Source organism: Phodopus roborovskii, unplaced genomic scaffold (assembly GCF_943737965.1).
Source record: "Phodopus roborovskii unplaced genomic scaffold, PHOROB, whole genome shotgun sequence".
NCBI classification, from domain to species: domain Eukaryota; kingdom Metazoa; phylum Chordata; class Mammalia; order Rodentia; family Cricetidae; genus Phodopus; species Phodopus roborovskii.
Genome location: NW_026125281.1, coordinates 18,038,449 through 18,182,627, shown reverse-complemented (window position 1 = coordinate 18,182,627; position 144,179 = coordinate 18,038,449). Strand labels below are relative to the sequence as shown.

The following is a 144,179-nucleotide window of genomic DNA, read 5'->3' as shown; positions in this document are numbered from 1 at the left end:
TTCTGGGATTAAAGGCATGTACCATCATTGTTATGAGAATGTTTCCCGCCAGTCTGGTCCCACTGCCATGCCAGCCTCAAATAACACACTGAGACGCTATACAGATATAATTCTGTTGGCCAGTTACTAGTTTCTTATTGGCTAGCTCTGTCTTAAATATTAACCAATGTCTATTCATTTAAATATTTCCACACAGGCTTATCTTACCAGAGAGAGGGGCTAGCATTCTTTTCTCCAGGTCCTACATCTTCAAACTCCTCCCTACTTCTTCCTCTCTCCTCCTTGTCTCCTAGTCCTGCCTATCTTGCTTTCCTATTGGCCAACAGTTAACCAATATGAGAAACATATATACATAATGGCATCTCCCAACACACCATTGCCAGGTCTCTATGGTTAGCTAGTGGCAAGCTCCACCCTCTGATTTTCAGACAAGCTTTATTTGTACAAGCAAGATATCATCACAGTTTAGACGGACAATACTTTCCTTGGTTGACTCCAACATAAAGTTGGCCATGGAAGGTGGGAATAAGAACAAGTGAAACTGTGCTGCCAAGTTACATGCAAATACAAAAGTCACCCAGCTACCCAGAGCACAGCGGTCAACCTGTTGCTGCCGCCCTTGTCTACTCAGTAGCATCTGAAGACAGAATTGACCTTGAGAATGCTGACAGACTCACAAAAGATGAAAATCTCATTGTTGGTAATCATGATGAAAAGAAAAGTTACCAGAGTAATAAAAAGAAAAAATTATCTGGAAGAAGATGGCTTTATCTTGTACACTTTAAAGCTACTGGGAATGCCAGCTAATACATTTAAAGATACTGGGAATACCAGCTAATACATTTAAAGGTACTGGGAATATCGGCTAATGTGTTTAAAGATACTGGGAATATCAGCTAATACATTTTCAGAGTGTTCTCTCTCTATCTCTCTATCTAGATATTGAGCCAGGGGTTCCCCCTGCTCAGGACCAAGATCTGCATGTAGGTCCTGTACACTGCTGAAGTGGATATAGATTCCTCACATAGGACAAGAGGTGGTAGGTACCTCCAGAACCAAGCAGAGTGAGGGCATACCATTCTCACTCGGCTCTACCACTGGTCTCCTGTCGACATTCAATCTTAACCTGCTCCCACTGGCCTGATCTGTCTGCCCTGTGACATCAAACATTCCAGTATGACTCACTGAGCATTTCCATCAGCTCACATTTCTGTAGAGGTGAGTGATTCTCCACGTGGAAAAAATCTCCCTTGGGTAACAAACCAGGCACCTATGTAAGCAAGTTCAGTATCTCATGCACACTTTCTCACCCACTCTCATATGACCTCCTGAATTGCACCACATTCTGCCATATGGACACCTCCCCAGGTCCACTGACTTTCAGCTGCTGTCCCCACCCCTAGGCTCAGAATCCATCACTAGACTCTATACCAGTGAGAACCCTACCTCTGGGCTCACTGTACAGAAGTCCCTGCAGACTCTTCTCTGGAACACTAACTAAAAGGATGCTTTGGGTGCTTCTGACAGAGGAAACTTAGGCAAATGTTATGGTTGATGTTATACATCAACATGATTGAGTTAACATGGGCTCTGAGGCCCTCAGATGTGATTAACTTTATGTCAGAAAACAGGTTACCCTCCATAATGTGGTTAGGCCTCCTCCAGTCAACTGAATAAACAAACTGTATAAACAAAAGATTCCCTGAATAAGAAGGAAGTTTACCTACACAACACAATACAGAAAATCTGCCTGATTCCCTCCTTTTACACTCAAGGTTGAAAACTCACCTCTTACCTGCACTAACAGCCTATAGATTCATATCCACACTCACTAACTCCCAATGATGTCTGATTGTTACTCCCCTCCTCCCTCTCCCCTCCTCTCTCCCCCTTTCCCTGTTCACATAAGCAGGAACTAGGAAAAACTCCAACCAGGATCATCAGATTATGGTTGGTATGGGGACCAGCTTGCTACAATCAAATGGTGCAAATGCTGGATGGTATTTTAGAAACTGAAGGGAAGATGATTCATAAGGGTGTTAAAATTCGGGAACAGACTCTCAGGAACATATGAAGGGCAAATTTCTAGAAAAGGAGATAATTATAGCAATAATTAAAATTAAAAACTGACTCTTGAACATAAAGTGTTAATCTAAGCATACTTCTAGCTATATGAGAGAAGGAGACTTCTAGAACTAAATTTCTCTAAAGCAATAATACCATGCCCCAATCATTACAGTAACAGAATTCCTCTAAGTTATTGCTTCATTAAAATACAATATGGATCCCCAAGGACCTCTACAATGGGATTACAGCTAAAATCCCTATTTAGCCCTCAGTTTCATTTAGCATTAATGGCAAAAGCTATGAAATATAAACTCTATAACTTGAAAGAGTGATGTCACTCCCCATTGTTTTATTATGATGTCAGGACACTATGTGCAAGTAAGAAAATTACTGACCTTTCATCTTAACTGAGAACCACCCAGGGCCTTTGACTTGAGGAAGAAGGTTTAAATAATGGATACTTCAGCCAATGTCCTTTGAAACCAAGAGTTTTTAAAGCATGAAGATAAATGATCAGGAGAAACTGCACTTTCAGGGGCAACATAGACACTAGAGTAAGTAAACAAAAATCACACACACACACAAACACACATGCACACACACTGTAGCTTTTCAGTAAGTCATTTGGGAACTTTATGTGACTTTTTGAGATGGGGTGATCTTTGCTTGAAAGGAGGGTCTTTCAAATGAAGACATGCAAAGGTATTAATTAGAAAAAGCTACAGTTTTCTCTGTTCATTCTCTGCTGAAGCCTTCATCTTTCTGCCACTTGGGCTTCTGGTCCTATTTAAGGTAACCATGGTCCTATGTCCTATGTGCTAGTCCTGGGTCAAATCTCCCATTCAAATCTCTAAGGTCACCTGGGACTCTTCCCTAATATCCTACTTCCCTAGCATGGCAGCTAAGAATCGGGACAGGAGCAAGAGGTGACACCAGTATCTAGTGGTTTTATAAGCTACCAGTCACAGCTACTATATGCAAACTGCTTCCAGAGTAGAGCCAACATACTTTTGACATGATGCCTTTAACTCTTAGATATTCAGAAAACCAAAGAGCTTGGCATTTCTCACTAAGGCACTCTTGAAGACATGTTTCAAAATTTTTAAGTCTAGAGTTTCTTTAATGAGCATAATTAATACTTCCTCTCATCTCCCTGGATTAGGATTTCTGTATATTATTGAGTCATATAACCCTGAAAATCAAAAAGTAGACTGGAAACATTTAAAGAGCAGCTATACCATGGCCTGTGTCTTGACTCCCTGCATTCCATCACCCCTCAGAATGCAGCCAAAGAGCAGAATGTGACATCTGTACATATGCTGCCACCAAAAGAAAACCCAGAGACAGGGATTGGGAAGAAAAATGGGTTTATTTAGAGTTTGGATCAGAACCTGGGAAGAAAAGTTCTCTCCTCCTTTCCTACATCAATGTTGCAACTTTATAGAACAATGCAAGAAAGAAGGAGGAGGAGAAGGAAAGAAGGAGAGAGAGAGAGAGAGAGAGAGAGAGAGAGAGAGAGAGAGAGAGAGAGAGAGACAGGAAAATACTCATCTGTTTTGTTGGCTATGTCATACTTTCTCAGAGCTCTGAGTCTCTTTCCTGGAGAGAAGTCCTCTCCTACTGCTTGACATAGTTATTGTTTCCATTAGGGGATGTCCTGGGGAAATTTTAAATCTCTCAAGACAATTCTTTTACAATTCTTGTTAACACTGTAGTGGTTTGAATGAGAAATCTTCCTCCATAGGCTTGGATATTTGAATACTTGGTTCCCTGCTGGCAGTGCATCAAGAACATTTTTAGAAGATGTGGCTTTGCTGGAAGAAGTATGTTACCAGGAGAGGACTTTGATATTAAAATTCCCATGCTATTTCCAATTCACTCTCTGCTTCATGCTGGAGGCTAAGAATGTAAGCATTCAGCTTTCTGCTCAAATCACTATTCCTACTGTTTGCTGCCATGCCTCCCACTATGATGGACTCTTCTCCCCCTGGAACCATAACTTCAAATAAATGATTCCTTATATATGCTCCCTTGGTCGTGGTGTATTATCATAGCAACAGAAACATAACTAATGCAGTTACCATCTCCCTTCTTGTCTCTCCTCTGTCTTGAGAGATGTGTAGTTGTATGTCACTGGTGTCAGGTAAATGTGAATAAGAAATACCTTTTTTCATAACTTCTGGGCTTTAATCACTTACCAAAGTGCTGGCATAACTGACTCCATTTTTTTCTTGTTCTTTCTATGTAGTTCTGTAGCAGGGCCCCAAGACCTTAGCACAACTGATGATGATGGAAGAACCATCCAGGCAGTAAAACTCAGCATATATACAGCACTACCTGCCCAAACTAAAACAAAGGCCTAATTCAACAAAGGCATATAGCTATGGGGAAGCCTCTAAATGTATTCAGCTTGCTTTTTTACAGCTTCTATAGTTCTTCTTCTGCTTAACTCTTTTTGTTAACTGAAGTATGTCAACCCAGAAAATGGTTTTTGTGATTAAAAGCTCACCCTTAGAAAGGCCGGGGGCTATGCTGTGTTCCTAAACACCCAATGTAGCCCCCGCTGGCTGATAAAGACTTTCTATTGGCTAAAACCCAGGCCCCGTCTTCTCTGGTGACTACGCCACAACAGTCCACGTTGACCTCTGGAAGTATGGATTATATGCCACCCTGTCCTTTGGGTCTCTGTTCTGGCAGTCTCCTACTTTGACTCTTTGAAGACATCAGGGACTAATTGCCCTGTGCTTGCTTTATCTTGATTTGTTAGGACGGTATTATTTTCTTGGTTTGTCCAATATTACAAGTCCTAACAATCAGAAAGTCAATGCCCCCCCCCAAACAAAACCCACATTTTTGGCCAAATTTAAGAAACAGGGAATTTTAAGAGGGACATTTAGGATGTATTTACCTAGAGCTCATTTTGAATTTCTTAGACTATTGTTAAAGTTATGCTCCCATGCAATCAGCAGACAACAGAAAGTTTTCGAAGAAAATTATAAAACAAAACCAAATAATGCTTTATGGTTTATAAAATCACGGCAGGATTCACTGTGTAACCATTTTAAACCTTTTAACAATTCATGGAATGCTAATGTTTGGGAACATCTAATTGTTTGTACTCAAAAGTCGTGATCATAAAATAATTAGGAAAATACAAAAAGTCAACATTGTGAACAATTCCATTTAGATAACAGTTTAAGAAAGCACTTTTATTTTTAACCATGTCTGTGTGGAATTAACACAATGAGTGCAGGGTCCCACAATGTCGAGAAGATGCCCTAGAGTCCCCCATGTGGATGCTAGGAACAGAACTCAGTTCCTCAGTGAGAGCAGTATGTGCCCTTAAGTGCTCAGTCATATTGCCAGCACCCTTGATCAAACATTATTGTTAAGCTTTGTTTTAAAGACTTGTGTCCTGGGGGATCATAAACAAAGAGCAGCCAGCAATAACTAACATCATAGTTGTGCATACACCATCTCAGACTTTACTTTTGAAGTAAATTGGGAATATTTAAAGTTTTGCATCTCTTAGTCAGCAGCAATGAGCAGAAACAGACCTGCTGCCGGTGCTCAAGTTCTTCTCACTTATCTAACAGCCCTGTAACAAGAGATACAGTGTGGTCATGTAAGACTCCGGTTCAACTAGATAATGCAAATTAATTCCAGCCCTATTAAAAATCCTACAAAATTGACCAAAAACACATGTAGTTATTCTGATAGAACAAAATCTTAGCCCTTTAAAGTTAGTTCTTTTTAAAGTTTATTGAAAGTCATCATTTTAAGGAGTGTGTGTTCCTGTCATAATTTTAGTTAATCTTGTATTAAGATGAAAGTTAAAAAAGTATCAAATTTAAAACACCAATCTCATTCATAGTGTATTCTTCATCAAGTTTGGAACAGGTGTACATTTTGGTGGCAATGCTCATTAAGAATGTCCAAGAAAGCAAAACCCTGATACCAAGTTATGTTGATATACACTTTAGGAACATCCTTTTGCTTTGGTTACAATTTTCCAATTTTTACTCATAACTTGGGAGATTTTATTTTTCTCTTTGTCCGTGTCAAAATAATTCTTACGAAGAACAAAAGGCAACTGCACACAATATACAAAAAAGCTTAGGTTAGGCTAGGAATATAGATCAAGAGTAAACCGTTGTGTGGTTTATGCAAGACCCTGAATTTCATCCCTAGAACCACAAACCAAAACAACAACAGCAGAAAGCCTGATGTCCAAATATAAGAAGTTTGTATTTCTCCTCACTATAACTGGGATCCTAACATGGAAAAAAACTTAAGAAAGAAGAAATTTATTTTCAGTATGGTTCAGTTGAAATAGTCATGATGAAATGGGAGACACGGTCATTTTATAGTGGAGCCTTGAATGATGGCATGCTTTTCAAGAAACGGATAACTCTAGCCAGAGCTGGATTAACTATCACCTTCTAGTCCCATTCCTATGACTCTACATCTGCTGGGTAAACCTCTTGTCTGTAAGGTTTCACAACTTCCCAAAACAGCTCCACCTGTTCTTCTAATACATGTACCTTCAGGCAACAGTTCACATTCAAGCCACAGCTTTTTCTTTTCTCCTTTTCTTTGTGAGCATAAGGAAGATAATCTAAGCGGAGGGGTTGGTTCAGTCCTATACATAATTAACCACCACTAAAGAATGCATTTACATCTTACCTATATAGAGTAAGTCTGCTTTGGCAAAATTAAAGTGAGGAACAACAAACACGAATGGGTAGATTTGGAATACTTGAAAACAGAGATTTCAACCTTACCAAGAGGTCTCACTGTCAGTGGTAATTGAAATGAGAGATGCCACCTAGAGGCTCAGGCATTTGAACACTTAGTGCTTAGCTAGTGCTTTTTGGAGAGGATGGGAAGGTGGCTCTGTGGTTAGGATCATGTTCTGTTCCTGCAGAGGACCAGGGTTCAGTTCTAGCACCCATATGGCTGCTCACAACTATCCACAATTCCAATTATAGAAAATCTGACACTCTTTTCTAGCCTCTGCAGGAGCAAGGCACATACATATGCAGGCAAAACACTCATACAATATAAAATACAATACATAAGTTTTTCTAAATGAATATGTGAGTGATACCAAAGACATGGGATCTACAAAGCATGAGCAAGTACTTAATATCCACGAGGACTTTATTTAGTCACCCATTGGTGATGCCTGCTTGGTTTCAAGTGATTGAACATTGATTAACCTGAAGATTTATAAATGGCTCTTCCATCCCATTCACCCACCTATGTTAGTTTCTCCTTCTCTGTTGATTCTCGTTGTGATTTCAATTGGTTAAATAAGCCACATACCGAGATCGTTTTGAATGGGTCTGTGATCTTCTAGGCTAGCCAGCCCTTTAAGGTTCATGAGTGTTCAACACATGACACCAATTCCCAATAGCTGATAGAAAACAGAATGAGCCTGCTTCCAAATTGTACTACTATGTTACTAAGAACACAGTTGGAATCCCAAGTTCAAGGTGTATTTACACAATCCAATGTTCAGTACTATGATGGTGGAGGTCCTTCTGTATATAAGTTTCTCTTATTGGTTGATGGATAAAACATTGATTGGCCGGTAACCAGGAGGGAGTATAGTTGAGGCCACCAGAGGAGAATAATTCTGGGGAGAGGATGCAGAGAGAAGCAGTGGAGGAGTGGTCCCCTTCTCCACATCCTCTCCAGCATGAGTCGTCACTGGTGTTCCTAATGTTAGCCATTCTGGCAGGGGTAAGATGGTATCTCAGAGTTGTTTTGATTTGCATTTCCCTGATAGCTAAGGATGTGGAGTACTTTCTTAAGTGTCCTTCAGCCTTTTGGATTTCCTCTATTGAGAATCCTTTCTTCAGTTCTGTACCCCATTTTTTAATAGGGTTATTTGGTGTTTTGTTGACTAGTTTCTTGAGTTCTTTGTATATTTTGGAGATCAGTCCTTTGTCAGATGTAGGATTGGTGAAAATCTTTTCCCAGTCTGTGGGCTGCCGTTTGGTCTTGTCCACTGTGTCCTTTGCCTTACAGAAGCTTCTAAGTTTGAAGAGGTCCCATTTATTAATTGTTTCTCTCAGTGTCTGTGCCCCTGGAGTTATGTTTAAGAAGTGGTCTCCTCCTCAGACAGTGGAGCCAGGATGTATCCCTGGTGCACAAAAGGACTTTGCAAACATATGTCCCATGGAGGGATAACTGCCTTATTCTAGAGATAGGAGAGAAGCCCTAGTCCCTATTTCACAGGACTTGTCAGATCTACATGACCCCAACTGGATGGCATTCCCCTACATATGGTATTGTGGTGGGGGGTTGGGAGGGGAGGGTGTTTAGAGTGCATGTGAGAGGGCAGAGAGGGTAAAAGGGAGGGAAGGAGGGAGGGAGGGCTAGAGGGGGAGGGAGGGAGGGAGAGGGAACTGGGATCGACATGTAAAATAATAAATTAAAAAAAAAAAAAAAAAAAACACTTTGACTCCAAAATTTAAGTTGAAGAACAAGTTACTGGGGAAAAGGATTTCTATTTTTGTTTCCACAGAAAATGAAAAGATGTGGATTCCTTCCAGACAATTGTGGTTTGATCACGCCAGACCGCCTGAAACAGAGTACAAGCTGATCCTACATTCCAAACAGCTGGACAAAACAGCCCTACAGACTGCAGCTAGGATATCTGAATCTTCTTCGAATCCCCCAAGACAGCGCCCCTTACCAGCAGGAAGTAGTTTGGAAAGAACGACGCCCAAATTCCCAAATATTGTGTATAAATGTTTGTTTTCATTTAATTGGACTTTGTTATATAAAATTAAATAAAAAAATAAAAAAAAAGAAGTGGTCAATTTGTTCAAGGGTACCTCCTACTTTCTCTTCTAAGAGGTTCAATGTGGCTGGATTGATGTTGCGGTCTTTGATCCATTTGTACTTGAGTTTTGTGCATGGCAATAGACATGGGTCTATCTGCAATCTTCTACACACCCTCATCCATTTGTGCCAGCACCATTTATTGAATTTGCTGTCCTCACCCCATTGTATAATTTTAGCTGTTTTGTCAAAAATCAGGTGTTCATAGGTGCATGGGTTAATATCAGGATTTTCAATTCGATTCCATTGGTCTACCTGTCTATTTTTATGCCAATACCAGGCTGTTTTCAGAACTATAGCTCTGTAGTAGAGCTAAAAGTCAGGAATGGTGATGCCTCCTGAAGTTCTTTTATTGTATAGGGTTGTTTTGGCTATCCTGGATCTTTTGTTTTTCCATATAAAGTTGATTATTATCCTTTCAAGGTCGGTGAAGAATTGTGGTGGGATTTTAATGGGGAATATGTACATATCTTAAATTATCAAAAAAAGATAATATTTAAAAAGGATGGTTGCTTGGTGTGATTTATTTGAGTAGAAGCCACATGCTTCCTGGACTGAAATTCTTTCCACAAATTGATCTAATAGTCTTTAACTTCACATTTTACCAAGAAAATTCTTGGACCTCAAGGTCCAGAGACACTAAAGCCACCTACGCCCATCTCTCCCATATACATCAAGGCATGGGACAAACAAGGACACACAGAGAAAAGGTAGAATGATAGGCTGCTGTCACTGTTGGTCTCCAAAGAGGCATTTCAGTCTCCTGAGGACCTAGATACTGAACTGCCTCATGCTCCTCGTCAGGGGCTGCTGGCATCCCTGAGCCTGTGGGCTCCCCAGATTGGGAGCCTTCTGTTTGCCTTCAATTCCTTTGTCATTTGCCTTTGTTAGCTGCTGTGCCTGGCTCAAATGAAGCTTCTTTTTGAGCTGTGTAGAGCAAAGGAAAAAGAACAAAAAAGGAAAACAGAAGTCAGTGTTGCTTAGCAGCATGATTCAAAACAAGCCAATGCAATTAGAATAAATTATCATGGGAGGAAGCAAAGATCACTCCCTCAAGACCAGCCAGACAAATTGCTGATCTGAAATGGCTCCAGGCAGATGGGATTGAAAATAGGGACAGAATAAGACGAAAAGCAATACTGGATTCTGGGGATGCATAACAACAAAAACAGCCCTGGCCACTAAGGCTTCCTCTATGCCAGAACTGGTAGCCATGATTGCTAATGATGGTGTGGGTCTACTTAGAGCAATTCAGAGCCTGGAAGGACCATCCAGTACTAATGGATGGCAGCTATTTGACACCTCTGTAGGTTATTATCATTATTCTAAGGGCATATATTATCTCTATATTCTAAACAATGGCATACTGAGTTAAGTGTTCTTGATACCATCATTGCATAGAAGGCCAAACCATTGCACAGAGAAGTTATTTGCCCATGGACACAAAGTGAGTGACCAAATGAGAGCTTGTGCCCAGCCTTTCATGGAATAACCCTATGAAAGATGCACAGTTGATGCCAGCAGGATCACGGCTTTCCCATGTAGTATTAGTGGAGGTTGCACTGATACAAAGACAGTATTGTGTCCAAATTCTGAACCCCAAAATCACCAAGAGACCCATTCTGATGCAAAAGCAAAGAGTCTTTTATTGTTTAATGAGTTAACTCAGTTCCTCCATCCATCTGATACAGCAGATGGGGCAAAAATGGTCCAGAGAGATGAAGGGCAGGGAATTTATTGGGGTGAGCAAGAGGAGTATCTAGGAGTCTGCAACAGTCTCACTTCTGAGCTTGGACAACCTGTCCTGAGTTGATTGGTCAACTGGTTGCTATGGCCTATAGGCCCTCCCAGAGTAGTTGTCATGCTCTGTATTCCACTGTTATCATAGAGCACACCCAGAGCCTGCCAGCTAACTTCTGGTTGGTTCCTTGCCACATGGAGGGTATCTGGATTCCTAGTGACTAGGAGGCAGGGCAAGGTAGGGAACTCAGCCCATGTTGCTGAATCGGGCTTTTGTCTTGCTGGGTCTTTTCTATTGCCTGTCATAGCTGCTAAAGCAGGGGGCTGGGTGAGGGTCTAGTCCCTTCAGCAGATGCTGGTCACCTGCAAGGCCAGGAGTCACTGGGCATTAAGATGCTTTAAAAATGTCCTTGAGAGGGGAGTGGGGGGGAGGAGAACATGAGGGATCAGGAAGGCTGAGTTGAGGGAAGAACAGTGAAGGAAAGCAAGGAGATACCTTTATAGAGGGAGCCATTACAGGCTTAACAAGAAACCTGGCACTAGGGAACTATCCAGGGATCCACACGGATGACCCCAACTAAGAATCTAAACAATAGTGGAGAGGCTACCTTAAATGCCTTTCCCCTATAATGAGAATGATGACTACCTTAAATGCCATCCTAGAGCCTTCATCCAGTCGCTGATGGAAACAGAAGCAAAGACCCACTAAGTCAAACTCCTGGAATCCAGTTGTACAGAGGAAGGAGTGATGAGCAAAGGGGTCAAGACCATGCTGGGGAAACCCACAGAAACATCTGACCTGAGAAAGTAGGAGCTCACAGACCCCAGTCTAACAGCTGGGGCACAGCATAAGACCAAACCAGGCCCCCTGAACATGGGTGTCAGATGGGGGGCTTGGGCAGTCTGTGGGGTCTCTGGCAGTAGAACCAATATTTTTCCCTACTGCACAAATGGGCTTTGGGAGCCCACTATGGGCTTACTATGGAGGGTTACGCTCTCAGGCTATGTACACTACACGGGGAAAGTCCTACGTCCTGCCCCAAATGGTGTGAGGGACTTTCATGATTCCCCATGGGAGGCCTCACCCTCACTGAGGAGTGAATCAGAGGTGGGATAGGGGTTGGTGGGGGGAATGGCAAGACAGGAGGGAGAGGGAACTGGGATCGGTATATAAAATAAGATTGTTTTCAATTTAAGTAAAAATTAATTTTTTTAAAAAATGTCCTTGATCTCGAAGCTCAATGAGAATGCATTCAACTGGTTACAAAGCAGAACACAGGATAAGCACACTGAGCCCAACCTTACTGAGCTGCTTTGATCCTTGCCCGCGGTTGCTGTAAGCTGGGAAGGACCTCGGGTCATTCTGGCCTTTTGAGCACAGACACCTTCCTGCCTCCCCATTTGGAGCCTATGGCAGCCGCCAGAACCAGCACCCTGCCTCGTGTATCCTGTATGCTTTCAAAATGTACATACATGTCCCTGATCTTCAACTGTAAAGATTCATTTGGGCTCTGTTTAGACCTTAGGTTTTGTGATCTCACATAAGCCTCTTCCTGTTCCCAAATCTCCCCTTCCCGTACCTACTCTGTTTATTTCAATGGAGAAAAGCTTGTCCTCCCTTGCCTCTAGTTCTTCTCTTGGTTGCCTGGAGCTATCAAGACCCACTGAGGGATAAATAAGACAAGAGGACCATATCAGAGAGTCTCCACAAATACCCAACACCGTTTCACAGATGGGGGTGATAGGCTTCATTTTATTTCAGCATTATAATTTGTTAACAAAGTATAATATAAGCTAGTTTTCTTGCTTGTGAAATTGATGTCCCAGGAGTTATGAGAGCATTAGATAAGAATTCCAGGCCAAAATGAGCAATTCACTTGAGAACCTAGTGTCTTCATCCCCACCCCACTCACTTTCACCAGAGAATTTGAAGGGAACAAGGACATGGCTCAGCTATACAGGCTTCTTTTGACTGTTTTGCTCACATTTTTACTTCCTCTGCAGTGATGACTCTTGAAACTCCAGATGATATTTCTCTTCAGGGATCCTGAAACTGAAAAATGTGGCCATCCACTTTGCTTTTCACTTTGCGCAGGTGTGCAAAGAAAGTGAGCAACTGTCTGTGCTGTCATAGTCACCTTCGCAGAAAGGAGGGAAGATTCCATTTGGGATGTGAGAAAATGAAAACAAACTGCTACTGTGGAGGACATTTCATGATGTCCACTCACAAACGAATGCGCTATGCAACTCCAGAAACTCCTGAGCATTTATGAAGGAAGCCTTGCTTTGTTAACCTAGATGAATTTCAGCAATGATAATTATCAAGTGGCATTTTCAAAGCAGATATTGGCAGGTATTAGGGAAAATAACCACTCTTTAGAAATTTAGGTCATGAGAAAGTATAGACAGTTACAGACCAGTGAGTGCTTTATGATTATGGTACCCAAATATGACTCCAACCTGAATCCCATAGTGGAACATTATTTTAATGTATGTTACATTTGTTTATGTTGTAGAACATTTATTTAATGATGCAAAGATGTGGTGCGTTCTTTCATGTTGTATTTATTTAACTCTGTCAAGTTGTATTACTTTGCCTGTCTAAAACACCTGATGGTCTAATAAAGAGCTGAACATCCAAATAACAAGGCAGGAGCAAGGATAGGTGGGGGCCACAGGCAGAAAGGATAAATAGAAGGGGAAATCTGGGAAGAAGGAAAAGGAGCAAGCAAGAACAAAGCGAGGAAGACTACAGGGGCCAGCCACTGAGCCACACAGCCAGCTGTGGAGTAAGAGTGCAAGATAAGATATACAGATGTAAGAAATGGAAAAAACCACCAGCCAAGGGTACATGGGATAATTTAAGTTAAGAAAAACTGATTAGAAAGAAGCCAAGCTACTGTCAGACATTTATAAGAAAGAATAAGACTCCATGTATGATTCATTTGGGAACTGGGTGGTGGAACCCCCACCAAAAAAAGTGTAAAGAGTAAAAAAATCAACAACTACAGAATCCAGAATATGTATGCAGCACTCATCCAAACTTGGAAAGCCCCTTTTTGATAAGGAGATGCTTGTTTCTGGGCATTGGAGTAACCAAGGACCAATGATAAATCTGCACCCATAATAAGTCCCAAACTATAGAACATGATCTCATTTCATCTTTATAACAACACTATCAAATTAGTATTATTATTGCTAGGAAAAAAACTGCACCTCCAAAAAGTATTCTGTCCTATAAACCCCAGCTAAACTGCAAAGATATTCCACCCAAACCCCATTTCATGGCCTCCTAGACTTTTTGTTTTTCCTTTTTTAATTTAAATTAGAAACAATCTTATTTTATATATCAATCCCAGCTCCCTCTCCCTCCCATCCTTCCATGCCCCCCAACAATTCACATCCCATCCCTCTTCTGCTCCATAGAAAAGGTGAGGCTTTCTATGGGGGATCGTCAAAGTCTGTCACATCATTTGGGGCAGGGCCTAGGTACTCCCCTATGTATCTAGGCTGAGAAAGTATCCCTCTCTGGGGAACAGGCTCCCAATGTCCATTCGTATGCTAGGTAAAAACACTATTCCATTACCAGGGGCCCTATAGACTACCCAGGCCTCCTAACTGTCACCCACGTGCAGGGGGGCTGGTTCCATCCTATGCGGTCTGGTGCCCACGCTCTTCCTTGTTCAGTTCAGCTGTCTCTGTGGGTTTCCCCAGCCAGGTCATGACATCTTTGCTCATCACTCCTCCCTGTCTACAACTGGACTCCAGGGATTCAGCTCAGTGCTCAGCTGGAGGTGTCTGCTTCTAGATGAAGGCTCTATGATGGCTATAAGGTAGCCATCAATCTCATTATAGCGGGAGATAGGGAAGATAGCCTCTCCACTATTGCTTAGATTCTTTTTTTTCTTTTTCTTTTTTTTTTTTTTTTTTTTTTTTTGGTTTTTTTTTGTGTTTAAGAACAGGCCAACCCCTGTATAAATATATACAAGCACCCTAAATAAAACCACTCAGGAAGGGCACTGTGCAGAAATGACTCCCATGTTGTTTTATACCTTGACTATGCCGTTTTGTATTCATCAGGGTGCAAGCATTGTGTTGGTTACAGAAGGTATGGAGCTCTGCCCTTCCCTGAGTGTCTATGAGGGTAGATAAGTGCCTTGCTCTTACTCTCAGGGCTTTCAATGCTGCTGCTGTTACTCTCCGAGTATTGTATGAAAGACTTTTTCTAGGGATACAACGCACCGGCGCGCGTGTGCGCACACACACACACACACACACACACACATACACACACAACCCACAATAGGAAATTCACAACAGAGCAAAGTAACAATTATACCAAAGTCCAACAATTATACCAAAGTCCAACAACTATGCCAATAAGTTTTTATTGAGGTTGCTAGTTAACAAGAGTATGAATGAGTGAGGATAAAGGAGCAGGTTAAAGAAGCAGCTGCTTCAAGATATAGGGATGGCTCAGCGATTAAGGATGCTTGCTTCTCGCACAAAGTACTCAGGTTGAGGTCTCATATCCACATCAGATGGCCTGCAACTGTGTGGGATCTGGCTTCTTCAGGCATTTATATGCATGTGGTGCATATACATTTACTCCAGCACAAACATAAACACGTTAAATAAATAAATCTTTAAAATAACAGCTGCACCACCAGAAAACATACCCTGATGCAAACGGCAGTGCAGGAAAGCTGTAATGCTGGAGGCCGCTGCACAACTTGCCAGCAGATGGGCAGGTTTGAAACCATCTCCTACTCAGCCTTTGGCTACGGTTTCCACAGCACTGGAAAGGAGGACTAAGCAACTCCCTAGGAGATAATCAACATTTTGCAGCAGGCTGTGTCTAGTGTGGGGCTGACAGCTGATAGCTGCTACAACCATGTCTTCTCAGGCCCTCAGTTGAACCTGTGGTATATACATCTATATGTGTGTGGATGTCTTCTTGCTTAGCTCAACAGCCTTGTCTTGTTAGGCTTTCCAGCCTGTGCCTTTATAAGCTGTTTTCTTTGGAGAGTGACCCATTTTTCAGTTTTGGCTCTGGATTCCCCACTCAGGCAGAGGAGAAATTGCTACAAGCTACAAGATCATATAGTATACAGCCATTGTTTCATGAGATAACTAAGAAGAATTAAGAATTCTTCAGATAGATTAAACTAATACAAAAGTTGTATTGGCCTTACAGTCTTGTCAATGAAGTGGCTGCTTCTTGCTGTAAATTCTTCCTGTAGCTTATTCCTTTCTGTAACAAACTTGGGATTCACTTCCCACAGTTCAGCACTACCTGATCATTTACTGGGAACAAATTCCCCCATTCATTTGGAGTTTACTGATTACACTCCTAGCTATGTGTAAAACCTGTTCTCCATTAACAGGTCCTAGTTTACTGATTACATTCCTTAGCTGTGTGTGAGGCCCGTTTCCCACCATCAGGTCCTTGTTCCCCTCTCCATTGCAATGACAGAGATCTGCCTTCCTGCAATTTCCTTTATTGACAGACACCTGGTCAGTGTTTAGATCCAAGCAAAAACATCCCGTCTAAGACATTCTCAGATATCCAAGCACATAGAATTACTACACACCCAAAGTTGTTGATTCATAGCTGCCTAGATTGATAGAAAAAATACGCATGCCCTGCTTTTACCTCACTGGCAGATGGAGAAGCAATAACCTAAACCAACCCTGCACTGAAAGATTCTCAAACTTCTTGAGTTTTATCAACTCAAGATTTTAGTTCAGAGATTCAGTGCTCCCTCACGCTTCCCCTGTGAAGATGAAGACAAAGGTAATCAGTCACTTGCCCATCCTCAGTGAAAAGTAAACTTTCCTCAAGGCCACCACTGAGGCCAGAGCACTGAGAGCTTGCAGGCTTTGCTTCTGGTACAAATTAAACTTAGACTCTCTTTGACCTACAGCCTAAGCGATTGATGCTAAAAGTTTCTCCTAGCAAGCAGTTTTTAGTTTATTGCCTCCAACAGTTTATGCACCTCCCAGAACTTGGGGAGAGGAGACCAAGAAAGAAAGAGAGAAGACATTGAGTAAAGGAAGATACAGGGGGCAATTGTGTGTGAGTCAATTAGTTTTTTCCCAGATTTTAGTCTTTGCTTAATTGTAGTTTTTTTTTTTTTGAACCCTGAGCGAAATCTTTAGAAGTGAGACATTTTAAAGTTTTCAATACCAGTCCACTGTAGGCAATGCCACCCATGGTCATGATGTTTATCACAGCAACAGAAAGAAAACTAGAACACCTAACACTGGGGAACCGGACATGAAATGTTGTGTCTCACCTCCACCTTCCAAGTCTCACCTGAAAGCCAGTGCTCATTACCATGCACCACTTTTGAAGCAGGTGATTGCAGACATACCGAATTACTAGAACAATTGAAATAGAGCATGGCCACAGATCAGAAAATGTCTGCCTCTGAAAAAAAAACAGTTTATTGACACAGCTGTGCCAGGGGCAAACAGCACTGAACACAGTCCGGGACCGGGGATTGGGCCTCAGAGAAGGCTTCCATTGTGCCATTTGGGCAAGATGGTGTAAAGCTTGAAAGACCGATGCTTTAGGGTAGTTTCAGTTGACAGTTGAGGTATACAGAGTGTCCTCCACTGTCTGGAGCAGCAGGTCAAGGAAACAGTGGCCCAGAGTGCAAGGTCCCAATAAAGGAAGCAGTTGTCCGTTGGCCCCTGATTAGTGAGCTGGAAAGTTAGCACACAGGCCACTTATTTGCTCCTTCTGGGAATTGGCTGGCACCAGAAATAGCAGTGAATCAAGTCACAGATGCTCCAGGCACTTACTTTCAGAGAACAGAAAATAAAAGAGCTGGTAAGTACAGCAGGGAGCCTGAGAAAAAAGAATTTTTGCTCTCCAACCTCTGCCATTGCCATATGAGGAAGGCACACTAGCAGGCAGTAGTAGACGGTAAGAAAGACCAGTGCAGCTGCTCAATGCAAGACTTTCTGCCAGGCTTCGGTGGCTCCAGGAAGGCTCAGACACTTGTTCTTGGGTTCTTAGAGGGAAAAAAAATAAAACCTGAAAAAGGACCACAGAAGCAAACCCAAAACAATGTGAAATAATGGGCACAGACTCTTAGAAGTTTAAAGAAAGAAGAGCTCATTGAAGAAGACCACACAATCAAACTGAAGGAGGAGGGTGAGACACAGGAGGATGGGACCAACAGATATTCCAGATACCATGAGAAATCAAAGCAGAGGCACCGAGAGCTTAAAATAGGCGGTGTGTTTATTGAGGCCAAACAGTATCTGGCTTCTTAGCTGGCATGCAAAAAGAGGAACATGAACTCTGTGCTAGACCTGGATTCAAGGAGGGTGTTCAACTAACAACCTCCTGGGTGGACGGGAGTAAAGTCAACCAAAATACACAAATAGTCACTAATTGAGGAGTTGTGGTTCTCAAACTATAAGTTCAGTTGGGGGCTGACTGGTTTAATCCACAGAAAACCTACATAGCATTTCACAGATGCTTGCAACTCCAGTTTCAGGGAATCCATAAACTTTTTCTGGCCTTCATGGGCACTAGGCACACATGTGATATACCCACATACTTAAGTTTTCTTTTAATACTAATTTTAAAAGAATTGGGCCAGTGAGCTAGCTTATCAAGTGAGGGAACTGTCACTAAGTCTAATGGTCTGAGTTCAATCCTCAAGGCCTACACCGTGGAAGGAGTGGATCAACTCCTGGTAGTTGACCTTACACACACACACACACACACACACACACACACACACACACACTATTGCATGCATATACACACAATCACACACTAAATAAATATAGAAATAAATGTAAAAAATTTAAATGACCAAATTCAACCGAAATTGAATAAAAAAAGGCAAGTGTGGTAGGTGTTTCTTGTTTGTTCAATTAAATAGTAGATCTTGGTGGATAACCAACAAGTCCCACATAGGCATTATATTAGTCACAGTTCTCTAGAGCAACACAACTTATAGAACACACACACACACTCTCTCTCTCTCATTGGATCTATTGGAATGACAGTCCAAGTAATCCAACAATGTCTGCTGTGAACAGAAAGTCCAAAAATCCAGTAGTTGTTCATTCTACAAGGCTGAATGTCTCAGCTGGTCTTCAGTATATGCTGGAATCCCAAAGAAGTGGGTTCTCACACCAATGAAGGGATGACTGTCCTAGTAAGGTGAGGGCAAGCATGCAAATAATAAAAGCTTTCTTCCTCTATGTCCTTATATGGACTTCCAGGAGAAAATATGGCCCAAATTAAAGGTGTGTTTTCCTACCTCAAAGATCTAGACTATAAATAAATTCATTCAAGCCAAGCCAAAAAAAAAAATCTCTTACAGGTATACCCTCCATTTCTGGATTGTGGTTCATTCCAGATGTAGTCAATCATCAACCAAGAATAACCATCATGGATATAGGTTAAGTCTTATTTATCTTGCTAATTTCCATGATTTGTGTAGTGCCTGGAAGATGTGTTTCCTTTTTTAAAATGATCTATTTACCTAGGCCAATTGAAGAAATTTTGGCAGTATATTAATTTACCACTATTATAATAAAATGTCTAATGCTGGAAACTTTATATAAAAAAGAAGTTTGTTCATTCATAGATTTGGAAATGAAAACTGGGTTGCCACATCTCCTGACCTCTGGCGAGCCCTACCCAGAGACTCGGCCAATCGCTGGAGTGCTTACCAGGAAAAATTACATGGTCATGCAGAAAGCAAAGGGAGTGTCCTCAGTAATCGAACAGCCTGCCACTAGACTATACTCTTTAAAGGTACCACCACTTCAAACTGGAGCCACATTTTCAACACACGAGTCTTTATAAATTCATCAAAACCATATTAGGCAGCCAGTCCAAAAGCTTGGCCCTTAATGACTGAGGAAGGTGTGTGGTTAGCTAGCTAGAGGAGCCAAAGATGTGTTTGAAGAATCTGTGTTGGGTCTGACCTGTCAAGATGACAAAACTGGTCAAGGAAGTCCAGATGTGAAAGAGGAAACAGTAAAGGGAAGCATTCAGATACAGCCATGAGGAAATGGGGGGAAAGACCCAGGGTCGGAGAAAGGTCTGCATCATGTATCATTCTAAAAGAATAATTCCAATGCCAAAAGTGAACACACCAAGCTCTGTTTCAATGACCTGCATGGGACAGGCAGTTGGTTTTATGGTAGGAAGTCACTAGTGACAAGATAGGGCAGTTGCATCAACCTTGAAGCCCACTCTGTGATCTCCTGGGAGTCTGAAAATCTTAAATGGCTCATGGCTACCCTAGATACCCTGGTCTAACTGCCTGGCCTGAGTCCTGAACATCGGGCTTTTAAAAAACTTCTCTTGAAATTCAAATAAAATGCCCACTAGGGCTGAGAATCATAGCCATAGAGTGGTGAGGGAAGAAATGAAATGATTGGAATCAAAGACTTGGTTGATGCCCGTGTGAGGCTTGTCCCTCTCTGAACAGAGTCAGAGGAGGAGTGGATGGGGGCTAAAGGGGAGGTGAGAGGCAGGAAACAGGAGAAGAGGAGGGAAGGGAATCAGCAGTCAGGATGTAAAGTAAACAAAACATTTAACTAATAAAATAAATAAATATAAATGAACAGAACAACAACAACAAAAGAGAGTGTGCCATGGTAGAGATGGACATACCACCTGAGCAAGTTTGAGGTGATCCTTATGTATGAGGGTGTAACAGGGTTGCCTGAGCAACTTACCCACATGACTTGATGAACCCATCACTACCCAACGTAGGAAGCTTTGAATCAAGAACTATGGACTAGTAACTAGAGGAAACCAGAAGGATGTGTAAAGAAATGCATGTCATAGGGGCAGGAGAGATCACTCATCTCTTAAGAGTCTTTGCTATTCTTGCAATGATATGGGGTTTGGTTCCCGGAATCCATGTGGCAGCTCACAGCCATTTACAACTCCAGTTCAGAGGGACCCAATACTGCCTTCCGACCTCCACAGGCACTGGGTATGCACATGATGCATGCACACAGATGCATGCAAAACTTCCATACATATAAAATAAATCTTATTAAAAAAACAAATACCAATGGAGAAACAGAAATAAGTAAGGAAAAGGAACAAAATCAAAACTCAAGTGCTAGAAAGTAAAGTAAGTAAAATGGAAAGTTAAAAGAGGTGTGAAGAGCAGATTTGATGGGGTGGGGAGAAAGAGTTAGTAAACTTAAAGATACAGCAGTTAAAATTTTTCAGGCTGAGAAAAAAGAAGAAAAAGGAATTAAAAATTATCAGAGGATATAAGACCTATGGGAAGCTATAAAATAGATATGTATGCAGGTAATAGCAAAAGAAGAGGGTAGAGGCTGAGAGGGGATAGAAAGAAGAGAGTATGTGGGTAAACAATGGGCAGAGATCATCTGGGGAAAGGTGTGTATCTATATACCCTGGGAGTTTAGCGAGTTCCAGTACTATAAAATCAGAGACTCACTAGAAACCTGTGTTATAGCCAGAGACAAAAGGAGGAAAGGCACCAAGTCCGGAACGTGCATTAGATCCCTGGGCCCCTGTCTTGGTTACTGTTCTATTGCGGTGGAGAGACGCCATGACTAAGCATTTATCTGGGGACCTGCCCAATTTCAGATGGCTAAGTACATGGCCATCACGGTAGGAAGCATGCCAGCAGGCAGGCAGGCAGGCATGGCGTTGGAGCCGTAGCTGAGAACGTGTATATAGTCCACAAACAGAAAGCAGCAAAAAGAGGACTAGTTAGTAATGCTGTGCTCTTTTGAAACCTCAAACCCCACCCCCAGTGATACACATACACTTAAGTGCAATTTTTAAAATTTTAATGATAACAAAAGATAAAACAAAAGCCCTAAAAGCTGCAAGACGGAAGCAGCTCCTCCCGTTTAAGGATGTTCAATGAGACTGTGGGCAATTTCTCTTCAGAAACCAGGAACAGAGTCCATGAGTTGATGTGTTAAAAATGCTGAGTGAAGTGTGGGGGAAACAGTCGACTAAAAATTCTTAATCACGTAAACTTTACCTTTAAAGCTGAAGCAAAGGTTGGATGTGGTGAGAAATTATGTAATACATTGAAGAGGCTAAGGTGAGAAAATTGTGAGTTCAAATTGTGAGATAGGTAGCAAATATAAACATAAAAATAAGTTAGCCAAAGAATGAAAAATAAACGGCGGTGCTGTTTGGGAAGGGTATGGGAAGTTTCAGAGGTGGAGCCTGGTTGGGGAAATGTGCCACCAAAGCAAGTCCTGACAGTCTGTAGCCTTGACGCACTCCCACTTAGCTTTCTGCTCTGCGTTTGCAGTTGAAGATCTCCAGCTTTTACTTCTGCTGTTTGCTGCCATGTCTCTCTCACCACATAGACTCTCTGCTGGAACCAGAAGCTAAAATAAACCCTTTATTCGATAAGTCACTTCTGTTCTTGGTAGTTTATCACATCAACAACAACAACAACAAAAATTAATACAGTCCCTTCAGAATGAAACAACATAACAATATACAGTTACCTGAGTCTCTATGAAAAAATAAAGAACAGTCATAAAAGCATTCCTACACAGGCAAAGATAAAGCCAGTACTAGCCAAGCATGGTGGTGAATGCCTTTAATCCCCAAACTAGTGGGGCACAGGCAGGTCAATCATTGAGAATGAAAGGCTAGCCTAATCTACATAGGAAGTTCCAGGCCACCCAGATATATATAGTGAGACTCTGCCAAAAAAAGAAAAGAAGTTCACATTTCTTATTTGAACTCCTCTTATTTTCTATATTATTTAAAACACAGACATATAAATGATAATTGTAAATATATGGTAGTTTAGTACATTGCTTGCCTACAATTCTCAAGGCCCTGTGTGTTCTATTCCCAGAATTAAAAATACATATGCACATATATGTAAATATAGCATCAATATACAACATAAATAGCATAACTGTGACAATAAAAACATGAAGGGATGAGCAGAACTCTATAGGAGCAAAAAATTAATACTATTGAAAATGAGTTAGTTTCAAGTCAAAGTAGAGGACTTTGAATTTTAGTTACTAACTGCTGTTCCTAGAATAACTACTAAAAAAAAGAACCTCTAAAATATACATAAAAGATGATGAGGAAAGAATGGAAATAGCATACTAGGAAGAAATCAAACACAAATAGAAGCCATGGGGGAGAAACTGAGGAACAGAAAGATGTAAGGCAGAAGACAGAGAACAGAAGGGCCTCCCCCATCATTCTAAGTGTCTGTTGTTTACAATTTAAATGAATATGCTGCCAGAATAGCTAAAAAAAATATATTCCATCTCTGTGAGGTCACATTCTCTCCATAAGTCAGTTGAAAGACAAACAGTAGAACATTTCCTCAAGGAAATAGTATAAAGGATAGAGTAGGCATGGCCATGGCAATGTTAGACAAGAGACTAAAAATCACAGTTGTTTCAAGATACAAAGAAGGACAACATGCAAGGATAATTGCAGACACACGCACATCAAATGGCAGAGTCCCAATCACGTGAAGTAAGCACCAATAGAACTGAAGCAAGGTGTCTTAGTTAAGGCTTTTCATTGCTGTGAAGAGACACCACGACAATGGCAACTTTTACAAAGGGAAGCATGTAAGTGGGGCTGGTTTGTAGGTCAGAATTTTAAGTCATGGTCATCCTGTTGGGAAGCATGGTGGCACACAGGCAAACATGATGCTGGAGAAGAAGCTGAGAATTCTACATATGGATCCTCTGACACTGGGTTTCAAGTGCTTGAGCTTTCATATGTTTGAGCATTTGAAACCTCAATGCTCAGCTCACTCTCATAACAAGGCCATACCGATACCAACAAGGCCATACCTCCTAATAGTGTCGCTCCCTATGAGCCTATGGAGGTCATTTATTTATTTAAACCACCAGGAATAAAACATCCTAACATAATAATTTCTGACTTGAGTGCTTCACTTTCAATAACTGGACACAATGTCTGCACAATGAGCCACTTACGAAATAGAGGATTTGAACAATAGCACAAACCAGCCAGGCATATAAGACCTTTTGCTATGCAGCACTTCACCTACAAAAAGCAAAATAAACATTCCTCTAAAATGCACAGTGTGTCCAAAGAGAAGACATTTGGAAAGACCAAAATCATTTTCTCTGGCTATAATTCATTAAAGCAGTAAATAATAGAAGGAATCTGGAAATTTAATAGATATATGGAAATTAAACAGCATAAATTATAAAACTCATAAATTAATAGTCAAGGAAGATATTACACAGGCATTTAGAAAATATTTAGAGGCTGCAGAGGTGACTTAGGAGATAAGGGCGCTTGATACTAAGCTTTCCACCTAAGTTTAGCCCTGAGAACCCACAGAGTAGAAGGAGTCTTCTCAAACAGACACAAATGCACACGCACGTGGGAAGAAAGAGAGTCAGAGAAAAAACTCAAAGAAATAATGAACAAAGATAAATGTAAAAATAGGAAATAGAGAAGACTAAAGTGAAATGCACAAACACGTGAGGAAATGCATGGGACACCTGCCATGGACACAGTGTTCACAGGAACATTACAGCTCACTCACCATAACTGCAATCTAACTTTCCATCTTAGAGGAATAGGCAGCGGTGGAATAGAAAACAAACTAGGTGCAGAGCCAACAGGCTGAAACGCACAAAGATCGGAGCATCAGAAAATCAAATTACAGTACCCAAAAGTACAGATCCACAAAGCCTGAGTTTGAGCATGGAGAGGAGCAACAGGGTCATCAGCTCCCCCCTGAGGCTTGCCATTCATGAAGTTCCTTTGGAGCACTGTTAGAGACGAGAATAGATCACTAATAATAGAAGGACCGTGGGCCAAGACTATCAAAAGCCCTATGCATGAGCAGGCTTTTTGTTTTGTTTTGTTTTGTTTTGTTTTGTTTTGTTTTTAAGCTGTCTTGCCTTTCACTGTCCAAGACTTGGGAGGTCCAGGATCCCTTCCTCCTAGCTATCCACCGCTTTCTAAATTTCTAGAGGGAACATTAGTAGTTGACTTAGCAGCAGGTGCTTTGGTATAAAGTAAGGTACTGAGAAGGAACAAAGCACACATGAGAACAAGGGACCCTCGGTTCCTGCTAGCAGATGACCACCCATTCCTGGGCCTCATCACCCAGTTTATTAATCTTGGATTTCAGAGATTGGGACCCAGGATGCTACATTTTCAAAAGTACACAAAATCATTTAGAAACAACCATGCTGTTGACCAAGCCATAGAGATGCTGCCAGTCCTGCTGTTTTTCCATCCCATACTGACTTAGTTTTCTATTGCTGTGAAAAGACACCATGACCACTGGCTCTAATTCCAGAGACAAAGTGTGTTTCTCTGGCGCTGGTTTCAGGGTCAGGGAGTATTTCTTTGGTTCTGGTTGTGGGGCCAAAGTGTGTTTCATTCACTGGTGCTTTTTCCCTACACCTTTTCATTATAGATTTGTGTAAGAGTGACCTCTAATAATCATATGACAGAGTCAATACTAGCCTGTTTTGAAATCTCAGATTTCCTCTGTCAATGGAATTAATCCAGAACTATTCAGTTTAGCCTGATGCCAATGGGCATCCCAAACTGGACAGGGAAAAATCTGCAAAATCTCAACCCTACACAAAGGACTACAGGCAACTGAGTAAAGCTTGGAGGAGAGGTTGTCTTGCCCTGGAAAGAGTACACTACTTGGCTGTCTAATGCCACCTTGTCAGTACTGAAAACATACATACAAACAACAGATTATATTTAGGAGTGTGTGTGTGTGTGTGTGTGTGTGTGTGTGTGTGTGTGTGTGTAATAACTGCAAAAAGAGACCATGAATTTGAAGAAGAGTAAAGAGAGGCATGTGGGAAGTATTGGAGGGAGGAAAGGCAAGGGAAAATATTATAATCATCTAATAACTTCAAAAATAAAAGTAAATCATTTGTCTCAGAAGAAAATACAGGATGTGGAGGAAACTAGGTGTGATAGCTTGTCTTAGTTAGGATTTCTTTTACAGTGAAGAGAAACCATGGCTAAATTGTATTCTTATAAAGGAAAACATTTAATTGAGAATAGCTTACTTTCAGAGGTTTATTCCATTATCAGCATGGCAGCAGAAGGAGCTAAGGGTTCTACATTTTTATTTACAGGCAACAGGAAGTGAACTCTCTCCCACACTGGGCATATCTTGAGCATATAAAACTTCAAAGCTCACCCCCATGGCAACATACTTCCTCCAACAAAGCCACACCTCCTAATAGTACCACTTCCTATAGGCATAAGTCTATGGAGTTCATACCTATTCAAATGGCCACATGGCTCAGGCCTACTATCCCAACACTTGCAAAGCTAAGAAAGGAGGATTATCAGTTCAAGGCCAGCCTGAGCTATATAGCAAGTTCTAAGCTTGTATGGTCCCTGTATTACACAATATGACCAAGATTCAAAAAAAATTAACACAAAATTATGTGTACATTTTTGTACTATTTTTGTTTTTGCAAGTTTTTATAAACTTGAAGTTGTTTCCAAACAGAAATTAAAGGAAAACATTAACTACTTATTGTCTAAATCAGCCTATGTCTCAGTTAAGCCTTTCACACTAAGCACATTCATACTCCTGTGATATTTCCTGCATTCTAGAGACTGACTGAATAGAGCCACTACCAGCACCTATACAAAAACCTCCTAAAACAGAACCATGGCAAGGTTACTAAGCAACTAATGCACCTTGCCCTGACTATATCAAAGAAAAAGTCAAGTTTTCCTTTTTGAAACCTATTTTAATAGAACTACTTTCTGCACTTCTATTTTTCATATTTCTTGATGTTCAAATACTCCAAAATCCTTCTCAAGAGTCAGTTTACATTTCATCCAACCATTGTTTACCCAGAGACTACTCCAGATAGGAGCCCACAGGAGGTTCAGGGAGCAGAAGGCCTCTCAGCCTGGGATATGCTTGCTTTGGGGTCAGACTGCCATCCTCAGACCTGCAGGAGCAGGAGAGGGCATCTAGCTGTGGAAATAAGCACATACGTACACACAGAGGCATGAACACACCATGAGAGAGTAAACTTTTGTAAGCATAGGAGGACCATCACTGTCCTTCATTAACTAAAAAAATCTTAGAAGGACCTGGACATCTCGGAAAGCAGCCTTTGGCCTGTTCAGAAAATACTGATGCTTGAGCCAGGGGCTGGTAGCAGACCAGCAATCCCTATACATGTACATGACCCAAGTTTCACAGAATATTTGATCACACTGTGTGAAGATGTGTCTCTGTCCTTCCTTGCCTGCCTAAGGCACCTTCTGATTGGTTTACAAAAGAGCTGACTGTCCAATAGCTAAGCAGGAGAGGATACGTGGGATTTCCTGGCAGAGATAGGAACTTGGGTATAGAATCTGGTGCTAGGGTTTCAGCAGCCAAACAGGAATGAATAAATTCAAACAAATAAAACACCTGTATGACAAGAACTTTGTCTTTAAAGAATAAAACTAAAGAAGGTATCAGAAAATGGAAAGATCTCCCCATGCTCTTGGGTAGGATCAACATAGTAAAAACAGCAATCTTGCCAAAAGCAATCTACAGATTCAGTGCAATCCCCATTAAAATCTCAGCACAATTCTTCATAAACGTTAAAAGAACAATACTAAAGTTTATTTGGGAAAAAAACAGGATAGCCAAAACAACCCTGTACAATAAAAGAACTTCTGGAGGCATCACCATCCCTGACTTCAAGCTCTATTATAGAGCTATAGTACTGAAAACAGCTTGGTATTGGCACAAAAACTGACAGGTAAACCAATGGAATCAAATTGAAAACCCTGATATTAACACACACACACCTACGAACACCTGATTTTTGACAAAGCAGCTAAAATTATACTATGGAAAAAAGAAAGCGTCTTCAACAAATGGTGCTGGCAGGTAAAAGATTGCAGATAGATCCATATCTATCACCATGCACAAAACTTAAGTCCAAATGGATCAAAGAACTCAACATAAATCCAGCCACACTGAACCTCCCAAAAGAGAAAATGGGAGGTACTCTTGAATAAATTGATACAGGAGACCACTTCCTGAACATAACTCCAGTAGCACAGACACTGAAATCAACAATTAATAAATGGGACCTCTTGAAACTGAGAAGCTTCTGTAAGGAAAAGAGCATAATCAAGAAGACAAAATGGCTGCCTACAGAATGGGAAAAGATACTCACCAACCCCACAACTGACAGAGGGCTGATTTCTAAGTTATGCAAAGAACCCAAGAAGGTAGTCACCAAAACACCAAAAAATCCAATTAAAAAGTGGGCTACAGAACTAAACAGAGAATTTTCAATAGAGGAATCTAAAATGGCTGAAAGACACAAAATATACAGGAAATATGGCACACTATGAATAAAAACAAACATAAAAATAATGGGATTAGAAGAAGAATTGTAGCTAAAAGATATAGAAAATATTTTCAACAAGATCATAAAAGAAAATTTCCCTAACCTAAAGAAGGAGATGCCTATAAAGGTATAAGAAGCTTACAGAATACCAAGTAGATTGAACCAGAAAAAGTCCCCTCTCCACATAATAATCAAAACGCTAAACATATAGAACTAAGGAAGAATATTAAAAACTGAAAAAAAGACAAGTAACATATAAAGGCATTACATATTATAATTAGACCTGATTTCTCAATGGAGACTCTAAAATCCAGAAGGGCCTGCAGATACCAAGAGACCACAGACTACTATACCCAGTAAAATTGTCAATCTCCATAGATGGAGAAAACAAGATATTCCATAATAAAGTCAAATTTAAATGATATATATTTACAAATCCAGGCCTAAAAAATACTAGAAAATAAACTTCAACCCAAGGATGTTAACTACAACCATGAAAACACAGAAAACAAATAATCGCACATCAGCAAAAGCAAAAGAAGGGAAACACCACTACAACCAATAACAACAACAACAACAATGAAATAACAGGAATTAACAATCAGTGGTCATTTCTTTCTCCCAATATCAATGAACTCCATTTCTCAGTAAAAACAAACAGACTAACAGAATGAATTTCAAAACAGGATCCGTCCTTCTGTTGCATACAAAAAACCAACACCTCAAGGTCAAAGATAATATTACTTCAGAATAAAGGTTTGGGAAATGATTTTTCAAGAAAATGAACCTAAGAAACAGGTTTGTGTAGCCATTCTGATATCTGAAAATAATAGATTTCAAAATAAAATTAATCAAAAGAGACAGGGAAGAACACTTCATGATCATCAACAGAAAAATCCACCAAGATGACATTTCAATTCTTAACATCTATGCCCCATACCCAAGGGCACTCACATTAGTAAAGAGAACATTACTAAAGGTTACATCACACATCGACCTCCAGACATTAATAGTAGGAGATTTCAATAACTCACTCTCACCAATGGACAGGTCATCCAGACAAAAATTAAAGAAAGAGATACTGGAGCTAACAGACATCATGGCTCAAATGGACCTAACAAATCTATATAACAGTTAACCCAAACAAAAAGAATATACCTTCTTCTCATCACCTCATGGATTTTTTTTTCTGAAACTGACCATATACTCAGTCACAAAGAAAGTCTCAACAGATACATTAAAATTGAAATCACCCACTATAGCCAATCAAACCATCACAGATTAATGCTGAATTGCAGAAACAACAGAAAGATTATAAACTCTTGGAAAATGAACAACTACTGAAATACTAATAGGTCAAGATAGAAATAAAGAAATTAAAGCCTTCCTAGAATTCAATGAAAATTAATGCACAATATACCCAAACTTATGGGAAACAATGAAAGTCTAACACTAAGAGGAAAGTTCATAGAACTACATGCCTTCATAAAGAAATTAGAGAGATCTCATAATAGCAACTTAACAACACACCTAAAAACTCTAGAAGAAAAAGAAGCAAACACACCCAAGAGGAGTAAACTGCAAGAAATAACCAAACTGTGGGCTGAAATCAATACAATTAGAAACAAAGATGGCAACAGAAAGAATTAATGAAACAACGAGTTGGTTCTTTAAGAAAATTAACAAGATACACAAACCTTTATCCAAACTAATTAAAAGACAAAGAGAATAGCCAAATCAATAACATCAGCCATGAAAGGAAGATATAACAACAGACACCAATACCAATGAAATCTAAGGGATCATTACTTTAAAAACATGGACTCCACACAATCGGAGTATCTGAAAGAAATGGACACTTTTCTCAGTGGGTAACCCTTACAAACGTTAAATCAAAATCAGATAAACAATTTAAATAGCTGTAATTCCCTAAGAAAATAGAAGCAGTTACTGAAAGTCTTCCAACAAAAAAAAAAAAAGCCCAGGGCCAGACAGTTTTAGCACAGACTTCTGCCAGACTTTTCAAGATGAGCTGCTACCGCTATTCCTCAAATTATTCCACCAAATAGAGAAACAGAAGGAACATTGCCAAATTCAGTTTATGAGTTCAGATACCCAAACCACACAAAGATTCAACAGAGAAAGAGGATTACAGACCAATTGCCCTCATGAATATTGATGCAAAAATATTCAATAAAATACTTGCAAACTAAGTTCAAGAATGCATTAAAATAAGATCCACCATGGTCAAGTAGGATTCATCACAAAGATGCAGGGATGGTTCAGCATAACAAAAATCTGTCAATGTAACCCACCATATCAGCAAACTGAAAGAAAAGAAAACACAATCCTCTTGTTAGATGCCAAAAATAAACAAAAACAAAAACAAACAAAAAAAAAAACGCTTTGATAAAAGTCTTAGAGCCAGGTGATGACGGCACATGCTGTGAATCACAGAACTTCAGCAGGCAGAAGCAGGCTGATTTCTGTGAGTTTGAGACCAGCCTAGTCTAAGAGTGAGTTTCAGGATAGCTAAGACTACTTAGAGAAACAGTGTCTTGAAACATACCTCCCCCCAAAAAGAAAGTCTTGGGGAGATCAGGGATGAAAGGGGCATATCTAAACATAATAAAGGCAGTTTACAGCAAACTAATAGTCAACATTAACTTAAAAGGAGAAAAACTCAAAGCAATCTCACTAAAATCAGGAACAAGGCAAGGCTGTCCACTCTCTCTATACCTGAAGTTCAAGCTAATGGAATCAAACAATTGAGGATCAAGGCAAACATATTGGAAAGGAAGAATTTAAAGTATCTTTATTTGCAGATGATATGGTCATATACATAAACAATCCTAAAAATTCTACCAGTTAACTCCTATAATTGATAAACTGTTTCAGTGTAGTAGGTGAATACAAGATTAACTAAAAGAAAAAAAGAAATCAGCAACTCTCATGTATAAAAACAATAAGCAGAGAAAGAAATAAGGGAAACAAAATCCTCTACAATAACCTCAAATAATATAAAATGTCTTGGGTGTAACTCTAACCAAGAAAGGGGAAGACTTCTCTGGCAAAAACTTTAAGTCTTTAAAAAAAGAAATTGAAGAAGATAACAAAAGATGAAAAGATCACCCATGTCCATGGATTGGTAAGATTAACACAGTAAAAATGACCATCTTACCAAAAGAAATCTGCAGATTCGATGCAATCCAATCAAAATTCCAACACAATTATTGCAGACTTGAGAGAACAATATTCATCTTCATAAAGAAAAACAAAAAAAACAGGACAGCTAAAACAATCATGTAGAATAAGAGAACTTCTAGAGGCATCACCATCCCTGATTTCAAGCCATACTAAAGAGTTACATAATAAAAGCCAAATGATATTGGTATAAAACAGACAGGTTGATCATACAATCAAATCAAAGACTCAGACATAAATCTGTGGACACATGATTTTTGATAACTCAGGCAGAAATATACAATGGGGAAAAGAAACAATTTTCTACAAATGGTTCAGGCCTAACTGGATGCCTACATGTAGAAGAAGGCAAATGGGTCCATGTAGAGAGGGAGGAGGGAACTATTGGGAGAATAGTGGCAACTGTTCATATCCTTTTCCTCCTAGTTGGTTTGTCTTCTGCTTCTGGAGAAGTAAGAGTCACAGCACTTACATCACTCCTATCTAGCTTGGTAGGCACATCTGCAAAGCCAGCACTTTAGAAGCAAGGGAGGAAGTATCATGGATTGATGAAACTCTTGCCTGTACCTCATTACTCCATTTTCTCAGCACAAGTGATGACTTATCTAAACATGCTCATTGATCAATTCTGGGACATGTGCTAAGCATGTGCCACTTAGTGGAGTCAGCTAAAAGAGATGTTTTCATTACAGTGCTTTAACTACTTAGTAAGGAAGTAGCATTCCTCTTCGATGTGTAATTTATGTTCCTATAATCTCACAGGTCTAATTTTGAAGTTTCCTATTTGGTATCATCCTGGTGATGAGTACTGTGATGATTCTGTTTACTGGAAGGTGGGACATGGTGATGCACACTTGTAATCTGAACACAAGGAATACAGAGGCATTTGGATATCTGTAGGCCAACACGATCTACATGATAAGTTCCAGGACAGGCAGGACTATGTATGCCTTAACATTATCCAACAACAAGAATGTTACCAGGAAATGTATAACACGTGAACCTACACATGAGAATAGTTTGTGAATGTGTCAGTAAGGATATAATAGCCAGGACATTTAAAAACTATATTCATTTGTATTTTATGTGTATGGATATTTTTCCTGGATGTATGTCTCTGCAGCACATGACTGGAATACCAAAGGGGTCAGAAGAGGGCACAATATCTTCTGGAACTGGAGTTACAGGGGCTGTGACCAACCTTTTAGGTGAGTAGACTGCAACCTGGGTCCTCTGCATGGGCAATGATTCAATGAAGATTTTATTAATGTATCTGAGTAGTGTGTCCCAAAGTTGCATCTTTTGTACTTTGAATTACAACTTGCAGGATATCCCAAGGTCAGGATTTGTGGTTATGTCATTCAGCTGGAGTTATCATTTCTAATGGAAGCAGTACATTCATTAAATATCTGATAAATTAACATGTACACTTTGTACACGTGTGCTTTCCAGGAAATTCTGATTCATACCTATGTGGAAAGATGCTGTTGTTTATTTAACATCATTGACACAAGACTACCATTTTTATTTAAAATATTGTGTTAATTTAGTTTTATATGCATATTTTTATTTTAAGTTCTTCTATGAAATGATTGTATTCCTGGAAGTGTGTATTAAGTTCAGCCAAAGATGAGGTCTGCAAGCATCAACCATGAAGAATTTGCACAGACTTAGTGGTAAATATTCATAGATGCATTAAGGACCCTCTTTTACAGACAAAGGAATGGGTAACTCTGTTGTTATGTAACAGGTGTCCCCAGACAAGGAGTTTGGCATTTGTTTGCTTATTGAGCACCATAGCAGTGATATATGTTGTGTTCTATACCATGGTTGTGTGCCTGGTGTGTGTGTGTGTGTGTGTGTGTGTGTGTGTGTGTGTGTGTGTGTGAGTGTGTGTGTGTGTGTGAGTTTCCAACTCATGGTGCTTCTACACAGCCAAGACTGACCTCTGATTTAGCACTACTCTTTCCTCAATATACTCATTCAAGATTTGAGCATCATACCATTTCTAGGACTGTTTGCTTTTAGTATCTGAGGGTTCACCTGGGCTCAGATGGTTCCAGCCAGACCTGTCAAGAGTTAATCATATCTTTACTCACAACCTTACAGTTGCAGTGAGTTCTAATGACACTTAGGGGGAACTTTTCATCATTATTTATATGATTTCTGAATCCAACAATTTCTACAAGTCTGAGAATTTTTCCTAGATGTTCTTCACTCTAGAGCATCCCTCCTACTCACCATCATCCTGACCTAATCTTTCAGCATCATTTATTTCTTGTCTTACTGAGTATAGCTCTTAAGAAGGGGAAAAGCCATTCCTGTGCAGTGTTTTGAAAAGTGAAGCTTCACCTCCCCACAGATAAAGTCTCTAATGGAGCAGAGAGCTTGATCTAGGACTCTGGAAGGACAATGTGCCAAAGAGCTTCCTCTGTGACCCTAGAGAAGCTCCTAATAAAGCACGTTGGTTTCAGGTCATTTTGGAGTGAGGCAGATAACAGGGAGGTAATGGCTGTACCACGGACATCAGCAGAGCCCTCTCCCCTCACTGGACATTCTATTGTATCCTGGAGATCCCTGGCATTCCCGGTGATGTCACCAGTGTCATAGCAACACCAACTAACTTTGGGGCATCCGTTCATTGCCTACAGGCTTCATCCATAGCCATGTTGGCACTTCTGAGAAGGCTCCTTGGGAGAAAGAAGGGAGAGAATAACGAGACTAGAGAGAGGCAGAAGGAAGCTGGCCTTTGGTCTCATCGTCACACATCAAGAAACAAGAGTTTCTGGGGAAAGCACTGTGAGTCCTGGGCAGGGATGGGGAGCTTCCTGGAGGAGGAAGGCTTCAGCTGGGTTTTTCATGTTGGGACTCAGGATCTTAGAGATTCCGGGAAGTAATGGGCATATCTTGCTCCTCTGACTTCCTACCAAGTAGACCTGGAGTTGAGGATTTCTGAAGGTCAGTTTGGCAGAGAACCAGGAGTGGTCAAAGCTGCAGCTTCTGTGCTAGGGGCCTTCTCCTTTCACTCTGAGTGGGAGGGAAGCACCGAGGGATGGATGAGGTTTCGTGACAGCCCTGCACTTCAAACATTGGATTTTTTGGTTATGCGTCACTAATAACTGGGAGAGTATCATTCCTTGTACAAAGCCGGAGGTTCTCACATTTTACCTCACAGTCCCTTACGGAGCAGGAGCCACCAAGTACTGCCGAATATCAGTGGCCTCTACAGTTTCTGAGTTCCTGCCCTCTCACTGGCCAGTCATCTTCCCTCTAACTCAAGTACAGGAATGAGCCATCCCCTTTCCAGCAAGTGTTTGTTCTTGGTCCCTGGGGGCTCACCTGTGGATGCCCTGTTCTTAGGCGTCTCCAGCATGTCCTGTCACTAAGTGGCCACACCTTTGCTAGCTTCATGATGGATGGAATATATTCTGCTGGAGGTTTGGGTAGATTTTCATCATTACCTATGTGACATACCTTTGGTCTCACAGGACACCCACAATCCCCCACCACCCTCACACATTGTAACAGCCCTTTGGACTTTTCCCAATGTGCTTGCTTACTTCATGGAACTGGACTTCCTTCCCCATCATCCTGAGCTCATTTATTAGTATCCTTTACTTCTCATCTTATTGATTAGATCCTAAGGAGAGGAAGAGCCATTCCTGGAGAGTGTTTGGAAAGTGAGTCTTTACCTTCACAAGATGAACTAGTGAAGAGTCTAATAAATCAGGGAGATTTCTGGATTTGAAGGAGGGGGTGATGAAGGTCTTACCTTGTGTATCAGGGAAGGCTCCTGGAAAGGGCAGCTTGGCTTTTGGTTAACTGGGGAAGAGATAGTTATCAGATGGGTGATGACAGTTGGCAGAGGCCCTAACAGTCCCTTCCCTGGACATTCTGTTGTATCCTGGACAGTGCTTGGCATATTCTGTGAAATCACCAGCACTGTACTTACAGGATTCACCAGAAGACATGTTGGCAAGATTGAGCACGCTGATTGACAGACTGTTCTGGTTTTCTAAGGAGGAGTTGGGGCTTGTGCTAGATCTCCCAGAAATAGGGCTCGGTAGCTGGGACCTTTGAAGAAATGGGTCTATAATGCTGCTCTGAGTTCCTAAAGTGCAGACCCAGAGTCGAAGACTTCTGGTGATTGGTTTGGCAGAGAGCCAGGGGTTGTCAAGGATGTAGCTGCTGTTCTAGGGATTCCTTAATATCATTTTGAAGCCAAGAAGGCAAGTAGGAGGCAAAGACTAATGAGGTGTCAGGGCAGGGTGTTGTACCAATGCATCTTCAGTGGATTCCCCTAGGCTCCGAGGGTATCTGCTGTGTGTACTAGGGAGGGAAACTCCCCATCCATGCACTGAGGCCTCAGACACTCAATTGCTTTTAGTCTTGGACACAGGGGAATAGGGATTGGTGGTGCTAAGCACTAGGAACTCCATGATCTTTCTTCATAACATCAGATATGACCTGACTTTTCCTAAGCATCACGCCTGTAGCACATTCCTTCCAGGGCCAGTGGGACTGCAGTAGGGGCTGATGCACACATCTTGCCATGGTGGCTGGGGAGACAGTCATGACTTCTGGGCCTCCTGCTTGAAGAAAGTTGTCCTGCTCTTTGGTTTCATCACTGGGTCCCATGAATTCCCTGTTGCTCAGGCCTCTTCTTAGGACTCCACGTGATCTCTCCTGGCCCTGTGCCATAACAACTGTCCAAGTTAATTTGTGTTCCTCTACCTACAGGGACTACTGTAAAGGCGCCGACCCCAAACTCTGACACTGAGCAGGAGCAACAGATGAACGAGTTGGATAAACTGGCTCATCAACTGGAGATGGTGACCAATGAAAGGAATGAACTTCAAGGAATCCTGGCCAATTATAACAACAAGGATTTGAACAACAGGTAGTCATTATCCTCAGTTCTCTGGTGACTGTCTTGACTCTATTGAGTCAACCCCAGCATTCCTCGGGTCACCAGAGACTGCACCTCCAGGGTGTTCCCGTCCCCAAACTAATTTTCCTGACTGCATCTGACAGGCAGAACATCTGAGAGGCAGAACTGAAGCCTGGCTAGGAGTAAAATGGGGATACAGGCCATCCTGCTTCCACCCAATGGAGAGCAGGGTCAATGGCCTGGATCAGTCTGGGGATCGGGGAGTAGTGTGTGAGCTCTCAATGTACATTTCAAAAGGCCTCGAAAGGTGTTGACTTGTGGGAGATGCTCTATGCTGTGAGTTTGTGGTGAGACTTTGTACTTGACCAGCGTGTGTAGAAGGAGTTTCTGTTCTGCCTGATCCCATTGTCATTTAGCCCCAAATAAACACACAGAGACTTATATTAAGTATAAACTGTTTGCTACTGGCTAGCTCTCATTTAATTATTAACCCATAACTACTAATCTATGTATTTCTACATGGTCTTATATTACCGGAAAATGTCTGGTATCCTATCTTCCCAACAGCTACATGGAGTCTCCATTGTGGCCTCTCTCTGCACCCTCTCCCCAGAATGCTCCTCATGGCCCTGCCTATACTTCCTGCCTGTCTATTGGCCAATCAATGTTTTATTCATCAACCAACAAGACAAACATATATACAGAAGGACCTCCCCCATCGAGCATGTTCTTAGGTGCTGGCTGCTCCTGGCAGCAGCTGGAGGAGCCTGGTCCCACTTGGTCCATCTCAGTGAGTGACTTGAAGGTTGGACCTCATCACTGCTCCTCTCTGGTCTCAATCCCTGCACTCACTCTGGGACAATGCCACCTCGCTACACTTACTTTGTATTCTGAGTGTGTGTGTGTGTGTGTGTGTGTGTGTGTGTGTGTGTGTGTCCTGGAAGTTGTGGGTCTGTGGCAGGGCATGTAATTCTTCCTGTGTCACAGTTTCCAGGTGAGGCCGGTATTAAGGTCAGGGAACTCCTCTATGAGTGGCAGGGTTCTTTGCCTGTGTTCTCACCTTGGCAGGGCTTTAGAAGCCACTGGGGACTTATAATTCTATCCTGTAGTGGGGTCTCCTCCCTGAAAATACTGATTTTTGTGCTCTGGGCATCTATGTAACAATAGGAACCCAGGACCTTTTCTGAAGATAGGAACAACATTTTCATAGATTTCTGGTGGGCCCAGAATTGTGACACAGAGTCCTGAGGACTTCTCCTAGAGAGCTTGTCTAGTCCTCCAGGCCCAGTGATGGAGCTCATGCAGCCCTGGACCTCTCCCTTTGCAGCAGTCCTGGCTCACTGCCTTTGCGCCCCCTGACTGGTCTGGGGCCAGGACAGCAAATATAACAAGCACAGGTTGCCCTAGTTCATAGGTACCAGAGTGTGGCATCGACTGTGCTGGGGTAGTTGCGGGCACAACCTGGATTCATGTGCTCCTTGAGTCCTGTGTTCATGGCACTCTTTGCTCCTGGGCCACACCCTACCACAGGCTGAATTTTGAACTGGAGATGCTGGATATGGAGCATAAAAAAGTGATGTTGGACCTGCAGAAATTCCCCAAGGAGATTAGTGAGGCCTTGTACAAATGCGAGAAGCTTGCTGAAGAAGCTGTCTCCTGCAGGTGAGTGACTGACTTCACTGGGACCCCAATGCTTGGGAGTGACTGCTCTTACCATTGTTTCATCTTTGAACCAAAGGGAGGACTTTGTTCTAGCACATCTGTGCCATAGCAAGCAGCCTGCCTTGTGCTTTTGACTTGGGCCTCTTGGACCAGTTTTGCTGAGAGTCCAGTGTCTGTGAGCCCCTTCTAGCATTGTCCTGCCAGCCTCAGGAGCCTCTAGGCAGAAGAGCTGTTTGTGCCATGATGGGTGTCAGGCATCTGTGGGTTTCTGGGGCTCTGGCAGGGGCTTATAGAGCTGGCTCCATGGGACACATAGGTGGAATATATTCCCATTGGGAGTTCTGTCCTTGCTCAGAGAATGTTTGCCTTATACCTCTCTACCTGCTGATGTTTTCCCAATAGCATGAACAGTTTAAGCTCATGTGGGGTGGGGGAGGAGTTGCAAACCGTGCTTGCAGAAACACATGGATCCCTTTAAGTTTGGGTGGTTTCAGAAGCAGTCTGAGTCTCTCTGGAATAGGGCTGTTCCCTGGCTTTTGCCAGCTACTAAGCTATTGTGGTGTGGCTACTGTGGGCTCTAATCTGGTGCTGTCTGGGGACGTTGCATGGATGATATGGGAATGGCAGGTGGAGGCCTTATGGGACTCACCATTTGTTGTGATGGTTCAGCATCCTCCACAGCCGGCTCCTGAATGAGTGGACTCAGCTGAAAGAGAAAGTAAGAACTGTGAGAGAGGAGAACAGAAAACTTCGAAAGCAGCAGATTTCACTACAAGAGTCCAATGAGGAGATGAAGATGCTCTGTGGGGAAGCTCACGAGAAGATGTATGAACTCTCTGAGAAGGAGAAGCAGGTAGGCTGAGGCAGAGTGGTCAAATGCCCACCATCTTTAAAAACACACTCTCTCTCTCTCTCTCTCTCTCTCTCTCACACACACACACACACACACACACACACACACACACACACACACACACCCCTCATGTGACCATCCACCCCCTTATCTAACAGATCACCAACATCTCATCAACTGTTGATTTCTGTGACCATTCACAAGTCTTTCTGGGAAGATAGCATCTTTGAGATCACAGGCTGGCAGCAGCTTTCAAAGAGGAGAGCCCTGTGTAAATGCCAAAGGAGTGTTTCTTGTTGTCATCTTTTTATCTTCTCTCAAATATTACATCTCAACATCCCCTCCCTCTCATCCTCTCCCACTCCACCCCCACCCCAGATCTACTCCTCCTCAATTCCAGTTGAGAAAATATCAGGCATCCCTTGTTTTTATCTTATTTAATTATTAAAATAATATTGGGCCAGAAATTGGTGGTGCACACCTTTAATCCCAGCGCTTGGGAGGCAGAGGCAGGCAGATCTCTGTGAGTTCAAGACCAGTCTGACCTACAAGAGCTAGTTCTGGGACAGATTGCAAAGCCATAAAGAAACCCTGTCTCAGAAAAACATAATAATAATAATAGGACTCTGGGCTTTACAAATCCTTGTAAGAGTATATGAGGCATATACACAGATCTCTGTTAAAATCTTGATATATGATCCTACTAAGTTTCACAAGTTAGCTTAGAACTCATAGTGTAGTTCAGTCTAGCCTTTAATGTTCAGTTCTTCTGTCTCTGTCTCTGAGTAGCTAGGATTACAGGTGTGTATCACAAGCTCAAACCTAGTCTAAATACCTAAATTGAAATTGATAGTTAAACCAAATGTCAAAGGTCAGTTGATTACAAATATGTATAAGATTATAATGATCTCAAAAACAACAGTGAAAACACAATTTAAGATAATTCATCATTAGTAGACAGGTAACATTAAAAAGAACAACAAAAAAGGTTGCTTCCATTATTTTAAACATTGAAGAATATTTGTTGGAAGTCACATGAATGCCAGGCAGTAATCTATAGCTAGAAAAAAAACAGGTAAGTTGTCTCTCCTGATGGAACTGATGCCATTATTACTTTTCATCCATCTCTTACACTAACGCTGCCTTTTGCTCTAGACAACCCTCCAGCTCTAATTGTGTCCGAAACCTCCAATAGTAGGGAATTTCCTTCAGGAGGCAGCATCCAACCCCTCTTATTGACCTGTCCATGAAACTGAAATTCAGTCTCCACAGAAATGACAGCCTTACTTCCTGCCCGTTACCCACAGCCTACAGCTTCCTGCCATATATGAACATGATTATATGCCATTGAATCATAGGCATTTCTGCACCTTGTTAATATTTTAGAGGAATGAAATCTTAAACTCTCCCTTGGGTAGAGAGACTAATAGTTAATAAATCTATTCTAGAGTATGCTTTTAACTATTATACAATTTATGCTTATTTTACTGAGTGAATAATTCATTTCTTTTTATTGGAAATACATTATTCTCTCAAACACGAGTTTTCCTTCCCTCTACTCCTCCCAGCTCCCACAAACCTCTCCTCTTCCCCAGATCTGCAGCACCTTGGTTCCTTTTAGGAAAAGAACAGGCCTCCGAGAGACAACAGCCAAACATGATTTTAAAAAAACAAAAACCCCCATTTAGAGACTGAATACAGAAATACAATAAGGAAGAAAGTTGACCCAGCAGTAGGCAAAAGAGTCACACCCACTCCCACTGTTAGATGTCCCCCACCAGAACCCCAACATATATGTGGCAGAGAACCCGGTTCAGCCCCGGGTAGGACCTGTGTTTGCTGCATCAGTCTCTGTGAGCCCGTGTAAGCCCTGTGTGTGAGCCCATATGAGCTGTCTTTCTCTGCACTCTCTCCCTCCATCCCTCCCCACAAGACAGTCATGATCCCTCTCGCTCCTGTCTCCATCCTCCCCAAGTCCACCTGCAAAATCTATTCTATTTTCCCTTCCCCCGAAGATCCATGTGTTTCCTCTAGAGAACTCTTTATCTAACTGCTGTATGGACTGTAGCTTGATTATCATTTACTTCACAACTGATATCCACTTATAAGTGAATGCATATTCTGTCTCTCTGGATCTTGGTTATCTCACTCTGGATGGTTTCTTCCTAGTTTCACCTATTTGCTTGCAATGACAATTGTATGTCATTTTTTTAAACTACCAAGTAATACTTTCTTGTGAAAATGTAATATATGTCCCTCATTCTTAGACCAATTTCAAATTTTCTCAGGAACCATCATATTGATGCCATAGAGGCTGTACAACGTTTATACTCCCCTGGCTACAAATCCTCACCAGCATGAGCTCTGACTTGTGTCATGATCTTGCCATTCTGACAGGTGTAAGATGGAATCTCAAAGTAGCTTTGATTCACATTTCCCTGGTGGCAAATGATATAGAACATTTCTTTAAGTGTTTCTCAGCTATTTGGGATTCTTCTTTTGAGAATTCTGACAGGTGTAAAATGGAATCTCAAAGTAGCTTTGATTCACATTTCCCTGGTGGCAAATGATATAGAACATTTCTTTAAGTGTTTCTCAGCTATTTGGGATTCTTCTTTTGAGAATTCTTGGTTTAGATCTGTACTCACTTTTTTAACTGTATGACTTGTCCTGTTGATGTACGGTCTGTTGAACTTCTTTATATACATTCTGGATATTAGCCTTCTGTCAGATGTGTAGTAGGTGACATTCTTTTCCCATTCTGTAGCAATAGCAGAATTGTTTGCTATTGACAGTGTCCTTCGCCTTACAGAACTTTAAAGTTTCTTGAGGTCCTATTATTAATCATTGGTCTTAGCACCTGTACTACAAGCATTCGCTTCAGGGCTATTCTGTATATTCTCTTCTATCAGGTTCAATGTGTCTGGTTTTATACTGAAGTTTTTCATCCACTTGCACTTGAGTTTTGTGCAGTGTAAAGAATATCAATCTATTTGCATTTTTCTATGTGCAGACATCCAGTTTGACCAACACCAGCTGTTGATGCTTTCTTTTTTCCATTCTGTCTTTCCGACTTCTTTATCAAAATCAGGTTCTGTAGGTGTGTGAATTTATGTTGGGGTTTTCAGTTAGATTCTATTGATCAATGTATCTGTTTTATGCCAATGCCATGTGGACTTTATTACTATAGCTCTGTATTACAGCTTGAAATCAGGGATGGTTGTACTTCTGGCAGTTCTCTTACTGTTGAGGATTGTTTTTACAATCTTAGGTTTTTTAGTTTCCCCTTGTGAAGTAGGGAATTGGCTTTCTAAGGTCTGTAAACAATTGTACCATATCTGAAATTGCTTTTGGTAGTATGACCATTATTTCTTTGTTAACCTTACCAATCCATGAGCATGAGAGATCTTTCCATTTTTTGGTATCTTCTTCATTTTCTTTCTTCAAAGACTTGAAGTTTTTATCATAGAAGTCTTTCATTATCTTGGTGAGCATGACCACAGGACACTTCATCTGTAAATAGTGATACTTTGTTTTCTTCCTTTCTAATTTGTTTCCCATGATATTCTTTAGTTGTCCTATTGTTCTGGCTCAATCTTCAAGTTTTATATGGAATAGATATGGATGAAGTGGACAGCCTTGCCTTGTTCCTGATTTTAGTAGAATTGTTTTTAATTTCTCTCCATTATATTTGATGTTGGGTATAGGCTTGCTGTAAATTCTGTTATGTTATAAGGTATCTTCCTTGTATCCATAATGTCTCCAGGACTTTTATCATGAAAGGGTACTGGAATTGGTCAAAGACTTTTTTGGCATCTTTCTTTCAGTTTATATGTATGGTGGATTATATTTACTAATTTTTATAAGTTGATCCATCCCTGCATCTCTAGGTTGGAGCCTATGTGGTCATGATAGATGATCTTTTTCATAAGTTCTTGGATTTGGTTTCCAAGTATTTTATTGAGTACTTTTGTGTCTATGTTCATGAGGGAAATAGGTCTCTATGTTTCTTTGTTGACTCATTCTGTGATTTTTTTTCTCCTGTTTTTATTTTGTGAACTAATTCCTGGTGCATTGACATTAACTCTTCTTTTAAAGTCTGGTAGAATTCTGTGCTAAAATCATCTGACCCTGTGCTTTTTTAAATTGGGAGATTTCTAATGACTGCTTCTATTTTACTAGGGGTTATTGGTCTATTGAAATATTTATCTGATCTCGATTTAACTTGGGTAAATGGTACCTACTGAGAAAATAATCCATTTCATTTAGATTTTCCAATTTGATGAAGTACAGGATTTATAGTATGTCCTTTTGATCCTCTAGGTTCCCTCAGTATCTGTTGTTCTGTCACCATTTTTGTTTCTAATTTTATTAATTTGAATAGTCTCTGTCCAACTTTATTAAGTTTGGATAAGGGTTTATCTAGCTTGTTGATTTTCTCAAAGAACCAATTCTTTCTTTCATGATGCTTTTGGCATAGTTCTCTTCACAGTCTATTCCTTTTGATGTACTTACTTCTTTTGTTCTATAGCTTTGAGGTGTGCAATAAAGCTGCTAGTATGAGGTCTCTCCATCTTCTTTCTTGACTTAGGCACTTTACTATGAGCTTTCCTCTCAATATTGGTTCCACTGTGTCCCATAAGTTTGGGTTGTTATGTATTCATTTTCATTGAGTTCTAGAAAATGTTCAATTCACTTATTTCTGTTTTGGTCCACTTTTCATTCAGTATAGAGTTCTTCAGTTTCCATGAGCTTATATGATTTCTATTCTCTCTGTTGTTGTTGATATACAGCTTTAATCCATCATGATAATCCAATTTTCTAGTATCTCTTGAGATTTGCTTTATAATTGAGTATGTTGTCAGTTCTAAAGAAAGTTCCATGGGGTGCTGCTTCAAGGTGTACTCTTTTGTGTGTGGGTAGAATGTTCTATAACTGTTAGGTTTATTTTGTTTATAACTTCATTTACTCCAGGATTTCTCTTTTTATTTTATCTGTTTGACCTGCATACTGAAGACAAGTACATTGCTGAGATTGGGATAGTGAAGTTCCCAAATATCAATGTGTGAGTGTCAATATGTGTTTCAAGCTACAGTAGTGCTTCTTTTACAGAAGTGGGCACCCTTGTACTTAGGTCATAGATATTAAGAATTGAAATGCCATCTTGGTGGTTTGTTCTTCCCCATATCTTTTGATTGATTTTGATTTGAAGTGGATTTTTTTTAGATAATAAAGGTTATACCAGCTTGCTTTTGAGGTCCATTTTTCAGAATATCTTTTTCCAATCCTTTACCCCAGGGTAATGTCTATGCTTGATGTTGAAGTTTTGTTTCTTGTATGCAGCAGAAAAAAATGGATCCTGCTTTTGCATCCATTCTGTTATTCTGAATCTTTTTATTAAAGAAATGAAAACACTGATACAGAGATCAGTTGATTCTTATTTTTGGTTGGTGGTTGTGTTCCTGGTGGTGGTGGTAGTGGGGTGTGTGTGTGTGTGTGCATGTGCTGTTTGTATTTATGATGAGCTTGTATATATCTTTGTGGGCTTTAGAATGTGTGTATGAGCCTCTATGTTTATGTTCACTTACCATGGAACATCTTTAACCCTGATGGACACCAACTCTAATGAGAAAGTACTGTGCTGGTCCTGTTCAAAGCTATGTCATCAAGCATCACATGTAGCTTATTCTGCATGTGCACACAGCTCAGTGCAGCAGACGGCATAAAAACTGCTGTAAGCTGACAGTTTTCCAGGTGTTTGCAGACACAGAAATCCTTTGCTGGAAGCCTCTAATAACATAGGTGCTTGTGGTTGTGTCTCGGTCCAGCAAAAGTTCCATAGCCATGCTGAGGTTTGGGAGTAACCCTGTCTCAGTGCAGCCCACTTAGGCTCATTATAGTCTACAGCACTCACCCTCTGCTGTGTCTGCATCACTCAGCAACTGCTCTTATTCCAAAGTTGTTAAGTCTGAGATAGAACGGGCCTTATGGAGGGTGAGGAGAAAGGAAGATTCTCAAACACTGCTGCTATTGTAAATTGGTACACTCTCATGGGAAGCCATGTACAATTTTTCAGAATGTTGAACTGCAGTTCCCAGGTAATCTGGTGACTCCAGAATGGGAAATCGCATCGAAAGCCTTCTTCAGAGCAGGCTGAAGTGGAAACTATTCAGACACCCAACATCTGTGAAAGTAAAGTACAATGTAGTCCAGACTTTCCTTGGAGTATTATTTAGCAAGAATTAATATATGCACTCATTTGACTGTGCGTTCGTCAGACTTCTGTTACTCAGACAATTCCCTGACACAATCATGTTTGAGGAAGGGAAGATCTATATTGTCTCCTGGTTGTGGAGATTTCCTATTTTCGCTGTTTTGTGTATGAAGTGACGTGGCCTGTGCTTTAGAGAGCTCCTTTTGGAGCAAGCTGTTTACCATGGAGAAACTGGGAAGCATGATTGAGAGCAGGGTCCTGGGCTACCACCATCCAGTTTTCCTGGGGAGCCACGCCTTTAGTGCACAGACGAACTTGGTAAGCAGGCATGGCTCATAGACCAAGCACATTAGCAGTCCATTTGTCTGTACACCGGGTTTCTAGGCAAGCGCTTCATTGACTGTGTTTCTGTTCTTCCCTCTGTCGTCTTCTATCCAAGGAATGTTAAGATTCTTTACAAACATCATTCTTATAGTAATTAAACTTCTTAATTAATTAATTAGTTCTTCCTAACATCTTCTTGTCTTAGTATTATCTGGGGAACTAAACATGCGAATGCAATGTAATGTGCGTGTATGTATACACACTTGTACGTGTGTGTCTTAAAGAGTGTGTATGTGTGTGTGCATATGAGTGTTCAACCCTCCACTAAGAATGTAATCCTCACATAAACAGAAACTGGAAAAATTGGATGAAAGACTGCAATACTTGCTGAAGCAGAGAGAGATGGTCACCAAGCAAATGGTCATAGCAAAGAAGCTGCAGCATCACTTCACTGTCTCCCAGATGAGGTAGGATCTCGGGCCAGGAGGAGGGAGAGGCAGTAAGTAGTTCGCTGTACCTGAAGCTCTGTCCTATTTGGGTTTCTGGCCATCTGCATCTGCTTTCAGTCACAGCCAGGGAAAGGACATCTGAGAGTATTGGGCTGGCTCGGTCAACAGGAATGTCTGTCCGAGAAATACTGTGTTATCCTTAGTCTTCCTGGGGATCGTCTCCCCTTCTTCCCTGCTGAGTACTCTCCTATGTTCCTTCCTATGGTGACCCCAAGCCTAACAGGGAGAGTGCTAATTGTGGAAGACAGTGTGCCCTCCTGACAATTTATTGTCCCTCAGGACATCACCTTAGAGATATGTTCCTACCCTTGGGAAAATTTGCATGCATTACCTTCTTACTGATTATGGGTTATCTGCAGTATGCATCTATTTCTGTTAGAAGGTTTCCCTGAATTTAAGCAGGCTTAGAGTTTGACATGTTGAACCCAGGAAGTTCCTGTGAACAAGGAATAAACACAGAGCCTTCACTGCAGTGCTGTGTAGGCTCTGCTAGAGGGCCCCATACATTTAGGTTCCCAGGTTGCTCACAGTTACCTGGTATCTCTTCAAGACCATGCATCTCTCTACTGAACTCTACTCAGACATTGCTGTGCGGGTTTTTATTTTTTATTTAATTTTTTAATAACATGTCTGAACTTTTGGAGAAATGTCTGTTTTTCTGGTTCGGCACAGTCTGTATTTTTCACTTCCATCTCTAGCAGTTTTTAAAGGGAGAGAGAAAATCTAGGCCAGGTACTCTCTTACCCTTCTCCCTTAAGGAAGCAAGGAATGATTGAGTTTGGCTGACTGCAATGCTGGATTGTCCGCCTGAGTAGAGCGGTGGGAGCTGAAACGCTAGCATGGCAGGTCCCCACTAGGCCGCTGTTACAGCTGACTTGCTCCCCTAGGTTTGAAACCCTGCAGCATGAACTGGAACAGACCACAGCCCAGGATGAGAGCCTCCTGCACACGGAGATGCTGGGGCAGGAGCGCGGAGGGTAAGTGAGCCACACTGACTCCACCTTGGCATTCATGGGGTGGATTCTGTTCCTTGGCATCGGTTTCCTGTGAGTGAATGGGACCTGGTTTTGTCTAGACCACGGTCCAGTGACCTAGGCCTGAGGGTCTGATTGCTTTTCCTTCTCTGACAGCACCCCTTGTGAGAACTGAGGAGACTGAAGGAAGCCACATCCATTCTTGACTCTAGCATCAACACTTGATCAAAAAAGACACCTCCTGTAGCAGTGAACTATCCAGTGAGGAAAACTAAAACCTACCACCAGGGAATCCATCCCCTTTATGATCCATGTGTCTACTGGTAGACTATTTCTGGAGAAATCATCAGAAAGAAGCTTGCTTTTCAGAGGACCCACCCAGATTTACTCAGAACCCAGACATCCATCAGTGAGTGGCCCCAAGTGTGGCACAGAGCATGGGGAGCAGATGATGCTGAGCAAGCGTTACTCTGCCAGTTTACTCTCCATGTCTTTAGTAAGATGACTGAGTCCTCCATATGCGGTAAGAAAGCAAGACAGACTGTAGTGACATCATGCAGTCCTCTCCACCGACCACATGGAAGACAACAGGATTCCGTCCACAGTAAAGGACTGAAACCAACTCTATGTCACATGAAAGCATCGCTGAAGACTGCACTACAGAGACTACACTTCCTCATACCTTATGTTAGTCATTAGATTTCCATAAAGAAAATGATTCTCCAGTGTCACAGCCTGGACTGGCATGGCCAGGCCTGAGAAAGTATTTATAAAGGAGTTCTGAGTCACTTTTTGTTGGGTCTAGAGCAAGAGAAAAATTTTAGCTTAATTGGGCGGGAGGGGGGGGGTCTGGGTTTGGTTCAGGTTTTGTTTGATTAATATTTATAGTTTGCTTTGGTTTGAAGTTTTGTTATTTTTTGTTAATTATTTTGTTCTGTCATTGTTTTAATAGTTGGCTAAGGCTGAGTATACTGACTGCCCTTTTTAAGCCCCTGTTGAGTAAAATAAATATTTTTATGGATTAAAAAAACGATGTTGTAGTTCCTATAACTCCACAACTCACAGACAGAGATGGATCTCTGTAAGTTCCAGCATCCTTGGTTACACAGTGAGTTTCCATCCATCCAGGCTACACAGGAGGGGAGAATCTCATCCAAAAGATTCCATGCCTTGGCATTAGCCTGTCCTCGGCAACACATCTTCAAGACTTCAAAACCAAGAGCTCTGCTGCCGGGACTGAAACTATTGGGCTATTTTGGCAACTGAGCCTCATGCCTTGTCCTCTGCAGGAAAAAATAAAAACAGTAGGAATATTTCAAATAACATTCATATTTGAGACGTTTTTGTCTCTACAGATTTTACTGCTTCACAGCTCGTGGACTTATCCTCCCAGTTCTGTGTTCTTCACTTTAAAAGGCTACATGAAGTCCTAAGAGGAGAATTTCAGTTGCCAAGTATAAAACACGAAAATGGGAAGTCACCACTTGGCAAACACCACAGCTATGGATATTTAAATTAGGAAAGGAAAGAATGATGAACAGTATCCCAAGATCTGTCTCAAAGCACTTAATTAAAGATAGAAATAAAAATGTTAAATGATGAGGGGGACCTTGCAGAGACCACATCAAGCAAGCATCCAAATTAGCTACCCAAACTGAAGCGTCCGGGCCTCAGGTGGGAAGGGTGCACTGAATCTCACAGCAGGAGCTCTGTAAAGAACACATGGTTACGTGTGTGCAGTCAGAACTAGGATCCACCTTGTATCCTAGTTCCTCTGGTGGTGTGAATTATAGGCAGTGATCCTTTCCTCTATGTCTAAAATCCATATATGAGTGAGTACATACCATGTTCCTCTTTTTGTGACTGGGTTACCTCATTCAGAATGGTTTCTTCAAGTTCCATCCACTTGCCTGTGAATTTCAAGATTCCATTGTTTTTTTCCTCAGATTAGTATTCCATTGTGCAGATGTGCCACATCTTCTTTATCCATTCTTCAGTTGAGGGGCATCTAGGTTGCTTCCAGGTTCTTGCTATTACAAATCATGCTGCTATGAACATAGTTGAGCACATGTCTTTGTTGCATGGATGTGGATCATTTGGGTACATGACTAAGAGGGGGATTCATATAAGGTGCCTCACAGAAGGGGGAAAGGACAACTTCTCCAGAGCACATGGGGAGTGGGGAGTGGGGGGCAGTGAGTGGAGAGGGAACTAGGAGAAAGAGAAGGGGAGGAGAGGAAAGCCCGTGGGACTAGTAATATTGAGTAGGGGAGGAAGAAAAGAAAGAAAAGAGACAGAGAGGGAGGGAGAGAGAGAGAACATAAAAGAGGGAGCCATTATTGGTTTGAAGAGAAAACTGAACCTAAAGAAATATCCAGATACCTACAAGACTGACTCCAACTAACAATTTGAGCAACAGTGGAAAGGCTACCATAAATGCCCTTCCCTGATAATGAAATCAACGACTAACTTATCCACCATCATGGAGCCCTCATCTAGTACCTATTGGAAACAGAAGCAAACACCCACAACTAAACACTGAGCTGAACTAGAATCCAGATGCAGAGAGGGAGGACAAGACCAGGTTGCAGAAACACAGAGACCGCTGACCTGAACAAGGAGGAGCTAACGGGCCCCCAGACTCATAGCTGGGAATCCAGCATAGGACTGACTCAGGCCCCCTGAACATGGGTCTCAGCTAGAAGGCCTGAGCAGTCTAAGGGACCTCAGACAGTGGAACCAGGATGTATCCCTGGTGCACAAAAGGACTTTGCAGGCACATCCCCCATGGAGGGATACTGCCTTAACCTAGAGACAGGAGAGAAGTCCTAGTCCCTACTTCAAATGACTTGACAGATTTTGATGATACCTCCTGGAAGGCCTCACCCTACATATGGAATGGGGGGGATAGGGGGAGGGTAGTCGGGGTGGGGGGAAGAGAGTAAAAGAGGGAGGAAGGGAGGGAGGGAGGGAGAGGGAACTGGGATTGATATGTAAAATAAAAATAAAAAATAAAAAAGAAGAAGAAAAGTCCTTCTGTAAAGTAACTAGCTTGCATGATTAAAAAATATAGAAGTGGCAAATGGGCTTGGGAGATCAGAGAAAATGTCACAGCAGAAGGCATAGGGCTCTTGTCAGCTAAGCACAGCCTCATGAGAAAAGTGCCTCACTCAGAAATTACCTGCAAATCTAGATGGGATAATGCAATATGTCTGTCCATCATACCATATATGCTTATATGCCGCAACCTTGCTTCTCCCATATTTATGATAAAAGCAAGATAATGCAAAGTCAGAAGTTTGGAACCTGATAAAATTATTCTGGGTGTCCATGAGACTATTTCCAGAAAGTTGTAACTGAGCAGGGAGGCCCCTACCTGAATGTGGGTGACCGCATCCCATGGAATGAGGTCCCAGACTGAATAAGAGAGAGAGAAAATGAGCAGGGCATTGGTGGGGCACGCCTTTATTAATCCCAACACTCAGGAGGCAGAGGCAGGCAGATCTCTGTGAGTTCGAGGACAGCCTGATCTACAGAGCACGTTCCAAGACAGGCTCCAAAACAATACAGAGAAACCCTGTCTCGAAAACCAAGTGGGAGAGCGAGAGAGAGAGAGAGAGAGAGAGAGAGAGAGAGAGAGAGAGAGAGAGAGAGAATGAACAAAGCTGAGCACAGCATTCATCTCCCTGTGTCCTGGCAGTAGATGTGACCACTGTCCCCAGCTCCTGCCACCATTTTCCTTCCTCTTGTCCGAGGGGCTTATAGTTCTCTTTGGAATCTCAACTGCTCTGTGAACATTTTACTCTTCTTTTTTGACACAGTGAAACAGGTTTCTGATGCTAAGACCCTCTTTTCTAGGAATCACTGTGAACACTGGAGTGAGCATCAAGTGTCAAAGCAAAGGATGGAGAAACGGTCCAGTCAGGAGCTGTCCACTGCATTCACTCACCTGCAGGTGACTGCAGGTGACTGGTGTAGGACAGCCCCAGACTCAACATTCCCATCTTTGCTCCATGAACATACCTGAACAAATCAGCTCTTGCAGGAAACCATCTAAATGGCCGCTAGTACTCACAAGGGATTTTTTTGTGAGTCTCCTATATTGTGTGTGAGTGGGGGGGGGGACAATCCTCTTTGGCAAAAGCTATGGTTTTATCTGTATACAAGAGCTAAAGGTCATAGTTTCTTGATTGGTTTTCACAGTTCAGGCTCAGCATGGTGTTTAGCAAGCCATAAGAATTCATTATTTGATTCCTTGATGACTGTTATTTAGCAGCAACTAAGGGGTCAGAGATAAAAGTTTATGACATATTTCTCAGTTTGCAATTTCAAGTACTCCAAAAACATATAGTTAATTTCAGCTATCTTCCTCTTACAAAGAAAAATTTTCATTAAAACAGTATTTGATCTGAACGTCTATATTCTGAGAGTATGTTAAAAGGCCATGTTTCATTCATACCATCTGAGGAAAGGCTAGACACCTGAAATTAAGAGGGCAGATCCACTATTGTTCCCATCTGCTGTCCCTTCTCCACATCTGGAATCACAGTGGCTCAAAAACATCTCAGGTACAGACTAAGAAAGGAGGGATGTTTTTTAAAAAGAAATCCAAATTGTACCCATCAAGGGCATTATGTGTGCCTTTGCATTTGAAGATGTTCAGAATCCAAGTCCAGGAAAATGTCTTAACAATTATGAATTACACTCTCCTTCCCTGGAATGTACCATGGAGTTCCTTCCCAGAATAGATTTCCCCCAATATAAAAACGCTGCATGGATTAAAGGCTTCAGAGTCTGAAAATGATTAGATCTGTGCACAGCCTCCAGCCTTGAAAGCACACAGAGCCCTGCCAGCAAAAGGATGCCACGGGCTCTGCAGAGGCCAAGAAAGAGCAAGAGCAGAGCCTGTGGGACCAGCTTCCAGGTCGTGTTGTCAAAGAGGCTGCCCATGCCTACATAAGGACTCGGTGTTACAGAAGCCACGCTTGGGGCATTGTCATCCTCGGGACCTCTTTCTGGGGCTGGATATGTGAGCACATCACTTTCCTCTAGGCAAGCCATCCAGGCAGAAAAGGATGTCAGGAAGTACTAAAAGAAGTCCAAGGCCAATGGGTTCTGGACAATTTGCTATGAGCATAAGTGATTTATTTAAAACCACAAACACATATTAGCATAAGAAAGACATAGATTAATTTGAGTTCACCTTAGGAGGTCAGAGTAGTGGGTCAAACATGAACTGCTGTGCTCTCCTTCACATGGTAATAGGCCAATGGCTCTGTCTTACATAGGGTATAGCTCTAGGGAGCAAAGAATGCCCCACTAAAAAGAGAAAATTTCCATGGGTTCTGGCCAACAAAGTAATTAGTAAAGCATCTTGTATGTTTATTAGCCTTTCATTACTGCATTTCAGGGGGTTTTAACATGTTTCTATTTTATAAACAATGAAGGCAAGACATAAACACTAAGGTAGAATTTATAGTTAATCTCAATTTTCCCATTAATGACACAAAATTTTAAAAATCTTCATATCTATTGGAAATGGAAGTCTCATCACTTGAAGGATATGTGATTACATATCAGGGAAAAGACAAAAAACAAAAAAACAAAGATACTGTCCAATGTCCTCATATCCCAGATTACATTCTGAAGTTCACACATCTTTAAAATATATAATCTAATCCCTTCCCTCTTGCCCCTTACTACCTGCAACAGATGAGCAAGCTGCACCCCCTTACCAGCTGCAGCATTCAGGAGAGTGGACCCTGATACTCTCCTGGGCAGCATAGTAGAGCTGACCCTGTCGGCAAAGGAATGGCTGAAATAGCCCTGAGGGTGTGAGAGTTGCTGAGCTGGCCACACCCCCTCATCTGCCATGTGTTGGAGAAGACAAGGGAGATGCCCTCCCCTCCTTGACCCTGCCACCTGTGGTGGGCAAGGGAGTTGACTCTCCCTTTATGAGCTGCAGCCCTTGGGAAAAGTGGTCCTTACACTTCACCTGGGCAGCACTGCTGACCCTGTTGGTGGAGGTGTGGGTGAGCCAGCCCTGATCTTCACAGCATGGGAGAGCCGTCCCCATTACTCATCTGTCATGTGGCAGCATGTGCAGGGGAGTGATATTCACCTCCATCACTGCCCATCAATGCCTAAGATCATAAGCTGTCCCTGGATCTCATCAGCTCCAGCACTCAAGAGAGTGAACCCTACACCTCACCTGAGCAACTCAGTAGAGCTGGCCCTGAAGGTGTAGGTGCAGGAGAACCAACCCCGAGGACAAGAACTAGCCCTGCCCCTTGCTCATGGTATAAGGGGTAAGCTAGCCAGGGCAATGATGGAGAGCTCACCCTGGTGGTGAGGACAGGAGAGCTGATGGGCTGACCAACCCTGCAATTATGCAGGCCCAGAACCACGGTTAAGTGTTGGCCCACCCCAACACCCACCCAATCTGTGATCTGCTGCAGCACTGAAGTGGGGGTGGGGTTTGGACCCAGGGCTGCAGGATCTCCACAACACAGAGGAGCAACAGGTTGTCCTGGAAGAGTCCCAGTGAGGGTCCAGTGTCAATGGTGTAACAGAGACCAGGGGTCTCAAGCCAGATCAATAATTTTTTTTTCTTCTTTATGAAAGCCTAAATGTAAAAATGTATGGATAAAGGGATTTACTGTGTAACTCATTATATCACACCAGGGCCTCTGTGATGAGATTTTCCCCTTCTTCCCTTTTTGTCCATTTTCTCTTAATTTTATTTTGTTTTTTTTTTGTTTTGTTTTGTTTTTATTAAATGAGGGAGATGGGTGGGATTGGGAAGTATGATGTAAAAGACACAAAGAATACATAAAAAGAGTTATATATATATGCATATATATGCTAATTTAATTCAGTAGCTTTTTCTACTATCCAATGTCTCTCTGTAGCTGTTGTTTCTTTCTCATTAGCATTTAAAAAATTTAGATCTTTCTACAACTGCTTGTCCTATAGGATATACCTGTAATATTCTTTATGTTGTAATATGCAAAAACCCATGATTTCATTTTTACTGGACACACTGAAGTATTGTCAGTCTTAATTTGTGTGGGTATCTCCATAATGGCCATAACTTCTAAAAAATATGTAATTATAGAATCAGCCTTTTCAGAACTTTAAGCACTTGCCCATTGCTATGGTGTACATACTTTAATTTGCCAAACTCTGCAAAATTAAACACATCCATTTGCCAAACTTTATTTCTTTGGGTACTTTTTAAGTTACTTCCTGCAGGTAATAGAGTTTAGAACAAGTAAGACATTTCTTATAATTTCCTTGGCTTGTTGCCAAGTGATAGAAAAAAAATTTCAATCTTTTGCTGTTAATATGGTGATTCTCATGAAATTCTGCTGCTTCTAGCACATTCCCCATTAATAGATGATCAATTTCATTAGTACCTTGTGTTAGAAAGCCTGGTAGACCTGTATGGCATCTTATTTGTTATATATAATGGATGATTCTCATTTAGATTACTTGTTGTAGTTGAATAAATAACAAAATCAATTCTGAATCATCTAGAATAAGTTTAGCAGTTTCAACATGTAAAACAACTCTTTCTGCACATTAAGTCAGTAACTATATTAAGAGATTCAGTAAAATCTATAATAATGTAAGAATAGTGTATAGCTCTGATTTTTGAGCTGAATCATAAGGGCTTTGAGCCACTTTATTTATTTTTCCTGATTTGTAGCCTGCCTTTCCTTATTTATTTGCATCACAGTAGAAATTAGGGGCTCCAGAAATTGGTATTCCACTTCATATATGAGGAAGAATCCAATTAGTTATTTTTATAAACTGAAGTTGGTTGCTGTGAGGATGTTTGTTGTTAATATCTCCACCCCCCAAAAAAAATCCTGAAATTACTGTATGCTCTTTTCCAGTGTTCATTTTTCTATCCATAATGAGGCAATTTCAGCATTAGTAAAATGGCCTGTTGACTAAGTTTATTCTTCCTAATTGGAGAAGTCTCGGTTTTTCCTTTCAGAATTACCTTAGAAACCTTTTCTACACAAGTCTTTAGTTTTTTTTTTTTTTTTTTTTTTTTTTTGATCTATTTATGTGCTAACAATGTCCATTTTAAGATATTATCTTTTGAAGGAGTATAAGAGCAAGAGGGGTCAAGGACCCCACAGGAAGCCTCACACAATCAACTAACCTGGGCCCATAGGGGCTCACAGAGACTGAACCAACAACCAGGGAGCCTGCACGAGACTGACCTGGGCCCTCTGCATAGATGTCACGGGTGTTTGGCTTGGTCCTCTTATGGGACTTCTAACAGTGGGAGCAGGGGCTGTCTCTGACTCTTTTACTGTTACTTGGGACCCCACTCCTCATACTGGGCTTCTTTTCCCAGTCTTAAAACAGGGAGGTGATCAGTTTAACTACAGCTTGATATGCCATGTTATATTGACACTCATAAGAAACATCTTCCTAGATGGAGAGGGAAGAGGAGCGGGTTGGGGGATGAGAGGGGGATACAGGGGAGAGGGGCTGGGAGGGAGGATGGAGGGAGGCTGTGTCTGGGGTGTAAAAAGGATGAATAAAAAACAAAGATATGTTGTCTCTTTCTGCCTTCCTTTTCCCAGCATTCTCCTTGTTTCCTAGCCCTGCCTATCTTCCTGCCTCTACTGGTAAATCAGTGTTTCATTTATTAACCAATAAGAAAAACATACATACAGAAGAACATCTCCCATCATCTCCTCTTTTCTGTCTAAATAAAAAGAAAGGTTTTAACTTTAACATAGTAAAATAATATATAACAAAAAAGTTATCAAGTAAGAACTATAGTTAACAATATTTATCCCACTAACATTTAAAGGAAATATTCTATCATCTTTCCTATCTTTGTGAGTCTAAAGTTTTATATGTAACTTATCTATTACCATAACTAAGGAGAACTATAACCATAACTATCTGTCCTCAACTCCATCAAAGACATCAGAGGATAATATACAAACTCTAGAATTGACAGAGACATCTCACTGCCTGGACAGTCACCTGAAGTTCCTCTGTAATGTTGGGGCATCCATCTTCAGCCTACAGGCCAAGAGTGTCTGGCAAACTTCTCAGCAAAGCAGGAAATTTGAAACTGTCTGTCTGTATTGGCAGTGTATCAGTCATTTTTCTCTGTGTCCTAAAGAGTGTCTAGCAGACTCTTCCATGAAGGAGGAATCCTGAAGGACTGTGCAACCTGGTTTTGGAAAATTCAGCAGTGACTTTCCTGTGGGTCCTATATGTCCAGTTTGGATTACAATCTGTATTTAATTATACATTGCATTTTTTTTAAAAGAGCTGTATAAGCACAATATCTAAACAAGAGTAGAAATATACATATCACAAGATCGATCCCAAATTTTATCAATAAACCAAAATCCATACCAAAGCAAAGTATTCATTAGTATATCATATTCCCCTCTTTTCATTTATAAAGAAATTGCCTGTGATCATTAACCATTTCTAACCAGCCCCATTTAAACGAAAGCAAATATTTATAAACAATTTTGGGAATTTGGGCATCGTTCTCTCCAAGCTGCTTCCTGCTGTTTGGGGACACTGTCAATAGCATGAGGATCCTGAGAAAACCCAGAACCTGGCCAAGTTCTGACTGTAATAGTCTGAGGCTGCATTGTCTCAGCTGTTTTGGATATTGGATCACCTAGGCCACTCTTCAGGGAGTCTTGCTTGATCAAACCATATTAGTCTGGAAGGGATGCACAGCTTTTTATTTTCTGAGGAAACAAAAATAAAATCCCTTTTCCAAAGTTATATGTCCATAGACTAAAATTTATAATTCAATGCATTTTAAAGATATGTAAGTTGGATTAATTCAGCAGCATTTATAATCAAATGTCTATTAGCAGTTATTGTTCTTTCCTCAGTAATCAAACAATTTAAAGAAAACACAATAACATACAGCATCCAAACTCCCTGTGTATTTTCCATCTTTGTGTGGCTTTTTTTATTATTATTACTCTATTGCTTTTACTTTTATTGTTTCCTGTTTTGAGACAGAGTTTCTCTGTGTAACTTTGGCTGCCCTTGAACTAACTCTGTACTCCTGGCTGACATTGAAATCACAGAGATCTGCTTGCTTCTGCCTCCCAAATGCTGGGATTAAAGGCATGTGCCACCACATCCACCTACTCTATTTCTTTTTTAAAGGACTTTACCTTTTTTTTTCTTTTCTCTCTTAAGCCTACATATATTTTTAAACACACTATAAATCATTTGAGGTTTTTCTTTTTCCTTCTGAATCGGTCTTTACTGTATCTCTCTTTTTCTGGCCACATGTGTCTTATCAGCTAATCAACATGGCTGAAATTAAAGCAGACACTTTAGCCGTTGGCTTTTGAACATGGTGGGGTACCTTTACTGCTGGCACTGGGAGCTGTGGTTTGTTTGTTTTTGTTTTTGCTTTATTTTTAATTTTACAAGAGCCTACAGTTAGAAGACTTTGGATTTTTAGAGATACTTGGGAATGTTTTTATAGCTTTTTACGGTACCACAGAGACTGAACATTTAAAGCATTTGAATTGTTAAAGATACTGGGACTTTCAAAAGTCAAAAAAATGTCACATATTATACCATTGATATTAATATAAGAACTTGGGGATAAACAAGAAAGAAAGGGTTATGGTTTACTAGTAATGTGTTAGTATGCCAAGATGACAAAGGGTCAATTTTCCTGGCTAGTTTTTTGTCAACTTGATACAAGCTGGAGTTACCTGGGAAGAGGAACCTGAGTTGAGAAAGCTCTTCTATCAGATTAGGCTGCAGGCAAGTCTATGGGGCATTTTCTTGATTAGTGATTGATGTGTGGAATGGTCCTGGTGGCTGTGGGTGATGCCATCCCTGAGCAAGTGGTCCTGGGTTATAAAAGTAGGCAGGCTAAACAAGCCATGAAAAGCAAGCCAACAAGCAGCATTCCTCCATGGTTTCTACTTCAGTTCCGACCTCTAGGTTCCTGCTTTGACCTTCTGACCTGACTTCTCCTCATGACAGACTACAACTGTAAGGTGAAATAACCATTTTTCTCTTCAAATTGTGTCTTTCACATAAATAGAAGCACTAGGACAAACAACTTTCTTCTCAAGAGAGTGAAGTCTGAGAACTGGCCAAGGCATGATGTTTTAATACTCTAGACAAAGAAAGTACATTTGTGAAGGAATGACAGGACATGAGGCCATCTGAAATAGAGTAGCACACTCTGGGGATAGTACCAAGAAATATATGTGGGATCTAAGTTAGTGATGGTAAGGGTTACTCTACAGTTTGCTACTTAGACTCGCCACAGCTGTAATTACCATTCTGTAGTAACGAAGGCCACTTTTCAAAGAATCTTTATGTCTCGTTGTATGTAGTAAAGTCATGCCAAATGGCCCTTTCTGAAATACTCAAATGAGTTTGTAAATCCTATAAAAGCCATCTCAATTCTGCACTAGAGGTCCTCAGTCCTCTACCCCTGCGTGGCGTATGACTATGGACCCTAGTGCACTTGGAATAAAAATTCCTTATGCTATTTGCCTCGAGACCGCTTCTCGTGAGTGATTTGGGGTGTCACCTTTCCTGAGTGGGAGCGTGAAGGTCCACGCTCTGCGGGTCTTTCAATTTCAGCTAGAGATAATCAGTGTATCACTGTGGCTTACCTCAAGATGTTACACGCTTAGTTCAGTCAAATAATAACATGAAAGCTTCCCAAATCAGTGTATAGATGACATAAATCATATTAATACAGGATTTTTTAAGATCAGAAAAGTTATTAAAGCTTCTTCTAAGAAGCTCTCCTCCCCCCAAAAAAAATGTTTAAGGAAAAAATTGTCAAAAGCTACTGTCAAATATTAAAATATATTATAAATACCAACAATTAAGCCAGTGTGTACCCAAGCAGAGACAAATAGTAACTCCATGTGCTTACTTTTGTTTTGTTTTTATATTTGAAAAGTTATAAAATAAAGAATATAATTCAAAATAAAGAATAATATCGTATCAAAGCACCAGTCCATACAGTGAAGAGGCTAAAGAAATAACTAGAATAGATTGAATTACTAGACCCTGAAAAATCCTCTACAGCAGCCCAATTGCCACTTGGAAGACAGACTTCCATGGACACTGTTGCTTGAAATCACTGTTGCACTTACGCAGGGATACATGGGAACTGAAGAGGGAGGGGACAGATGACCCCTTTTAGGCCATATGAGGGAGAGAGGCCAAGTATATTTTCACAATGACCAAAATATCTCCCAAGATAGTAGCAATTAAAAAAAACCATGATAAGGTAACTCAAACATACCCAAACACACCTTCAAGGCACATTAACATGTTACCTAGATGGCCTTAAGGACTATGCGCTCTTTACTCAGAAAGGTTCTGAATTCCCTTACCTTCAACACCAGCCTGACCTCCTGTCTGCATGTGATCCACGCCATCTTGGTTTCCCCAGACAAGCTTGTACTTCTTCCACCTTAAGACTCAGTTCTGGCACTTTCTCATCTACCCAGTGTAGGCCGAGGCTACACAAGGTCAACCTGTGTCTTTCAGCATGTTTCAGACTTCTTCAGGTGAACCCAGTCTGGGAGAACAACTAAAATCAACTGAAGAAGTCAGGAGGGCAAGAGAGGACCTCTACAGAAACAGCCTTCCTTGAGTCACAGCCCATAGAGCAGTGGTGTGATTCTCCACAGCTGCGGTGTTCTGAGACATGCATCTGGTGTGATTCTCTGAGACATGCATGTGGCTTTCCACCAGGCATATGACTTCATTCCTCTATACCCCTCTACTTCCCCTCTTTGCTTCTCTTTACCTTGAAGATTTCTGCTTATGGTTTTTATTGCCTTTCTGTCGATGCATCTCTTGTATCTCCTCTTATATCAGTCTCATAGCCTACTGCTTTCAGCTAAGTCTCACGTGCCAATGTCTCTGAAGAGAGGATTGGTTAAGCTGTGACTGTTCACCCGCAAGGGCCCCTGACAAGACGGTTGTTCTGCTTGTTGTCTGTGGGTCAGTATCCAACCAGGACCTGTTGAGAGGTACCAGTGCAGAGGACCATGGCGCAGTAAGGACAATGTCTCAGCACAGAGTCTTGACAAGGCGACTCCTAGGCAGTGCAGGACTGGTCTTTACATCCCTTCTAGTTTCAGGAAGGCACATGTTCAGACTCATATACCAGACAGTGGGCAGAAGACACAGGGAGCAGGAAGTAGATAATTCGAATATGACCTCTCTCTTGGTTAAATGATGCCAGGGGAAGGCTTTTACTTCTCTCCCAATATGACCCCAATGCATTACTGGTAACTAAGAGTACTCTAACACCTGCAACCCATGAGGACTATGCATCTATCCTAGTAAAGCTCCCTTGCCTCATCTGTGGAGCTCTGACAGCCAATCCCAAGTAATAAACCTCTTCTTCATGTCTTCACTGTGCTTATAATCTTTACATTCACAGAAGGGGAACCTACTGTGTTACACAAGCACAGAGAAAATGAAACCAGTCGTTAATGGTTCTTTTGTCTAAGCTATGTTTATACCGTTGAAATAAATTATCCATTCTATAGTATCAGATAAAATTTGCTCTGCTACCCAAGCACCTGATTAGGTTTACAAGCATGCACTAAGTGCAGTATATCCAAGTTTAATTGAACATATAAATATTACATCTTGTGGATTTAATCACTGAATATTAAAAACATTAAACAAGGAAATGAAAGTGTAAGGCTTGAGGAAGGGAAGGGGTGCCTTGAGAGACTTAATTTTAATTTTTAAAAGTAGAGTATGATGGCACAGATGTACTGTTCCCAGTTACTTCAAATCATCTCCACGTGGTTTCTAGTTCAGAACTCTAGGCTATGCACAATGAAACTAAAAATTGTGACAAACAGAAGCTCTACTCATAGTCCCACTAACATGCTGCCTACACATAAGCTGGACGTGAACAATAGAGATGCTAAAGTAGGTGGAGAAAGATCAGGAAGCCTCAACCCTACAGAAAGAACAAGCAACTAAACAACACTGAGTGGGAGATAAGAGTGCTCCTCAGGGAAGAGCACACCAGTTGGTTATCCAGTACCAAGTGATCATCCCTGAACACATACATACAAGTAACCCTATACAGATTAAGCATATATGCATGTAATTACAACTAATAAAACATAGAAACGAATTTGAAAGAGAACAAGGAGGAGATATATGGGAGAATTGGAAGTGAGGGAAGGGGGTAAGAGAAATGTGTAACTATAATATCAAAAAAACAAAAAACAAACAAAAACCCAAAACTTGTGACAAAGAGTCAACATGTTCTTATGATATTCCAAAGCCTTCAGTGTCTCTCATAATCAGAGACACTGTTTCAAAAACCTAGTAAATACATTAACATGATCTATTGCCAATGTAGACTGAACATTGTGTAATATTATAACTATCTCTACCTAAGTAATTTTAATAATTTTAAGATTTCAAACATACTGGGTTTGATGAGAACACTGATATTCTAGTAAATATAAAAGAGCCTTTTAAGGAAAATCATGAGTAACACAAGCCCACAAGATGTGTGTGAACAAAATGAAACAATTTTTGATTACTAACAGGAGACATTAATGAATGTCCTTTTATAGGAAACAAAACTTACCTAGAAAATATTCTCAGAATATTTTTTCAACAACTCACCATGCAGAGGGAAAAAGATGGTAATTTTAAAAACAAGACTCAAAGACATTCACTGATGAGAATAAAAACTGAAAGGCAGGGAATGCTGAGGCACACAGATTTCTGTGGGTTTATTACCAACTTTGTCAAAATAGAAAGTTTCAGGTCACCCAGAAGTATGTAGTGAGACCTTGTCTCAAAAAAAAAGGCTCAGATTTTTTTGTAAGATGCTAAAAACCTGTACTCCAAGTTGGAAAACAGAAAAGAAATGGATAATTTTCTCAGCATGTATCACTCATTAAACTTAAATCAAGATCAGATAAGTAATTTAAACAAATATATAACCCCTAGTAAAGCAGCAGTCATCAGAAGTCTCCCAAACAAAAAAGACCAGGTCCAGATAGTTTTAGAACAGAATTCTACCAGATTTTCAAAGAGTTAATGTCAATACTCCTCAAAATATTCCATCTCTCTCTCTCTCTCTCTCTCTCTCTCACACACACACACACACACACACACACACACACACGGAAGGGGGGCATGGGGGGATGGAAAATTGCCCAATTCAAATTACGAGTCCCCAGGTACCATGACACCTAAACACATAAAACCTGAAAGAAGAAAGAGAATTACAGACCAATTTCCTATAGGGTACAGGTGTAATCAGTAAATACCTGCAAACTGAATTCAAGAACACATCAAAAAGATCATCCACCATGATCAAGTAGCTTCATCCCAGAGATGCAGGGATGGTTCAATGTATGAAAATCAATACATGTAATCTACCATATAAACAAAATGAAAGACAAAACTCATAAGATCATCTCATTAGATGCAAAAAAGGCCTTTGACAAATTTAACACCCCTTCATGATAAACGCCAAGGACATAGCTAAACATAATAAAGGCAGTTTACAGCAATCCCCATAGCCAATATCAACTTAAATGGAGATAAATACAAAGCAGTTCCACTAAAATCGGGAACAGGATAAGGTTGTCTACTTTTTCCATATCTATCCAATGTAATACTGGAAATCCTAGCTAGAGCAATAAGACAAGTGAGGAAGACCAAGGGAATACAAGTTTAAATGAAAGAAGTTAACTTATCTTTACTTGTATATGATATGTAGTATACATAAATGATCCTAAAAATTCCATTGGGGAACTCTTTTTATTTATTTATTATTATTTTTTTATTTTACATGCCAAACCCAGTTCCCTCTCCCTCCCTCCTACTTACCCTCTCTCCCCACTCACATGTACCATGACCACCCTCCACTCCCATCCCCCCACCCCAATTCCACATGTAGGGCTATGCCATCCAGGTGGGGTCATGTAAATCTGTCAAGTCATTTGAAGTAGGGACTTATCTCCTGTCTCTAGGTTAAGGGAGTATCCCTCTATGGGGGATGTGTCCACAAGGTCCTTTTGTGAACCAGGAATACATCCTGGTTCCACTGTCTGAGGTCCCTTAGACTGCTCAGACCTTCTAGCTGAGACCCATATTCAGGGGGTCTGAATCAGTCCATTGGGGAACTCTTATGGCTGATAAACATCTTCAGCAAAGTGGCTGGATATAAAATTAACTCACAAAAATCAGCAGCCATCCTACATACAAATAACAAATGGACAGAGGAAGAACTCAGGGAATTGACACATCCCACAATATCCTTAAATAATATATCATAAAGTAATTCTAACCAAGTAAGTGAAAGACTTGTGTGACAGAAACTTCAAGTTCTTGAAAAAAGAAACTGAAGATATCTGAAGATGGAAAACTCTCCCATGTGCATTGATCACTAGAATTAATGTAGTAAGATGTCCATCTTACTAAAAGAAATCTATAGATTCAACACAATACCCAACAAGTCTCCAAATAATGGGAGAGAGTCCCAAAGGGCCTTGAAAAAACAATCAATACTTAATTTCATATGAAAAAAAAACCAGAATGGCTGAAACAATCCTGTACAATAAAAAGAATTTCCAGAGGTATCACCATCCTTGATTTCAAGCTGTACTACAAAGCTATACTAATAAAAACTGTATGGAACTGTCATTAAAAATGACAGGTTGATCAATGGTATCAAATTGAACACCCAGACATAAATCTACACACCTACTGAAACTACTACTGTTTTTTGATAAAGAAACCAGAAATATCCATTGAAAAAAAAAGACAGCATCTTCAACAAATGGTGCTGGTCTAGCTGAATGTTGGCACTTGGAATTAGAAGAAAATGAACAGATCCATACTAACACCCTGCACAAACTCAATTCCAAATGGACCAGAGACCTCAACACAAAATCAAATCCATCAGATCCACTGAACCTGGTAGAAAAGAAAATGGGAAATAGCCTTGAACTTAATGGCATGCAAAGTGTGTATGTGTGTGCACATGCGCACGCACACACACACCCTTTCTGAATGGAGGATCATCAGCACAGACACTAAGAACAGCAACATATGTGACCTTATGAAACTGAAAAGCTTCTGTAAGTCCAAGGTCACTATCATTTGGACAAAGCAGCAGCCTACAGAATGGAAAATTATTTTTACCAACTCCACATCCAATAGAGGACTAACATCCAAAAAATATAAAGAATTCCAAAAACAAAATAATCATATTTTAAAAATGGGATCCACATATGAGCAGAGAATTCTCTATAGACAAAACTCAAATTGCCGAGAAACACTTAAATAATCAACATCCTTAGCCATCAGGGAAAAATACAAATTGATACTTTGAGATTTCATCTTACACCTGTCAGAATGGCTAAGATCAGTAACACAAGTGACAGCTCACGCTACTGAGGATGTAGAATAAGGGAAACACTCACCTATTGTTGCTGGAAGTACAAACTTGTACAGCCACTACAAAAATCAGTGTGGAGGTTTCTCAGAAAGATGGTAATCAATCTACCTCAAGATCCAGCTCAAGTTGGATGCCCAACCTCAAGTTGGGCATATATCCAAATGATGATCCCCCTCTCACAAGTACATCTGCTCAATCATGTTTATTGCTCTTCTATTTTTAATAGCTAGAAACTGCAAACAACCTAATGTCACTCAACAGAACAATGGATAAAGAAAATGAAGTACCTGTGTATTTGACCATACTCCAATGAATATACATGGCAACACAAATTCAACTTGGTATTTTTTTTTCTTTTGGGGGGGCATCACAAGGGTAGGCATGTTGACTTGGGAAGACTGGTAAGGGAATGTAATTGCAGTATATTATGTGAAACTCCCAAATAATCAGTAAAAATACTACACTGAGGGGGAAAATGTACTACATTTACAAAATGAAATATTATTCAGTTGTTTAAAAAATGACTAAATGAAATATGTAGAAGCAGAAAATCATCCTGAGTTAACCCACCCACACCCAGAAAAATATGGTACATATTCACTTGTATGTGGATATTATCTGCTAAGCAAATGATAACCAAGCTATAACCTGTAGACCCAGAGAGGTTAGATATAGAAGAGCTGGGGGGGGGGAGCTGTAGACCTCTCTGAGTGGAGGAAATAGGGTTTATGGGTGTACTGGGGGAAGGGAGACTGGAAAAATGGGAGGATCCCAGATAGAAAGGGAATGCAAGGAGACAGCAAGAATTGAGAAGCGTTTGAGGGGTTATAGGGAAACCTAGTGAAGTGGGACCTTCCCAAAATACATGAAGGCAATCCTAATGGAAGTCTCCAAATAATGGGAGAGAGAGAGTCCCAACGGGCCATCTCTTGTTTCTAAAGAAAGCTTCCAGTACTAGGACTGAGTTACATTCAATTGAGTTGTTGGCCAAAAGGGTACCATGGAAATTCCCAAGCAACATAGGCTGTTGCCAAGATAATAAGTTGCTCTCCACAAACTGACAATAAGGCTCCATTGCATCCACATATTAATTGAACATGGAGATGTTAAGCTGGCTGCCTAAATACAAACTTCACCCCTATGTTCTAGTGTCTTTGGTATGGGAAGTTACTCAGTAGGCTATCAAAAGACAAACAACCCAGTCACAAACTCTTTGATCTACAATGCTGTTCTGCCTACAAAATATGCCAAGGGGTGGCATAAAACTTGTGATTTGATTTAAGGCACAATACATGAGATGAAATCCATCCATAATCAACACTGCTTGGGTGACCAAGAATCAATAACTAGATAGCCTAGAGACCTAGAAAAAAAAAACTGCTAGTCTAAAAAAAAAATAAATAAAAGTAATGATAAAATTAATGATAGTCTACTCTGCTGTACTCACAGATCAGTGCCTTATTCAGCCATCATCAAAGAAGCTTCCTCTCACAGTAGATGGGAACAGAGAGACCCACAGCTGGACATTACACACACACACACACACACACACAGAGAGAAACTGACAGATAGACCCCCTTAGAACACTCAGTCCTTAGAGCTCAGAGAACCCCAAGGAAGAGAAAGCAAAAAGAATGTAAGAGCCAGAGGGGATGGAAGACACCAGGAGAAAAAGGCTCTCTGAATCAACTAAGCACAGATCATATGCATTCATGGAGACTGAAGCAACAAGCGCAGGGCCTGTGTGTTTGACCAGGTCTTTTGTGTATATAGTATAGCTTTCAGTTTAGTGCTTTTACGGAACTCCTGGGTGATGGGGAATATCTTTCTGTATGTACATTACTCATACTGGTTGATGAATATAACAGTTTGGCCAATAGAGGCAGGAAGATGGGTTGGGCTTGGAGACAAGAATTCTGGGAAAGGTAAGCAGAGACAACATGTAGAGACCAGGGAGATAGGATGCAACAAGCGTTCTCCTGTAAGATAAGGCCACACAGAAATACACAGATCAGTAGTTATAGGTTAATAATTAAGACAAAGCTGGCTAATAAGAAGCCCTAGACATTGGCTGATGTCTCTCGTTTGATGAATAAAACACTGATTGGCTGACTAGCCAGGCAAGAAGTATAGGCAGGGCTAGGGGATAAGGAGAATTCTGGGAAACATAGGCAGATGGAGTTGTCATGTAGAGCCCAGGAAGAGATATGCCAGGCAATCTCCAGTAAGCCAAGACCACGTGGAAATCCACAGATTAATAGAAATGGGTTAGTAATTAAGACAGAGCTAGCCAATAAGAAGTCCAAGCCACCAGCCAACAGTTTTATAACTAATATAGTGTTTGTATGTTTATTTGGAGCTGAAGGGTGGCAGGACCTGGTGGGACAAGAAACACCAGCAACACCTGAGTATTTCAAAGAGTAGGTCTCTGAGTCTTGTGCTTACTTTTAAGCTCTTTTCTGTTGGTTTACCTTGTTCAACTTCAATGTAATGAGTTTTATCTTATAGTTTAGCTTGCTAAAAAACCAAACATCTTTTTATAGTCTAAAAGAAATAAAATATGCAAAGTCTAACAAAAATTCAATCAGATTAATTACATGGTCATTTATTGTGTAACAGACTGCATATACATGATAATCCCATAAAATCACAATGGAGCTAAAATGTCTTACACAGAGAGATGTTATAGCTGTCTTGATTAATACAGCACATGGCCTTGCTCACCTATGATGCCCCATAACAAGAGTGAAATGCTGACTCATAGTAGTGTAAAATTGCAACACAATTATGTACAGTACACAAAACTGATAGTGGTTAGCAAACAACAATAGTACCTATTTATTTGCTATTTTTGTCACTATATTAAAGTATATTCCTTCTACTTATTATCATCTTTCACTGTCTCCATTGCAACAAGAAGCCAGGTCAAGAGACTTATTTTGACCATGCAAGTGAAAATGTGATGTTTGCACAATAACTAATTGCCTAAAGATGTTATTTCTCAGGACATACATTTTATTACGTGATGAAATGCCATATAGGTGGAGAGAGGGAGGGAAGGATGGAGGGATGGAGAGAGGCAGAGAGAGGGAGAGAGAGAGAGAGAGAGAGAGAGAGAGAGAGAGAGAGAGAGAGAGAGAGAAACAATGATCATTTCAAAACATTTACTTCCCATCATTACTTGGGAACAATTCTCCTAATTTTGATATGAAATAGAATAATAAAATCCTTTTATTAAAAGTCCACATAAGAAATAACCAAAATGAAAGAACATATTTGGAGTGAGAATCCTTTAATTATATTTATTTCCAGAAAACAATAAATACAGAAATTATAAGCAGTGTAAGTAACAGTAACATTTCCCTAGATACAGACAGCACCTACTTTTATACAACTTAACAAGCAAACACCTTTATTCCCCCAGGAATTACCATTGTGAAAGCTATACAACAGAAATGATCATTAAATTAAAAACTATTCATTTTTGACCCTAAGGACTGAGGTTCTCACTCCAGTGGTCCATCAGAGGTGCAGAAAAGCTGAGAGGTCAGCTCAGCTCCGGGCAGCAGCAGTCTGAGGCTGCTCTGACTGGAGCTGTTTGCCAAGATATTCCCTAGAAAACAAGAACATGATAGTATGGCAAATTAGAACTTCAATACAGAGAATCACTGTCAAGAATCAAAACTTATTAATAAAATAACCCCTTGAACCTATACTTTTCCATCTTTCAAAAGCTTACGTGCTACATGAATGCTACTTATTTCCACATACAAAAAGTTATGGCTCACACAGATAGTAATCTTCCCAAAATGTCATTGGGACGGATGACTTCTGCTTACATGAAGAACTTACTACTACATCTGCAATCTCAGTTTAGCAACAAACCTATGATTCCAAGGGGCTTCATACAGGAAAAACAAATTTCTTAGTGTTAGAAAATATACTCATGTATAACCTGAAGTGAACACAAGGGCAATGAAAATAAACCCTGACAATAAGATCAAGAGTCAGAACTCTCTTCACAGAAACATACTCTACTATGCCTTAAACCTAGACAAAGACCACAGGATTGAATTCACAGCTAGCACAAGGGCTAAGGAACAGTTTTCTCATTCTACAGATGGGACAAGTGACTTAGACTGATGGTCTCCAAACTGTTTAGATCCTTTAGAAATCTAACAGTTTGGTCATGGAGGTACAGCCTGCAATCACAGCACTCAGTAGGCTGAGGCAGAAAGACTGAGTTCAAAACCAGCTTGAGCTACATAAGTCATTTTTAGGTTATACATGAGAAAAGAAATTGAGCATGTACCTACAATATGTGTATAGCTTAAAATCACACATAGAAACCACTGAGACAGAATGTGTGGGTGTGTTCTTTACCCCCCACAAAACACCCTGTATGGTGGTTGTTGGATCACTTTGGGATCGGCACCTTCCTGAATGACACTGGTAGTGCAATATTAGGCTCAATAATTCTCAAGTGACATTCTGTCTGCTTTTGATCTCTTCGGTCATGTAAGCTTAGCTCATGAAACAACATGAAAGAAGGGAGCTGCAGCAGTCAAGTACTGCAATATTCTGTAAAGTAGCCAGGTAGTGGCCCAGGAGTGGCAGAAACAACTAAGAAAAACAGAAGTAAAAAGAAGGCAAGAGAGGCTTGAGAATTGAAGCTAAAGAACAGAAGTCGTCTGTTGAGTGTGAAGGACAAGAAACTAAAGGTCCTAGCTGTTGACAGAATTCTAGGTCAAGGATCTAGGGCACTTGTGGCTCAGGGAGTGGGCTAAGAACTCCAACTTCCTTGGCTGCACAAGAGTTTAACACCACCATGGGACTAAATGTTCCATAGCACAATTCAAAGCCGCAACATGAAGTGTCATGTGCTGATGCTTGCAGCTATTTGTGGTTGCCACCAACTGCTGCCAGAAACCAAGGGTGACAAAAACTTCTCCTCACTTGCCCCCCAATTCCCATGTGAGGAGAGTAAAGGACCCCAGCCAGCTGACTGTAGCAAAGTAAGAGAGTACTAAAATACAGCAAAGGCGAATTGTTCTGAGAAGCTCACACACAGCTTTCTCTTTGCTCCTTTCCTGTGCCCATTTGCCATCAGGCACAGATCCTTTCTTAAAAGAAGAAAAATCAATCTATCAATGCTTCCTTTCCTGTCTGCTGAGTTTTTGTTGTTCAGGATTTGGGGAGGGATTAGAACATGGCAGGATCTCATGAAAGCATCTGAGCCTTCTGAGCAATACTCCCTACCTCCATCCTGTACAAGGGCATGTTAATAGGTCTTCCCATGAGGGTCTCCTGTGGGTTGTTCTTAACTACTCTAATTTCAAAATAGCAAGGGACATGCCCAACCCAGAAGAAACAGACACAACACAATACAACATACATTCCATAAGACGTTATATCAGATAAGAAATACTGGAAAATTTTTTGTTCCTATATGGCTGTGATTAAATATGGTGAGATGAGCTACTGGGGTTCTACTTTTGAGGCTTCAAGAGGCCCAGGTTATATGAACCCTCATAACAGAAATGCCTTCACTATGTCAAAATTAAGTGTCATACCTTCACAGTATACTTAGTTGCTTAAAGGAATTTTGTTCTTTAAAAAAAGAAAACTTGAAGATACTATGAGTGTGGGTGTTTTACCTACATATAAGTCTGTATACTATGTGTGCCTGGTGCCTGTGGAGGCCAGAAGAAGTTGTTGGATCCTCTGGAACTTAAGTTATGAATGTTGTAAGCCACCATGTGGATGTGAGAATCAAATCCAGGTCTTCTAGAAGAGCAGCCAGTGCCCTAACTGCTGAGCTATCTCTCCAGGGATTGTACCAATTTTAAACACTAAACACAAAGCAAATTTCTAGGACTGTTTAAATTCAAAAAGTATGTACGGTACAGTCAAAGAATATTTCTACAATATTTTAAAGTCTCATCCCAGGAAAAGAAGTTTAAACATCACATCATCACCTGCTATATACTAAGTACTGGCCTAATTGCTTAACTCAGATTTGTCTCTACGTCTTTGGAGACAGTCTCACTATGTTGCCCAGTATAACCTCTTGATCCACCTAGCTGAAGCTAATGATGTACCCCTCATCACCCATCCTGTTGCACATTTTCTTTCTCTTCACAGAAATATCCATAAAGGATGCAGATAAGTCCCTATTTTTGGAGGTGAGTATCTATTAGATGATGGCAATGATAACTGTCATAAGCTTCAGATAACTAGTTAGTGATGAGAACTGTCTGTACTCAATCCTGTTTCATTTTACCATTCACAGTTCTATTTCATACTACAGTACCCAGCTCTCGTGAGCAGAGATATATTAGTGTAAAGCTATGAGAATGAAGGGCTTAAGAACCTCTTAACATGAAGCCTCACTATTTTCTTAAATAAATTTTCATAATCCATAGTTATTTCTTTTCCTAGTAGCTCCAACTTCAAAGATTAAAGGATTAGCAGAATCCCTAAAGAGGTAAGCCAGAAAAGTAAAAAGGCAATGATTCTGAAAAAAGCCTAATTATACCAAAATAGTCTCTAGAAATCTTAATAGACAAAACTGTGTACTTTAAAAGCCAGAAGGATTTTTATACCACAAAAACATGTTTAAGGTAATAAACTAAATATACTGATTTTATCATTATATAAACATGAACTGAAGATGGCAAGTCAATCAGAAACAAAATCAACCCTTAGAAAATTGATAAGGCAGTTCTAAGAGGAAAATTAACAGCTATAAAATCTATAATACAAACTAAAAAAGTCCTTAAATAAGTAACTTAAGGATGTACCTCAAGTTCCTACAAAAACAAGAACCCAAATCTAAAAGCAATAGATAGGAAGGACAGGAAGATCAGAGCAGGAATTAATAAAATGGAGAATAAAAGAATAATTATATAAAGAGAAGAGGAGGCTCTTTGGAGAGGAAGAAAAATAAGAATCAAGATTGTCAAATCCCTGGCCAAACTGACCAAAGGAAAGAGAAAGTCCAAACTAAGAAATTAGGCATAAAGGGGGCCATTACTACAGATTTCAGTGAAATGGAAAGAAATCTTAGGAAGAACTTTGAAAATATAAAGCAAACAATAAAGTAAAATGGAATGCACAAATGAATGAATAAAGGCCTAGACATATATAACCTACGAAAATTAAAGATGAAAACAACTTAGGTCCACAATGAGAAATGACACTGAAGCAGAAATTAAAAGTACAGGACTACATAGACTCACTGCTTAGTTCTACCACACATCAGTAAAATTCCAGGGTATAAAATGACATACAAATGGACAATTGATATTTTTAAAGTGGTCTACATTTTTACAGTCACAAAGAAAATGCAAATTAAAGTATTCTAAGATTGTTACTCCAAGTGCAATGGCTTTCATCAAAACAAACAAACAAACAAACAGGGATGACAAATGGGAGTGAGGAGGGAGGGTTGGTGGGCGTGTGAAACAGATATAACCACTAACAACTCAGTAAGGAAGCTTCTCAGAAGCAGAACCACTGTATGACTCAGCCACATTACTGAGGATAGATTCAAAGTTCTCTACCTCCTACCAGAGACTATTTCTGCTCTATCCACAATAGCAAGGAAATGGAAAATTCAAATTTGCTAAATCTATACAATATTATTTTATTTAGCAGCAAAGAAATTAAAACTTTCATAAAAATAGATTCATCTGAAAAAGTAAAGTAACCCATACTCAGAAAGATAAATACTTCATGTGTTCCCTCCTATGTATATCCTAGCTTCCAATTTATGTATGTATAAACATGTAGGTATGAGTCTCATACATGTCATGAAATCAGAAGACAGGAGACAGAAATGCTTTGAGGAAGAGTGATAGAACACACATGACAAAAGAAAACAGTTGTATCAGTGTAGAAGCATACAGGAGAGGGAGGAAGGGGAGAAAGTGGGGTAAAGAAAAATCAACAAAAAAAAAATAATGCATAAAATGCCATAATCAGGGCGCATGCCCTTTCCTGCAGCAAAGAAGCAGGTGTATGTTTCCTTGTCCACCACAGGATACACAGCCAAGCTTTCCTCCCCAAACCTAACTAGGGACACAGCAGTAAGCTGAGCTGCCAGAATACTGGACCCTTGAGTCCTTCTAATTCTGGAACTATACTTTAGTTGCTTCTGTGGGTTTTTCTGTGATGTACTTGATCCCTCTTGGACAAGCCTATATTTTCTTTTTGCATTTAATAAACAACTTTTATTTTATGTCTATAACTTGTTACATACATATGCTCTCACTTAACATGACATAAAGGTAAATAACTCCTACTAACCATTTCAAGTAGATTAGATAACTTCTTTTATTACTGCATAAAGCTTCAAAGTTATAATTTTTTTGGTTTGTTTTGTTTTTTTGTTTGTTTGTTTTTTGAGACAGGGTTTCTCTGTATTGCTTTGGAGACTGTCCTAGAACTAGCTCTGCAGTCCAGGCTGGCCTCGGAACTCACACAGATTCACCTGCTGCTGCCTCCTGAGTGCTGGGATTAAAGGCATGTGCCATCAATGCCCAGCTCAAACTTACAATTTTACTTTAAGAAAATAAATAGTCCCTGCCCTGCCTATGCCCCAAGAGCCCCTCCTCCCCATCACTTTATTGCCTCCCACTCCACCAGAAGCCAGGCATTCTGAACTCCAGATTGGTGCCTAGCCCAACTGTCATCAGAGAGTCTTCATTAGCAACTAATGGAAACGGATGCAGAGACCCACCACCAAACATTAGGCAGAGCTTGGTGAACCCTGTTGAAGAGAGGGAGAAAGGACTATAGAGGCCAGGGGCTCACAGAGACTGAAACAACAACCAGGGAGCTGCACGGGACTGCCTAGGCCCTCTACACAGGAATTACAGTTGTTTGGCTTGGTCTTCATGTGGGACTCCTACCAGTGGGAGCAGGGGCTGTCTCTGACTCTTCTGCTGGCCTCTGGGACCCTATTCCTCATACTGGCTTGCCTTACCCAGCCTTAGTACAAGGGGAGGTGCTTAGTCTTACTGCAACTTGATGTGCCATGTTTGGTTGATATCCATGGGAAGCCTGCCCTTTTCTGATTAGAAACAGATGGGGGGTGTACAAGGAATGTGGGGGGGGAGTGGGAGGGGAGAGGGAGAGGAACTGTGGTTAGGATGAAAAATAAATTAAAAAAAAAAGAACTAGTCCCTATATTTATCAGCACAAAAATTCTACCTTTATACAGTAACCATTTTTAAAGTATGTATTTAAGTTTTTGTTGTTGTTGTTGTTTTGGTTTGGTTTTTTTTGGGGGGGGTCTTTTGAGACAGTTTCTCTGTGTTGCCCTGAGTGTCCTGGAACTCACTCACTCTGTAGACCAGGCTGGCCTCAAACTCAAAGAGCTCTGCCTGCCTCTGCCTCCTGTGAGCTGGAATTAAAGGCACGTACTACCATGCCCAGCAATATTTAAATCTAAAGTACTCAAAAAGAAAACTTTAATATATAATGATAGTAAGTCAGCAATACTGAAGTAAAATCTGGTTACAATTATGACCAGGGAAATTTCAAGATAAGACACTATGTAAGGAACAGACTGTATTAACATATATTTCTGAAAAGATCTCTTGCATTCAAAGAGAATAAACTTTTTCCAGACCTTGTAATCTAGTTAATAATATGCCTTGACATCTAAGACTATATACTTAACCTCTGCTATCTTACTGTGTACTCTGCTTGTTTAAGTTTAACCTGCCCATAAAAGAACAGTATAACCAACCTCACTATCCCTTGGATTTCTCGTGCAATCGCCTTTTACAACCTATGCTAAATGCATAGCTTTAACCTTAAGTTATACATTTTTCCACGTCCCTGACCCAGAGTAATGTATGTGTGTATATACATGCTGTGGTGATCACTTGAAGAGAGTAGTCAACTGTCAGAAAGCCAGCTTATACAACAGATAGCCAATAGATGTCGGGAGCAACATGTGGATGTAAGTTCACATCCTATAAGTTGACATTACCTGTTTATAGTTTTAAATGCTGTTCTGGGTCAGGTGGGTCAGTCAAATAAGTTCTTCCCTGGTAAAACTGTTCAAAATTTCTGTAAACAATCTCTCATCCATTTCCCATACTGTGTTTTGTGCAATGTTCAAAAGCCTTTTGTTAGAGACAGGCACAACAGACTTTGGAGATAAAGTTACTTTCACTTTCAGAGGTTATAGAATCATTATCCTAAAGGAAATGGGGATGGAAAGACATCTCTTTCCATCAACAAAGAGTCGGGAACAGCAGGAGAAGATTAAAAGGGGGCAAAAAAAAGAGAGAAGGTCAGGCAATCAACCTACTGGGGCTGACCCATTAGTCCCCATTAGTTCTCAGGCCTTGGGAAAGCAACTCTTGATTATTGAGCAAGACCTGCATGCAGGCAACCTTCTGCACTAAAGTCAGGGTGTGGGAAAAACAAATAAGAGGGAGGAGACAAAATAACACACAATAGTTGATGATGATAAAATCACTCAGAAACCGCAGACACAGTAGACGCAACTGAAATAAGAATGGCATGGATTTGAGAAAGGGAATGGAGATGCAGGGGTTAAACAGTCAGGTGGGTGATGACAACATGAGAAAGCAGGCAGAGGTGGCAGCTCCACAGCTACAACACCTACACAAAAAGTATCTGGAAAGCCTTGGGTAAGGGTAGGTACAAGCAACCACACACACAATATTCCAGGAATGTCTTAATAAAGAAGTGACAATACATCTGTAATGTGGGAAACACAGACCTGGGTTCAAAGCCACCACCCTCAGTCTAAGAATGCAGGTAACCATCTAATGTCCTTATGCCCAGGCTTCCTGTCAACGACTATGAGAAGCAAAGATGAGGGTAAAGGCTATTATTCCAGGCAGATGTATCTTGTTAATGGTAATTTTGCCCTTCCCAATGCCTGGAACAGGACTGTCACCAATCCTCACAGGTGACAGGGATTGAGGAATGCTATCATTTCCAACCCTCAAACTGCAAGTTTGAACACAAAAGTTAAACTATTTAGTTATGAAGAAAACAATATTCAGTGTGAACCAATCCCAATTTACAAATACATTTTAATGAATATATATTTTCTAAAAAGTACTACAGACAGCAGGTGTTTCATCTACTAAAATTACTGGGAAAGAATCTGCTCATTTACCTGCAACAGTTAAACTTCTACCTTAAGACAGATGATAACACAAGTGCCCATTATCCACCAGACGAGCCCTCCATCCCTACCTCCATGAAGCTCTTATGAATAGATACCCACCGTGGCTTTCTTGAACTTGAACTTGATACTATCCCTAACATGCTTCGACCCTGATTGCCAAGGACCTAGTCTATGTCAGCAGCAGCACTCATGTTTCCAGGGCCCATGCACACTCACTCCTGAGGCCCCACCCCGGCCCCGCCCTGTCATGTCTCCTCATGCTGCTGGCTTAAAAGCCCTTTTTACACACTCCTTTCTTTTGCTTCCCTAATATCACATTACTGGTTTTTCTCAAAATTTCCTGTCACTCTCTTTAGCGTCTACCACTCTTTCAATGTAATACTGTCCTCATTGGCTTGCCAACATGGCACAAGCTAGATTTATCTGGGAAGGAACCTCAACTGAGAGCCTCCATCAGACTGACCTATGCATAAGTCTGTAGGGGAATTCTCTTGATTGATGATTGCTATGGGAGGGCCCAGCGCGCTGTGGATTGTGGAAGAAAGCAGCAAGCCAGTGAGCAGCATTCCTCCATAATCTCTGGTTTAGTCCCTGCCTCCAGATTCCTGCCCTCAGTCATAGAGTATGAACAACCTGAGAGTTACAAGATAAAATAGACACTTGCTCCCCAAGTTGCTGGCTGAACAAGCCACGAGGAACAAACCGGGAAGCAGTGCCCCTCCCTGGCCTCTGCATCAGCTCCTGTCTCCAGTTTCCTGCCCTGACTCCTTCCATGAGGAACAACGATGTGGAAGATTAAGCCAAACAGACCCTCTTCTCCCTGAGTTACTTTTGGTCATGGTGTTAATCACAACATTAGAAACTCTAAGGCAGCCCCAAAAACCTGGCTGGTTCACCAAGGTGGATGACCATTACTCGGTCTATCGCAGGTTCAATTCCTGGAGTAGACCTGCCTCACAGGAGAAACACTGGATTGTCAGCTGAACATTTTTTTTTATCTCCCCTCTCCCCAACCTCACAGCCCTGCACTTGCTTCTTAGTCTCCACACTGTAAGTAATTTCCTTTACTGTGAACTGTCTTGACCCATTGTTGGGCCCCAGATAAGAGCCAAATAATATGGACTAAAGGCCTCCAAAAGTGTAATCCAAACAGCCTTTTTTCCTACAAACTGTGTTGGGTGTTCTGTCACAGCAGGGGAGAGCTGGCGTACACAGACTACCTTTCCATAGGGTAATGTAGACAGTAGGCTAAATAGATTCACTTCACTATTTTTCTTTGTTTAGATGTGTTTTCTCTGGGGGTTTGTACTGGTGGCCCAATTTCGTTTCTTCTCTAAATCACACAGTACAAGACATTTCTTCTGTTCTGCTCCTACACTGCAGACATGGACCACGAGGTGGCAGAAGGCAGGAAGCATCCTTTCCTTGTGGTTTATCCACTCTTCTCGTGTCAGCCGCTGCTTAAGGCCTTGCATAGACTATCTCCTCAGGAATTTTGTCCTGTACAGTGCAGGGCTATCTTAACTCTCCCCCAAGTCTCTAAGGAATCTCAGGGAAGAAATATGTAGTAATAGTTTAGAGAACCCAATTTCTTAAACTGTGAATGGGGGTCTTGTTACAGAATGTGGGGTTATGTTACAGAACGTGGAGGTCATGAAAAATTTGTTAACACAAAGAGGATTCTAAATGCCAAATATCAAAAGTGAACTCAAAATCGAAGGCACAATGTGCCAGAGTTTCTGCACACAGAGCATCACACTGCACTGTCAGCAATGAAATGCAAAGAACACTGCAGCTCAAATTTGAGACTGCTGTACATTGTGAACTATGGGGTTTCACTGTACATACAAAATTTACTATTCTTATAGAATACAATTATAGAACACAAATCTGTTAATATTTTCCTACCATTCCTTATCATATAACTATCAAAGTAGTAAATCTTTGAATATACTCTTGGGGCAAAAGACACTAATAAGTAGAAGTGTTTAAGAAGCCCTGGTCTAGAACAAGGCTTGACACAAAATAAGCAGGCCAACATGTCTCAGAGGTCAGGAAACTACCTAGGACAGAGTTTCAACTATGTCTGTATAATTCCATTCACAGATGAGGGAGGCAGAATATAGCCAAACTGTTACAGTGTTTATTTTACAAGCAGCTATTTGGGTTGCTAACTTGAGTTTCACACAAAAATAAATAAATAATAATAAAAATAAATTGTGGCTTTGATTAAAACAGAATTTCCAACAGTCCCTGTAGTGTTTCTAAACATACACCTTTGACGTTCTGTATAAGTATTTATGGGAAGTGCTGATCTCAGCACTGACGCTTACAAAATCAAAACACTCACCAATTCTGAAAAATGCTGAACAACCTCCATGTCCCACAGTAGCAAATATGCAGCCAAGATTTAGTATCATTTTATGTAAAAATTTAAAAGCATATCCATCTTTTAGTATGCAAATGTTCATCTTTAATAAATGGTAAGACCATATGCACACCAAAGAATCGTTTTAAAACAAACATCTTTATAGTTTATTATCAGTAAATATTTGACTGTATACCTACTTCATAAGCTGCTTGAGCAAAACAGTGCCATCGGTGGGCAGTTAAGAAGCTGTGGTCTATAGAAGGAAGCTGACATAACAAGTGTCCAATGCACTGTTAGTTAACAATTCACAATTCTTTGTTAGTGTTTATGGTTCTATTTCATTATAACAACTAGAACTTTGAGAGTAGGGCCAGAGAAGATGGCCCCTTCAAACCGCTTCTCACACAGAGGCAAGCACAAACAATACAAGTTTATAGTGTGTATCTTTATCATGATTACAAGTAGAGAGGCACAGGGATGTTTCCTGAACCAGAAGGAACTTGTGAGCCACTGATCACTAGGTGCTGACTTAGCTGAGGGCCGTGGGAACGTCCCCATTCTTAGAGTTACATGAAATGGGTTTATTACTCACGGACAGGAAGAGGAAACAACAAAAGCCTAGAATTTACAATAAACATCTCCAAGGCTCTGGAAGGCTGCCTGGGCAGTCTCAACTGCACATGTCTATGTGTCTTATTTGTACCACGGCTGAAGGAGTTAGGATATAGCTTCCCTCTATCTGATACTGACCAGCCCAGCCTGAAAACAAGAATTTCACCTTATTTCTATTGCTCCCTCTCTTCTAACATGGAAACCCCGTTTACTAGACAGCGGGAAGGGAAGTAGGAGAAAATTCTCCCTAGCTATGGATGTCAATTGCCTGGCCACTCTTGCTGCCTTCACAGTCGAGATTCTTTACCAAGCAATCGCACTGTCTCAGGCTAGAATTCAGTTTCCTGTGTGCTGAATACAAACTGCTGATTATATCAATAAAAACTAAAGCCCCAATGGATACTTCCAACCTTTAAAGAAAAAAATTCACTAGGGTAAAAATAAAAAATCAATGTATGCCAAAATAAATGAGCAAGAGCCCACTGCTGTCGATCTTAAAGCAGCTTCTAAAAGGTCACTTTCTCATTACAAGGGGGCAAATCTAACAGATACCACCATTAACACAAGACTAAAGTAAACATCTCCAGCAATGGGGCAAAGTGAGGCAGGTGCTTCTTCCTTCAAAGCCCTCCAATGCAGTTCATGTCAAAAGGTCACAACCAGAATCTATTAGAAAGGAAACAGCATCATATTGGGAGCCCTCAGCAAAGCGCTTACTTCCCGTCTTTGCTTCAATGTGAAGAAGCCTAAGAACTTACTATGGGCGCAGCTCAGCTGGTGGAGGACTAGCCTAGCACACATCAAGTCCTGCTTTCAATACCCAGGGCTCTATAAATTAGGCCAAAGGTACACACCTCTAATCCCAACACCTGAGTTACAGACAGGAGGATCAGAAGTTCAAAGCCATCCTTGCAATATAGTAAGCTCAAGGCCAGCCTGGGATATATGAGACTCTCAAAACACAAAGGAAAAAGGAACAAAGGAAACCAAGTAAGAAACATGCCAACAAAATGCAATGTATAATCCTGGACTACATAAACAAAAATACTTGCCAGTACATAGCAGACAGGGAATTTTAATACAGTCTATATGTTACATCACCATGTCACAGTATTAAAGTGAATATCTGAGTATTCCAACCTTAAGTGTTTAGGGTTGGCAGATCATACTGAGGTGTGCTACTCTCAAAAGTACTCCCCAAAAGAGGACACACAAATATAGTCCAATTGTTACCACTGGTGGCTTTAGATGAAAAGCATTTTGTTTAGTTCACTGGACCATTCCTGATGAAACGATTTCTAATTAAGAAGACATGGTCTCATAAGGAAACTTTTCTCTTTCACACTTTCCTTGCCATTGTAATTCCACCTTGCAGTTGAGAGCAGGCACACTGAAGGACCCTGGTTCTTAAGAGCACACTGAACTGTGGGAGCTCAAGATTTGACATACCAAGTTCATTACACAAAAACAGAGAAATCTCTCACTTACTAAAATGTCCTAAAAATAAAGTGACATTCAGATGACTGTAATTGCACTTAATCTTTCTGACCTAAGACAATGTCCATGATGTCATAGGTGGTCCTTAGCTGGGAGTCAGCTGCTCCCATTCTCCAAGCTTGGCGGTGGTGACATTCCTGTGATATTCTCCCTATACTCCTCCTCACCCTCCCACTCATGCCCTAACCCACACAACTTGGTCCAAGTACTGCCTCCTCCAACATGGTTCCAACGTTACTCTGACACCTGGACATCTGTCACAGGCATTGTCCTGTGTGCCTTTTTATTTTCTACTGCATATTTCTCTGCATATTCCACATTACCTGACAAACATTTCTGCCCATGTCTAAAATAAAGCACCAATTAGAGGCAAACATAAATTCTCCCTCAGATCTTTAACTGAGAACGGAACTGAATACAGATGGGCACAATGGCATGCAAACTAAACACTAAAATGTTTCATAAGACATTTATGGGATATTTAGCAAAGCAGGGGGAGGGGGAGCTTGTTCAACAGCTGGCATTTCTGACATGCACCTTCCTTTTGCTTAAGCCTATACAGAAAGTAAGACTAGTGTGATTTCCAGTGGCCCAAGAAGGAACTGCAAGCAGCTGTTTTTCCACCCAAACGTATTTTCTTTTTCCAGTTCTCAGTATGGAACCCAGGAATCTTTTCATGCTCAACAAGTGTGCCACTCCTGCACTACATCCCCAGCTATGGTGACAGCTTAAACAATCTGGGTCACAGAAACCTATCTCTCATGAAAACCTCTCACCCTAAATTCATCCTCTCAAATCCTTTCAAATAAGTAAAACAAATTGTTTCTCTCCTCCTTCATATTAAATGAACCTTTTCTTTGTCTAAGTTGTACTGATTCTTCCAAACACAGATCCAAAAATCTACTGGCTGATAAGTTGATCTTAATCAAAACAACACAAGCCAGACCTTATTCCTTGGTTGCAGGGACCCATGTGTAAAATTCTGTGTTCAAATTTGTGCTTAATTATAAAATGCACACAGGCTCCTATCCTTCAGGACTTTGTCACAATGCTCCCTATTTATTTCTTCACTACAGGAGCTGGTATTTGAGGGAAGGGGGAATCTAAGATATATGTTATATTAGTATTGCCAATCAATTGTAACTTGTCATACAGTGTTAGAGAAACTGAAGAATAAAGATTCAAGAAAAATTTCTGAGTAGAAAAGAAGAAATAAGTTAACAAGATTTGATTGTGATAGAAACAAACAAAGAGCCCCTAGTTACTTGAAAATGGTTAAATTTTCACATAGCAATGCTTGGAATCAAACTTTGGACCTTGTGCATGCTAGAAAAACACTCTACTCTTAAACTACCTCTCCAATCCTCACTTACTTTATTTCACTTTAGTTTTAGTTTTGATTTGTGTTTGTATGAGAGACTGTGTGGTCTACTGTCATAATAAAGTCTAAGAATGAAGTCATGTGAGAATTCTGAGTGCTTGAGAGAAAACTCTAAGAAAACAAGACAAACCTCAATTTCTTCAAAGCACAGAATTGTTTTTGGAATGTGTTTTCATGCTCCTCCCAGGTGTAGCAGGTAGGAGTGAGTTTGCTTCAGCTGTTGTTATTCATATGCCTATATGGAAACACACGTTCTTACCATGTGTGGCTTATCTTTGTGACTGTACACATTACTTAAGTGATTCTTCTTTTCTTAGCTTTCAAGAGTATAAATTATTGGATGCTCTAAATACAGTGGACTACTGCATGAAACTTCAGACCATCTCATTTTTAGGCCTCACTCTCCCAGATTCATACCACTAACTAGAGCAATAAACACGCTATGTGTTTGTATGTATCTGTGTGTCTGCACATATATGTATATAAGGATACATGCAGTGGAGGTAAAGGTTTAAAGGTTGTCTTCCTCAATCACTTCTGCATGTGAGTTTTTGACACAGGCTCTTTCATTGAACCTGGAAGCCACCAATTTGGTTAGGCTAGCAGACTAGCAAAACCTAGGATCTACCACCTCAGCCCTAGAATTATAGGTTGCCATTCCCCCAGCTTTTACATGAGTTCTGGGAATTCAAACTTAGGTCCTCCTGTTTATCAAGTAAGCCATCTCTCTATTCCTGTATTTTTAAAATCACAAAATATATGATACTGAAGACACTTCAAGGTTCCACCCCTGAAAACGTCACAAAGATAACATAGAAAACTCTATATATCCATAAAGAGACCATAGTTTCTAAATAAATTCTAAAAATTAACTGGTTCAATTATTCATATGGATGTGTTTAGGAAAAAGAAATGTTCCAGAAGTGGGAGGGAGATAAGAAAGGAGAGTACAAGGAAGAATACGGTCAAAATGTGTTAAATACATATATCAAGTTGTCAAAGAATAAAAATTTATTTCTAAAACTATCCTATGGAATCCCTTGGTAATGTGATTATTAATGTTTAAGTATCTGTTTTTCCCTTTTCAGTTCATAACTACTTTAACCACTATAATCATAGAACAAAACCTTAGCTTGGTAAATTTATTACATTAATTTTCCTACACATATAAAAGATCTAAAGAGGAAAACGCTCAGAATTTATTCTGCTTGAGGAAAGGCTAGAAGATCATTTAGAAACACAAACAGAATTCTACAGGAGATCCTCTACCTACAAAATTCAGTGTTTCTTTCCTGAAGTCCTGAGCTGTCCATATGCACACACTGTTGCTTCTGAATTAGAAGATTACATCTAAAATCATTCTGTAGAAGAAAAATGGTGACATTTTATGTTAAACTGGGAGTATGAATAACAGTACATACTAAAGTTCTCTAGAATCAATGTTCATTCTTATACACTTTTGGCAAATCTATGTAACTCACCAGTGCTGAAAAGAACCAAGTATGCATCAAGAGCGCAACTGTGGAGATGGATTCTGAGGTGCAGGTGTCAGCTGTACAGACTGCCTGCACCAAACCTCCTGAGCTGAGGGGCTCCCTGTGTACCAGCCATCGTTCTTGCCCTCAGCCAAGGACCTATTCGTCCTTAGCGCCATGTACACTTGGGGACCTTGTCATCTACCACTCTACTCCATATAGATGTCAAATGGAAGGGAGAAAATTAACTTTTCTAAGACTTTCAAAGAAGTAATTTCAAAATCAATCAAAACACTGAAAAAAAAATTAAGTTTTTTCATATGATGCATAATTCTATATTTCATGTTATATAAACTCAAATCTAAATCTACATTATTAAGAAACTTAAAATTTAATTTCTTAAAATGGATTCTAAATCAAGATTCATGGCCAATCCCATGATTTTATAAATACCTAATTTATACTTTAAATGCAAGTTTGAAATTGTACTTAAAATATTTTAATTTATTACAGAAACAAAGTTTTTACTTCGTGTAAATGTAAACAATTTCAAGAGAACGTTACAATTTAAAATTAATAAACATTATGTAAAACAACAGAGTCTAATTTTAGCTTAAAAAAAGGAAAGGAAGACAGACACGATATACAGTTAGACAAAACACCCCTCCTCCCACCCCCCAAAAAAGAAACCCTACCAGTCAAGAGTGCTTGTGCCTACAATCCCAGCACTTAGGAACGGAACCAGAATTACACTAAGTTCATGGCCAGCCAGTCTGGACTACACACTAAGTTCCACACTATTCTAGGTTACAGAACAAAATCCTGTCTCAAAAAGCAAAACAAAGCAACCTCCTGCCTCTTCTAAGTAGATAGAAAGGCAGCCTATACCAGCAGTTATAACCACAATGCATATGGACATTAAACCAAGACATGCATCCAGTCTGGTCTCACATACTGGAGAAAGCCTTTACAGAAGGCTTACTTTCCATGTGATTAATCTGACAAATAAATACACTGTCATTACTTCAGTAACTTATTTTCTGATATAGTCATCCACGAAAATGTAAAAGCTCTGCCAGACAGTGTTAGCGCATGCCTTTGATCCTAGCACTTGGGAAGCAGAGGCAGGTGAGTTCAAGGCTAGCCTGATCTACATAGTGAGTTCCAAGATAGCCACAACTGTTTTCACACAGAAAAACCCTGTCTCAAAAAACAAAAACACAAAACAAACTAACAACAACAAAAAGTAAAGGTTGCATAGGTCACAAATGAATTCTAAACTTACTATAAAAATCTTTCTACAAAGAAAGTACAGAAAATACTAACACTAAGCTCCAACTCACCAGCATAAAAACAGATTGTCACATGCTGAAGGAGGATAAAAGGATATTCTCATCAGCTACTCGGTGAGACAAAAACCAGTGTCTATCTATAGAGTCACAAACATAATTCAGACATGAACAACATACCATACACAAGGGGAAATTTTTTTCTCAATGTATGGTCATTTAACAAAATCCTCAACCAAAAAATTTTTCTCTACTGTCAAAGGATAAAGTCAGCATTCTGTTATATATGTCATATATACTTTTTTTTATGCCAGGAGAGAACATTTAAGTAAACAGCACCCCTCCCCCAAAGAAAAATACTATGCTTAAGAACATTTAATAGGAGGACAATTAAAAGTAATTTTTAAAAAATTAATAAAACAAGAAAACCACTATGGCTCTCTATTTTTTAAAGGAGATAAACTAAACTTATTTTTACAGAAACTTTATAAAAAACATCTAGGAAGTAAGCTCATAGTCACAATAGCCTCCAACTGTATTAAATGTGAACATTCGTCAAGCTAATTCCTTAAGACATTAAATTCCCAATGTTGAAAACCCTAACTCAGAAAACAGTAACACAGGAGAGGAACCCAGTGAAGCCCACTCATGTTTTAGTGACACCCAAGGTTTTATCTCCCCACTGAGTTGATCTGAGGCTACTCTGGAGGGTCTCTACTTTGCTCAGGCTCTCCTTGCACAAAAGACAGGAAGAGTAGGAGCATTTCAGTCCACCATATACTGCTAGCACCAGCTCCAGTATCTTAAGTAACCCAAACAACCTTCTTTTCATACTTAAATCATGCAAGATCCATTCTTCCCAAAGGAGTCAATGAGAATGATTTTTTTTTTTTTTTTTTTTTTGAACTATGAACCCAATGTCGCCATTCCCCAATTAAAAAATAAAAAACAAAATGTTAGTAAGGTCAGTTGTGGTAACACATGCCACTAATCCCAGCACTTGTGAAGAAGAGGCAGGTAGATCTCTCTAAATGCAATGCCAGCCTGGTTTACAAAATGAGTGTCAGGCCAGCCAGGGCTACATTTAATAAGATCTGTCTCAAAAAACAAACAAACAAACAGGCTAGAGAGATGGCTGGGTTCCCAGGATGCACATGGCAGCTCACAATCCACAGAAACTCCAGTTTGAGGGTTTTGACACTCTCTTCTGACATCTGTGGGTACTACATGTACATACATGCTGGTAAAACTCAAAACAAAAATGAATAAATCTTTAAAAAAAAAAAAACCTTTTCAATGGTTTGCAATTCTCCTAAGTCTCAAACATCAGCATACAAGACATGCTGCAATTGTCCCCTAATTTGTGCTTCCTCTGTACCTTCAAGTTACATCCTTAGTCTTAATAAAAATATATAGCACCCCAGTTTTCTCTTGGGGGAGCTGTCTGTGCCCTGAAGAGTATTTCCAGCCCCCAGTCTCTCCCTGCAATATCCCAGTACCACCCAGATACTGAAATCGTTCTCCATGCATTGCTTTAAACAAGCAGGCCCAGAGCTGCTTCCTGCATTTCCTGTCTCATTCCTTACACCTGAAATACCAACTAACCCCCAAAATCAGGCTGCATAGTTGGCTCCTTACCAAGGTCACCTCAGCATCTGGCCTGTTCAAAGAAGCTCATCTAAGTGCCCTTGGGTAAAGTTGCACCCCTTCCAGTCTATCTTCAAAAAGACCCTGCTGTATGCATGCATAGATGTTAGTGTTTATGGAAAAGCTGCTTATTGGCAGGACTGTTGAATTTAATACACGAGGTCATAGCAACACAACTAACTAGATATTCTCCTGTACTATACGTAACTGACCTGTTCTCATGTACCATTAATTCTTTCCTTTGGAAATACTGACCATATTTCTGTCAGTTCTAGGAGATTTACATTTGCTCCCTGTACTTTTAACAAATTATCTCCATCTAAAATACTCTTCAGTATGATACAACTACATGTTCTATTCCAAGTGTCTAACAGCCAACAAACAGCTAAAGCTAGCTGTTCCAAAAAGGAATCACCACTTGCTCTACCTAGCACTCCAAGGGTTCACCATTATGTTCACTCTTTAGAGGGAATACAGAAATATAATCTCAGTTTTAAAAATAAAAGGACAAGAAAAACACATGACTCTGAATACTTCAAAAACAAAACACTACAATGAATGAACCTGACCATGGCATTTGAGTCGATCAACATGCTTCCAGTGTCTTCCTGTGAGCAGATACAATGAAGTCTGGCTAACTTGACATTTTAGACACCTTGCAGAACTGGAGAGGAATCTACAGTCTAGCTGTGTCCCCTCAACTCGTTTTTGTCACAAGGACCTTTTCAGTTACAGCTGAAGGAAGTTTTGATATCAGTAGTTTGAACCTTTTTTAAGACCATTATTGCAGCTCATCTCTTTAAAATGATTTTTGCTCCATATTAGAAATATGTGTGTAGACATTTATCTGAAATCCCCAATAACTCACTGGGATACTTCCCTAAGAGCCCTTAAATAAACATGTGGCAATGCCCAGGGGAGAGATCGCAAGGCATACCAGTTGTGCACCATGAGCTTCTGCACGGCCAGCAGAGCATTGTAGCGGACCTGCTGGTCTTCATGGTGCATGTGGTTCATCACCAGCTGCTTTCCACCGAGCTGCTCAATAACCCTGCACAAGAGAAAAGACTTGTGAGGATGCCATTTCTTTCAAACTGATGCTAGTCACAAGTGAAAAGTCCAAATTGCAAATGCCCAAATGATTTCCAAAACCAAAGTTACAACTAACTAAGTACATCTCACGTCCCTCTCATTGAATTACAGACTGTGGTGGCTGAGTGAGCAGTCTGTCTGTACCGGTTTATCAATCTGCAGCTGATGAAACCTCTTGGGAAAGAGTAAGAAGTATATCCCTGGGGGCAGGACTGAGGTCTCCAAAGGCTTGTGCCAGCCCAGCGTACTGGCTCTGCCTCCAGCTTGTAGACTGGGGATGTGAGGTCTCATCTCTTTGCGGTCACGTCTTCCCTACACCATCATGGGCTCTAAACCTCTGAAACAGTGAGTCCAATTAAATGCTTTCTTTATAACATCATGGTGCTTTATCACAACAATAGACAAGTAGGAAATACACTGATGCTGTGTTTTACGTCCTACATGGATTAAAAAGAAACAGTTTAACACTTCCTGCTGCTCCAGGATGGGGGTCATGAAAATTATATTCTCACACACCACCGGTTGGGAGTCTGAATTAGTCTGTACTGTAATAACATTTTAAAACCTCATGAAAACTCACATTTTAGCTCCTTGCGTCTATTTCAGGGGATGGCAGGAAGTAATCCAAATGTGGAATGGTTCACTCTGTTTTCACAACAATGAAAACTCAGAACCCAAACAAATGTCAGTTTAAAAAGAAATGTAAAAGAAAGTAATAAAGCATGAGCTATACTGTGCCAATTTCCAAAGGACATAGATAGATAGGAGGAAGACTCTGGCTGTGTCTGTGGTGCTAAAGGCACTGCTGCTGGAACTCCAGTTTCCATGCTTTCCAAACTAGAATGCATAAGGGAAATTAATTGGGTTTGCTGTATAAAAACTATGTGCCACTACACAAATAATTTATTTGTATGTGCTATGCTAAACTTTGCATGAAGAGCTGTTGGCCTGATGTAAATTCTGTTTCTCAAGAGAGCAAGCATAAGTTCTCTGGATAAGGCTCTGAGGCTGATTATACTCTGCTGCCTGGTGAACACTCTTTCTTATCAGATGCTCATTTTCACAAGTTTCATTCCAATAAGGTGCAGAACCAGCTCATCACTGCTATATAATGAAGATATATACCAAAGACTTGGACATTAGTGTTTCGGTTTCCAGGCAGTATATAGTGATTTACCAGATCTTTAAAAATAATCTTATATATCCACAGTTATTTCTATTCACTCTAGCTCTGAGCAATGGCAGGATGTCCAAGATGGAAAACTGTTCAGGTTTTGATTTGGGCCTCCTTGAAAATCCCAGGACCAGCAGAGTGGTAAACAGCAGCTTGGAGCTTGTACAGGCCCTGCCCCAGAGTGCAATGCCCAGACCTAGCTCTGAGCAATGGCAGGATGTCTGAGATGGAGAATGGTTCATTTTCTGGATGGGGCCTCCTCGAAAAGTGTTTATGGTCCATGCTGTTGCCAGAGGCCATGTTGCTATATGTGGTCCATATTACAGCCAGGGTTGTGCTAGTGTAAATATGACCAATCTACTATTTGAATTTCCTGAGGACATTCTGTAGGGGGTGGGAGCTAGAGATGGAAACCAGGGCTCTGGTAAGCACATGCTCTGCCACTAAGCCCCACAGCCCAATGGCAATTATTAAATTTGTAATTTGGGAGCAATAACTGCCTGCTACGCTTCCTATGTAAATTCACAAAACAGGCTACTATTTAAAAGGATACCTTTTAACTACAAAAGCAGGTATGAAAATAACAAACATATACCAAGAACACCAAGAAAACAAGGCCCTCTAATTCAACATGATCAAAGCACATATGAACTCAGAGACCAAGGCAGCATGCATGGGGCTGCATGGGGCTGCACCAGGCCCTTGTGTATATATGATGGCTTCCAGTTTAGTGTTTTCATGGGATTCCTCAGTGTGCCAATGAGTGAGCCGGTTTCTGTGCCTTGTCTTGGGCTCTCTTCCTTCTGTTTGCTTGTACTGTCCAATTCCAGTCACATTAGTTTCTGTTGTATTTATTATATTTTATTTATTATCACCTTTAGAAGACTGCTAAGCTTTCTAGTGGGAGGGAGAGTAAGGGAGATCAGGGAGGGACACAGGGACAGGAAACTGTCATCAGGATGTATTTTGTGAGAAAATAATTTATTTTCAATAAAAGGGGAAAAATTCTTAAAGACAGTATCAATCATATAAAACAGGAGTAAGCAGCACTCCATGCCGGCACTTGTTAGGAACAGTGAAGGCTGCTTGAAGGGTCAGGAGGCAAGAAGCTGGATCTTTCCAATCAGACACATAACTGATTCCCTCCCTCTCTACTTCCTTTTGGTTTTTCTGAACTGGGACTCAAAAATTCAAGATCTTTTCTGGGATTCTTTTCACTGAACCAGCAGAAAATGTTCACTGCTTGTTTCTTATGGCTATCTAATACATGAGATAGCATTATTTTTGGTAATTACTTCTGTCATTTTGTGATATGACATATTTTAGCAGTTGTGACTACCTTAATAAGTTAAGCCTATCATCCAAATATCATTACCAAATGTGAGATACCAAAGCAATTTTCTAAGACTGCAATGAAATGGATATAATATGAAAGGTTATTCTACATCTTAAAAGATTATTTGTGAGGAAAAGAATGAGAACAAGAGAAAAAAAGATACAGAGGCTTTGTATGACATAAGAAAGTGCTTTGCATTGCTGAATGCAAATGGAAAGCTAGAGAACTTCCTGCTGACATTCTAGCCCAGGGAACATTGGGTATAAGCTGTCCACTGAGTGACTAATAAGATACTGAAAGCCTTCAGACTCTACTTTGCCAAATAATCATTTCCACTGCTCTGCCATCAATGTGTCAAAGTACATTTATTGTATAACCACACCTCAATATTTTGAAATGTAATTATATTAGTACATATCTACTATAACTTTTCCTTGCAGACTCTGTATTTACTTCTATGCTTTATAACTTGGCAGTGTCAACCTCTAATTCATTTCCACAATCATGAGTAATAGGGAAAAACACAGTGTTCACAAAATGGCTATAAAATTAAAGTTTGCAAACAAAGGAAACTTTTAATGAGAAATTTCTAATACTCTCACTGACAATTACACCAAAGTATTAATGCAAGTGTATTTATATTTTTATAGTATTCATTTTTAATTGAGTTCATGTACTTCATTAGTTTCTCTACCAAACTACTCTGACTTGGAAAAGAACTTTGATTGTTGCAAGAAAGCAAAACAAAACACAGGTTTGTCTTTCTCTTTTACCGTTTGCCCCGAGGATAATGCCGAACATATTCTCCAACATCATGAGCAGCAACAGCTAAGACTTGTGGATCATCTGATACCTCTAGAAGTTTTGTCAAGATTCTGTAATAAATTAAATCCAGAAATATCAAGTTGTGTATTTTTCTGCAGAGTACAATATAACATAGGTGTAATACAGATAGCTCTCTCAAAGCAAATTCTAGGGATTTCACCAACTAATGTCAACATTAGTACTTTTCAAACCTTTGTACATACAGCTTTATAAGCAATGCCATTTACATAAAAGTCCCCAAACATAACCTAAGACTAGATAGGCCACGGGCCTAGAGGAAAACCTACTACTATTACTCTATGGGAAGACGGCAATAAAATGAGTCCTAGTAACACACTGCTATACTAACAAATCAGTGCCTCACACAAACTGCATCAGAGGAGCTTCTTTCAGCTGTGGATGGAAATTAATACAGAGACCTGCAACTAACAGTGTGCAGAGAGTGAGAGACTTCAGAGCACGCAGCCCCAAATTGGATGTCTTCATCAAACCCCTCTCCTTAAGGCTCAGGAATCTATGGGGAAAGACTCAAAGAAACAGAGGTGATGTGACTCCAAAGAAAATGGTGTCTTCCAGACCCAGGACTAATGTCCTGTGAACTCACAGAGACTGTAGCAACTTAAGACCTGTACAGGTATAAGCCAGACAGCGTACCAGCAAAGAGAGGTAGGAGGGCACAAGGAGCCCCGCTCCTCATCAAGACCCTAACTGCAACCGTTACCTCCCGGCAAAGGGAAAATCAGTTTTCTCCACAGCACGTTCTAGGTCATGTCTCTATCACAGCAATAGAACCTAAGACAGACAGACAGACGGACGGACGGACACACACACACACACACACACACACACATTTTTAAAGTCTTCCTTTTTTATAAGATGTTCAAGTATTATTATCCCTTAAAATTGTCATTTAAAGGAGAGCTCAAGAAATGATTGGATGGGAGAGAAGATCCTTCCAGGGAAGAACACTCTAATTGGTTGTCCAATGCCAAACAGTCAGTCCTGAAAATACACCTAATAACATTATAAGACTGAACAGGTTATATTTGGAAATATATATCTATATAATTTTATGCATGCATAACAATTATTGTTATAACTAATAAAATTATACTGTATGTTATATTTTTATATATAGATTTATATATAACAAAGATGCCATGAATTTCAAGGAGTGGAGGGTTGTATATGGGAGGGTTTGGAGGAAGGAGCAGAAGGACATAATTATATCATCATCTTAAGAAAACCATGTTTTTTAAAGAGACGGCTCAGTGGTTAAGAGCACTTACTGCTCTTGCAGAGGACTGGAGTTTGGTTCCCAGCACCCACCCACATAGTGACTCACAAGTGTCTACAACTCTAGCTTCAGGGGATCTGGTACCCAACCTCCACAGGTTCCTGCATGCACATGGTTACACAAGCATATACTCAGGCACACAAACATACAAACAATAGAAAACAGTAAAAAAAAAAAACCATTTAGCTTTTTTGATCGCATATAAACCACTTGTGTTCACAAAATATAAGCCTTCTAAAAATTACTAAATCCATTCTTTGAAAAATAGTATGTATGGGACAAAACTGCCATGCCAGCTGCCATGCCTAATAAAACATACACCTGAGGATGGTGTTCAGGAATCACAACGGGGAAACATATGCTACCATCCTCCACTTCAGCCTCTGATTTGGTAGGTAAAATAGATAGAAGAGGATGAGATAGAGGTACTAGCTTATCATTTCCTAGAGCTGAAAACTACTGGGGGACCAAACAGGACAGTGTGCCCATAGATCTGTGTTCAAGAACTCTCAGGCTAGGACCCAAAAACATGGAACCCACTGGAAGAACTGAACAGAGAAGGGAGAAAATAAAGTAGAAGTGACAGAAGGTAGCCTTCAGTGTGACCTTAACACAGAAGGGAGTCCATGATTCTGCATGCAGGTGAAGGCTTTAACAATGGCCCCGTGCCTCTGAAGTTTGATTTGGCAAAGTCTGTGAGGCTAGCTAGTGAGGCTGTGGGAAGGGGAAGAAATGATAGCTTTCATCTGTGTACCATGAAAGCAGGGAAAGTAAGCATTGTAACTATTCATTCTTCCCTGAGAACAAGGTTCACTGACCATAATAAATCTACCACACTGATGTAAATAGGAAATTAGCTAGGTGAGGTGGTACATACCTTTATCCTAGCACTTGTGAGGCTAAAAGAGGCTCTCAAGTTCAAGGCTAGTCAGAACTACACAAGACCCTGTATTAAAAATACCGAACATGCTAGCATAAGATGTGTGCTGAGACTGAACAGACTATATGAGGACACGCTCATAAAAAAGTTACAAAATAATTAAGCACAAAGAGTGTCCTCTCTCCACCCTCAGCAACATTTTATACTAGGAGGGAAGGGAGGAGGAAGTAGAAGGAAAGAGGGGGAAATTCTTGGGCACATCTTCATATCCTGAGTTTGACAATAAATTCTTTGTTATGATACCAAAAGTAGAAGGAACCAAAGAAAAGTAAAAAGCGGACTTGATCTTAAATCCTGAGCGAGGTAACCCAGTCACAAAACGACAAACATGGTATGTACTCACTCATCTATGGATTTTAGACATAGAGCAAAGGGGAGGGAGAAGGAACTGGGGTTGGCATGTAAAACAAGCTTGATTCTAAATTTTTTTTTTAAAAAAAGGGGAAAAACCCAAAAACACTTTTCTACTGAAAAAAAAACCAAAAACAAAAAACAAACAAAAACTTTAAAAGGACACTATGGAGACATTCAGACATTCCAACAGTAGGCTGGAATGCTGACCCATAAGGAGAGAGTGGCGTGCCTGTTTCGTCTGCATGCACGCCTGGTGCCTATGGAGGCCAGAAGAGGGCAGTCGGTCCTCCTGAACTGGAGTTACACACGGTGCTGGGAATCAAGTCTGGGTCCCGGAGGAGCAGCAGGTGCTCTTTCTTAACCACTGAGCCATCTACAAGCTCCCAGCACCTCCTCTCACTTCTAGACTGCAGATGCAGTACGACCAGCTACCTCAAGCAAAAGATATGAAAATATGAAGATCCCACATAAACTTCCACAGCTCATAATCTAAGGCACGAAGAACTCAACTGTTCATGAACTTATGAGGACAAGAGCAATGCAGGAAAGAGACCTGTACAAAGGAGGTGGATGAGGTAGAGATGAGAGGGGAAAGAAGAAAGGGTGAGCGTGACAGCAATCACAATGCACTATCTATGTACAAAGTCTGCCATAAATTAATGACAGACCTTTTGTTTGTTTCTTTTTGGGTTTTGGTATTTTTTGAGACAGGGTTCTCTGTGTAGCCCTGGTTATCCTGAACTTTCTTCAGAGACCAAGTTGCTCTCAAACTCCCAAGTGCTGGAATTAAAGGTATGCATCACTACCACTAGACTAATAATAAACATTTTGGGGGTGGTGGGTGGGGTTAAGACAGGGCTTCTCTGTGTGGCTTTGGAGCCTGTCCTGGCACTCTCTCTATAGACCAGGCTGTCCTTGAACTCACAGACATCTGCTTGCCCCTGCCTCCCTACTGCTAGAACTAAAAGCATGCACCACCAACACCCAGCTCTAATAAAATATTTTTAAGACAAATAGATTATTACACTTACATAGACAATTTCTGTAATGGGAAAATTCACAGAAACATAAAACAGATGAAAAATTAAGGTCAAACAAGTAAGTTGGGATTTCTTTTTAAATGATAAAAATGTTCCAAAATTAGCAGTATTAATAGTTGTACAACAGTATATAAATACATTAAAAGTCACTGAAGTGTATGTTTTAAATAGAGTAAGTATGTAGTACAAAATACCTCACAATAAAGGAAGGTGTACACATTTAGTCATCTTGTTATGACAAGAAAGAGCAGCAAAGGGAATTGCTATTTTTGTTTTTTAATTTTATGTGCATACATGCACAGAGGCCAAAGAAAGCTGTCATTCTCTGCCTTAGGCCCTTGAATTGAAACAACACAGTCTCTCACTAAACACAGAACTTGCTTTTTTTTTTTTTTTGTTAGGTTAGCTGGTGGTTAAGCCCTGGGGAGTCCTCCTGTCTCTGAAGGTTACAGGTGCATATGACCACACCCAGCTTTTTATGTTAAGGGCTAGGGATCCTAATGATTGTGCAGCAAGCATGACCCTTACCACTGAGCCATATCCCCAACCTAGGAAGTACTATTTTCAATTAGATAACCTGTAAAGAGGGAAGAATGAATTTTGACTCCTACTTCACAACCACAATTCAACCCAGATAGACTAGAGATCTAAATATAAGGTTAAACAAGAAAGTTTCTATAAACAGAATAAAGAGATAACTTCATAGTGAATACAGGATCTAATAAGTTGTTTCAATGTAGAAACTGTTACATATTTGAAATTTATTCATTGCCACAGCAGACTTAGAAACACTATTTAGTAAGGCTCTTCCAAGAAGAAAGAAAGAGCAGGCAGGCAGGCAGAGAACAATACCATACACCTGTAATCCCAGCATGAGGGAGGCCAAGTCAGGAAGATTACCAGTTCTAGGTCAAGCCTGGGCTACAAAGTGAGTCCCCACATCATTCATATATAGGTAGGGGTGTGTGTGTGTGTGTGTGTGTGTGTGTGTGTGTGTGTGTGTAAGAAAAAGGAAGAAAGAAAACTTTAAGAAAAAAAGATGGAATACAGCCTAGTGCCTGTTATGTCTATGCCCTAGGCCTAATCCCAGTACCACAGAAAAAGATCCTGGTGCCCTTGCTTAGGCAAAATCTTAACCAAGACATAGAAAAGCACTAGCCATAAATAGAAATACTAGTAGCTGAGTCTCTAAAGTTAAAAGCTTGTGTTTACCAAGGACACCAATAAAAAGTAAAATGGCATCAAACAAAATGAGGTAGAATAGTCTCAATGAATACATGACAAAACAAAACAAAACAAAAATGTTTCCAAAAAATCAAATACCCATAAAATAACTCAGAAAACTGAGTATGCCCTTTCCAAGAGAAGATGGCATCTAATTGATCAAAAGCATAAAAGGCATCCAACACATAATTCACCAAGAAAACAGACTATATCCACAGAATATCTAATATCAAATGTTGACAAGCATCTCAATAATTAAAGAGCACAACATGCGATCTAAACTTACTTCAAGAGTTCGTAGTTCTTCTCATTCAACCTCACAGCATTCTCTCTCCAAAATTTCTCAGACTTGTGTACAGGACTCCATTCCAACCTTCCAGATTTAAGCTCTGAACTGTATTCATCAAATGAGCTATAAAATTATAAAAATAAATTCCATTTATAAGACTCTGAGAGTTACTCCAAAGTTAAACAAATTAAATGTGACTTAATGTAAAAGACTGAAGCTGGCTTAATGACACACACCTCTAAGTCCAGTACTCAGGAGGCAGAGGAAGATAGATCTCTGTTAGTTCAAGACCAGACTGATCTACATATCCAATTCTAGGCCAACCAAGACTACATGGTGAGACTGTCTCAAAAAATAACAACTGGACTGTGTAAAAAGGTGCCTAAGCACGAGCACCCATACCTTCCTATTTCCTGTCTGCAGATGCAGTATGACAGCTGTCACAGCTCCAGCCACTATCCACCCTCTCCCCAATAGAAGGCACAACTCTGGAACTGAATCAACACAAACCTTTCTCCCTTAAGTTACCTGTGATGGGACTCTATCACAGGAACTGATGGACCAGCCTGACTCCATCTTAAGGATAGAAACCACTTTGCCATAAGGTCAAAATAAGTTCAGTCTGTTTGCTGCAAAATTCAAGTTGACCATGCTCTACCCTCTTTCTAGATTTGACATGCTCCCCTGTGGAGTTTGATTCACAACTTGAACATACCCTGATAAGATGTTCTGCCAAGTAATTTTGAAATGTTCAGAGAACTTCCTACGTAACCAAGCTTCCTCTGGAAATCCCCCAGCCCTTGAAAATCGCTAGCCTTGCAGGTTTGTTTCTGTTTTGTTTTGTTTCTTGTTTTCTACATAAGCCCCACTTTTTTCTATGTTCGAAGTTATTTTTTCAAAACCTGCTTTAGGGAGATAGCCCTGTCTGACAGAAAGTACATTTGCTCCATTTGACCAAAGAATTTGGTTGATGGTATCTACTCCCATTTGATGGGATTCACTTTACTTTCATTTGGTGTGATTAACAGAATACTTGGGGGGGGGGGGGAGAAACAACAACAACAACTAATAGAGCCACTGAACAGACAATATCAATACATCTTGGACTTGCTTTCAAGTACAGTTTTAAAAGATGTAAACATTATTTTGACTGACAATTCAGCATAATCACGATATACAGGGTAAGTTGATAAGAATGTCCTGTTTGAAGTTACTTAATGTAGACAAGTAAGTATAAGTAAACTAGCATTTTTTGTATCCATCCTAAACCTAATAATAAAAACAAATATAAGCTAGCCATATTCACCACCGAACTAGTGTTACGTAAAGAAAATGGTGGGAATCTCTCCAAATGCTCTAACCTATGGTTAACAATGTAGAATGTTTCATCAGAAAACATAGGCTATTGTTGGGACATAATGACTTCCATACTTAGCAATCAATTCAAATTTACTTTAAAAGTAATATAATACAGTGCACACATCTATAAATCCAGCCATTCAGTAGACTAAGGCAGGGTCCCTTTATCTAAGATCAAACAAATCTCAACAGATTCAGTAGATAGCAATTTTGAAAAGAATATTAATGACAGATATAGTGGTACACACCTTCAATCCCAGCAGAGGTGGAAAGATCTCTGGGAGTTTGAGGCCAATCTGGTCTACACAGTGAGTTCCAGGACAGCCAGGACTATATAATGTGACCCTATCCCAAATAATAATGATAATGATGATAACACACCTAAGATCCTGGACACTCTCACCAAGTTTTTCCAAAAGGAATTTGATGTCTTCACTGATGTCTTCATCATCATACTTCTGCTGCTCCAGGTTCTCCAACTGTTTCAGGACTTTGCACTGAATCATAGCCAGAGCATATTCTTGACGAGTTTCTCTTTCAGTTGATTTTTCTAAGAAATTCTAGATTGGACAGAGACATAGAGAAAGTACATGATGTTTGCAGACAATCCACAGCTCTCTTCACCTTCCAATACTTGAGGTGACTCTGTCTAGAACTCTTCTTACCTGAGTTCTAATCAGAAGCCTATTTCTGACTATGAAATCCCTCTAGTTTAAATCTGAAATGTCCTCCCAAAGGTCAGTATTACAAAAGCTTAGCTGCTAGCCTACAGCATTTTTTTGTGATGTAGTGAAACTTTTAGAGATGCTATCTCCTCGAAGAAGTCAGATCAGACACTGACTCCACTACCCCACACTTCCCATGTCCTCATGCAGGTCTATCCTGGCGAGTCTCCTTGACCTCCCCATACATGCCTTTTCTTCAACCAGCTAGATCTAACCACACTTTCCCATACCATATCCAACATTTCTATCCAGCAAGCTACCTCTCCACATTCCAAGCTTAGAACAGGAAGCACATCCTGTATACCAGCCCAGTGCCCTGTCACTTGACTTCATTCTATCCAATCCATTTCCAGCTTCCAGACACAACCCACCAAAATATTCTCTCTTTTGCCCCACCCAACCTGCTCTGTCCATAAGAAATTCAGAACTGGCAAGAGGTATACATGCACAGAGTCAAACTCTAAAACTATAAACAATATAAAAGAGCAAGCAAATATCTACTCTCCAAAGCCTACTAGTCCTGTAGAAATGCTTGGTAATGATAATTATATGGAGGAATTCCAGGACACATAATTAAAAGAACAATTGTAAATCTCCCCAGAGAATTCAAGGAGTTAAAGGTGACACAAAATCAAGGAGAAAGAACATAAGGAAACCAAATGCTTGAGAGATGACCAATAAAACACAAACTTAAATCTGACAAAAATAACAAAGACTAATCAAAGAGTTGAGAATGGAATTCAATTGAAACACTAAAGATGGTTCAAGCTGAAATGAAGATGGAATTGAAAAACCCAACAGTTCAACTAGAAAATTCAAAGGAAAGCCTTAAAAGTAGAATGAATCATGAGAACATGGAGTATCAGGTCTAGAAGATAAAGTAGAGGATCTAAAGCTAATAGGCTAAAAATGTAAAAAATGTCTAAAAGTATAGGAAAGGGCAGACAGGAAATGTGGGACACCATGAGAAAAGTAAACTTTTGAACTCTAGACATAGATAAAGAAGAATCCCAAGTTAGTGGCATAAATCTAACAAGATCAGAGAAGAAAACTTACTGAAAGTAAGGACACACACACACACACACACACATACACAAATAAAAGAAGCACAAAGAACACCAAATAGATAAGACCTGAAAAGAAAACACCCAGAGCATATCACAGTTAAAACACTAAGTATACTTTAAAAAAAAATAATGAGCATTGAAAACTACAAGAGAAAAAACACAAGTCATATATAAAGGAAAATACATCAAAATTAACAGCTGATTTTTCAGTGGAAATTTTGAAATCCAGAAGATCCTGGAACAATGCATTCCAAGTCCCAAAAGACTATGATGGCTAACCTAGACTAACAGAGCCAGAAAAACTATCCACCATGATTGAAGGAGAAAGGAAAACTTCCCACAAAATAAACAGCCTTTAAAAAACTGTATCAACTGTATCTAACAAACCAACCTTAAAAAAAAAAAAAAATTACAGGAAGCATTGTTTCAGGCTGTAGAGAATATTAAGCACAGCAGAGACACTTTGAAAAAAAAAAAAAAAAGGCACAGCCATACTATCATTAAAATACAGAATACCACTGAGAACACAAACAACACCAAAAAATCAACAACACAATGACCACAATTAATATACACATTTCATTAATAACTTGAAATATCAATGGCTTCAATTCTTCAAACAAAAATCATGGGATACCTGAAAAGATCAAGAAACAAACCCTAGCTACCTAAGCTAGCTAGCTAGCTAGCTAGCTACCTACCTACCTACCTATCTATCTGCCATCTACAGGAAACACAGTTTTAAAGACAGGCACCACCTTAGAGTAGAGGGATGAACAAAATTATTATAATCAAATGGGACAAGAAACACATAGGTGTTACTACCCTAATATCTGACAAAACAAGACTGCAAACTAAAACTGCTCAAAAGAAATAAAGACACTTCATTCTAATCATGGGAAGAGTAATCCAAAAGAACATTAGTATCCTAAACATATATGTACCATACTCCAGAGAACCCAATTTACTTAGTAGAAGGATTAACACAAATTAACATCAACAAATTAATAGTGGGTATCTTCAATACTCTACTTTCTCTAATAGACAGGTAATCTGAAAAAGAAAATAGACCAAAAAACATCCAAATAAATTAACATCATACATCAAGTGGACTAAACATATCTATGGAATATTCCACACAAAACTAAAGAATATGCTTTCTTTTCAGCAGCACACAATAGCTTTTCTAAAACTGGTCACATGCTGGAACACAAAACAAATCTTTATGAATTCACAGAGATTGAAATAACTTCTAGTAACATATTTGACTAGAATACAATAAAACTTAAAATTCACAACAAAAAAAAATTCTAGAAAATACACAAACTCATGAGGATTAACAACTCTTACTGAATGATGAATGGGCCATATTAAAAAAAATCAATAAAGAAATTTAAAAAAAAAAAAAACAAAACCCTTCCTAGAACTAAATGAAAATGAAAATACAACACAAGAAACTCCCTGGGACATAACATAAACAGTCCTACAAAGAAAATTTACAGTTCTAAGTCTACATTTAAAATAACAGAATAAGCACAAATAGATGGCTTACTGATAGAACTCAGAAAGTTGGGGGGGGGAGGGAGAAAAACAAACCCAGTCAATGGCAAGAAATAATAAAATCAAAGAAAAAGCAATTAATGCCTCTAAAAACTGGTTCTTTGAGAAGATAATCAAGACAGACGCTTTGCCTAACCAGAAGATAAAAGGGCCCCAAATTAACAGAATCAGAAACGAACAGGAAAACATTACAATCCCAGGACAGTAAGAGAATGAACTTCTACAAGTTGTCATCCAACCTTTACACATAACCTTCATATGCACAAGCACACCACAAATTTTAAAATGTAATTTAAAGATTTTTACACACTGTGTAAATAATAATTACAAAAGCCATGACACTCCTTCAGTTTTGAGAATGTACACATTAAAAAAATTATTCTATATCATAGAACACATAAGACCTATAGTAACTCTTTCCCCATGCCTCCATCATACCTTAAACTATCTACAAATTATGAAGAATCTATAATAAGAAAACTTAGATAAGCTTTTACAGTATCCACATTTTTAAAAACATCTATTTTAATTTCAAAAAATAATGGGGCCCAGTGCAGGCCTATAATCAGACCAACACCGGAAACAAGGACAGGAAGATAACAAGTTCAAGGCCAGCCTGTAATATAGAGTGAGTTCAAGGACAGCCTGGACAACTTACTGAGATACTCAATCAAAATTGAAAGTAAAAAATAAGGCTGGGCATCTCAATGGCAGAATATTTTCCTATCACATCTGAGGGCACAGGTTCACAGCACCATAAAACAACAAACACAAAAACAACATTAAAGACAAACTAAAAAAATCCTAGTCAGTCAGTTCTACATTAATTATTTAAACTATTAATCTCAGAAGTAAAGGCCTTAAGAAAAAAGTACAATTCAAAGTATCTCAAAGGAAAAAATAACAAAGACAGAAAAATAAGTATCTTGACAGATAACCTGATCCCAAATACATTGAGTCATCGATGACTATTATCTTAATGGCTTAGTGATTCTAAATACTTATTATTTTCTGATCAAATTAACAGCTTCTAAATTAAAAAAGATGAACACCACTAATAGAACAGGGTATCTCCTTCTCTAGTCTTGCTTGCTATGATATGTTCAAGTAGATTATTATAATAAACCTCCAATATACTAGAAATATTAAAATAATTGTGAAAACAGTCTGGAGATATGGTAGCAAGTTGATTATCATTGGAGCAGGAGCTTCAAGCAACAGACAAAACATACAATTTTGTCATCACAATTTTAAGTCACAATAAATAAATTTAAAAATTGGTTTTTAAAAATTAATAAAGTCGAGCTAGAGAGATGGCTCAGAGGTTAAGAGTACTGGCTACTCTTCCAGAAGTCCTGAGTTCAATTCTCATGAACCACACAGTGGCTCACAACCATCTATAAGGCAATCTGGGGCCCTTTTCTGAAGGGCAGGCATACATGTAGACAGAACACTGTATACATTATAAGTAAATACATCTTTAAAAAATAAAGTTAACTCCTGTAGAAAGCTTTTCTACTTTATTTTTTCTAAGTTTTGTTGAGTCCTTTGTATAGTCACAAACAGATGTGGGGCCTATGGTATGCCAGGAATTCAATATAGTTACAAATTTAAGAGATGATAGTTCTCTTACAAGACACATCGAACAGTTGGAATATCAAGAAGCCAAGCAAATGATAGGCATGAGGTCACCCCCAGAACCAAGGAACTTCCTCCTCTGTCCATAATCTGCATGCTCTCTGCTGTTATCAATACTAACTACATCCTATGAGCTGATAACCCAGACTCTGCCAGCTATGGAATCCTCTACTTTCCAGTAGCCACTGTGATATATCCAGACTCAATGCCATCAAACTTACCCAGGTATGATCCTATGAGCCACAATCAGCCTTCCAAGGCATGCTCACAGACACAATAGTAGCATAAATATCAGAGGAAACAATGGCTTTCTGGTTGGATTTAAGACCTTCCCCACAAGATGAAATCCATAGGTGGCATCAAGCCAAGAACCTCAGGCAACACAGGACTTAGGAGAGAACATACCACTATTATTCTGCTAAACGGACATAGCATCAAACCAACTCCTAATGACCTATCATTATACCCATAGATTATGGCACCTCTTAACCCTCTGCTTACAGCAGATGATAATCAACATAGAGATTCACAACTAGCCAAGATTCAGAGAAGACTGCAGAAGGCTCAAGTTTAAATCAAACATTCGCACTTCCATCCCAAAGGGAATGGAAGAGAGCATTGTGGAACAGAGAGCAAGAGCTATTAACAACTGTCAGCTGCTGGGGAGAGAAAGGATCAGTTTTCTCAGCAGTGTAGCCCCTGGTAAGTTGATCGTGCTCCAGTGGAAAGCCACACATCTAAGAATATTCAATCAACACAAATTGGCCTTCATGGGAAAAGAAAACCCAAAAAAGGGCACAAAATTGGTCAGGAGGGGAAGAGTAGGTGGATCTTGGAAGAACTGAAAGAGGATCAGTAGGATCAAAACACTTGTATGTAATTCTCAAGAAACTAATAAAAGAAAATGAACAAAAAAAAAAAAAGATGCTTCACTTTATTACTAACAGAAGGAAAATTTAAAACAGTGGTTTTACTCTTCACAGAAGATTCTATAAAAACCAAGAGTAATAATGTTAAGTAGTAGTAAGACAAAAGAATAACAAACTCATTACACAGCAGATGGAAATATAAGCTGGAACATTTCTGAAAGATCACTTGGTAGTAATTATAAAAAAAAAAGTCTTTAAAATAAGTGTATTTCTTTGGTTCACCAATTAGATACCCAGAATCATATACAAAATTATTTAGGGAAATATAAAATAAACTACAAGTACCTCATGCACCCACTGATAGGGCAATGGTTAATATTTATAATAGTTAATACTCTACTTCACACAGTAGAAAGCAACATGACTAAAGAAATATAAGATCTACATAGAAAGAAATTAAAGCATACATATTATATACTGTTGAGAATAAAGTTATAGAGACTGCAGAGATGGCTCAGAGGTTAAGACCCAGGTGCAGTCCTGAAAAATGAGACTGAATACCTGACAGCCTGTAACTCTAGCCCTAGGAGCTCCAACGCCCACTTCTGGCCTCCCAGGGCACCCAGACATGTACAACTCCTCTCACATATGTACATAATTACAATTTTTTATTTTTAAAAGAGTTATAGAATCCTATATGATATAATTTATTTGTAAGTATAAATCAAAATCACACACCTATTTATATATTTATATCTACATGACAACAAATGTCTAAAAGATATTACTATTATTTGACAAATCTGATACTACTACTTAAATTTTCAAAGCACAACTATACTTCATTTTGTTTTTGACTTCTTGTTGGTTAAGTAAAAACAAAAACAAAGCAGATTCTGAAGCAAACTGCCTGGATTTGCAAATCAGATGCTTACTGGGAATGCCACCTGTCTTCAACATTCCCATTTGCAAAGCAAAGACCCATCCAAATACCAAGACCCTCATATGTTAACAATAACAACAGCCATTATAATAGGGCTCTGGTAACCACGGGTTAACAAAGGGAATCCCTATGAAGGACACCTGCCACAAAGTAACACATGAAACATGTTCAGGGATATCACTTGGGTAGACATTTCCCAAAAATATATCTGAATCCTTAGGAAACCAATAAAATGACCAAGCAGACAACTGATTCACAAAGACAGTGACTTTGAGGAAACACTCAACACTGCTTTATGTGATATAACAAAGCTACTTTCTTGTCATCAAGCTTCCTCATCTTTAAGTTCATCTTTAAACTGACAGAAGTTTAGTATCCTGACAACATAACTGTAATGTTTATACACTGAAGTCTTCACAGTTGATTCAGAAGCATGCAGCTAGACAGGAGACCCAGGATCTGAAACACAACTCCAGAGTAAAATACAGCCCCTGAGAGAAAAACTCCTTTAATAGTCCTGCAGCGGGCACTGAAACAAAAAGGAACTTTCTCCATCTGAATATAACCAAAGTACTCTTCTACAAGCCACACATTCCATTCAGTTACACAGCTTACTTCTCACCTTTCAAAGATGCATCAGAGCAAAAGCATGCTATACTCATACACACAACTATGTCCCTCTCTGAGTACTTACACGAAATGCTGCAAGAATGATTCTTGTTACTTTCTCTTTGACAGATTCTTGAAGGATGTCTGAGAGAACAGGAATGATATTGTAGCGGCGAAGGTGTTCGCACATTTGAGGACTGAATGCCAGGAGCCATATTGAAAAAATCATTTGATACTGGAGCTGAAAGCCACACTTGTTACTCAAAACGCCCATTATACTGAAAAAGAACAGAGGGAGGGGACATTTTATGTGACAGCACAACAAAAAGCAACGTGTGTTTACACTGAAAGAGCAAGCCTCTGAGCTATCTTCAACCTCCTTTCTAGTAGCTCAGCTAAGCACAGCTGGACTACAACTCTCTAGCACCATCATCCTGGAAGCAGGAGTACTGTTACAGGGAAACAATGAGAAAGGGAACCAAGATTTGAAGAGAGAATGCTACAAGGAAGTATCAGACAATTAAAATCAACAGGGAATAGTGACAAAAAGAATGTACATCTTTCAAGTCATTTTTATATCAAGATTTTCAGTATAGACAACTAAGAGAAGAATTTTTAAATAGGTAAGGAACTCAGAAAAATGAAGCAATGAGTTTGGGGAAAGAAATACACCTGTCACAGAATTTGGGAATCAGAAAATTTGAGGTTTCTGAAAAAAAAAAAAAACAAAAAACCAGGACACTGAGAACACTCCCTTTAAGTAAAAGGGGTTTTCTCATTGTTCTGAAGTAATGAATATATAAAAGAAGAAAATCTAAGGATATGTCTCTGAGGAATATCTACTTCAACAAAGGGCAGAAATGACCAAATAAGGCAAATGAAATGACCAGTTGAACTAAGGAGGCACAAAATCCACAGAATGTCCATCAAAGTGTCTTCCAATATAAGCTTTTGCTTTTAGCAAATACATCAATATTACATCAATATTGATTCATCAATTTGAAAAAGCATCATCAATCGTAAGGAGGAGAAGACACCCATACTTTGACTTTTCTGTTCAAGGTGCTCTAATAAAACTCTCAAGTTTTTAAAATCTAACAACTATTAAGTTAGTAGGAGGTACATATCTGTATCAATTCTACATATTTGTGATTTGTATATACTTCTGAGTTTACTGGACTATTCCTAATTTTCTTGTGAATTGTTTCTTTTGCATGGAGGAGTTCTTTTTCAGGTTGAGCTGTTCTATAAAACTATCAGTATTTCAACTACTACAAAATTATGTGTTACTACAGTATCAACATCCTAATACTTGATTCCTTTGCTCTCTTCCAGCAACTAATATACTTTGCTTTGCTGATGCCCTAGACACCAGCTGGGTTAGATGCTAGGTCCCAGTATGGGGAGCTAGTGGCTGACTAGGAGGACAGACAAAAGGTACCAGCTATGAGTATCACCCAGGCAAATACTTCCTCACAGGGTAGCATATCTTTCCAATGAGAGTAGCCAATTCAGTTACACTTGTTCCAGGTCTAACAAAATAAGCCTCACTGCACAGCCTCAGAGACACTACTACCAGCCATCGGTGCTCCCTGCATAAGATCTTCCACAGAAATCACTGACACCAACATCAGAGGACAGCCTTCTCCTCAAGGGCCTAACTAAATCTCAGCTCTACTCAGTCCTTCAAGCATGTTAATTTCTGTGCTCCTAACCCCAGTCCTAGAAGTGGTATCATCGTTTGCTTTAGTTTCAGGGAGGACAAGTTAGCAAATATATATCTAATTAACCCTTCATATCCAATTAGCCTCTAATTTTTTTAATTGTCACCGTAGGACTTGTGCGGAGCACAGAAAAAGGACACTGCTGCTGAAACCAAAGTACAAAAGTTTCCAAGGAGGCAGGCAGCAACAATGACAGTTCCTTCAGAGGAGCTAGAGAGAGCTTAAAATTAATAGATGAAATAAAACAGTGCTGACCAACAGATAACTACTATAATCAATACAATGCACAGCACAACAAAAAGGGCAGTTCTCCTATATAAATAGTCAGAAAATATCGTATCTTGTATATAATAGGTTTCTAATCAACAACTCAATGTGCTTATTAAAATAGAGTCGTTTTTAGTAAGCAGTGACCATTTCTTCAAATTGGCAACACTTGAACTTCTTTCTCCTCTAATAATCAACTTTATATGGAAAAACAAAAGACCCAGGATAGCCTGTACAATAAACAAACTTCAGGAGGCATCACCATTCCTGACTTTAAGCTCTACTACAGAGCTATAGTCCTGAAAACAGCCTGGTATTGGCACAAAAAAAGACAGGTAGACCAATGGAATCAAATCGAAAATCCTGATATTAACCCACACACCTATGAACACCTGATTTTCAACAAAACAGCTAAAAGAATACAATGGGATGAGGAAAGCATCTTCAACAAATGGTGCTGGTGTGTAGAAGACTGCAGATAGACCCATGTCTGTCGCCATGCACAAAACTCCAAGTCCAAATGGATCAAAGACCTCAACATAAATCCTCTTAGAAGGATTGAACTGAACCTCTTAGAAGAGAAAATAGGAGGTACCCTTGAACAAATTGGCACAGGAGACCGCTTCCTGAACATAACTCCAGGGGCATAAACACTGAGAGAAACAATTAATAAATGGGACCTCTTCAAACTTAGAAGCTGTTGTAAGTCAATGGACACAGTGGACAAGACCAAACGGCAGCCCACAGACTGGGAAAAGATTTTCACCAATCCTACATCTGACAAAGGACTGATCTCCAAAATATACAAAGAACTCAAGAAACTAGTCAACAAAACACCAAATAACCCTATTTAAAAAATGGGGTACAGAACTGTAGAAAGAATTCTCAATAGAGGAAATCAAAAAGGCTGAAGGACACTTAAGAAAGTGCTCAACATCCTTCGCTATCAGGGAAATGCAAAACAAAACAACTCTGAGATACCATCTTACTCCTGCCAGAATGGCTAAAACTAGAAACACCAATGACAACTCATGCTGGAGAGGATGTGGAGAAAGGGGAACACTCCTCCACTGCTGGTGGGAGTGCAAACTCGTACAGCCATTTTGGAGATCAATATGGCGGTTCCTCAGGAAAATGGGAATTAGTTTACCACAGGACCCGGCAATCCCACTCTTAGGCATATTCCCAAATGATCCACATCCATGCAACAAAGACATGTGCTCAACTATGTTCATAGCAGCATTATTTGTAATAGCAAGAACCTGGAAGCAACCTAGATGCTCCTCAACTGAAGAATGGATAAAGAAGATGTGGCACATCTACACAATGGAATACTACTCTGCAGAAAAAATAATGGAATCTTGAAATTTGAAGGCAAGTGTATGGAACTTGAAGAAACCATCCTGAATGAGGTAACCCAGTCACAAAAAGAAGAACACAGTATGTACTCACTCATATATGGATTTTAGACCTAGAGCAAAGGATCACCAGCCTATAATTCACACCACCAGAGGAACTAGGATACAAAGTGTATTCTAAGAGATTCATATAAAGTCCCTCACAGAAGGGGGAAGGGACAAGTCCCCCAGAGCACATGGGAAGTGGGGGGGGCAGTGAATGGAGAGAGAAATAGGAGAAAGGGAAGGGGAGGAGAGGAAAACACGTGGGACTAGGAAGATTGAGTCAGGTTAGGAATAGAAGACAGGAGAGACAGAGAGAGAGAGAGAGAACATAAAAAAGGGAGCCATTATTGGTTTGAAGAGAAAACTGAACCTAAAGAAAGGTCTAGAGACCTATAAGACTGGCTCCAACTTTGCTTGGGCTTGTTAGCCAGTGAGGTCCCATGGGCCCTCAAACAATACAGGATATTGTCAATACTCTTGGTAAGCCTCCAAAACTTGACAGAAAGAGCTTATTACTGAAGACACCACATACCTGATTCATACAACATGGTAACATCAAGCCAGTACAAACCTGGAAGTGCAGTGAGATATCCACCCCACCCACGCCTGTTGTACTGACCACACCCATTGGGCCGTGGGGACAGGTGTGGGCGTGACTGATGGAGTCTAGGTCTGGGTCCCCACCCAAATGCTCTCACTTACTTCCCAGTCAGAGACTGAGAAGGTCTGAGGACATCCTCGGAGCGGGAACCTGCAGGGGTCATCTGTTTCTTGTGTAAGTGAATTCTCCCCGAATAAACCTCAATCAACATGTATTGTATCCCAGAATCTTATTACCTGCTTCATGGGAGATCATTCATATTGCTAGTTTTCATAGTGCTGAAAGATGCTATGCAGACTACCAGAGAATCATCAACCACACCAAGTTGTAACACTGAAAGCTACAACAATGACTGGCCTTACAAGACATGCCCACTGATGGCATGAATGTCATGGAAGTAAACAATCACTTTCTGATTGAACTTATCTAAATCCTATTCCACAAAATGAAATCCATACCTACACCAACATGAGACTAGACCTAGTGGGGGGAAAAAAAAAAACTACTACTGTTATTTTGCAAAATGGACAGTTTTATTATTAAACCACTCCTAATGATTTGTTATAACCACAGATTAATACATCTCTCAATCCTCATCTGAGAAGCTTCTATTTGCAATATATAGTAATTAACATACAGATTCCCCCCCCCATAAATTAAACAAACAAATAAAACTGATCTAAGGAAAAAAGGAAATATAGTATCTTCACCCAGTCGACAGTTGGCATGGAAGACTTCTAGGTAATATTATTCAGCAAGAACCTAGGACCAGCAAGATGGGGCTCAGGAGCTAAAACACTGGCTTCCAAGCCTAATCCCCTGAGTGCAATCCCCAGAAGGAAAGAACCAAGTCCCATAGGTTATCCTGACCTCTGTACATGTTCTGTGATGCACATGAACACACAAAATAAATAAAGTTTAAATGTGATAAAACTGTAAATAATATTTTAGTAAGTCTTTGAGAAACTCAATACAATGGGACTTTGATCATATCCATAGTCCCAACTCCTCCCAGATCTACCCACAGCTCCCTACCCACTGAACTTTGAGTTGCCTTTTTTAAAAAACCAATCAAGTCCAATTTGCTTTGTCCAACTATTCTTGGGAGTAGAGCATGTCCTGGAGTGTGGTCAATCTACCTGGGGTCTCCCACTAGCTATCAAATACCAACAGTGCCTCAGTTAGTGATGGGACTTCACACCCATCCCCACATCCCATGCTGAGATTGTGTCTGTCTTGTGTGTGCTGTCACAAGTACTGTGAGTTAGTAGCACAATTACCCTACTGTATCTAGAAAACACTGTTTCCTTAAAGTTATTTACCACCTCTGGTCTCAGAAGACAAAGGGCTAAATAAAAATAAATAGTAAGAAAAGGACTGAAACAGGGTCTTACTACATCTGTGGCTGGCCTTGAATTCACAAAAATCTGTCTACCTCCTCCCATTAAGTCCTGGGACCAGTGTATGTCACCATGCCAGCTCAACGGATTAATAAAATTTTGTGAATTAATACAGGAATGACTATTCTAACTTATTCAGTCAATCAATGAAGATTAAATAATTTGTGAAAGCAATGTTCTACAAAACTGCATGCACCTGTCTGCTGTGGGGATTCAGAATAAATTTAATCAAGCTCACTTTAAATCCTCCCTAACCAAACTCTATTGCTGATACTGAGCATCCCATACAAACTTTACTCTTCCCCTAGCTGAAGAGTAACTGTTTTAAATGTACTTAGACCTTCATTAGGTATGAAATTAGTTGGCTTTCTAATGGTGACAAAGAATCACCATTCTTTGGAGATATTTTTAATTATTAATTTTTATTTAATATTTTTTCTTATTTTGCATAATCTATCCCAGTTCCCTCTCTCTTCCATCCTCCCATGCCCCCCACACCCATCCACCATCCACTCCCTAGGGAGGGTGAGGCCTTCCATGAGGGATCATCAAAATTCCCCGTGTCTCTAGGCAAAGGGAGTAACCCTCTATGGGGAATGGGATCACAAAGTCCTTTCCTGCACTAGGGATACATCCTGGTTCCACTGTCAGAGGTTCATAGACTACCCAGGCCTCCTAACTGAGACCAACATTCAGAGGGTCTGGGTCGGTCCTATGCTGGATCCCAGCTATCAGTCTGGGGTTCATGAGCTCCCCCTTGTTCAGGTCAGCTGTTTCTGAGGGTTTCTTCAGCCTGTTCTTGACCCCTTTGCTCATCACTTCTCTGTCTCTGCAACTGAGGATGATCTAGCTGTGACATCTGTCACCCCATTGATTGCCAGGGTTGATTTGGCTGATCTGGCTGGCCAGGCAGGTGTCCCCTTCCTCCCTCACTGATCCATGTATGTCCCTCCGGAAGCTGGGCACTAGGTTGAAGATGATGACTTTCCCTGAATACAAGAGGACAAGTCTTCAGTCAAGGGTATGCGAGTAGCTGTGCTCCCCTGCTAGAACCTCCAAAACACGCTCTCAAGGTCCATTCTTTGGAGATTTTCTTTTCCTCATTGATTTCTGCCTGCATTTACCACAAAACACTCTTATAATTATCTTATACTCTCAGTGCCAGAGTTTGTTTTGTAGCATTAGGGTTTTTGTTTTTTATTTTACATACTGGCCACAGTTTCCCTTCCTCCTCTCCTCCCTGTCCCTCTCCTTAACCCCTTTGTTCACACTCTCCAATCCACTCCTCCTCCATTTCTGTTCAGGAACAGGCAAGCCTCCCGTGGATATCAACAAAACATGGCATATCAAGCTGTAGCCTTGCACCTTGCCTTGTATTAAGGCTGCCCAAGTCCACCCAGTGTGAGGAGTAGGGTCCCAAAAGACAGCAAAGAGTCACAGACAGCCCCTGTTCCCACTCTTAGTAATTCTACAAGAACAGTATTAGGTTCTTATAAAACACAGGCCAAGCACGAGAAAGGGAGAGATGTTCAGTTTAATAGATTTCTAAAAAGGTTAATATATCCATTGTTAAACAAACATGAAAATAATAAAATGCTTCTTTTAAGTGATTAAACGTATTAATTTACTTTAAAATGTCAAGGAGAAATGTTTTTAAATGTCATTCTATAATAAAAGTAAAGGACAGTCACTCACCAGTTCACCCCATCTGCTTCCACCCAGGCAAAACGGTACTCATTGACCCGGAGCATCAGTTGCAGACAGCCAGCAACACACTGCACATACTGAGAACTCTACACAGGAAAAGCGTACACTGTTAGGCTAAAAAGCATTCTAAGTCATGAGACTAAGCACATATATTTCTATAGGGAAAGTTTGCCTTTTCACTACAATGTTTTAGCTTTAGAGCACCCAGAGGCTCCTAATATCCTTCCAAAATCTATCCTCCTGTCTGTTTTTATTTCTCTTAAAAATATAGGTGATTACTGTCTCCAAAATTAAAACCTACGCAATTCAGAATGACATTAATACCTTTAGAGAAATTAATTAACAAACCTTTGATACACTTTAATAAATTAAATAGTTCACCTTGCCATTTATGTATCATGGAGAGAGGCTTTACAAACAAAAATGTTGCTCTACATAATTACGCAAATAATGAAATAAACAAAGAGATAGGCCTATACTGGAGTGATTTTCATCATATTATAAACCTTTACTGTTCTTGGTTTCATCACTCCTGGTGAGGACAATACTATCAAAGAGAAAACCTACAGATTTGAATAGCTGCATGTCATAAAAATTGTGCTTAAATGTGTAATTTGAAATAAATGAAAATCCCATCTCTTAGAAGTCATAAACCCTTCTACTTTACCACAGCTAGTAAAAAGTTCTGCTGCAAGCACTTGCCTACATATTTACCATGAGAGAGATGTTTTTTAATGAGCTTTAGACTTTATAATGAACAAAAAACAATGTAAAAAAATCATAGATGTCATAAAATTCATAAAAGGTAAAACTCGATACTATTAAGCTTAAGTGTTTTAATTTAAATAATACATATGAGCTGGAACATTCCAAAGAAATTTACAGCATTCAAATACAAAAACACATGAAGTGAGTATGTATGGTACAGACAGGCAAATGCTTAAAGAAAAAGGAATTTATTTCTACCTTGACAGTAGTAACCATACAATATACACACGGACATAATTTAACATTTCACATTAGCAAAAACTAAACATGATGACTCATGCCCATTAAGTACAGCACCTGGAAGGCTGAAGCAAGGATTGGCACAAGTCTAAGACCAGCCTGGACTACATAGTTCATTCCAGGTCAACCTGAGCTACAGAGTGACTCCTTGTTGCAAAAGCCAACACAAGCAAAATTATGTTACCAGAAGTTAATAACAAAATCATGAATTTTCATCTCAAACTTTTCTGCAATGGAAAAAAAACATGAATTTTCCCAATAAATTCAGAAGTTAGAAGCTTCTATTAAAGAATAGAAATCCCACTTTTCTTGTTTACAAAAAACCTGAGAAAGATTTCTATATACAAATGAGTAAAAGGGCAACAAAGGCATCTTTACTCTTCAACTGTCATATTTTCTCTCAATACAAAAATGTCTTAGTTCACCTAAGTCTCTTTTGTGTTCATTCACCATGGTATGCTAAAATAGTTAGTACACAAAGTACAATACAGGCATGGGCTCAGCACAGTTACACCTTCAGTGTAAACAGCGTGAGCATAGTTAAGTAACTGGTCCTACAGCTCAAAGGGATCGTTCCTACTGAGTGCTATCTATACACAGGGTTCATTCCATGCCAGTGATGACAAGACAGTACCTCAAATGGCTAACCTCTACTTTGTGTTTTGTTTTGAGACAGTGTCTCTCTGTGTAGCTCTTCTATCCTAGGTTTTGTTATGTAGACTAGTCTGGCCTCAATCTACCTGCCTCTGTTTCCTAAATGCTGAGATTAAAGGTGTACACCACTAAACCCAGATGAACTCTTGCCTTCAATTGCAATGTGTTTCTTTACTTTCCCTTAAAGGGAAAGCTTCTAGTGCTCACTATTGAGCCATTTCCAGTTACTTTCAATGTGTTGCAGATGCAACCTCACACTTCTGTGAAACCAAGATTATTCATGATGAAAATACATTTCCTACATGTAGACACAGGACTTAAATAAACATTTTTCTAAGAAACACTTTCCAAGTTTTAAAATTGAGGTTTCTCCAACAACCTTAAGGGTAGGCATACTTTGACAGTAACCAACAGCTCTTTAATTGTCTTAAGACCCACCCAACAAGAAGGAAATCATGGCCAACCCCCAGCAGCTAGTGAAGTCATGGATCAACCTACAATTGTTAGACAACCTACAATTGTCACTTTATTAAACCATCATAACCCTTACACATTCTAAACATTTGCTGTCATGCCCACAGATAAATAGTAGTCCTCACCCCTCATCATGGAACTTTCTCTTTACAACACATGGAGACCATTACAGAAAACCACAATCAGAGTTGTAGAGCCCAGTCCCAACTGATACATCTACAAAATGTTCCTGCACCTAAGACTCAGGGAACACTGCCCAAGAGGGTACAGAAAATAATTGTATGAGCAAGAGGAACAGAACAGAAAGTCTGTTGTAAGATTGTGACCCCCAGAAATGTCAGGAGCTACATGCATGAAGTCTCAAACATGAGTTGAACAAGGACAGCAAGAGACATCCCAAAGTACAAGGGAGAAAGACCATGAGATCTCAGTCCTACACAAAGGCAACTAAGATTGCTGAGAGTGGGAGACACAGTGTCCCCAACTGGTTATCCAATACCAAATGGTCAGCCTTGAAAACATACAAGTTAGTTATATGGACTAAGTGGGTTATAGTCAAGAAATATAAATGTACATTCATATACATACATGTATATTATAATAAATAAAAAAGATGCCATGGATTTGAAAGAGAGCAAGAAGGGGTATATAGGAAGCTTTGGAAGGAGGAAATAATGTAATTATAATCTTAAAAGATAAAACAATTGAAAAAAATTAAGGTATCTTTACCTTTCCTTTTTTAATCTTGTCTTTTAAAATGTATCTTGCCTTGATTATGACTATTTTAAATGTGAAATTAGCAATTATTAAATGTCAAAATTAGCAATTATTTATTATTCTTGTTAAAAAGCAAAAGACACTGAGTCTGTCTCCCCAATGTTCTTTGTCCTGACCACACAGCAGGCTGAGGACCTGTCATACCTTGCATGTGCTATAAGGAAAACTTCAGGGGTAGTATTTTTGTAAAAATACCTTTTTTAATTCTCAACATATGTAGGAGGACATCACTAAAATAAATTTCTAATGGTCTTAAAAACATAAATTCTTGCATTGCAATAGGATCACCACAGCCTAAGGAAACAACTGCTGACACAATTCATTTTCCTGGTGAATATGGGCTCAGAGATTCACTTTCTGAAAACTTTCAAAGTAATTCAAGAATTAAGGAACAAATATGCAAATATAAACACAAATATATGAATACAGATATATTATTGGGATGGACACTAATGCTTCAATATTATAGACATTGTCTAATACTCATTTTTATAGTGCTATGACTTATGTGCAAGCCACACTTTTAAAGGAGTCAAAGATGGTGGCATTCATCTATACTTTGGAGTTGTGACCTCTAGAGAAAACAATTCTGCACTGCAGTACAAGTCTCCCAAGAATTCAGCATAAAAATGCTCTGTACACTGTTTATATCAGTGAAACACAAAGGTGGATTTTAAAAACAACTAAAATAAGCCCCAGAAACTGGTTTTGTAAGAAACAGAATGCTGATTAAAAGGCCCAGAAGTATTTGACATTTCATAGTTATAAAATAACTATTTTCTCTTAGAACTAAAGGGCTATTTATGAGTACATATATATATATAAGGTGTGGCTATTTTTGTTTGTTTTTTTGTTTTTTTAGCTTCTATAAGATAGACATTCACTTAAAAATAACACAGAAGCCAGGTGTTATGGAGTATGTCTGAAATCCCAGCATTTGAGGTGATGAGCAAGAAGGTCTCAAGTTCTAGGCCAGCAAGGCCTGTCTCAAAATAAAATAAGCAAACAGCAACAACAACAAAATCACAGAAGTTGTCAGTAGCAAACTAGAACAAACAGAATTTTACCTCGTTGAAAGTTCATAAACTGGCTTACAAAACTGACTGGCAACGTCTACTAATGCTAAATTACATAACCCCATTATTCACAAGTCAACTCTGGAAATAGGTGCTATGGATAATAATATATGTATTATATATTATATATTACATATAATGTATATAATATATATGTATGTATCAAAAGACATGTACAGAATGTTCACAGCCAATTACTCACAATGACAAAAAACTTGAAGTAACTAAATACTAATCAATAATAGATACCATTCATGTGATCAATCACCACACAGCAAAGATAAGGAATATTGATAGATGCAACATAAATGAATGTCACAATACAATGCTGAACAAATGGATTCAGATCCCTTTATATGCAGCTCAAGATCAAACCAGATTATACCAAACCTCACAGTAACAATAACCTCTGAAGGAGGGATGGTGATAAGGTTTTAGAAGGAAAAGCCAGGTTACATAAACTTATCCCAAGGTAGGGATGGTGGCAATGTAGTTACAGATTAGCATACACGAGACTCTGGTTTCATCCTCAACACCAAAATGAGAGAGGGGAATAAAAACTGGAACAAGAATGTGAGGCTTTATCTCAGTACCTTGAGGAATTCACTTAATTTCTTCAAAACTGTTTTATTATCAATGAAGGAAAATAGTAGCAGCTGTACCAAAATTAAAAATTTATCAACTGCAGTCAGTTTCTATAAAACACTTGATAATTTTAAGGTACACTATTATTGCCACTAGTTATTCACAAACTAAAATGAATATATACAAGAATTTCTTGGAACAGTGCTACTTTCTATGTCTGAATTATAAATGAAATTATCATAGGCATCATATAGAAAGAAATAAAACTCATATCCATAGGGTTCAGTGCTGTGTAGTTTTAGGATCTGTCAGGGGTCTGGGAAAAAATTCCTTAGTCAATATCCAAAAACTATCAGTTAAGATACAGACTTTCATACTAGTACACACAGAAACCCTGTCATGAAAAAAAAAAAAAAAAAAGACAGATACAGATTTCCAGAAAGTAATGTAATTTCACTATTACTCACAATTTAAGGTCTTCAAAAAAAAATGCTTTCAATATAATTTGCTTAATCATACAATGTGCTTACATGAGCATTAGGGATCTCTATTACAAGGAAAAAGTATTGTTGCTACAGATAAGAAACCATAATCTGCTTTATAAATTAATTCTTTACATATAACTCCAAAAGCTTATTTAACACATAGTAATAGTCTGCCTTATTGATTGTTACTGGTGCTACACTTTCAAAGACACATGAGAAGAAATCTTGTACTACTCAAACACTATATTTCATTTTATACTGTCATAATTTTTTGGTAGGCAACACTTCCAAAAACCTGATCAAGTAAACAAATATGAATACTGTATTTGTATTCAATACACACACACACACACACACACACACATTTCAATAATCCCAATATTTAAAGTATTAACTTTGTTATAAGAACTTGAAAAAAATGAAAAGCCATTCATAACTCCCCTGGGTAAATAAAATGCTCTTTCAGCCTACACAGTAAGTATATGGTCCCTATCCCACCAAACTCCCAGACCCCTGACAGATACTAAAACTACACAGCACTGAACCCTATGGATGAGTTTTATTTCTTTCTATATAGATGCCTATAATAATTTCATTTTAATTCAGACATAGAAAGTAACACAAATGGAATAGAAATATTATAACAATGAAGTTATTTAACTCATGAGTTACTTATTTCTGAACTTTCCATTTAATCTCCTAATAACTACTGGCTGTAAGTTACTCTGGGTTCCAGCGGGCCATCAGCCAGGGCAGCCTACAATTAAGAGCAAGCCTGTGTTATGTGAATAACAGAGGCAGCCCACTCATCTGCCACATGGGCAGAATTTCTGATGAAGAACTACATCAAAGCACCCTCCACCTCCCTGCAAGACTGCAGGAACCACAGCATTCAATCAAAAACAAAACCAAAGCAGCAAACTTGGTCACCAGGAGTAAGGACATCAGGAAGGAAACTCAACTTTCTAGGTTTTTCTGTTTCTCACTGTAAAAGACTGCATGTTCAAACGTCGGTGAACCTTAAACATACTACGCTAGATGAAGGAGGTCTGTCACACAAAAAACAAGTCACAGAGCTGTACTCCCATCACAACCCAAAAGAGGTGAGTGCAGAGTGGATTAGTGGCTTCCAGGGGTTGAATGAAGAGCATGGGAATGGAGAAAACAGTTCTTATGTACAGAGTAGCTCTTGGTTTCTGAGGTACTGAAAATACTGTAAACTTAGATGCAGTAATGGCTGCACAATCCACAAATACAAACTACCAACCTGCAAACAAACAGTTTTTACAGTACATTTCAGTACTGTACATTACAGTACATTACAGTATATTTCAGGGAGGATTCTTCATTCACCCTAGTCACACATGGCTAGTGGGTACCTCCACAGGCAGGCCAGATACACAGAAGGCTTACATTACAGGAAGTCCTTCTAGACAGAACTGCTCCAGTGCACCAAGAACCAAACGAAAACAAGCAGGAAGAAAAATTTAGCAACTCTACCAAGAAACAACAGTGGATTGGATCCATAACACACACAGATGTGAGGAGCCATCTCCTACACTCAGGTATCAGTGAAAGGGCAAGGAAAAAAGGAAAATGAGAAGAAATCAAACAGAAATTCTAGTCTTTCTCAGTCTTCCAAAGCTTGGAAAGATCGCAAAGGCCTTGGTCAGAGCCCAGGCGTCTATTTCCAAGACAATGTTGCTCCTCAGAAAAGATAATCTATCATTTGCATTAAAACCAGCAAAGAACTTAACATACAAGGTAAAGAAACATAATAAGATTCTCATAAAACAGTGTCATACATTCTTATGTGACCATGTCTGTAACAATCAACCCCTTACTTATTGATGATGATGGTTCTGTGAGGCCTCTGAAACTAAGATTTTTTGCAGTGTCAAATGCTGGTTTATACTGCCCTCAAGTGGCAACATGACATACTGCAACTTATCAAACTGCTTTTCCAACTGACAAAACCTATCCAAAGGCATAATATGGATATAACAAAAGTCATTGTGGGAATGGGTTGGAACAAAGCCTAAATAATCAATTCCTGTTCAGGTGCCGCTAGAAAAATTCCCTCAGTAAACAATTTATTGGATTAGTGTTTCTGATACTTACCAGCTACATGACCTTTGGCGAGACTGTATGCTTTCTTTTTCAGTCCCATTGTTTTTGCGTAAGATGTGACTAACATAACCTACACTAATACACACACACACACACACACACACACACACACACACACGCACGCACGCACGCACACATAAAAGAAGAAGATGGCAATATTCTCAACTTAGAGGTCTGCTTCTGAAGTTGGTGTCTACCTGAGAAAGAAAATCCCTCAGAAATAGTCATGAGCGTATGCAGCACAGACGAGGCCACTAAAAACAAGGTGTGAGACTTAGCAATTACTATTTAGGGTATGTGTGTATACCTCTACCAGATAAATCATCTACACTAATCCAGCTCAACCAATTCCTCCTTTCTAACACAATGGACCAAAAAAAAAAAAAAAACCTGGAATCTCACACAGTTCAACCTCCTCTCCTTATACAGGGTTTGAAGAATTAGAAACACTAAAAACTAAAATACCTAAAATACAACACAGTGAACTTTCCTAAACTTCATACTAGCAGAAATAAAGACGCCAAGGGAGGGTGGTGGTGGTAAATGACTCAGTAGTTAAGAGCACTGGCTACTCTTCCAGAATACTGGGCTTCAATTCCCAGCACCCACATGGTGGCTAACAACGGTGTGTGACTCTAATCCCAGGGGAGCTGATGCCCTCTTCTGACCTCCCTTGCATAGAAAGGGTTATGTAGCCGCACATGCACGCAAAACTGTCATGCACACAATAAAATAAAATTGTTAAGAAGAAATCAAATGTCAATTTGTATATTTAACAATTAAACCTCTGATGTGGGATGTCCTTCTGTATGATGTGAATATGCACTGCTTTTATTGGTTGATGAATAAAGTCGTTTCAGCCAATGGCCAGGAAAAATATAGCTAGGTGGGAAATCCAAAGATACAGAGAGAAGGAAGGTGAAGTCAGGGAGACACCACGTAGCTACCTGTGGTGATAAATTGTTTATGATCTAATAAAGCTTGCCTGGAGATTAGAATGCGAAGCTAGCCACAGCCACAGAAATTGGGCACAGGCGGCACACATCTTTAATCCCAGGACTCAGGAAACAAAGGCAGATAGATATAGATCTCTGTAAATTCAAGGCCACCCTAGGCTACTTGAAAGTGAATCAAGCTAACCCTTTGATCCCAGCACTAGAGAATATAAGGAGCTCAGAGCAGTCTCAGGAGCAGTCTGAGGTTTGGTGGAGCACTCCTTTGGTCGAGCATTGGTAGAGGTGAGAATCTCAAGTGGCTGGCTGCTTTGCTTCTCTGATAAGCTCAACATCTGTCTCTGGGTTTTTATTATACATGTTAAGAGTCGCCAAAGGAGTAACATCCTGGAGCATTACAGGTAATGCTTGTGGCAATACACAGATTAATAGAATTGGGTTTACTTATAAGAGAGAGCTAGTCAGTAAAAAACCTGAGCCATTGGCCAAACGATTATATTTAATGTTAATATATTTCATAAGTGGCTGCAGGAACCAGAGTGGGAAGAAACTGGTACAGCAGAACCAGAGAAAAACATTCACTTTCTACCTGTTTCTCTCCTCACTCTGGCCCCAAGAGTGCCCATCTAACTCTATACCTTGTTGATTACACTTCTGACTCCCTTTTCTGCTCACACAATATCCATCACATTTTTCAGTATGTGCCCCAAATGGAGGATTGTCTACTAGCTTTCATGTAGATTCTGAGGCTATTTTCATTCTTAGACAAGCATACGGGTATGTTCCATTCAGATTATGGAAGTTACAATGATCAATACAGCTGACATATGGTTTATACAAAGCTTTCTTTACATCTACCTTTGTCAGCCTTCCAGGACCCCACAGGCACTTCCATCACAGGAAGCTGCACAAAACCTCCCACTTCTCTCCTTTGTCCTGATGTTCCTGTCCCCTGGCCCCAACCATACCCAGCCTTATTTGTACTCAAATACAGCAAAGTCAACCATTCCCAAAAGCTGCTGTATAGTGAGACAGCCACCCACCCACACCTGTTTCACTGACAACGCCCATTGGGACGTGGACACAGGTGCGAAGAGATCTGTGGGAGGGTAGGGCTGGGGCCCTGGACCCCAGTTCGCTCTCTTGGTTCTGGCTGGGTCACAGAGAGCAGCCTGGGTGTGGATCCTTGGAGCAGGAACTTGTCGGTCATTGGTTTCTCGCGCAAGTGACTTCTCTCAGAATAAAATATATGAGCCACATTTTATCTGAGTCTGGTGTATCTTAATCCGAGCATCGTTATCTGGTGTCAGAAGTGGGATAAGGCTATTCACTGGACCTGGGAAATTAGGTTTCACCCAGTGGGCGGGGCATCTGCTCCGCACTGCTCCCTGCTCCCTCTGCCCCTTTGGTTTGCACAATGCATGCACATCTGCATGGCAACTAGCTTTTCCCGGCAGAGGTTCGATGAATGGCTCGCAGGCACTCGCATGCACCCACTTCCCTACCTCGTGGGCTCCCAAGGGCCAATTCCTCAGCCACTTCCCTAGTGGGCCTGGCAACTTGGCACCTGCGGTTTGAGCTCTGATTCGCAGGATCCACACCCAGGCTGCTCTCCACGACCTGACCGACCAAAACCAAACCAAGGGAGTGATCTGGGGTCTGGAACCCCAGACCTAGTCTCCCACTGGTCACATCCATACCTGTGCCACGCCCCCAATGGGCGTGGTCAATGCAACAGGTGCCGGCAGGGTGGATGTCTCACTACAGAGATGTTAGTTAAGAACCTAAGGCCCATAGTTAGAATTGACCTTTAACCACTTAGAAGTGGGAAGAGACCGGTTGAAGAAAGGGTGAGGAGGTCCATGCTGGGCCACTACACAGTTCAAAGAGGCTTGAGCAGCACAAGTGTTTTGTGCCATCAGTCTACTGATAGGATTGTTTACACCTAGGTTAGGCAGATATCAGACAGTTCACATACTACTGAACTGTGATACAAACAACATGATTGGTCTCTTGTGCTGGGTACTGCAATTCCAACCTTTGCATTGATTTGGAGATCTTAAGTAGGATGTCCTGCGAGTCAGCAACAAAAAAGGGCGGGATTTATATCTCCCACTCAAAAGAATTAGCCTCATTGTGGGTGGGCGACACTTCAGATCCAAGGATTTACATTTGGGGAACTAGTAAACACCTCACATGTGAGTCAAAACAATTTTAAGAGTGTTAGGAAGCCAGTCAATTAGGAAGGGACATACTTACATCACTTGAAGAGATTGTTCCTGTTTCAACAGCAACACCGCTACCACGAAGTTTCTATTACAAAATAAATGACTTATTACTTAGTTTTGTTTTTTATTTTATCCTAACTTATCAGCTTAAAAAAGTAATTGGATGAATTTCATCATCATTTTCCCTATTCCTACTTTATAAAGAACATGAAGATGATTTAGAAGTTATTACCCTCCTCCGAATAATAGACTACTAAAAGCTAGCAGTAGACCTATAAGCACAAGATAAGTTTCATAAGTGAAGCTAGCAAAAATTTCTGCTTCAGTATTTACTAACAGGATGGTGTTTTCAATCAATGAGCTTGCACTATCACTCCCAATAGTTTTGGAAAGCTTTTTAAAATGGGTACTTAACAACAGAAAGAGAGCAATGCCATCAAGTGATCTAAATATTCAACATCACAAATGTTACATAGAAATTAACAAACAAAATGTAATGCTACAAATCAAGAGAAAACTGGTAATGAATTTTGGGGAGGGGACATTTTTATCCACACCTATTAAGTATGAGGCAAAAATTGCCATTGTAAAGTCAAAAAACCAAATATGCAACATAGCAACTGACTCAGGCATTTGAAAATATATTTTCATAGAATCATGAAATTATAGACCTTTTATGAAGGAAAAAATACTTTCAGTGGGGAAAAGACTTTTCACATATAGTACTATTCAAGACATTTGAGACAGATACCAAATAAAATTTCAAATAATCCTACCTTTCTTTAAACAAGAGATTTACAATTTAAATCCTGATAAAAGGCTATGGAAGAATTTTCTTTCTGTAGCAAGAAAGCCAAGAGTGATCAGAACCAAGCAGAGGCAATACCCAGACTCTGAGAAGCAAGGTCAGGCTGTGCTTGGGACCTTCAATGGGTGCCCATAGCAGAAGGACTAGCAGAGGATAGGTATCAAGCCACATCAGCAGAGACAGCATACTGGAAAGATACAGAAAGGTTTTAAAGAACATCCACTCAACACTAAGTACAACTCCAATGAATACTGCTCTAGTCTCTGAAATACTTCACCCACTAGTGATGAGTGACGATTTTCCCGCAGTTGCAAGATACAGTTACAACTTTGTAAGCATTAAACAAGATGTTAATCACTTCAGGAGTGACAATTCATCTCTGAGGCGCAAAATAAATGGTACTGCCCGGGCAGTTAAGAAGCCGCAGTAGTATGCAGTTCTTCCATGTCAGTGCCACTTTATGAACTCAGCTACAGCGGCAACTTACAAGAAAGCTAGCATTATGAGAAAGACCCACAGCCCAACATTAAATGGAGCTTGAGAACCCTGCGGAAGAAAGGAGAGGAAGAATTGGAGGAGGCAGAGGGGTCAAGGACACCAAAAGAGCTGTCCCACACAATCAGGGCTCACAGAGACTAACCTGACCGACCATCAGGGAGCCGTCCCACACAATCAGGGCTCACAGAGACTGACCTGACCATCAGGGAGCCGTCCCACACAATCAGGGCTCACAGAGACTAACCTGACCGACCATCAGGGAGCCGTCCCACACAATCAGGGCTCACAGAGACTGACCTGACCATCAGGGAGCCGTCCCACACAATCAGGGCTCACAGAGACTGACCTGACCATCAGGGAGCCTGTCTGGGTCTGACCTAGGTCCTCTACATATACATTATGTGTAGCTTGGTGTTCTTGTGGGACTCTAACTGTGGGAGCAGAGACTATTTCTGGCTCTTTTGCCTGCTCTTGGGACTCTCTTCCTCCTACTGGGTTGCTTTGTCCAGCCTTGATATGAGGGGATGAGCCTAGTCTTGTAACTTGTTATGCTGAGGTTAGTTGATATCCATGGGAGGCCTGTTCTCTTCTGAAGGGAAACAGAGGGATGGATATGGGGGGAGGGGCAGTCAGGGGAGGGAGCAGCCGTGGCGAGAAGGTAGGAAGAGTGGAGGAAGGGGAAAACTGTCGTCAAAATATAAAAATATATGCCGAGAAGAATAAATAGAAAAAGAAAAAAAAAGAAAGCTAGCATTAAACTATAATGAAGTTCACTTAAAAGAACGCTTAATTTTAAAATGTAAAAAAGAAAAATGGGAGACAAAGTGTTTCCTATCTACCAAATAAAGTATTCTGATTGCAAGTAATCTACATTTAGGAACCTAAAGCTTCACCTCCACACACCCATTTCCTACTAATGCTGACATAAAGAATAATTTCATTCAAAACATTGTCTATAGAACTACAAAAGGCAATTAGCCCCTAAAATGTAGGCAGTAAGACAAAATAGCAAATCTAAGCAAAATTGCAGGTGTCTCTCACACCTTAAGTTAAAATCTATTAAATTAACATTTATTTGTAACCAATGCTGACAACACGGTAACTGTCAATATTATTTTGTTTGGCTTAGTTCCTCCATGTCATCCACCCTTACACCAAGTTCTGCCTTTTCCTCTTCAGAATACTCTTCCCAGGCAACCTCTTCTTCCTCCCTTTACTGAACATCGGTCCTATCAAACTTCCAGCTGACTACTAACAGTCACTGGAAGCCTGAAAGAAACATTCAAAGAGCCATCCTAAATGTCCTATTTTTGTCCCTTTCTAAAGATGTAGGAAAATAATCGTCATTTCCCCAGATATTACATCAGCAAGCTCTCTTCTCCATAGAGATACAGAGCTAGAGAAATGTGAGAGCAACCCAGATGACCAGTAAGCAGGATTTCTCAATTTGTACCCAAATGCTTAATCCCAGTTTCGTATGATGCTGTGGGAATGAGCCACTACAGAAGACAAGACTGTATGATAGTTGGATTGAGCAGCCCCATAGTTCCCCAAGGACAACTGGAAACCTGATACAAACTCTTGGCCAAGAAAAGAATTAACAGTCTATAATGTATAATACATTGCTTACAGTTTGAAACTTCCCAGGCAGCACCTAAGATCCGTTTGTTCATTATATAACCAGTTTGTTCTAACATTAAAAAGCAGCTCCAGGGAGAAAGACAACAGGCAACAGAGTTCAGGTGGAGGGGTTTTTAGTAAGGGAAAGGGATCTTAAAGGGGGAGGAGAGGGGGAGACCAGCTTCCAGGGACAGGAGCAGCAGGAGATAGAGGCAGAGAGGGAGGAGAGGGGAGGGGAGGGGAGGGGAGGGGAGGGGAGGGGAGGGGAGGGGAGGAAAGAGAGAGAGAGAGAGAGAGAGAGAGAGAGAGAAACAAAGAGAGGGGGAGAGAGAGCAACAGAGAGAGGGAGAGGAAGAATGAGAGAGAATGATGGGAGGCGGGCAGAGCCCTTTTAAAAGGGAGCACAGTGAACAGGCACAGGGGTGGTCTTAGTGAAGGCAGCTAAGGGTGTATCCTGTCAGAACTCCAAAGGCAGGCCAGTACAAATGCCTAAATACTAACACAAAGGGTAAACAAGCTAGTTATACAACTAAAAGGGCATAAAAGACCCCCACTAGAAAATCTGCAGAGATCTCTTCCCCAAAACCTGTATTTCTCACACAAGTGTTGGTGGTTCAAACACAGACCAAGGCAGACGTGGAAGTCTCTGAGCCCAGAACCCATGCACATGCTGTCTCCCCATGCCCCATGTTTTCCTGAAAGGGTGCTTTCTGTGAACACTGACTGACTGCTTCCTGCAGGTCCTTTCCGCTCTCCAAGCTGTGTAATCCTGGCAGCTGCCTAGAAGGAAGGTAAGTCCCTGACTGCTCAAAAAGCAAGAGCAGAAAAGCACAAATGGCAGGGAAGACAGAGGTTTTAGTTGTAGCCAGTTAAAGAACAAACAGTGAAGTATGCATCACATCAGCAGTAGCTGGGCCTACTTAACAAGTACAAAGCAGTTACTTTCATAAGACATCTTTTGTAATTTAACATATTTACCATGAATAACACATGAGAATATGGATATTAATACGTTTCTTTTAGAAATTAAAAGAAATTTTAGTTACCTGTGAACTCAGCTGAGTTTTTATCCAATTGAAATAGTAATTTAAGTCACTGCCTTCCATCAATTCTTTCCCCCAAGCTGCTAACTTGGCAATAATTCTTGCTGCCTGAAAATGAATAAGAAATATATCTGAATGCCAATCACATCAAATACCTTAAGAGCTCCCCCCCCCCATCGTTTTGCTGAGTGGCTTTCACAACACTCAATTCCTGGGGGGGGGGGGAGGGTACTCATTTCTTAAAACTTCTTTTAAAACAAAAACATTCAAACTGCAGTTTAAAATATTTTCTTTAAAATGAACAAAAATTAACTGTGCTTTAAGAAACTACATAGCATTCCTAAGATTGCTTTGCATTTCAAAATAAGATCTGGAGCCAAGAAGGTGACATACATTTATTATCCCTGCACTTCAGTACTAGAGAGTCTGAGACAGGGAATCAAACATTTGAGATCAGGGTGGTCTACACAGTTAAAACAAACAAAAAACTAGTAAGTTTGGGGATTCATTTTAATCACAGCACAACTTTCCTTGCCAGCTGAAGGCTGGCAAGATATCTCAGAAGTAATGGTACTTACTAACAAGCCTTGCAGTCTGAATCCAATCCCCAGGACTCCTAACTGCCAGAGCTTCTCCCCGACTCATGTGCACTGTGGCACAGGAGCCACACAACAAATAGTTATAGTCAACCGACTTAAAAGGATTCCCATTTGGAACCCAGGGGCTAAAAATGTATTAGCAGCACATGCATAAGCAAAAGGGAAATGACCGGGTATGATACCTGACATTTACTCCTCAGCATAAGCTGGGGGTACCACAACAATGAATAATCCAACAACCTGACCCTCCATTTGAAAACTTAACCAAAAGCAATTTAAGAAGACATTAGGGACCCCAGAAATATAGTTCAATTGCGAAGAGTACTGGCCTAGCATTCAGGAAGCCCTGTGTCTTGCATCACAAAATGGGTATGGGAGCAGACTCCTGGTCTAGGGAGATGGGTGGCAGGAGGATTAGTTGCTCAAGATCATTTGCAGTTATTTAAATAACACTGGGTCTTTTTAAAGAATGTTATTTGGGGTCTGGGAACATAACTCAGTGGCAGAGCACTTGCCTAACATGTGCAAGGTCCCAGAAATACAACATCAAAAAAGTTGATCTGGCTATATATTTATTACTACTAATGATGCTCTAACTATAAACACATCAATTTATAACACTATGAGGAACAAGACAATGGAAACAAGCCTCTCCAACTGTAAAGAAGAAAATATATTAACTGGCTTTTTAAATATTATTCCTAAAAATTGTACCTTTCTTGTGACTCTGCTGTTTAGAACTTTTTGTTCTGTTTTATTTTGTGTCTTGTTTTTCAAGACAGGGTTTCTTGGTGTAGCTCAGGCTGCCCTGAAACTCACTTTGTAGATCAGGTTGGCCTCAAACTCAAAGAGATCCACCTGCCTCTGCATCCACATGGGATTAAAGTCTGCACCACCACCACCTGGTGGAACTATTTTTAAAAATGTCTGTACCGTATAAGGTAGTTGCACATAGAAGAAGTGGATAGGAAAAACCACACTTGCTTGGAAACATTTCACTGACAGTGGTCCTTGACTTTAGAGTGGAAGATGCTTACTAAGGCTCCAGCAGCCCCCTCTACACTGGAAACAGGAAGCTTGCTTGTGCAAAGACCTATTCTCTCAGCCTCTTTCTCATCTTTTCAATGGCACCATAAAAGATTCTTCAGTTGGGGTTCCAACTATACCTCTTAAAGCTAAGTTTAAAGCAAGGGTTTCAAGATAATAAAAATAATCAATTAAAATAAAACACAGTTATTTCAAAACAAAACTTAAGTTCTACTTAGCAAATGTGATTTTCTTGCTGTAGGCAATCTTGAGCTGTTTGCACATGTACACTCACCATGTACACTGAAGCTAATGAATGCATTCATCTATAAAATTTTATAACTGCATCAGACCAACACTTGCTCCATCACTCCAACAGCTTCTTTACTCAGCACCAGTAAGGAAAGTAGCCATTCCTCTGGGAAAAGGTAAGTTAGCAAGTCACAACCAGCCCAGGTTTGTTTCTTCTGTATGTCAGTGTAAAGAAATGAACTCCCTTCTTATATAGTGAGGGCACTATGGATGATTATGAAATGTCCCCCACAGGCTCACTGACCTGTCACGGCGGGCTGTACCATTTGGGGAAGTTCTAAAACTTTTAGGAGTCTCACTGGGAGGGAGTGTAAATCACTGGGAGGGAGTGTAAAGTCTTCAAGTTTTATGAGCTGGCCTGCTTCCTCTTCTTCTACCAAAGAGCCACTGTGATGGGATACAATTCCTTACAACTCTGGGCTGAAATAAACCTCTTCTCTCTGACACGCTTCTGGTCAGTTATTTTTGTCTCAGTAACAAGAAAAGAATAAAATATACATAAAACAATGTGATCAACTCAAAATTTACCATATGCACAGTAAAGGGATCCTGGCGATTCAACATTGGCAGAAAGTATGGCCAGGCAGTGCTCTTGCTTCGTTTTGCATAGTCAAAGAAAATGCTGACACGCTGGTGATTTTCCTAGGGAAAAAAAAAAAGTACACAATAATTATATACTGCTTCTCACCTGCTTATTGTATATTGCATTAATATGTATGTTCAGCCAAACTCCAACATAACAAAACTTCCTCTGGAAATCCCTCAACCCAAGAAAACCCCCAAATCTTGCAATTTGCAGAGCTATACAGACACCACCGTCTTCAATGTTTCATGCTATTTTCTCATACCCCTCTTTAGGGAGATACTCTGTCTGACAGAAAATAAAGCTTGCGTAATTTGACCAAATCCATTTGGGTAATGAATTTTTACTCTCATTCAATGGGATTAACAGGATCACAAGGACTATAATTTATATTTTTTTCAGCTCTCAACAATATCTTGACAGTTCTGCCTCCTTTAAAGTAAGAACAATCTAGGCTGCTAAATAAAAGAAAAAGAAAGTGGGAAGAGAATGATATTAACACCCAAAGTGATGTACAGACTCGGAAATTCAAGATAGCCTTGAACAACACAGTCTAAGATGCTATCTAAAAAATATAAATCCACACCTGATGGTACACACCCACAGTCCCCCAGGGGGATAAAGGTGGGAGAACATAGGTCTCAGGACAACCTGGGCTACAGAGGTTTGAGGCCATCCTGGCCTCCACAGCAAAGCCCCAATGGAAGGGAGAAAAGGAAAGAGAAAGAAAGAAAAAGAAGTAGAAAGAGGAGGAAGTAAAAAAGGAAAGGAGGAAGGGGAAGAAGGGAGAAAGAGAAGAAAAGGAAAAGTAAAAAACAAGGACTGAGAGTATAGATCCATTGTAGAGACCGTGCTTGGCATACATGATGTCCTGGGTTCAATCTCCAGCCACATAAAAAAGAAAAGTTACAAGGTGCTTATCAGAGTTTAGATGAAAATTAGTAATAGTTATAAATGAAAACTGCTTAATAAACCTTCTAAAAGAAACATATAAAGTGAGTGTACATAGCTCAATAGCTCAGAGATAGAATAATTACTTAACATATAAGACCAGAAGAAGGAAGGGAAAAGAAAAACATCTTCAACTTGCAAAGCAAGGCCCAAGTCTATAATGCACACAAGAGATGAACCTAAAATTAAACTGCTTACCTGAATAGTGACAGGCAAAAATCCACAGGCAAGTAGAAACAACAAGAAACCACGAAGGTGAAAGGAAAGAAGTGACTAGAGATAGTTCGCAAAGGCCTAGGGTCAATTTCTCACCACCCACATGGTGGCTCATAATTACAATTCCAGTTCTAGGGTATACAGTGGGCCCCCAATACCCAAAGATCTGTGGGCAATAGGTATGAAAGTGATACACAGAAAGTATAACATGCAGACAAAAAAACTCATAGGCATCTAAAATAAAGAAACCACAGGTTTGGGCACGGTGACACGTGCATACTATGCCAGCACTGGGGAACCTAAGGCCAGATGACTTTCAGCTTGAGGCCAGCTTGGACTACATAGGCAAACCTGGAGTCAAAGAAAGAAGGGGAAGAAAAACAGGAGGAGAAGCCACCTCTCCACACCATTACCACAGGTTGCTATCCCAATATTAATGCATTTGGCTTCATTTTATGGCAAGAACTTTTTACTATTAAATGTCCCAAAGCAGTAAAAACGTAACAGTAATGAATATATATGCCAAGCAATATTGCATTCTCCTTTATAATACATGCCAGAAAATACAGCAACAACAAAAGAAAAGAAGAGTTAGAAAAACACTCATGAAAGGAGATTTTAAATGTCATACTCAGCACGCTTTGAGGGAGGACCACACATAAAATTAACATATAGAACATCTGTATCTTAGGCTTCTTTGGCTTCCTTCTGTTGCTGTGATAAAATACTCTGGCAAAAGCAGCTTAGGGGAGAAAGGTTTTTTTTGTTTGTTTGTTTGTTTTTTGTTTTTTTGCTCAGTTTCAGATTACAGTTCATCATAGCAGGGAAGTCACAGTGGCATGAGTCTGAAACAATTGGTCACATACCCATAATCAAGAGCTGAGAGAAAGAATGTGTGCCTGCTACTGTTCAGCTCACTTCACTCATACAGTTCAAGATTCCCAGCCTAGGGACGGTACTATCCTCAGTAGGCAGGTCTCCCCATCTAATGAAGCATTAGTAACTTTCAGAAAGAAGCATATTTTCAAAATATGATATTAGATGCATCTTAGTACAAGAGGCAAGATGAACTTCCAAAGATACACAGAAACACCTCTGCCAAGATTATAAACAAAGCTGGGTGCTCACTAGGTCAACTATTTAATATTATAATGGCAACATTAGACAAAACAATGAGAAAATAATTAACCAGAGACAGAGTATACCTTTGCAAATTAAACAAAAATTCAACAATAAAATTAATTCAAATAAAATGAATTACTAAGATTCCAAAATATGAAATAAATGGATAGCAAACTGATGATGGCACAGAAATAAAGTTTATACAACAATAAAGAAGATAAAATATTCAGGATTAAATGAAAATATGCAAAGGTCTTTACACTAAGAGCATCCCTTGTTCTTATTCCTTATATCTTATTTTTCTATCAAGAAGGAAGGAAGGAAGGAAGGAAGGAAGGAAGGAAGGAAGGAAGGAAGGAAGGACAGAAAGTATTCAACCTCAGGTATCATTTCAAATAGGAAACTTGAAAACATACTCTGCCAGCAAGGCTGCAGAGAAACACTGGTCTCTAGTGAAATTCAAAATGGAACACTGGGCCATCTCTTCACACAGATATAAATGTAGTTACCCTTAACCCAAGAATGCAACTTCTGACAATGTACGATAAAGTGCGCTTTCCAAGAATTTGGAAGAATACTTGTACAAGGTTATTCTTTGCCTCATTACTCCTGATTATAAAAGACTGAAACCCAATTAAGTACACTATGGCCCATCCACTATTGGGGTACTGCATGGCTGTCAAAAACAATATGACAGATCTCTGTAAATTAATATGCAAAGATTCTGGCATATTTTGTTAAGTGAAACAAGCAAAAACCAAGAGGCAATATCTAGTAAGTATCTTCACATAATAAAGAGGGGTAAATAATAGATGTATGATCTTCAAATACAAAAGAGGAATAATTAACAGAAGATGAAGCATATGCCTGTTTTTGCAAAAAGAAAAGAAGTAAGGACAAGCCAGAAACCAATGACACTGATCAGCTACAACAGGTAAGTTGAAAGTAAAGTAAGGGTGATAGGATGAGGTTACAGAATTTTAAATAGAAGCTCCCTATGCAGAGAGGTTATGAAAACACATTCTCAAAATTAATGAAATACACAAGGGTTAGTAGAATCTGAGGCAGGATGTAAACAGAATCAAGTGACACTTTAAGAAAAATAATACACACTTAGTCTGAAAGAAACTTGACCACATACTCTGACAGCACACTTCATGTTAAAGACAAAGACCAGCAAACACTAAACTCAGGGAAACAAGCTTGAGTTTCATTGTACACATGGGTCAGCAGCTCTGAAACACTTTCTGAATGTTGTGGGGAATTAACAAGTGCATCCATAAAGTCAGAAGAGAAGCACAATGTTACTGTGTTACTAAAACTACAATTAGAAAAAATTGAGTGCTGATACGAAAGTAAAAGATGCACCTATAAATGATAAACTGGTATTTGTCCAACTAAGAACACAGGTGTTTCGTATGTATACATGTACCTAACAGTGCAGTTTAAACACCAAGTCACATGCTTCCTGAGCCACATGCAGCCCCACACAGTAACAGAGGTGGATGGCAGCATTCCTGCTTTCCTCAAGCTTCCTGTTTTGAAGGACTAAGTGTGCAGAGAAATGACATCATTAACAGACAGGCCTGCATCAACCTAGGACAACCTGGTAGCCCCCAGCAACTGAGCCATTCTTCCTAATTTATGTATCCCTAATAATGGCCACTATGCATGCCAGAATATGTAAGGATTTTTTTTTCCTTATAAACTGACCAGAGTACTCTATAAACTGACCAGAGTACTCTTCAAGGAACCAAACAAGCACTCTTCTCCCAATGTCTCTCCTCCTTGACCAGGACTAGGAGGGGAAAGCTGAACCTAGGTCCTTTCATAGACCAAAGAAGCCCTGTACACGTGAGCTAAATCCTCAAGCCTCTTTAATTCTCTTGAGACACAGACAGACCCTAGCTTAAACAGCTCAAGGGCCCATCTTAATATGCTCTGCAAATTAAGCCAAGATTATACTGTAGTTGAAAACTCAAAATTATTACTAGGCTCCTCTGAATTCACAGGCATTTAAAGCAGTAATCGGAATTTTATGCAACTGAAAGTTTCAGATTACATGTAAAACTGTCTCAAAGGAACTGAAGCGCTTTGCTGTTCCTCACCTGGAACAAACAGCATCAAAAGCTGTCGACTGAAATAGGAGCCATGGGTTTCAGTAAAGTATGTCGGTGTTCAAAAGAGGTAGGCCTGGGCTATATGTACATCAGGCGAGGACTTGCCTTGCATGCAGGAAGCCCTAGGTTCAATCCCCAGTTTAAGCAAGAAGGAGAAAAAACTCTAAAAGAGAATCATGAAGTGAAACCTTCCAGAACTGCTGTTACTGTAAAGTATAAAATATCAAAGTACCCAAAAGCATTGGGGCAGGGTATGATTTTAAGGTGTGTGACTTTCATTTATGCTGCATTTGTTTAACTCTCTACCTGGCTAAAGCACCTGATGGTCTAGCAAAGCGATGAACAGTGGGGCAGGAGCAGCCATGAAGAAGGAAAGTAAAAAAACACAAGTAAAAAAATAAACAAAAGCCCAGAGGGAAAAGGTAGACAGCTTAATTTAGGATAAGAAAGGCTGGCTAAAAAGCAGCCAAGCTAAGGCAGGGCATTCATAACTAAAAATACGCCTCTCTATGTGATACCTGGGTGCTGGGTGATGCCCCCCCCCAAAAAAAGCCAAAAGAGCAAATAATCACACCACACCTACCTGCAGCATATCATCAACCATGGTTAGTATGTACTGCACTGTCTGTTCTTTGGAGATGTGAGTCATCAGATTTATAAATGTTTTAGCACACTGCAAGACACAAAATCAATGTTGGTGTTCTTTTTTTTTTTTTTTTTTTTTTTTTTTTTTTTGTGAAACAAGGTCTTACTGTGTAGCCCTTGCCATCCCGGTACTCACTCTGTAGGGCAGACTGGCCACAGCTCAGGGATTTCCCTGCCCCTGCCCCTGCCTCCCAAGTACTGGGATTAAAGGTGTGCACCACCACACCAGCACACTATTTCCCTCTGTTCACAATTTTAGTGGAACTCCTATAAAATAATATTTCTCTTTACATAACAAGATAGAAATGCTATTTATTAGTTAACACTCTATAGAAAATGTATACTTTTTACAAATATCATTAATGATGACACCTAAGAACTTTACCATGACTTGTATCAGATTTTTGACTGTTTCTAGAGATAAGCTTTAAAATAATTACTATTGCTACGCCTAGCAATTATTACTCTTGATTACTCAGGACCTTATAGACAATTTAAAAGTAAAAATGTTTTAAGTTTCATTTATTTATTTATTATTTTTTAGACAAGCTTGGATACAGCTCACTGGTAGAACACTTGTCTAGCAAGCAAAAAAAAAATCCACGGGTTTTATACCTACCATGGCAAAAAGTGCTATTATAATATTAATATGAATAACATACGTAAAGTATAATACTACATAGTCATTAAAGGTTTTCTACCATTTTAATTTTTATGTTGTAGTCTGAGGCTGGAGGATGAATCTGTGGTCTTCCTTATACATGCTAACTAGGTACTCTACCACTTGAGCTACACCCCAGTCCTTTCCAGACTTTGTGCAGATAGAGAAGTAAGTATTCATTATAAAATAAATGTAAAGATCACCTGGCTGCCTTCAGTCTGAAGCATCTCTTGCTTCTCCTCAGAACTTCTTTTCATTTCAAACCTTTGAATAAATTCACAATCTTCAGCAGAAATCATCTGCCCCCTACAAAGCAAGAACAAATTATTCTGTTTAGTAAGTACTGAGCAGTCACTGTGAGTGACACAGAAATTCCTAATACTTTTTCCTTTCTCCTTAATAAGTTCAAGAAACTTACAGGCCACTGTTTTGTACTAGATTTCTGCAATGTAGGCCCCACAGAACTAGATAAAGGGTCTAACATAACCAGACAAGATAGCAGACTAATTTCCCCAACAGTATAATTTTAATGTGCATAATATTGAGCAACCTGTGCTGAAATCCTAACCAAAAAGCCAACCTGACTAATGAACCATAACCAAATCTACTCTTCTGGTTCTCCATTCCCACCTTAGGGCAGTAACCGAGAATGAGTACTGAACTTTCTGACCTTCCTTCTGCTTTCTCTGTCTTTCTATTAACTAGCCTCCTCTGGTCAGCCTATCAGAAAACACTCCATTTTGTGGGAACTAACTGTAGAAACACAAAGGGAACTAATTAACAGCTTTAAATTTGTTGAAAATTGTCTTTTGATAGGTCATAAATGATAGTGCTACAAGACTTGTCATCATTCAATAGTTTAGCTCTACCACTATTTTACCTAAGCAAAATAAGAACAATAATCACATGACTTTCAAAGGGTTTATATAGAGGTCAGAGCTAAATAATCCAAGACACAGTTGATACAGCACCTTATCCACTGTAAGAATTCAATAAAATGTCACCTCTTACTTTTATCCAAAGTCTAATTTCTCCAAGCCCCAAGGCCAACATATTTACTTGGCCTTCAAAGTCATTATACCCAAGGCCACTAAACAGTGACATTGTACAGTCATTTCCTGACATATTTTGTCTTCCAACTGAGAATACCATCATCCTCCCTCTCTTTGAAAAATAACCTTTCCTTAGCCAGGCATAGTGGCACATGCCTTTAATTCCAGCAGTGGGAGACAGAGGCAGAGCCAGCCTGGTCTATATAGTGAGTTTCAGGGCAGCCAGAACTACACAGTGAGACCTTGTCTTGAAAAAGAACCAAAAAAGAAGGAGAGGAGGAGGAGGAGGAAAGAGAGGAGAGGAGGAAACAACCTCTCTATGTGATCTCCACCCTCCCCAAAGTCATCCCACTCCTGCTTTCCTCCCAGGAGTCCTTCACCACTGGCTTTTTGTTCTTCACAGTTTGTACCCAACAATTAATCCTTGAAATGTTGCTTTTCTTCCTGAACTCCTTTCTTCTAGACACTCAAGTCAAGAGTCCAATCTTCCTCTCCCCACCAAATCATCCCAGCTTCTCTTATTTCAAGTCTCCACTGAACCTGTCATCTGCAATTCCAAGCTGGCACAGCCTTCCAGCTGCTCCACTCATCAAGGAGTCAGGTATGTCACAGTAGCAACACCACACTCAAACCCTAAGGTCTAAACCCAGACTCTACTGATAAGGCATGACAGCAGAACAGCCCTCAAGTGTCCATCTGACTTCTTGCGGGATACATATGTCCCCTAAAAGAAACTGAACCACATGAAGCTACTTTAAGCCTTCAAGCACTGTGCACTCAATCCTGAGCTCTCCAACCAGGGCCCCCTGCATTGCAGCCCCTTCCTTCTGCTTAGGCAGCTGCTGTGAGACTCTTCATGTGCTCTGTGAAGACTTGCCCCTGCTCCTAACAGCTGCTTCTCCTTTCTTTGTTACATTCAACCTTTTGTTTTACATCTATATGTGTGTCACACTTCTTCCTTTAATACTTATCACAGTTTATTATTTAGTTCATCAAAAATCTGTTTCTTCATTAGAAGATTAAAAGCAAGGTTAGAGTATGTGAGTCTCAACATATACTCTTGCTGGATTCCTGTTTGACTAGCACATAAATCCATTCCCACTTGTCTTTTTTGCACTGCCTAGTTAAGTAAACATTTAATCAAATACAAACACATTTTTGAATATTGTATTTTCATATAATGTTCATTCATGAGGGCAAGCGCATACTGATTGACCTTTTGGTACAAGGTAATTCTTCCATGGGTTTCTATGTCATCAGTAGAAGTCTGACCCACTGTTGAGATCCACTGATTACGTATATCAGTGCTATGATTAAGCACGAGGGGAACCTTGGTGGATTCCAGGGATAGGCAAGGGTGACCAAGACAGAGGACAAGCATGCCAGGCAGACGGAGTTTGTGTAAGAGTTTTATTAGAAAGGGGAGTGAGAGGAGGAAAGAGACACAGAGACAGAGAGACAGAGAAAAGACAGAAAAGAAGAGGGAGACAGGAAAAGTCCTGTCTACCCCAGGTGAACAGCAAGAAAAAGAGCAGAAAGAGAGTGAGTCTTTTAAGGGGTCCTTTGTACCTGTGTGCGGACTAGCAGTCACTGAACCCTGGGCTGATACTGCCTGAGTGCATTCTGATAGATGACAGGGGCAGGCCAGCATAATGCCTGAATCCTTAACAGTCATGTCTCTCCTGTAACCATTCTTTCAGGGAAGACATTTTATACACACTAGTGTCCCACATCAGAAGGCTCAAGAACAGACATGCGGTTATGTATAATGAGCATTTACACATACACATGCAGAACAGAGGGGACTTATGACAGCAATTTATAATACAGACAACTAAATAAAGGTAGACCGAGGAAAAAGGAAAACAAGATTATGTAGCACCAAGGCCTCCAGACTGGAAAAGTACAGAACTGAAAACCTCCACATACCTAAACACTCCAGAACCAAGCAGGACAAAGTTCTGCTGCTCTGCTGGTGCTTTATGATCAACACTCTTCTGTTTGCATTAAAACAGAGTCAGGCTCTGCAAACATGCAAACTCCTGTCTTCTAACCTGAAGCCTTTCTGGACTAAAGAAGTCAGGAGCTCAGAAGATTTAAATAATCATATATCAAGGGGAAACACCAGGTAAGTCTTTCCTCTACCAGTCCTTTGGTCACTGGTCCCAAATAACCCAGGTCCTTAAAAGAGGAATCTAGAGGTCAGCCTAGACATCTTTCGCCCACACACATTAAACTGAACACTCACTTTCTCAAGCGTGTCCAGGTCTGACCACTCCAACAGCCTTAACACTACCACTACAGACTCACCTATATGTCTAGGCTATCCCCCACTGGGGCCTCTACTGCAGGCCAAGCACCTCAGCAGCCTTAGCGTGACCTTCAGAATGGCACTAGGTTCTTGTGGTAGTATAGTGCATCCCACATTCACACTCACTGTGCAAGCACTGTTCAGCTGGGCATCTCCAGCTCCAAGAATAACTGTTAAACCCTGCTCCCTGTACCCCCAGAAGGATAGTGACTATTTTTGAAAAAGGCAACTCTAGAACCCAAACTGCCACCTACAATCAACTATCACTTTCATGAGAAGTACATATGAACCTTCTTAGACGTCAAATATAATGTGGGTTCATCACTTAAGAACCATCTTGAAAAGTACCAAGTGGCAGGAACAGGCTGAAACCTCCCAATGGCACATAGGTACCCCTGCCTTGCTGTGAATTTCAAGTTCTCATCACTGCTTGCCTCCAAACTGTAACTTCCAGCACAGTCATTGCCTTTATGACAGTGTCTATTGTATCTGGACAGGACCTCTTTTTGCCACACAGTCAAATAGCATTCAACCTTGAAAATTAAGTTGAAGAATCACCGTTTAAGGTGACTTCTGACGGCAGAATTAGCTATCCTTTTCTGTATACTCATAAGCCCCTGAACAGCTTCCTACCATCACAGCAAACAACAAAGTAAAGGTCTGTTCTGATACTGAGTTCCTTTTGAGATGCTATTCTGTATAACTTTTGCGTAGGCAAGAGAAGTAAATTAGATTTCTCAATTGATTGTTCACTGTGCATATCCAAATCTGACCCTCAGAAATTCAGTTATAAGTATGCCTAAATAAACCCACATGAAATAAAAGGCAATGATGAAACATTAGCAGGAATAAATGAGGACCAGTGAGATGGTACAGGTAGGTAAAGGCGCCTGCCACTCACGCCTGTACCAAATGCCAGAAGGAGAGAAGGAGCTCCCCCAGTAATACTCTGACCTGCAAAGGTCAGCACACGCGATGCTTTACAACCATCTGTGACTCCAATTCCTTCTTCTAAGCTCTCAGGGCACCAGCATGCAGGTGGTACACATATGTACACTCAGGCAAAACAGTCGTGCACACAAAACAATATAAAATAACCACCATCAACTGCTATCCTTCCTTAAGATGTTCCTACCACACCCAGGCTCCCTAACACAGCTCCGTGGAGAGGAGGAATTATTTCTTCCACAATTATGAGTATTTTTCCAGTCTTCTCTCATAGAAGCATGACCACGAAAAAGCCTGATGCAAAAGCACATGACATCCGTGACTCACGGCAAACCAGTACTTACTGAAGGTAAGACTGCCAGTTCACTTTGTTGGCACGGACTTCGGCAGCCTTCGCTGCAATGATGTTAGTTGGGACTGCAGCGTCCACAGCACCTCGAATGTCCATTTTGGTCATCTAATATGACAGTGGATGCTTCTTCCACACACCTTCAATTTAGGGTCAAGATAAAAACAGAATAGCAGGAACTGTATTTTTAAACTACTGATATTAACATAACCATAGTAAATTCATTTAACTTAAATATTAAACATACTAAGACTATGCAGCATTAACATATTTCAAATCTTGTCTACAGCCCCATAAAACTGGCCTTTTCTTTTCCAGAGAAGAGCTTTTCATTATTAGCCTTAATATACAGTGAGACTTTCTAAATGACCATTTAAGAAACTGACAGCAAAATTGGAATTAAATAGGACGCTTTGACTGCCTCTGGTGCAATCATACCTAGTGCTTTAAATATGCTATCAACCCAAAAATCCACTACTTTAAATCTATTAAATCACCTTCCAATCTCTTCCACAAAAAAAAAAAAAAGCTATTAAATACAGGAAAAGGCCAATTATGGCATTTTATTGGCATCTATTATACTTTATTTTGAAGAGCCATATTAATTCCTTTCATTAAAGTTACTGGCTCAAAATCAAATACACCAAGTGACATGGTAAATTTTCCGAAACCAGTTTGTTCCTCTCCAACAAAAATTGACAACACTTTCAAAACCAATACTAAGAGCTATTTCTCGAACAAACTGGGTACAGCCAACAACTGGAGTCTGGTCTAACAAGGAAAATGTACAATAACGAGCTTCTACAAACACCCTCAGCAGTCAACCAACAGATAAAAGCTTACACCTCATTTTATCACGACACAAAAACCTAGCTTCCCATTTCCCAAAACGTATGTTCTTCCCCACGACCCTAAGGAAGTAATAAATAAATAAATAAATAAATAAATAAATAAATAAATAAATAAATAAATAAATCGCACCCAAATTCTACTCCGCGTCCCCACTGTGCTTAGTCAGTGTGGAACTTAATTTCTCTATGCGGGAATTTGCTGCCTAAACAAGCAAGGTCGGCGCAGACGGTCGGCCCCAGGCAGAACCGGCTTCGTCTGGAAGAGGCTGGAACCCTGGGCACCGAGCGGCCTTCCCGGCCAGTCCCCGCCCGGGTCCCCGAGCCCGCCCGGCCGCCTCCGCCCCCGAGCCCGGCCTCCTCCGCCCCCGAGCCCGGCCGCCCGCGACCCCCGATCCCGCCCGGCCGGCCGCCTCCGCCCCCGAGCCCGGCCGCCTCCGCCCCCGAGCCCGGCCGCCTCCGCCCCCGAGCCCGGCCGCCCGCGACCCCCGATCCCGCCCGGCCGGCCGCCTCCGCCCCCGAGCCCGCCCGGCCGCCCGCGACCCCCGAGCCCGGCCGGCCTCCTCCACCCCCGAGCCCGGCCGCCTCCGCCCCGAGCCCCGCCGGCCGCCCGCGCCCCGAGCGCTCTCCCGCTCCTCCTGCGGGGAAGGCCCCGTGGTTCCGCAGACCTACGGGGCCCACAGGGAAAGCAGCTCGCCCGGGAGCCGCAGCGGCCCGGACAGCCTCACCTGCACTGCGCGGGGACGGCGGGGGCCGCACGGGCGGGCAGGCGCCGGTCGCGCTCCGACGCTCGGGGGCACGGGAGACCCGGAGCAAGCGAAGGCGACCCCGCGGGAGACGTTACCAGCCCCGCTCCGAGGAAGCCGGAACAGCTGCAAAGTGACAGCCGCGTCTGGCACGTGAGCACAGCCACGTGACCGCAGCGCGAGGCGGAAGCCGAGAGGGCCCAAAAGTGCTAGGCGGGCGCGCGGAGGCTAAGCTTGTGCGGGCCACCACCTCCCTGCGTGTTCTGGAGCTCGAGACCCTGCAAGGTGCCAGCGCCAAAGAGGCCAAAACTCCTCACATTCGTCTTCGGAGAAGTTTAATTTGCAACCTCTGAGTGTTTGGGGCTGAGAAGTGAGTCATAGACCCAGGGTTCCAGACCTAACCAATAATAAATGTTTCAGAAAAACATTGTTCATTGTTTACCTAACTGCAGTCTCTCTGGGCTGGTTTAACCAACAACCTGTCCTAAGCCCAAATTTTCTCCTAGGAAGGCCGGAGCTGCCCTTTGTCTTCGGTTTCACCAAAGTGTGTATGATAGCGTTTGGAGTACGGGTAAATATTATTGATTTTTCTATCAGTACTGCAACAAATCACCACGATTTCACTGGCTGAAACCAAGCCTCAATGCATCATCTTATAGTTATAGAAGTCTGAAAGAACAGGCCTCTCCCCGCTGTGCGGCTTTAGGCTGGAATGTGTTTATGTTACAGGCTCAGGAAAGTCTGCTCTCCTGCCCTCTCCAGTCCATAGAGGCTCATGAAGTCCTTCTAGGCGTTCTAAGTCGCCAGCATCAAGTCTGCCCTTCTCTGACCACAGCTCAAAGAGGTATCCAATTTTCATCTGGGTAATCCTAGCAACTCTCCCCATCTTTAACATATTCACATCTTCAGCCTGTGGTTCCTTTTTGCCAAGTGAATTGGTATTTTCATGGGTTCATTAGGTTAACATATGGGCCCATTATTCTGTCAGAAATTAGATTGAAGGATTCACCCTAATTTAATGTAAGCAGCTGAATAACAATACAAAAGGGCCTATATCTTATACCTTACATAATATTCCTTATTTTTCTGAAGGAAAACTTATTTTTGCTGGATGGTGGTGGCACACACCTTTAATCCCAGCACACAGGAGGAAGAGGCAAGTAGATCTCTGTGAGTTCGTGGCCAGCCTGGTCTGCAGAGCTAGTTCCAGGACAGCAGGGCTATACAGAGAAACTCTGTGTCAAATAGATAGATAGATAGATAGATAGATAGATAGATAGATAGATAGATAGATAGAAGAAAACTTTAATGCAATTTTCTTAACTGAGTAGTGAAGCCTGCTTGCCTGTAACCCTGCCACTGGGACAGAAAGGGAGAACTGAACAGGTGAAGGCCAGCCTGGGCTTCACAATATGAACCTGACTCAAAGAAACAGACAAAAAGTGCTTAGAAGATAATCCTTATACTGCTTACTTGAAACTTTCCGTTCAAAATTATATCATGTATTAAGTTCCTTCTTTGAGACTGTTGTCTAGAGATTGAAACAATTCCAAACACTCATTCTACCACAGAGCTACACCCTCAGTTCAAAGGAATTACAAAATCTATGGCCTACATCGAATATTTGCTTACCGAGACAAGGCTAGAATTGATCCAAAAAACACTTAGTAAAATAACTCCCTGATAGCAAACCTGCAGGTGTCAAACTGTGTTTGCATTAACAGCCTGAAGATGCAGCATATGTTTTAGAGGTTCTAAGAGTGGGAAATTGGCTCTCAAGGTTGACCTGGGACTTAGGGGTTGCTACTACAGCAGTGAGAGTGTGTGGTGATGTATTATGTATGACTTAGTAAAGATTGCCAGAGGATTCAGAAAGCAAAGCCAGCCACAAGCCATAGAAGTCAGGCACACAGCGTTAATCCCAGCAGCCAGAAGCTAGAAGGTAGTAGTACACACCTTTTATCCTAGGACTCAGGCTTAAGAGGCCACCCAGGGATACATGAGATTGGATAAGTCTTGATCACATGCCTTTAATCCCAGCAATAGAGGAGTGTAACAGATAGAAAGAGGGTCTTCAGTATTCAGTAGGAGGCATTCATTCTCCAGTCACACTGAAGATAGGACATTCATTCTCCAGCCGTCTTGAGGATAGGAAGACATTCAGTCTCAGGATTCTCCAGCCACACTGAGGAGAGGCGGCAGGGTCAGCCTATTTGGCCTGAGGAAGTGGTGAGAACTAGTGGCTGGCTGTTTTGATTCCCTGATCTTCCGTTTGAACCCCAATATCTGTCTCAGGATCATTTTATTTTTCATGTTACACTGTGTCTTTTTATTAATTTGCATTACAAGAGTACTTCTGATATTGATACCCAGAAATCACTGGTGATATGTGGAAAGCTTGTCAACAGTACACCACTCACCTAGACAATGACTCCTGACCTCAGATGTCAGCAGAAAGCCTGGAGGAAGAGCAAGTCAGTAACTCTTTTCCTCTATCACTACATATAGGAAAGCAAATCCTAAACTGTGCAGGGGACATGGCCTCGCTATCACAAAATAGCATCATTGTGAAGTGAAGCCTAGTATTTCTAAATGTACCTACATGCTCCAAGCCCAACAGTCAGACCGTGAGGAGTCACTTCCATGGAAACATTTAGCGTCAGTGTGTGAAGATGAATGTATAGGAATTTCAGTGCAATTTCATGTTTTGTTTTATTGAAAATAGATTTTTTTCATAAAATATGTTCTGATACAGTTTCCCCTCTGCTGAATCCTCCCAGATCCTCCCCACCCATACAAATCCATATCCTTTCTTTTGTTTCTCATTAGGAAACAAAGGAATCTTTAAAAAAAAAAAAATATATATATATATATATATATATATATATTAATAGTAAAATAAGATAAAATGAAAACAAACCTGACAGGACAAAACAAATAAACCAATAGAGGAAAAAAAGAAAAGAACCAAGGATAAAAAGCACAAGAAACAAAAGACGCAGAGGCACACATAGAAATCCATTTAAAAAAAAAATCAGAGCCCATAATACATATAAGGAGAAAAACAACACCCAGACAAAGTATCAGGAGAGAGAAGTAGAAAACTACCATTGAGTTCATTTTGTGTTAGCCATCTGCTGCTGGCACGGGGCTCTATTAAAGAAAATTCATTTTTCCCTTGTGAGTAGTAATGAATTGGAGATAGTTCTGGGTTAGGGATGGGGACCGGCATCCACTGCCCCTCTCATCACTGGAAGCCCATTGGCTTAGACACGGGCATCCTTCCACAGTCCCTGTGAGTTCACATGAGCATCAGCCCTGCTGACTCTAGCAGGCCTTGTTTGTTTGGTGTCTTCCAAATACACTGGGTCTTGCAATATTTCTGCCTTCTTTTCTGCAGAGTTCCCTGAGCCCTGAGGGGACGGAATCGATGTAGGACTGAATGTTCCAAGGTCTCTCACTCTCTGTACTTCGTGCAGTTATGGGTCTGTGTCTTAGAATTTCCAATTGCTGTGACAAAAAAAAAGCAGGTTGAGGAGGAAAGGATTTATTCAGCTTACCCTTCCACATTGCCATTCATCACTTAAAGAAGTCAGGAAAGGAACTCAAACAGGGCAAGAACCTAGAGGCAGGAGTTGATGCAGAAGTCATAGAGGAGTGCTGCTTACTGGCTTGCTCAGCCTGCTTTCTTATAGAATCCAGGAGCACCAGCACAGGAATAGCACTACCCACAATAGGCTGGGCCCTCCACCATTGATCACTAGTTGAGAAAATGCCTTACAGCTGGATCTCATTGAGGCATTTCCTCAACTGAAGGCTCCTTCTTCTCTGATGACTCTAGTTTGTGTCAAGTTGACACAAAACCAGTCAGTTTCTTCTCTGAGCAAGACACTGATCTATGAGTATAGATGAATGTCATTGGGAGTAAATGTATTGCTAGGTTACTTTAGCAAAACAGTAGTAATTGGTTTCCTCCAGGTCCATGTCCTATCCGATCTCAGGTCATTTTGAATCTAGAAGGACACTCAGATAGTGTCAGGCATAGGTTGCACCTTATGGAGTGGTCCTGGAATCCAGTCAGGGAGTGCTTGGTAACTCCTACAACTTATGTGCCACTATTGTAACAGTGTATCTTGCAGACAGCTATTTATTGTGTGACAAAACTTTTGGGGGGAAGACACTACATACATGTCTACTCACCCCAGATATGGAGTCCCTCACAGACCAAAGCATGGGTGTCACCAAAGTCGAACTTAGTAAACCACTGGGTGTTATTGGGGTTACTTCAGGAAAGTGGGTGAGGGGTTATTTATGG

At 40.3% G+C, this 144,179-nt stretch overlaps 1 protein-coding gene across 2 annotated transcripts; it reads right to left on the bottom strand.

The window, feature by feature from the left end:
• Window positions 1-67,414: 67,414 nt before the first annotated feature.
• Atp6v1h (ATPase H+ transporting V1 subunit H) lies at window positions 67,415-138,422 on the bottom strand. Of its 2 annotated transcripts, XM_051197752.1 has the most exons (13): window positions 138,266-138,422; window positions 133,814-133,916; window positions 132,888-132,977; window positions 127,841-127,954; window positions 125,379-125,483; window positions 121,438-121,491; window positions 111,025-111,122; window positions 104,020-104,212; window positions 96,905-97,083; window positions 95,162-95,287; window positions 89,969-90,070; window positions 86,531-86,644; window positions 67,415-67,752 (listed from the first exon to the last, which is right to left on the bottom strand). In XM_051197752.1, exons 1-13 carry the CDS (start codon window positions 138,376-138,378, stop codon window positions 67,692-67,694), a joined length of 1,452 nt encoding a protein of 483 aa, XP_051053709.1. In that variant the 5' UTR covers window positions 138,379-138,422; the 3' UTR covers window positions 67,415-67,691. The 2 variants fall into 2 exon arrangements, with proteins under 2 accessions (XP_051053709.1, XP_051053718.1); XM_051197761.1 differs by lacking the exon at window positions 121,438-121,491.
• Between the last annotated feature and the right edge of the window lie 5,757 nt (window positions 138,423-144,179).

Excerpts from the sequence above, each read along its gene's own strand:
- Atp6v1h (XM_051197752.1), bottom strand. The coding sequence starts at position 138,378 with ATGACCAAAATGGACATTCGAGGTGCTGTGGACGCTGCAGTCCCAACT. Across the intron at positions 86,645-89,968 it reads CATTATCCTCGGGGCAAACG|GGTTATTGAGCAGCTCGGTG; the intron begins GTAAAAGAGAAA and ends TCTCTTGTGCAG. Across the intron at positions 67,753-86,530 it reads AAGCTCATGGTGCACAACTG|GGAATATCTTGGCAAACAGC; the intron begins GTATGCCTTGCG and ends CTTGTTTTCTAG.